At 34.9% G+C, this 102,147-nt stretch overlaps 7 protein-coding genes, 1 long non-coding RNA gene and 4 other non-coding genes across 13 annotated transcripts; 7 read left to right on the forward strand and 5 right to left on the reverse strand.

Moving 5' to 3' along the window:
• Positions 1 to 2,466: 2,466 nt before the first annotated feature.
• On the reverse strand, positions 2,467 to 31,063 carry LOC123706481. The gene is made up of 13 exons (XM_045655787.1): positions 30,359 to 31,063; positions 29,338 to 29,484; positions 27,634 to 27,744; positions 25,669 to 25,811; positions 20,329 to 20,511; positions 12,874 to 12,982; positions 10,132 to 10,469; positions 7,245 to 7,375; positions 6,423 to 6,642; positions 5,578 to 5,742; positions 4,715 to 4,829; positions 3,415 to 3,563; positions 2,467 to 2,632 (listed from the first exon to the last, which is right to left on the reverse strand). The coding sequence occupies exons 1-13, from the start codon at positions 30,378 to 30,380 to the stop codon at positions 2,513 to 2,515; spliced, it is 1,953 nt and encodes a 650-aa protein (XP_045511743.1). The 5' UTR covers positions 30,381 to 31,063; the 3' UTR covers positions 2,467 to 2,512.
• Positions 10,774 to 10,847, reverse strand: Trnai-aau. The gene has a single exon. It is a non-coding gene; the product is annotated as a tRNA-Ile (tRNA).
• On the forward strand, positions 12,119 to 12,192 carry Trnai-aau. Its single transcript has one exon. It is a non-coding gene; the product is annotated as a tRNA-Ile (tRNA).
• On the forward strand, positions 15,412 to 15,485 carry Trnai-aau. The gene has a single exon. It is a non-coding gene; the product is annotated as a tRNA-Ile (tRNA).
• On the forward strand, positions 19,071 to 19,144 carry Trnai-aau. Its single transcript has one exon. It is a non-coding gene; the product is annotated as a tRNA-Ile (tRNA).
• A 232-nt stretch (positions 31,064 to 31,295) lies between the features above and the next one.
• On the reverse strand, positions 31,296 to 36,235 carry LOC123706471 (heparin sulfate O-sulfotransferase). Its single transcript, XM_045655772.1, has 5 exons — positions 35,945 to 36,235; positions 35,575 to 35,878; positions 34,921 to 35,059; positions 34,605 to 34,702; positions 31,296 to 34,277 (listed from the first exon to the last, which is right to left on the reverse strand). Exons 1-5 carry the CDS (start codon positions 36,054 to 36,056, stop codon positions 33,908 to 33,910), a joined length of 1,023 nt encoding a protein of 340 aa, XP_045511728.1. The 5' UTR covers positions 36,057 to 36,235; the 3' UTR covers positions 31,296 to 33,907.
• A 2,585-nt stretch (positions 36,236 to 38,820) lies between these two features.
• Positions 38,821 to 53,458, forward strand: LOC123706463 (tripartite motif-containing protein 45). The gene is made up of 11 exons (XM_045655751.1): positions 38,821 to 39,242; positions 45,200 to 45,336; positions 45,686 to 45,853; positions 48,299 to 48,469; positions 48,954 to 49,130; positions 49,626 to 49,823; positions 50,351 to 50,582; positions 51,320 to 51,411; positions 51,600 to 51,752; positions 52,587 to 52,722; positions 52,965 to 53,458. Exons 1-11 carry the CDS (start codon positions 38,909 to 38,911, stop codon positions 53,078 to 53,080), a joined length of 1,914 nt encoding a protein of 637 aa, XP_045511707.1. The 5' UTR covers positions 38,821 to 38,908; the 3' UTR covers positions 53,081 to 53,458.
• A 3,542-nt stretch (positions 53,459 to 57,000) lies between these two features.
• Positions 57,001 to 68,876, reverse strand: LOC123706462 (mediator of RNA polymerase II transcription subunit 15). Its single transcript, XM_045655749.1, has 12 exons — positions 68,528 to 68,876; positions 67,703 to 67,842; positions 66,507 to 67,139; positions 65,272 to 65,460; positions 64,864 to 64,993; positions 64,068 to 64,243; positions 60,869 to 61,029; positions 60,258 to 60,379; positions 59,363 to 59,465; positions 58,390 to 58,610; positions 57,513 to 57,646; positions 57,001 to 57,115 (listed from the first exon to the last, which is right to left on the reverse strand). Exons 1-11 carry the CDS (start codon positions 68,617 to 68,619, stop codon positions 57,532 to 57,534), a joined length of 2,082 nt encoding a protein of 693 aa, XP_045511705.1. The 5' UTR covers positions 68,620 to 68,876; the 3' UTR covers positions 57,001 to 57,115; positions 57,513 to 57,531.
• Positions 68,877 to 69,456: 580 nt separating this feature from the next.
• On the forward strand, positions 69,457 to 80,158 carry LOC123706473 (probable RNA polymerase II nuclear localization protein SLC7A6OS). 2 transcript variants are annotated; one of them, XM_045655775.1, is made up of 5 exons: positions 69,457 to 69,630; positions 69,946 to 70,143; positions 70,414 to 70,700; positions 72,923 to 73,101; positions 79,838 to 80,158. In XM_045655775.1, the coding sequence occupies exons 2-5, from the start codon at positions 69,997 to 69,999 to the stop codon at positions 80,134 to 80,136; spliced, it is 912 nt and encodes a 303-aa protein (XP_045511731.1). In that variant the 5' UTR covers positions 69,457 to 69,630; positions 69,946 to 69,996; the 3' UTR covers positions 80,137 to 80,158. The 2 variants fall into 2 exon arrangements, with proteins under 2 accessions (XP_045511731.1, XP_045511732.1); XM_045655776.1 differs by lacking the exon at positions 69,457 to 69,630 and adding an exon at positions 69,690 to 69,868.
• A 1,701-nt stretch (positions 80,159 to 81,859) lies between these two features.
• Positions 81,860 to 82,724, reverse strand: LOC123706482. Its single transcript, XR_006753403.1, has 2 exons — positions 82,642 to 82,724; positions 81,860 to 82,143 (listed from the first exon to the last, which is right to left on the reverse strand). It is a non-coding gene; the product is annotated as an uncharacterized LOC123706482 (long non-coding RNA).
• A 2,871-nt stretch (positions 82,725 to 85,595) lies between these two features.
• LOC123706479 lies at positions 85,596 to 86,724 on the forward strand. Its single transcript, XM_045655785.1, has 2 exons — positions 85,596 to 86,054; positions 86,404 to 86,724. The coding sequence occupies exons 1-2, from the start codon at positions 86,024 to 86,026 to the stop codon at positions 86,700 to 86,702; spliced, it is 330 nt and encodes a 109-aa protein (XP_045511741.1). The 5' UTR covers positions 85,596 to 86,023; the 3' UTR covers positions 86,703 to 86,724.
• Positions 86,725 to 96,673: 9,949 nt separating this feature from the next.
• Positions 96,674 to 97,584, forward strand: LOC123706480. The gene is made up of 2 exons (XM_045655786.1): positions 96,674 to 96,914; positions 97,264 to 97,584. The coding sequence occupies exons 1-2, from the start codon at positions 96,884 to 96,886 to the stop codon at positions 97,560 to 97,562; spliced, it is 330 nt and encodes a 109-aa protein (XP_045511742.1). The 5' UTR covers positions 96,674 to 96,883; the 3' UTR covers positions 97,563 to 97,584.
• Positions 97,585 to 102,147: the final 4,563 nt, after the last annotated feature.

Here is a 102,147-nt window from a genome sequence, read left to right on the forward strand (position 1 = left end):
TATCCATCATGGAGTTCACATAAATTAAATCGCTAGCGAAAACGACTATGACGTTTTTAAGCTTTATAAAAGTAAAAAAATAATGTATTATGCTTATTAAAATAATCTAATCATTATCATGAACCTTTAGTGCACTATACAAATAATCACATTCACGATCGAAAAATCCAACAGCATTACCCTGAAGATCCTTTAACCATTTTACCGTTTTACCAATAAAAATGGCAAATTCATTTTCAAAATACTGGCAACATACGTTGAAGTTTTGTATTCCTTCATCTGTAAAATTATTATTCGTATTAAAGAAATAAATCAGCCAAATAATCTACAGAAAACCTGTGAAACGATGTTTTATCTTTTTTTTTGTTTTCGGGAACAAATTTTACAGCGTTTTATTATCACAAGACGGCATTTTTTTACTAAAATTGCAAACCCTTTTTGACGTATTGCATGACACTATATGCGCTATAGCACTGGTGCAGCGACGTATTTGTTTTTGATTTCGTATTTTCTTTGACAAGGGCGACGGGCGGTTGTCATGCTCCATCTGTACTTTATTTTGTAATCTAAGGTGTCCCGTATTCTCGACTAAAAACTACCGCTATTCGTATTCATATATTATGAAAAATAAAAAATAATATAATTATTATAGTTAATATTGAAACTTTTTTTATGTAATTTATTTAATAAAAAATTGAATACAATTATTTTGTCCATATATAACTTTAGTACTTAGGCAGGTACTTTATGTAATAAAAGAATTTAAATAAAAATTAAAACTTGACTTCTCATTTATGTATATAGCCTACGTCACTACCGCCACTAACATAATAATTCAGATCATTGCAATGAAACCTCACCACTCAAAATCGGTCCAACGGTTTATACTGCAGGGCGTGTCAAATAAATATTATACATATTACATACATACATAAACTCGAAAAACATAACCCTCTTTTTTCCGTAGTCGGGAAAAAATTTGGGAAATTTTTCAATATCTGGCAACATTACACGCACACAGAAGCACCGTGTACGTACAGTGCAGCGGTGAAATGACAGCACACATAGCTTTATTGAAAATGACGATAAATTATTCGGTTTAGTTCGGCAACGCTCCATCTGTCTTTTATTTTGTAATCTAAGGGTATACTGTATACTATAGGTTATTATGAAAGGGCCTAAAACAGTAAATTTAATGTGGTAGACACTTATTTACGAACAGAAACTTTCGATTCTTTGTAAGAGCTAGCGCGCAAGAGCAACTTTTGTCTCCGCAACTATTTTGTCTCTCCCATCAACTCTATGGGGAGTTGCGTCGCTACGTGCGCGCACTTTCTTACTAGCCCATAGAGTTGATGGGATAGACAAAATAGTTGCGGAGACAAAAGTTGCTCGCGCGCGCTAGCTCTAAATTGAAAATGTAAACGGATAATATTTCAACGTTTAGTATCGGAATTAGTCATATGAAATTCAGAATTTACTGCAATGAAAGACGTTTTTGAATATAAATTACATACAGACAAATAATAGTTGAAAATAATTAATAGATAACTTATTTATATTATCGATTCTATTTCTTGATTGATTTTATTCGATAATTTTGCTATCCACTTTTATTGTACACTGTTAAAATATATAAAACCTACATTTTATTTGAAATATAACACTAACTTACTTAATATTATCATGAAAAAGGCTTAGAACCTGCAACTTCGGACGTTCATATTTAGACTTAGAAATTATATAATTATTTTACACTTGGTGTCAATTGCACTGTTAATAGTTAAGAAATAATAACTCCGAAATAAATAAAAAGTTTTCAAACGTTTTTCCTTATCAAAGATCATTCAAAACCCAATTCAAATAAATAAGCACTATAAATATAACCATCTCATGTAACACAAAACAAAAGAAAGAGACAAGTATACTCAATATAACCTACAGTTAATTCACTTTAGTGTTTATAGTTTATACGTAATTTTTTTTTATAGAAACTTAACAGAAAATTAATTTTTTGCTCGCTCTATATCCTCTTAGCTCTATATTGTGCAATGTTCATAGCTTTTCTCGTACTCGTATAGATAACGCACGTCAACTTTCACGATTTTTCATGCAACACTCCATTAATTTTTATCAGTTGTGTCTTTTTGTAGCTGTTATATTTGTGGTTATACGTTTTTTATTTTTTTCAACGTGCTCTATTTTTTTTGCTCGCTCTATATATTCGTAGCTCTATAACATCCAACTACGCACTACAGTGCGTAGTTGGAATAATGAACTTACTACTGACTTACAAGTCAGTAGTAAGTTTTTTATTTCTTTCAACTTGCTCTATTTTTCCGCTTGCTCTATACTTTTTAGCTCTATAATATACCGCATTGCAAAAATGCGTGTTCATAGACACTCTCTCTGACATAGACTCTCTCATAGAATCTCTCATAGACTATACTCAAACGGATATTTTTCCGATCGCTCTATATCTTCATAACTCTATAATATCCAACTACCCGCACTAAATATGCGTGTTCATAGATATCTCTCCATTACTCTGCTCATACAGACGTCGCACGTCATCATGCGTCATCTGAGACACGGTCGGGATTCGGGACATTGTGGACACCATTGGTTTTACCTGTGCAAAATAAAGTAAATAAATTATTTAATAGAATTACTTAAGTAATTATAAATAGCATAGGTTTAAAAATATAGATCTAAGACTTCACATGTTTATATTTTTTTTGGTTTTTATGGCATTCAAATGCTTTATAAATATAAATTTATAAAGAATAGAAAAAATTCACTCACGAGTGGCTGAGTTGGTGAGGCATCCGCCCCGGAATGGCGCGAAGGATGCGGGTTCGAGTCCCGCCTCGTGATCGAATTTTTTCTATTCTTTATAAATTTATACTTCACATGTTGCTGGTTATTTTTATAAAATATTAATTAGCCAGAGCTTATTGTACATAAGTAATATTAGTAGAGTGAAATTAGTAGAGTAATATTAGTACTATATTTTGACCGCCTCCTTGGCACAGTGGTTGACGCGTGAGCGTAGCACCGAGGGGTCCTGGGTTCGATTCCCGGTGGAGAGGAAGAAAAAAAAATGTCTCGGTCTGGCAGGACACAGAAGGCTGATCACCTACTTGTCCCTAAAGAAAATCGATCAGTGAAACAGATGTATAATGCATCTGCCCCTTACCCCACTTGGGGACACGGGACTTCGGACTATCTACTAGTGACTGAACCGTTCTTGATAGTACTTTTAATGCTTTTAAAGTCAAGTGTCAAGTTACATTATGAAAAATGAAGGCTACATTTATTGATTAAAAACAAAGTTTTGAACAGAAGAAAGTCAGACTACTTTTATTGTACCAAAAATCTCACACCCAAAAACCAACTAAATATAAATCATACCTTATTATTCCCCAAATTTATGAACCCATTGGCCACACCATTAGGCACCCCGTTCTGTGCCCCATTGTGGGGCAAGTGGGGCACACCATTAGCGAATCCTGCCCCCAGGCGGGACATTGAGTGCGTGAACTGCTGCATTGTTGATGTACCTGAAGTTATACTCAAACTCAAATACGTACTTAGAGTGCGCCCAAACTTTATTATCCGCTCCGCTCCTGTTGGTCTTAGCGTGATGATATAGCCTATAACCTTCCTCGATAAATGGGCTATCTAACACCGAAAGAATTTTCCAAATCGGTCCAGTAGTTTATGAGCCTATTCATTACAATCAAACAAACAAACGAACAAAGTTTTCCTCTTTATAATATTAGTGTAGAAAAATAGTCAAAATCAAACACGTACTCAAATGGGTATGCCGCAAAATTGTGCATTTGTTTTAAGTGACTATTTTTTCTTTGGCAAATTCTTATTTTTGTGTGAATCTATCCTTAATATTATAAAGCTAAAGAGTTTGTTTGTTTTAATGATCGCGCTAATCTCAGGAAAATACTGGTCCGATTTGAAAAATTTCGTTCGGTGATAGATAACGCATTTATCGAGGAAGCCTATAGGCTATATTTCATCTCGCTCAGACCGACAGGAGCGGAGGCACGCGGGTAAAACCGCGGGGCACAGCTAGTTGTGCAATAAAGTGTTTTTTACTTTCACTTTACTTAAAGTAATCTCAAATTTCATTGTAAAAAAATAGTTAAATAGACTGAAAGTCAAATTTAGACGAACATTGATTTACTCAACGTCTGATAAAACTATATTTATAGACAGATTTATTTTTAGATAATCACACTGAGAAGGCATCAAGATAATATTTCTGACCGTGAAGTTTTTGTGTTATACACGCTAAAATGTTGCCGATGTTCAAATTGTTATCACATGATCCCTAACAGTCGTATTTTAAATCGATTAAAAAGTCATTGATTTTCAAATGTCAAAACCAAAATAATCAAAATCGCTTCTAAGACAGTCTACTTGACTAAAAAAAATTTTTTCACAACAATTTACAAAATTTCACAAGATTTCGCAAGATTTCACCAGGTTTTGCAAGTGTTAGTGCTGATTTACACAGGGTCAGTAACTGACTACAAATTCGAAGCAAATCAGTGATGACCCGAAAAAAACCCTGTGTAAACAGATTTGAAGTCAGTACAGAGGCTTGAAGTCAAAGTAAACAGTTAAAGTCAGTCGTCGTGACTTGTCTACTGACCCTGTGTAAATCAGCACTTACTTAAAACGTGTTTCTTACCATTTTGTGCTTCAGAGTTAGGTATCTGCGCGATGATTTCACTTTTCTCCATTTCTTCTAGAAGAATCCTTGTGAATTCTGTTCTCACTTCTTCTAAATCCGTGTCACCGTCAACCTGAGTCAATAACGTTTTATATTGTATATTTTTTTTGAAGGGAAAACTTCTTTATCGGGGTTGGAAAAAATTTAGTGTAACATTTTTTCATTACGCGTGACATTTTTCCGTTACGCGCCATCTTTTTTCTTATCCCTACCACGCGTGATTCGACGTATTTCTGTATAGTTGCATATAGTAAATTATTTTTTGCAAAATAAGGTCATAAAGAAGTTTCACTTCTTACGTGTGTACATTAGTACACGCACACATTTTTTTTAAATTTATTTAAATGTAATACTGATGCCTACACTGAAATGAAACAGATAACAGCATACATTTAATAGAATTAGTACACGCTAGAACGGTGTGTGTGTAATATGAAATTGACAGTCAATAAAAACATGGACAAAACATATTTTATTAACAAACAAAACAACAAATTAGTTGATAGAACAGAAAAAACAAACAAATTAAGTAAAGGCAAGAATAATTATTAGATACGTGTGATGTAGTTAACAATAGGTTATGAAGCATAGCACCATTTTTTTGGAATTTTGCATGTCGAATTAAATTTAGGCTGTCGTTATAATATATAGTACCTACTAGCTTTCCACCTGCGGCATCGCCCGCGCAGTCAAAGAAAAACCCGCATAGTTCCCGTTCCCGTGGGATTTCCGGGATAAAAACTATTCTATGTTTATAATATTAGTATGGATTCGAAATAAATTAGTTTCATTTATAAAAAATGTCGTCATCAAATACTCACAATAACCAACCGATGCTGATGGTCCAAATGCTTCAACATTGGCAGACTCAGTTCTCTGAACAATTCGAGTCGACGTCTGAACGCACCAACTGCGTCATCTCGTCTGCCACGACCAAGTTGGAGCTTGGAACAGTCCACGAGGACCATACGGGGTTCCGTTTTGTACTGGGAATATACATATAAATATATATTATTATAGAAGTGAGAAGTGATATAAATAGAGTCTTCGTCTGGGAGGTAAAAAGACCTATTTCGGGACCATAGAAGTAAGTAACTATAACAATTCGAGTCGACGTCTGAACGCACCCACTCCGTCATCTCGACGACCACGACCAAGTTGGAGCTTGGAATAGTCCACGAGGACCATACGGGGTTCTGTTTTGTTGTTGTACATAATATAGATTGGGGATATATAAATATCCATATGAAAGAAATAAAGAAAGAAAAACGTTTAAAAATGTTTATAGGCATAATATTCATATGTCATTTATAACATGTTTGAGTTCTCGAGAAATACCACGGGCAGTTGCGTGTAGAAATGGCCACTGGGTGGGATACATACGTTAGATAATATGATACACTGATTAATACTCGAATGAATACATGAATATATTTGAGTATTTCCTAGTCGATAATTCATAGGCTGAGTTCGCGGAACAACTCGAAGTTGCGCTCTAATACATCGAATTCAAAATTTAAAAGTCGTATCTCGCTTTAAAATGGCGCGAGTTCGTAGCGATTCTTTTCCAGCTCTCACACATCCGCCGTCTGCGATTGCAAGCTGTGCTCGCACTACAGATTCTAATCTATAAAGACCATTTCCTAATACAGAACAATCTCCTCACCTCATTCTGATACCAGGTCATCTGCTCCAAGTCCCTAGGACACCCATCCAGCACCAGCCCCTGGCCGCTCCTCGCAGCATCAGCCACCACATTCCGCACCAACTTGAAGACCAGGTCCTTGGGCACCAGTTCCCCACCACTCACTGCTGCGCGGGATAGAGCTCCGTCTGATGCTGGTCCACCACCAGCATCTGCTAATGCTCGGAGCTTTTGGCCAAGGCTGGAAAAGGATTAAGAAACACTTAAATATAGACTGGAGAAAATTAAAAAGCATATGAGTGGTAATGAGAGATTTAATTTAATTCTGAACTACCAGACTTGGCGGCAAAGCAAAGGATAGGTATGTCATAGTTCCAAAAACATGAAGAAAGGTTGTCGATTTGATAGTACCCGACTATAACTAAACTAAAACAATAGAGTGGTACTATTTTACAGACTGACAATGACATTTCTTTGCGAACAATACTTATAAGGCCGATTGCAGAGCTTCACCGACCGTCAGTGCGTACCATCGGTCCTGACGATACGCATCAAAAATGTGTGACTATGAGACTAATACGCATGACAATACGCGTGCGTATGGTCGGTCTAGCTATGTCAATTTCCATACATATGACAAGCGTGACTGACGTACGCACTGATGGTCGGTCAAGATCTGCAACCGGCCTAAGGCTTGAGTCGTGACACGTCCATAATTATTGTCAATACAGTTTCTATCTTTACAAGAAATAAAAATGGGTATAAGTACGAACTTTAAAAAATTTGCCACATTTCACAGAGCTACTTTTCTCTTTCTAATATCTCTATCACATCTTTACTAACCTAAAATGCATCCACCCCTCCTTTTGACTCACAGCCCTTTCACAGAGCACAGCCTTGTTACTGCCGGGTCCTCCCACCACCCATACTGTCGGCACCTTGGTTGCTGTACCACGTACTCTTATTACCTCTGCCTGGAAAATCATACGAATAACAATATATTGTAATTTATATAAATCGGAATAGATTTAAACCGTTTATTTCTTTTGGAAAATCGTCTCATTTGATATTTTGTTTTATTACATTCAAATGCATTTAAATGTTTAGGTGAAAGATGCGGGTTCTGAACCCGTCTCTCGATGTTTTTTATTCTTTAAAAATTTCTCAAATTGTCATATTGGATAAATCCTGCATTTCATCTTTTATTAGTTTGGTGAATTTCCTATTCTCTAAAGTAAAAAGTATTGATAATAAAGCATTATGAGAATTTAAGGTGTCTTATTTTTAAAACGTTTGCTTTTTTCTGCTGACTCTACACTGGGACCGCTACATTTTTCAATGTGACTATCAGAAGAGATTCTTTTTTTCTTAAAGTCCACTTAAAAGTACGAATGAATTTGAATATTATCGCTTGGATTTAACCAAAGTTAAAGATGAGTGTTTTGATAAACAAATCGTTATTTTCTATTTGTGTATACTTTGTCCACACTTCTATTAGGCGCTATCTATAGCTACGGAAAAATATTGTGACGTTAAAGGCATAATATTCTTGTACCAGAAACTTTGTTGATACATATTTTTTAAAATCACTGTCCATGTATTTAATATCGTGAGTTGGAATAGAAACTGTTGAACCCAAAAGAAAACTAGCTTTTATTTCACCAGGCAGGATATAAGAATTTTCCTTCTTAAATAATATCGATGGAATATTTCATGGAACTATTGAAGCAGTTAACTGATTAAAAGGGTTAGTATCCGCCGGAATAATTTTGTAAAAGTAAATAAGAATTTCACTAGATATTCCAAGAAATCTGATAATAAACGCCCTTGAACTGTTCATTTAGTCAAGCAGGGTAAAGATGATCAATCAAACATATACCTATAATATAAAAGGGTAAATAAAGCCCTTTTATCATATATGAACAAATATTTCGCTTAATCATTATAATTTACTTTGTGTTCTTTTATTAACATTTTGCGTATTTTTATATCTTTCTAGTGTCTTGAATTAACTCGCGTCGCTTTGGATGAATTGCAGGATTCCTTTGTGTTGTTATTTTTGGATATTTTGCTTCAGTTCCATAAAAATAGTAGACTTTAGGCTTTTTTAATTATCAATAACTAGCCTTCGCCCGCGGCTTCGCCCGCTTTGTTTAAAAACTAATAAATTATATAATTTATATTTAGTATATACTAACACCTTCCTCTTGAATCACTCTATCTATTAAAGAAACCGCATCAAAATCCGTTGCGTAGTTTTAAAGATTTAAGCGTACAAAGGTACATAGGGATAGAGAAAGCGACTTTGTTTTATACTATGTAGTGATTAGACTTCAAATTCTTTGAAAAAATTAATTTTTAATATTGATAATAATTGTGATGATGTTTTTAAAGTACATAGTATTAAATCTCACACAATAATTTACTTCTAGAAGAAAAGACGTCTTTAGAATCTATGGTCATAAGTATTTTGAAGACATCAAATATTTATCAATAATTTCAGTTAGATTAACATCTTTTATTGAAGTGAAACTTCTTTTAACGGGGTTGGAAAAAAATTTAGTGTAACATTTTTTCGTTACGGGTGACATTTTTTCGTTACGCGCCATCTTTTTCTTATCCCTATCACGCGTGATTCGACGTATTTCTGTAAAGTTGCATATAGTAAATTATTTTTGGAAAAATAAGGTCATAAAGAAGTTTCACTTCTTACGTGTGTACACTAGTACATGCACACATTTTTTTTGAGTTATCAAAACCAATTCTTCTTACTTTATAGCATGAGACGTCCTCGTCAGACTATAGACATGCTATGATCCAAATACCCTCATATCTGTATAATAGATTTATGTATAATATGATGTATAATATTAATAAATAGAAATCACTTTCATAACAGCAGTCACGCAACGAGATTGACCGGCAAATATTGATTTCTACTTTCCTGTTTTTATCAACTTATTGAATAAACACCAACATTGAAGGTTCGTCTAATGTCATGCCATAAACTCTACATTGGTTATCAAGTTGGTAAAATTGAAGCAAGTCAAATGCAAGCGGCTTTTCTTATATGAATTTAGATAAAATTCTTAAAAAAAACATTGTTCTTATCCATACTAATACATATTATAAATGCGAAAATAACTCTGTCTGTCTGTCTGTTACTTAATCACGCCTAAACTACTGAACCAATTGTCATGGAATTTGGTATGTAGATATTTTGATACCCGAGAAAGGACATAAGATACTTTTTATCCCAGAAATCCCACGGGAACGGGAACTATGCGGGTTTTTCTTTGACTGCGCGGGCGAAGCCGCGGGCGAAAACCTAGTATTTCATAAACAAAAAAATTCATCAATTTGGATTCAATATTTTTTTTCGATTCAGTAGTTTTTTTCCTAAAAACGAAACTCACACAAACTAGTGTGAAAAAGGCAGGCTCAGTAACTACTAGAGGGAAAAACATCTATACAAATATTATAAAGAGGAAAGGTTTGATTTTTTGTTTGTTTGTTTGTTTGTATGAATTGAATAGGCTCCGAAACTACTTGGCAGATTTGAAAAATTCTTTCACCATTCGAAAGCTACATTATCCACGAGTAACATAGGCTAGGTTTTATCCCTGAAATCCCACGGGAACGGGAACTATGCGGGTTTTTCTTTGAAAACGCGGGCGAAGCCGCGGGCGGAAAGCTAGTATAATATAAAATTATAAAAAAATAAACTTACCTTAGGATTAGCATTATTTACTCCATTCACTGGCATAACTTTCGGCATGGGCATGGTCGGCATGTCTTGTTCACGTACTCCATGATCTGACATCACTTGGCCACTTGGCATGATTTGGCTGTTAGGCATGGCTTGTCCATTTAGCATAGTTTGGCCATTAAGAATGGCTTGGCCACTTGGCATGGTTTGGCCATTTAGCAGGGCTTGTCCATTTGGCATTTGCGCAGGTCTTGGCACAATGGTCGCTGGCATGTCATCGTCTAAATCATGCGCGTTTAAGGAGTCTGGTCTATGCCTTGTTGGCGCTGGTTCCACACCAACAATTTCACCTGGTATGCCTATAAGAAATACATAATTTATGCTTAAAAATACTGGATGTTCGCTCTGATAATATAATCTATTTTTCAATACTTCTACCTATTCTCTATGTTATAAATTATAAGAATAATCGATTTTCTTGTCACTACTTCTCCATTGCGGCATTCCGAATCAGTGTTACAGCCTACAGGTAAAATAAAAATCGAGAGCAAAAATGTATCACTGATTTTAATTTTATATTTATTCACTGCTTTGTTCTAGTAGGTTAAAGGTAGATGCTAATTTAGCATTTATTAAATGTGAATGAAGTAAAAAAATAATTCTTGGCCCATGAGGGGATCGAACCCGCGACCTTCGCGTTATTAGCACGACGCTCTAACCAACTGAGCTAATGGGCCTATGTGCTGTACCTGAAAAACCTCATATTACTTTCTTTAAACAGTTTTTATCCTGATAATAAGCCTAGAAGCCTTAGAGGCAAATATAGAGGAAATATTATGAGTTGCAAAATAAATTTACTTTTAAACCGTGCAGTGTATTTGACTGTCCTATTCTACATCTACTTTATAAATATGTAACTCAATGGTAACTGACTGACTGACATAGTGATCTATCAACGCAATTGGCAAAACCCGGACGGATCGGGCTGAAATTTGCCATGCAGGTGTATATTAGCGGACGTAGGCATCCGCTATTATAGGATTTTCATCAATTCTACCCCAAGGGGATAAAATACAGGATAAAAGTTTGTACCTACCACGAAACATTTATTTTTTCCACACAGGTTAAGCTGCGGGCAACAGCTAGTAGTCCAATAAAGCTAGAAACCAAGACCAAACGGCTTATCAATATCGAATACTAGCTGCTCCGCACGGTTTCACCCCCGTGGCCCTAGTCCTGTTGGTCGTAGCGTGATGATATTATAGCCTATAACCTTCCTCGATAAATGGGCTATCTAACACCAAAAGAATTTTTCAAATCGGACCAGTAGTTCCCGAGATTAGCGCGTTCAAACAAACAAACTCTTCAGCTTAAAGCTCAGCTCTGCAGCATACTATTAGTATAGATTTACAGCATTATTCGTGCCAAAAAAGAGTTGAAATAAAAGTAACCTTTACTTGTAACAGTGACGTATAATTATGACATCATCAAGTACGCGGTTGACATAAACATAATATCACTTTGGTAAAACTGATCGATCGATTGTAAAGCATTTTAGGGTTTATGTATGTAATTCTAGTGATATTAACGATTGACAATAGTGTCTTGTTAAACCGGCTACTGACGTACCTGCAGCAGGGGTAATATTGAAATTGGACCCTTAATTAGCTTCTTAATTGTGATGTATCTATACACACGGTTATTAAGGTTATTGACTAAGGGCGTCGGTTAAGATGGTGGTAGGTGCTTGCCTATGCAAGCAGGGGAAATTTAAAGAACAACTGAAATAGCTCCGACCGCCTACCAACAGCCAGACAGGGGAAAAATGTAACCGATAATATAAAAAAAAGATTTTTGAGTTACAAGTGAGATACTTGTATTATGGCCTTTATCAATCCTAATTACAGTATATTTCATATTTCCAATATTAAAAGTTATAAATAATGGAAGATAATTATTCTAGCTCTACTTGAAATACTTTCTACTTATTTTCAGCTACCCTCACAACGGCCCATTAGCTCAGTTGGTTAGAGCGTCGTGCTAATAACGCGAAGGTCGCGAGTTCGATCCCCTCATGGGCCAGAATACTTTTTTCTTAGAAATTGCAATATCAAATGATTTATTTATTTGTTAGTTACTTTATCTCTTTATCTTTTTGTTCGAAGTTTCAGAAAAAAAAAACATAAAAAAACAATTATTCTATAATTTTGCAGATGCTCTAGTAAGAATCGGCCGCATAATTTTTCGAGTAGGGCTATCAATAGTTAGGACATTCTCGTACTCAGATCCCAATGTATCCTCTGGTAATGAAAAAAAATATAAGAATTTATTTATACGTTTTCTCTTTAAATACGAGCAAAGGAATAAAATATTTTTTTCTAAAAAGATTCCTACAAAAATCTAGCAGGATTCGAACCCAGTCATTTAAGTAACTATAACATACGTAGTATATTATTATTAGTCTGTGCTATAACTAACCATTGCATTTATATCAAGTCTACTAGCTGTGCTCCGCGGTTGTACCTGCTTTAATCCGCTCCTGTTGGTCTTAGCGAGATGATATGTAGCCTTCATCGATAAATGGGCTATCTAACATCCAAATAATTCTTCAAATCGGACCAGTAGTTCACGAGATTAACACGTTCAAACAAACAAACAAACTCTTCAGCTTTATAATATTCAAATTCAAATTGCCTTTATTTGTATTATTATTAGTATAGATTAGGTGCTTCAATATCTAGATCTAGCTCATAGAACACCTACCTCCATTACCAACTCCGTTCATGTCATCATCCTCAACAGCCGATAGTATTTGGAGCACGGCAGCTCTGAAGTCCCGGTAGACCTCCTCTGGGTTTCGCTCACCATTTACCTGGGTATAAAGAAATGCTTAAATCGAGTTAAGTGTATTGAAGTTTTCTGTGGAGGCAGCCCTAATGTGTCCATAGTAAAATTAACATTGAAGTTTACAATGAACTGTTTGCCAGCAAAGTTCTGCTAAAATTTATACATTCCGGTCTTGATAAGGTATATCAAATAAACAAATAGTTTTATTATAAACGCAGTTTCATCTCGTATTTTTCTCCTTAAAAATAGCCCATTTTGAAACTTTTTCAACTTTGAACTATTATCATTATCTGAATATGCTGGTTTAAACTTGAAGCATAGCACTCTTTCTCAAATTTAGCATATTCATCATTTAAATAGTTTTATATTTTTGTTATCATTTGTATTAAACACTGATTTCACAATTACATAGTTATTGTTATTATTGGCATTCTCACCGGGATATGTGGGTCACTAATAGGGTTATCAAAACCTGTCTTGAGACTTATTAAATAAAACTCAATGAAAAATTACATGTTCATTGAATATTCATTGAAATTAGTTAATTTTATGTTTTTTTTTTATAATTTAATATAAATGATTACAATACATCTCCACATATTAAATTTTCTGCATTCTAGATTGAAATAGAATTCAAACTGATACACTTCTTATTTGAATAATTTCCTTACTATTCTCAGAATAAAACAATTTTCATAGTGGAAAAAAGTAAAGTTATTGAATAATGAATGTTGTAAAAGCGTCACGCGTGGTCAGGGATAATGTTTTTTGTATTATTTTTTCATTAATGAAAATTACAATGTTGGCAGCCCTAACACGGCATCGCACCGTGAACAACACCCATAATCCGATCTCAAAATAGAAAATATCTAAGTATACGAGTTTTACATCTCCAAATACAATACTCTCGAAAAGAAAGCAAATGCATGAGATTATTTTAAATTGTACAATTTGTAAGTGATAATATAGTGGAGTCATTCCAATAATATCACACGTAGCTTGTGATTGTTGTAGTCAATATTACTCTGAATCAAATTCGTAATCATTTTCATCATACAAATTTCGTTTTCGCACAGCAGGGACACAGGTCTCCTTCATTAGATGCTTTTTAGTTTTTACCTTGCTGGCCAAGTGCGGGTTAGATGTCAAATGTCTTCGACATTTTTAACACGCTTATTTTCAACAAAAAAAAAATAAACTCCATTCATAATTGCCCCAATATATTTGCAACACATAGACAAAAAAGTCGAATACCGCATATCAAATGTGACGCACCTGTCCGTTTGTTCCATAAAAATCAATACATATAAAACGATGACCCAGTGCTAACAAAAAATTCATATTCTTGGTAAGAGTGACGCCCACTCGCTAATATTTAATGTTTGGCAGTACGATATTGTTTCCAAACTAATAGCTTGTTTAATCGAAACTTCTGGTGTTTTCTATGAATGCTGGTTTATAGTTTAATGAAGTATGCTTCGTTTTAATTGAAATATTTTTTTTTTAATGAATTTGGAGTTTTTACTTCATTTTTGATGAAGATAAACTACGTTAGAGGACAGAGTTTTATTAGCATGCATTGAGTAGAAACGTAAAGAAAAAAAAATTCTTTTTCAACGGAGTCTTTTATATTTTCCTTAGTTTAGTTGCTGTTTAAAAAGATTTTCCATAAGGCGGATCCACACAGAGCGAGCAGCGCGGAAAATTTTAAAATTTGAAATATTTTCTAAAGGTACCCTAGGCAAATAAACGAACTTTTCCAAAAATACCAAATAATAGATACCTAATCTAAATTCTGTCCGACTAGTCCACATACCTGTTATTATATAGAGACAAGTCTAACAAAAGGCTCGCATGCAATAAGTGCAAAATAATGTCACTTCAATAGGAGTATAAAGTTTTTAAAACTGTACAATAAATTGCATAGCGAAAATGAATGCGACTTCCGAGTAATTTATATTTATTTAACTCTTTAATATAAATAATGGTTTATTATGTTACAATTTTATACAAAAACTCGGTATAGTTTATTAGGCGGCCTTTTCACTTAGAAGTGATCTCTTCCTTGCAATCGGGATTAGAAAAGCCCTCTGGTTGGTCCCATTTATTTTTTTTGCAGCACTGACTATTTGAACGCGGTTTAGTTTTTTGGTAGATAAACAATTGTTTTTTAATTGTTGTATCCCGATGGGACGGAAGGCCCAAGCGGGAGAGCAATAAGGCATAGAATTAATTAATTATATTTTTCCATTATCTGTGCCATAAATAATTGTTTTTAGCTTGTCTTTCCCTTATCAATGAACATCGAATCAGTACGGTACGTAGAATAATGTGCAATAATCTCTTAGGTCATAAAGGGGTTTAATTTTATCGAAATTTTATTAAATCCCCTGATAATTGTAAATATTATATTACAATAATGTTGTAACTACATTTTTTAGATTGTTCATCAACGGCCCATTAGCTCAGTTGGTTAGAGCGTCGTGCTAATAACGCGAAGGTCGCGGGTTCGATCCCCTCATGGGCCAAGGAATAATTTTTTATATCTAAATTGTAAAGGAAGATTAGCATAAGTACATAATTCTTTGCATTTAAACATTATAAATTGACAGTGATTTGATTTTAAGCCAAAAAAGAGTTAAAGATAGAGCCAGACTTTTGGTGATATCTACTCGTATAGTGATGGTTTTTTTTTATTATTATAAATTTTATAATTGATAGGGAGGCGCTTGGCCACAAACTCGCCTGATGGAAAGCTAAGATGTGACCTAAGATGGTCCGCGCATCTTTAGTAGTTCAATATACGCTTGAAGGTGTTATTATGATGTTATTATAAAAAATAACACCATCTATGACTCAAAGTAGAACCTATTCTCAAACCATTTTTAAATACCCACATTATTTTACTCTACTGCTCAGTATTTTTCACATTATGTACTTATTAAATAATGTATCCTTATAGGCCATTATTCTTCCCTTCAAAGGGATCATACTCGAGCAAACTGAAGCACAATAAAGCGCATACTCTTTCAATTATGTACGCAAATGGATGGTAAATGCTAAACTGTCCACTTAGCCGGTTAGCGCTTGAATATTATAACGATAACCTTGTTTTTACTGTGTAAACTTTATTATTTTCATGGCACTTTTTCCAGCGATGCCTAATTTATCTTGTGTCGTGTGGGTACTTTATTGGAATATGAGAGTAGGCTCTTGTGTTTACGAGCAAATATGTCCATAATATCCCCTGCTTATTTAACTCATGTTTTTGAAGCCATCATAGATTCCTACTAATTTTCCATTGGACAATAGTCAATATGGGTAATAGAAAAGGGGAAATGCCTATGTTAATATGGGTTTATTTTGGCATATTATATTATCCCATTGGCTTCACTTTTTTATGGTAGATCTGTACCTACTTATTGTACAATGAGTGGGATTTCCCAGGATAGAGTGTACTATTTTAATTTATGTCTTATGCTAATTTTGCACAACACACAGAATTACTTTTTTAGCAGTTGCAATAAGAGGAGATTTTTTCAAAATGGAAGTAATTTTACATTACGCGTATTCTTTAAATATTCTATCCTACGCAGTTAACTAGGAACTAGATCAATTTCTTACGATCAGAAGAATTATTTTCAACTCAATATAACATCCAATGGCATAAAGAGTAAAGACCAAAGTTCCAAAAGGGAGTGCAGATAATCACAGCCGAATTCATCATAATTCTTATTTTCATATACCTACCCTCGTCTCTATGACACGTTTATTTATTAACGAGTACCATACCATTGACATTGCTCGCCATCAATCGATATCGGGTCGCGCAAACAGCTTGGTTTATTGATGGCCATCGATTGTTTGACCGCTGTGACGCTGTGTGATGGACGGTAAATAGTCTGCGTTTTGGAAGCTTAAATACTTGGGATAGATATAAGTAGATAGGATAGATATAGAGAATACTTAACATAGATGCGTTTGGTAGGTCCTAATTGTCGTAATATGATAGGTGAGTTTTTGGCTTGGATCTTGTGCGAATAGGTAAAGTGAAAACTTTGGCTCTCGAAAAGTTTAAATTTTAAGAAATGAGTTACCTATTTATAATTTATTCGTGCAAGTACTTATTTCGTACGATTACACAATAAGGGATTTAGAAATTAGGTAATATTTACTGTGTATGTTCCAGTAACAGACTGGAATATAACATAGGTAGTATGTGGGTCTAATAATTTGTTTGTTACATGGAAAAGTTCTAACTTTTAAATAGAAAAATAATAAATTTCTACTTTTATAGCTTTTCAGAAATACGTTTTTAATAGCATACGTCGAGCAGATAAATGTGTAACAGTATAAGATAAGCCCGAAAATTGTACACAACTGAACTTATCGACTTGTTTACGTCAATTATATTTAACTTCTCGAAATTTCTCAATTTTTAAAGGTTAAAATTTTGGATAAAAATTGACCCAGAGACATTCTAGTCACATAGGTGGTTTTTCAAGCAAGTGCTAAGCTAAACAGTAAACTTTATGATTCGTTTTTTGCGATTTCAGCTCAATTCAAGTCATTCATAGAACTTGGCTATTTAACCCTGAGCCCCAAGCGGCCCGATCGGTCCACGACACAATAGATTTTCTAGTGTGTCTGTGATTTCGGGGCCTGAGTTATTAAGTGCCAATGAACGGCCTTCCTTGTGTGCACCCTGCACTTGACCGCACAAAATTACCCCGTTCGTAAGCATTGATGCTTGATACTCAGCAAAATAAATAGTGTATGGCAATTTTTGTGGCAATAAGGTTTAAAACTCATGCGTATTATTTGACCATATAGTTTTATTTCTCATAACTAAATTTTAATTCTCTACCAAACAAATCAGGTTATTTTTGTAATGCGTGCCGGGGCGAAAGCTTAGTATTATAAATATAAATTCTATAGGTTACGTTATAAATTTAATTTATATAAACACCCGTAACATTCACATTATAGTAAACTAGTGGTCCGCCCCGGCTTCGCCCGTGGTACATATTTCGCAATAAAAGGTAGCCTATGTCCTTTCTCGGGTATCAAAATATCTCCATACCAATTTTCATGCAAATTGGTTCAGTATAGTTTAGGCGTGAATGAGTAACAGACAGACAGACAGAGTTACTTTCGCATTTATAATACATATTATTCAAACTCAAACTCAAACATTCATTTATTCAATTAGACTACTATTTAGTAGCACTTTCGAATCGTCATTACATAAGTATTTTTAACATTTACCACCGATTCGGAAAGCAGTATCTATGGAGAAGAATCGGCAAGAAACTCCATAGTTGCTCTTTTAACATCATGTCAATATTACATAATATGTAACTTATATCTAACTACATAATATAATATTATCATAATATGCCAAAGAACTGTCTTAGTCTGTATTAGTATGGATAGTCACCAGGAGCCCAATTAGACGTCTTATAGAAGCATTGTTTCCAGTGTGGGAACTGGGAAACTTACAGCGCTACACGAACTAGGTATATAGCGTCTATATATTATGTCATTTTTCCACCCTAGAAATGTGCTAGAAATAATACTGCTTTAAGACATAATGATACGGGGGCTGATAATTTAGTCGTTAAATATTAACGGTTACTTTGAAATGGCTTAAGGTACAAATTACGTATTAATTTTGTTTGTAAGAAGTTTAAACCTTAATTATTATTGGTTGTGGACTGCGTCATTGTAACAATTTTCTATCAATTAAAATTTTAGGTATGGAATTTTAAAGTGACTACCTATATCTGAAAAGAATCTTGATTATCTTTGTGTTTAAATAAAACGTTAAGGTTATATTATTTCTGTGGTTTTATAAATTACAAGTTACCTAACCTAACCTAACCTAACCTAAACATCAAAATGCGGTCAATAGTCTTCGCATGAAAGAGCAACAAACATACCTACATACTTACATCTTCATAAACTTTAATGTTTATAATATTAGCTAGATGAGAGAATACGATGCCCTAACTTTAAAAATTACAGTAATGAGTATTCATTTTAATTTTGTTTTGTTTAGACTTTCTTTTAATATGTACCTACCTATTTTTAATTTCGCAAGCTGCGTCAATGGCCCATTAGCTCAGTTGGTTAGAGCGTCGTGCTAATAACGCGAAGGTCGCGGGTTCGATCCCCTCATGGGCCAAGACAATTTTTTTGTAATTTTCATTCAATCGTAATTTTGAAAGAGTAATGTATATAGCTATGTACAGCTATGTACAGTATCCGCGTTATACCAACAATCTTTTTGCAAAGCCTTGTCGGAGTACCGAATTTGTCGGATTATAAGGTGCTGCCTATAGTCCGGATGTTTTTACGCAAGAGTACCTTTTAATTCGACAAATTACGAATGTAATCCATACTTAATATTATAAATGCGAAAGTAACTCTGTCTATCTGTTACTCAATCACGCCTTAACTACTGAACCAATTTGCATGAAATTTGGTATAGAGATATTTTGATACCCGAGAAAGGACATAGGCTACCTTTTATTGCGAAATATGTACCACTGGCGAAGCCGGGGCGGACTGCGAGTAATAAGATAAGATGTAGGTACTTCTGAAATATAACTAATATTTCAGAAGTACCTAGGTACGAATCATGCTTCATTGTGTCTTTGAGTAGAGAACACTAGAAGTGGCACATTTTATTTGTGCATGTTGTACACTGTTCAATTATGCATGATCGATGCGAAAATTGTCAAAAAATAGGTATTCAGTAATTACTAATTACAGACATGTCGGATTATAGGGGGCAATCATTGAGTTACTACGTACTACGTAATAGAGAGGCCATCGCTACTACACTTTTTGTAACACGAGTTAGAGTCAATCGTCTCAAACATTTTTTTTTTTTGTTACATTGATTGGTTGTAATTGATAAGCTTGTTCATATTTTTTTAATAAGATAAGCAATATTTATTTGTTACATTGATTGGTTTTAATTTACAAGTTATAATAGGCAGAATATCTACAAAGTGTATGACTCACTAGCCACCCCGCGCCGCCGCCCGCCGCGCACAGATTTTGTTCGTGGTGTCCTCTCTATAATAATACCTCAATGGGGGCGATGGATGGGCCAGGGGCCGGTGTAACGCGGGTCTACATCCATTTCTTTGACATGCCAAACCACAAGACACATTTTGATATAGGTATGCCGTATGAGATATCGTAATCATCAGATAGCACCAATTAGGATATTGAGCGGATATGTTCTACAGTGGTGGCAGCCTGTATCTTGTACTTCCTACCTTTGAGAAAAAAAGACAATCTCCTTCGCATTAACAATAATAATTATATTCTACTATTAATCTCTATAAAAATACTCACAGCAATCAGCACATTACTCTGATCAAAGTAATCAGCCACGGGCATCACATTCTTATAGAAGTTGTTCAACTCCATTCTCGCTAGACTCAGGACCACGTGGCCGAGTCGAGCGCCATACTCGATCTGCCGCTCGAGCACACGCTGCCGCCAGCTGACGAGGATCACGCCGCTGATCGTTTGAATCTGGAATACCGTGTTCTTTTGAATTGGTGGGAATATTTTTTTTGGTAGCGTGTGACGTTTTGTTGAAAAAAGCAGCTGGCCAGTAACACACCCATTATAGTTTTTTTTTTTTTGAAAACGTGTCAAACGTTGATAAAAATAAGTGGCCAGTTTTTATAAAGATCAGCAGGACTACGTGGCCGGGTCGAGCGCCCTCGATCTGCCGTTCAAGGACTGTCGCCAACTGACGAGGATCACGCCGCTGATCGTTTGAATCTGGAATGCCGTGTTCTTATAATTGGCGGGAATTTTGTTTTTGTTTTTTTTTTTTGATATGTCAAACGTCTCGTCACAATATACAGATACATACAGTAAGGAAACTTCATACAAAATGTTCGAAATGGCTCCCCCCCCATCAGGCGTGTTTTCGAGGGTATTTAGGGGGATCGATAGTAGCGGGTGACACATCTATAGATTTTGAATATAGTATGGAAAAAATTTAAAAGTGATGTCAATTCACATTAAATAAATATCGATTGTTTCAGTTTGTAGCCCTTTCAATAGGTAAATATATTTGTAAATACCGTATCTGACTACAAGTTAAAAAGAGACTATTTTTTAATTTCTATAGATATGGCAGCATGAGTTTTAAATTAAGTTGACATATTTTCTACCAAAATGATAGCTACAAATAGTCACTATTAAGTATTAGGAGTCCAGTCTGTTTAAAGGTCGCATCTATTTTTACGCAATCTAGAAGAGCACGAAAATATAAAAAAAAGGAAACCTTAAAAAATCTTGTTTAAATTTATGTGCATAATTACGTAAATATTATAGATAGGGAGGCGAAGAGGGGAATTTTCTGCAATACTCGAGCGTGGCAGTTTAAGATATGAGAGATACCTTAGACCTAATAGAACAACCTTGTTAACTATTTAGCTCTTTAAGTAGTGACGCGCGCCTAGGATAGACGATCAGATTAGTAAAAAAAAATCGATAGTCTGAAATACTCGAGCGCGTCAGATTAAGATATTGGGGGTTGATTTTAGTGTTTTAAGACTAAATTTAACTAATCTGACGATAAGTCCTTGACGCCGCCAAGTTATAGGGTCGCGAACTTGTAAAAAAAAAAACGTTACTCCGGCATTCTCGAGCGCGATTGTTTTTATTTTTATTTTGAAGAATATAATCTAAAACTTACTAAAAATACAAAATCTGCCGGTTTCCGCGTGACCGGAAGTCTCGAGGAGCCATTTCGTCTTCCGAAAAACGCGTTATAAGTCGCGAACGATACATTTTACAAAAAAAAGTTTGAATAAACAAAAAAGTTAATTTTATTTTACACAAAAAGGTCTCTTTACATTTTTGTCCAAAGTTAAAACTTTTTGACTTGAAGCATCATAAAAACTCAAACTCCCGGTTTTTTGAGTATATCTCGAAAACTGAGGGTGTTAAGAAAAATTGATATGAAATAACGATGATTAAAAAAAAGAAACTCTCAAACCTTTTTCGGTCAGATTAAGAGAACCCACCAACATTTTTGTCAGATTTAGAAAATATGCTTTCAGGAGACCGAGATAAACCTCCCCTATGAAAATCTGACGCGCTCGAGTATTTCAAAAGGACTTTTTTTTTCTGCATTTTCAAAAATTCATCGTAACTTATCGTCACGCCGAAATCGTCAGTTTTTTTAAGGGGAGCTTCCTTGGGGCCTACTTAACACCCCTTCCGAAAATCTGACGCGCTCGAGTAAATTTTTTTTTTGTGCATTTTTGACGAATTAATATGCCTAGCCCCACCACGCAAACCGGCAGATTAGTATACCGTTGTTATCAGAGGCACTTGGGGCATACGTAGTATGAATATCTGACGCGCTCGAGAATGCCCAAGTAACTATTTTTTTTTACATTTTTGAAAATCCGTACACGCCAAACCCACCGCTAAAATGGTTTTTACCATAGAAGCTTTTCTTTTCGAAATTATTTTATCTATCGATTTTGATAAGTCTCGACGGCGCCGTTTAATTACGCCATTTAGTTACCTCGCCTCCCTATCTATTAGGGAAGAAAAAGATAGATATTATAATTATTGTATTTTTATCGATACGTGGCGTCTCCACTTTGTCAAGCACTAAGCCTGTCAAACTATTTTCTTTTTCTTCCTAAAACAAAAAGGTAGAGGTTCTATGCTCGTATAATAATAATTTTAATTTATTTTTGCATATTTTGTGTTTTTTAATTTAATTTAATTTATCGTTTTAAAAATAATTTAGTAGGTATACCTACATACAAGTATTGTAAATTCTGGTTTAAAATAATTATTGAATATATGTATAATACAAATATCAAGCATTATAAATAATTTAGGTACATTAAATAGCCTTCGGCGTCCATAACAAAACTAGATTTCGAAATATAGCACTGATAAAAACGTATTTACTTTTACAAGCTGTATTATTTCGGATTGTTTCTTCTTGTAAATTCATATTTAGGCTACACCATTTTTGTATTTTAACGGGTTTTAATCTCCAAATTACCACAAAATCAACTGTGAAAAAAAGCAAACAGAAATATACAGGCCGAATTGATAACCTTCTCCTTTATTTTTCAAGTCGGTTAAATATCAAAAAGTAACAGCCCTATACGTCACGTATACGTCATAATTTCATGGGGGGGGCTTAGTTTCCTAACTGTATGTACGTAGTATATATCTGTCAACTGTGGTCTCGTGGTTTTGTAAAATAAATTACAGCTGGCCAGTAATAGGCGGCATTTCGCATTTCCTGAAAATCTAGAGGATTTCATGCGAAAATATCTATCTCAATCTATAAACAAAAATAGACATCATTTTACACTATGATGATTACCTTTAAACGTGATTTAAACTTGTTAATCCAGAAATACGAATTTACCCCAGGAATTTACCAACGTTCCGATGAAATAAATTTTAATTTAAAGTATAATTTGTATGAAATTACCTAAATGTCACACGGTTCTTGCCCGCGACACGAAAGATTAGCTATCAAACATGACCATATAACATGCCATTTGTATTACCATAATCGATATTTAATGGAAAATATATTGTTTTTATAATAAAATAAGGTGTAATTTAAAATTCTTTCATACCTTTTTAGGAAGTTTTTACAGAAGAGATGCAATTTTGATTACGTTCGAGAAATTTCGGAGATCATATTTAGATACACATATCTACACAATAGTATAATTATTTATGTGTATGTAATGCTTAAAATGAAACTGAAAAACTTTAAAAGCAATTATGAATTCTATTAAAAAAAAATTAAACAACGTCATAAATAAAGAGTGAATCAACCACTTAGTAAAGGCACCATTTGTATAAAGTGGTGAAGGTAAACATAAATTTTTACGGCCACTAACAATGCAAGTAATTTGTAGACCTCCATACAATAGAACCCTCTAGACTTAATTACAGTTGACCAAAGGGAGTCATTTACTGTCAATTAGTCGTACTATTGCTGTAAAAGTAATCTCTATAAGTATTTATATTTTCTTTCCGCCCGGCGTTACACGTGATGACTAAAACCTAATAAATTATATAGGTACTAAAACCTTTCTAGATAATCACTCTATCTATTAAAAACCGCATCATAATCCGTTGCGTAGTTTTAAAGATTTAAGGATACATGGGAACGGACAGACAGCGAAAGCGACTTTATTTTATAGTAAGTATGTAGTGATGTAGTGACTTATTACATAGCTTTCCGCCCGCCCTTTAGCACTAAATCCTGCATTCTTACGAACCACGCTATCCTTTGGAAAAATGTAATGAAAATCGATGTAGTAGTTTTTGAGTTTATTGCGAAAAGACAGATGCGTCGGTTGCGTCGGTTTCAGCTTTGTTTTTAGATTTTTTTAAGCTTTTTTAGCTTCAGAATTTTTCGTAAAGTATTAAGAACTACAGGCAACAATGTCATAGTTAGGTATCAAAATAATCTCTTTCTTAACACACAGTGGGTCTTTTTGAACGTATTTTATCGCATTGATACATGTTTGTAGTTTTTCATATTACAATGCACATTTTGAAATGTGTCATCGTGATACGTGGAATATGGAACGTCAAGGTTGCATTTGAACATCATTTGAACTACCGCGTTCAATTATTATGAAATGGTATCTTTTATAGCATAGTATTTGTGTACTATAAATAAATAATTTTTTACATCTGAGTTTAATCTTTGAATGAATTTCGTCTTTACCTTAAAGGATTGTCCCTGTATGAGTATAGTTTTAACTTTTAATTTTTAAATACACAGCAAACGGCAGCAATAAAGGATTATTATGGTTCAATTTATTTGCTTAAGCATTCCAAACAAATGTGTAAATAGACAAGCAGTTTTGTTACTAAAGAGCAAAAGCCATATGGATAGGAAGTTGAAAGCTCAACTTTTAATGTAAATGAAGCAGAAAATTAACAATTCCTGTAAAATATATTGTTAATATAGTACAAATTAACGAGTATTCCCATTAACAATTCATAGAAACAGACAAAAAATGCCATCACATAGCATTAGTACCAGCTGTCTGCCCTTGACACACTGAGTTCCGATTTTTGGAGTTCAATCGATTGACGGAATAAGGACTAATGTGTTCAAAATTGACACGTTTAAACGGTTTAAATTATTATAGTGAAGTCCCGTGTCCCCTAGTGGGGTAAGGGGCAGATGTATTATGCATACATCTGTGTAACTGATCGATTTTTCTTTAGGGACAAGTAGGTGATCAGCCTTCTGTGTCCTACCAGACCGAGACATTTTTTTTTTCTTCGTCTCCACCGGGAATCGAACCCAGGACACCTCGGTTCTACGCTCACGCATATCAACCACTGTACCAAGGAGGCGGTCTTAAATTGTTATATGTATAAATAGAAAATAGTTACTGGTTTAAATTGGTTTTTACAATTTTCGCGAGAATTACAATACCATCAGACGTGAACGGCTGGACCGCTTTCCACAATTCTTTTTTTTTTTTGTTTGTTATTGTCCAGAGAAAGGTCATGGTAAAAAACCTTTAGAAATTTGCGCCAAAAACTATTAAAATTAAAAAAAAAATGTTAACGGCCATTAGGATTCACGTTTCATGATTCACGCGAAGACTACGTTTGTCGGATCAACTATAGTACCTAATTAGTATATCTTACCTTATCCGAATATTCAGCAACATCCCTCATAGAGCGAGGATACCCCGACACGAGGTACGTCTTGGCCGCGGGCGCCATTTTCATTTCCAACATAAGAACCTCTGTTACCGTCTTGCTGGACAGCGTGCCGAAATCTTGCATATCTAGTTTTAAAGGGACGATGTAATAGTCAAATTAAATGAGGTAAAAAATATAAGAGAGAGAGAAATTTTTTTTACAATAGATCTTCAAAAAAGAGGTCTGTTCATACGAAAAAAAAAGGCACCTTGTTTTTAATAAACTATTTTATTCGTTGAAAATGTGGTGGATTCTTCGCTGGCCGGAGTGAAATATTATTAATGTATTCATAAAAAAATATTAGGAAATAGCTTACAAACCCAGAACAAACATAATTTCCTACATATCAAACCCTGGACGGCAAAACCGTACAACTATTATTAGCTGGGCAATTTGAGCCAATCATTTCCCCTTATAAATTGACTTACATAAGCAATATTCACGCATTTTCCTGACCCTAAAGCCCAGAGGTCAACGATTTCCTTACCGTAATCACTTTACAAGTCATAAATCCCCACGAAAAGTAGAGAATAATAATATCAAGAGAGCAATCGATATTATTTCTCGAAATACAACAATTCTAGAACACGTGATTCACAAGGCACCTTGGCTTACACTTGGCCGCTCCCACGGTACCTTAGAATATCTATTTACAATTAGACCTTCGTATGGTGTCAGGGACATAAGGACTTTCGACTGAAACTTATAGCGAAAAAATTGGAGTATTCCAGAAGTTTCCTTTTTCAGACAATCTACATGAGCAAGTCAAATATTTGGTTCAGGATGCTTTACTGCCTACTCACTACTCAGGGATTACTTTAGGATAATTAAAACGAATCACGAACGAAGAACGTGCAAAGGAAAAGAAACAGTATGATCTTGTAGTAGAATTCCTTTTTGCTTAACAGCTTGGTGTACTTATTTATTATATGAGTGCCTTATAAATGACTTAAGATGAGTGGATCGTGATTTTTAACCGACTTCAGGATGCTTTACTGCCTACTCAGGGATTACTTTAGCATATTTAAATTGTGCAAAAGAAAAGAAACAGTATGATCTTGAAGTAGAATTCCTTTTTGCTTGACAGCAGACCAAGTTGTGTTTGAATCTTATGAACCCTCTTTCTGTTTTCAGCTTGTAGTTGCGCATCCTTCATTAACTAAATATTATGTATCCGATACGTTATAATACAGCTGCTATTTTCCATACATACTTAATATTATAAATGCCAGGTTGGCTACTACACCACTGTGTTTAATCCATAGTAAGTATATAAATTTAAATGAAATTTTGTGTAGAGCGAATTGTAGATCGGAGGGATAATTCAACTGTTTTAAAAAACCTACCCATAACAAGGCGAGGGTCGAGGTGCAATAAATAATGACGTAATTAAGACTTCACAGTGGTAATAACTGAAATAAGGATCTTAATTACAGTAATAATAAATAGTGTTATATAATTTGATTAATTTAAGCAAATTGTGCAATAAAATGTATGTAACTACATATGTGATATGTAGCAAAACAAAAACTACAATTTCTGTACCTACTACATAATATTATACGCTACTTAATACATTTTAACCAATAATTTATAAACTAGGAAAATGCATGTCCTGGATTTAAGGATATTAACAAAACAATATAGGGTCTATCCACATTGTTCTTCACATGACGCTAATATTTAAAGTAATTTCTAAACATTAAACGTAATTTCTAAAAAAGATACGACAATAAGAACCTTACAGGATAGAGAAGCTAAGAAACAATCACACACACATACACTAACACTCTCATACGCACATAAATACATACACACACATACAACGCTTAAACACCAAAACATTTTTCTTCAAAATGTATCATTTCTCTTGTCAATAATTTTTAGTATTTTTTTTTTAAATCTCACCATTTCCAATAGCGTACTGCTGCAGCAGATCAGTCATGTTGATGTGCACCAACCCGCGGCGCTCCTGCATGAAATTGTCACAATGTGTCACCTTGCCGCTGCCCGGACCTCCTAAAACAATGTGGTACTAGGGAATTTCTACCCGCATCTATGTTAACTTTTTATAGGGCAGTTGTGGCTTTATTTTTGGGCAAATAAAATATAATCTAACTACATCAGGATTATTTATTGGAATATTCTCTTGGGTGTACCGTGTACTTTTGTTATTTGAGAAAAATTAATAGAGCCTATGTTACTTCCTTATTAGTGAAAAAAATATTATAATCGGTCCAGTTTCGAGCAAACAAAACATATTTCGTCTTTATAATATTAGTGTAGGTAGGTATTATCTCGATAAAATGATAGCATAATATTTATCTATTAGTATTAGGTATGTATATAATATTATAAAATTTACTTATTTTTTCGGTTCAGTTGTAGACTTTGCTTAACAAGATAACTTTGTATGAAATGTCCAGTTATATTTTCTTATCTATATCATCAGATCAACTCCTTGGTAAAGAAATTTGTGTAGGTACTTTAATATGTTTAAAGATTTAGTAACCACCTTTGTGAGTCGATTAAATATATAAAAAAAAATTCATAAATATCCTACTAATATTATAAATGCGAAAGTTTGTATGGATGTATGGATGTTTGTTACTCTTTCACGTAAAAACTACTGAACCGATTACAATGAAATTTAGCACACATATAGAGGGTAACTTGGATTAACACATAGGATAGTTTTTATCCCGGAAATCCCACGGGAACGGGAACTATGCGGGTTTTCCTTTGCAAATGCGGGCGAAGCCGCGGGCGGAAATCTAGTTATCTATGTAAGATTCAGATCAATATTTCACACAATATGTACAATGAAACGACACCAAACTTATTTTTGTAACCGTACCAATTTAACGAACATTTTCTTAACAGTAAACTAAATACCTACGTATTTGTGTCTGTATTACAATACTATAAATTATTGTTATATAGGTAGAAGCCCATGATCAAAGACCTACCTATACGTACTTTACTATTAAACAGTTAAATATTATTTAACGATGATACCGGAGTTATAAATACTTTTAAGTTTTAACATCAGGCTATTCTGCAAGTTGTGGATTTTCCTTAAACTTACAAATTACAATGATGTTTTGGCTTTACGATGGTTGACAAAGAAAAAAACTATATTCTATAATATCACGCGGTAAAAATTAAGTAAGTAACTATTGTGTCATTGCAATAAGTAGAGGTAAAATTAATTTTAAAATTGGTCGAGTAGTTTTTATTTAATTTGTTACAATAAGGTTACAATGTTAAAAAAATCCTTTACCTATCATCAAATAATCGCTTTGAATACTATGTGCTCTTTAAAATAAAGGAAAACAAAGACTGAAATTTTTAATTAACGAGACTTCTTCTAGGAGCTTTCAAATCGTCATAGTATTTGCAAAATTATCAATATTTATCATCAGCTCGATACACAGTTTCCAGAAGAAATAGAAATGAATGCCTATTTGAAAAAAAAAATGAGATAATTTCGGCGAAATGACTCTTGATCGAATGTTCTGTATTATTTTAATTCTGATCGAATTTTCCTGTTAAAGATTTCTAAAACGTTTCTTAGGATTTTTATGAACTAGAAATAGAGAAGTCCATTACCCAATACAAATATAACCGGCACATTGGGTGGCTCGAACTTGACATGGCTGGTGTTCTGCATCGGAAACCCCGCTCCCGCGGGGGACGACGGCCAGGTGCTCTCGCGGCGGCTGCGCTCGCCCGTCTCCAAGTCTTCATTGTTTTGTTCTATATGAAATAATAATAAAATATTTGCGTCTCTATGTATTTATTGTTCTGATCAATATACAGGAAATAAAATAAATGTAAACGTAATGCCCAAGCAGGCCTGGCAAATGCTGCTTATATATCTGTCTTATTCATTTTAGAGACATAACTTAAGTTTTGGACTTAATAATTTAGTTGCGTCTCCATTTCTTTTTGTTTTTATATTATACAGGGGTTAAAAATAACATATTTTCGTCTCTGTCTTTGTTTTTTTTTCTGGTATTGTAGAGTTATAATGAAATATCAATGTAACAATATTATTAGAACAGTAATAAAAACAGTAGTAACTAATTTGATATAGCGGATCTCCTCTGTACTTTTACTGTAAATCCAGTTCTAGACATCCTAACATTACAAACATATAGGTAATAGTAAAAATAGAATTCTCTTAGTTCCATGAAAATAAATAACAATCATTTGTTATAACTACCGAACTACGCACGTATAAGTGGTTGAAATGAAAATCTATCGGAAATAATTGTTGTCAGAAACGTAGTAGGTTTAAAATAGCCTCTAAGTGTGGTCATTAGACAAGACGTAAATATATCTTTACAAGCTTGTGGAACTAACTTGTTTCCTTTGCCCATAGATAGCAGTTTAAGGGAAATCAGGAAAAACGCTATAGGTTCATTGCCAGGCATTGAACCTGTAACCTAATGATACCTTCTGAACTTTAATGTATTCGAAGCCTAGCAAGTTGCCTATAATAAAAAAATCTTTGTCTTATTGTTTTATACACCTTATAACTTAAAAGGGGGCTTTATGATTTTAATTTTTTTTTGGTATCTGTTTTTTTTTTCAACTTTTTACTTTGGCGCCCAAGGTGTCAACTCACCGGTGTCTAAACAGATGCCCATATTCCATGAAGAAGAAAATGTTTATTTGTCGTTCAATCACGAACTCAACAGTCTATATCCTTATCTATTTTGTTGGCACTTGATAAAAACATGTCAAAAACAGTCTGATGTGTGGTCACACGTCGTATTTAATTGTTCATCGATTGAAGGGCGCGACCTTGTAACGAGCATCAACTGAATGAAATAAAAATTTATGTGACAAAATTAAAAATGTAATTAACTCATTTCGTCGAATTAACTCTTCAATTTCAAAATTATTCGAAAGTTGTGTCTTCGAGAGAGCATTTCTGCCAGCAGTTTGGAGCGGTCCTGCATTGCGGGGCTGTCCGCTCTGTGTGAACTCCCGCGCGCGACTGACCAAACGCGTTCTTTTCCAAACTCGACGTGTTAGCATGCTATCGCTGTCCTTCGCACCGTAATTGAAAGGGATAGATGACACATTGAATAATTAACGGTACACCCCTGAATGAATCAGCCGCGTATACAATTTAACGAAATGCAAGCCACATGCAGGGGTGGTTGTAATTTATTTGCTCAAGAACTTAACTCGTTAGGCAATTAGGGTCATGCCGGTAAATTTTAAAGAGCCCTAGAGGCCGTCTTGTGTAATAATTTATTCAAACTTACGACTGTAATTGATACGTTTAGAGAACAAAGTTCCACCTGTAATGACACATTTGATGGTACAATTATATCGAAATTCTTAGTGGGTCACCTGAATAATATGTTTAAACAAGACTTTTTGTAAATTATAAAGTAGACAGTTATTGATGTTACAATTTAATAAAGAATTAAGAAATACTTAATTATACATTTAAAACGTCTACTCGCGGGCACCTACCCTCATCTGAAATCAGGAAAAGGTCGTATAGGTGTCAAGACTTTTTAGTAACTTCAGAAATACAAAACAAAAAATAGATAGAGCTGTCATTTTATTAATATAATAAATTTGCGCTAACAACTAGTGCGAGCAGATTTCGGCTAATATTATCAAATAATAAGAACAATAACATTATTACATCTAACAGTTATCAACAATGTCTTTATTAGTGAACTAAATAATTTTATATGTTAAAAAATTAAACAATATACTTACATATTTTCAATATTATAAAAATAAAATCAACGGGATTAAACACGATTAAAATTCATTCGATCCACTTACGAGATCTTATTTCATTAAAATTTTGATCTACCCTCACTTTAAAAACATCGCGAATTATCGACCAAATGATTTTAATAACAAATACTGCCAAGTAGTTCACGTTCTTTTAAATTACGTATTTTACCATAACGGGTCCATTTTAAACAACATACACAGAATAAACGTGGAAACGTATGGAAGACTAACGATCTCATATGTGAATCGAGAAAGAACATCTCTATAAAGATTGAACACAGAGTTTTCGAGAAATAGACATTTAAAATTAGATTTAAAATTTACTTTTTATCAACGTGATTATTTAAATTTTATGAACATTGTTTGGTTTGGAAGAATACAAATATTCTCTGAGTACATGAGACGCGAGCGCAATGCTGTCACAATAGTGCAAATATAGGTAAGGTATAGGTACTTTACTCATATCTGCTATTATCGCACTCGATACAAGTAGAACGCCCAATAGCCTACAAATATATCTTGTTGTTAATAAATATAAGAGCAGAATATGCACTTTGCATGAAAAAATATAAGTTCTACGCTGTCAAAAATCATCTGTACGTAAAACGAAATAATTTTACAATATAGAGGGTAGTGTAATGTAAACATAAAAAATTATTTTTTCCGTTCAATTATGGTGCATTTTGACATTCGCGTTCGGAATTCGCCTTCTTTATCAAACAAACATTCTTACACCACTGTTCACACATTCGTTAGTAGTACAGTAAGCAGACGCTCATCCGAAAAACCGCTCCGAACGCGATTTTAAAGGCAAATAGCAAGTTCACTGTTTACACTATGCGTGTTCGTTATTCGCCTCGCTATTCGCACGAATGTGTAAATGCACCATTACATTATTGTATGTAGTGCTTATTCAGCAATGTTTGCATTATTCTCTTGTTAAAATACATTGTATTATTTGATGCGCAATTATTAAAAAATATTAAGTATTAGCATTTATTTCATTATTATAATTTTATTTTTTATGCAAAAAAAATGTTCAAAATCATATTAATAATATCATAAGTTAAAAAATAACAATTACAGAGTGCAATTAACTAATTTAATCTAACAATTAATTTATTTTTAATAATTTAAGTACGAACAGGTCTTTAAACTGTATAATATATACAAACTAGAACACTACAAAATGTAATAATAATAACAAGGTTAGTTTTCATTGGCCCATATTTCCTTCTGGTGTATGGGGCAGAAACATCTGTTTCGAGTCTTTTCTATTCTATGGAGAATTAAGAATTTTTTTATTTATATAATTTCATTTTAATTTGCAGAAATTATTATATATGTATATCAACAAATAAATTCATTTCTAAGTAAAGTGGAGTTTGGTTGTTTGTTGCTACCAAGGAATATTCTATATAAAGTGAATTTTTCAAGATGTGTGTATGTCCATTAAAGACTTGCTTTAAATATTAATATTTTTTTATAAAGAATAATATCAAAAGTAACATAGTTAATGGTTATGAAAAAAAATTACATTTTCCTAAAATCAATTTTTATTTCAAACTATGCATATGTCCAAGAAAAATTAATTAGGCCGTCTCATCTCTTTATGTAATTTGTAAAACAGTTTATTTGCATTATTAATTTGAAAAATTCACTTTAATGCTCTTGTAAGGGATTTATTATTTATAATTGTGCACATAATATAATTGTATATTAACAATTTAAATAACTCTTAATACTAAAATAATTCAATTTCGCTACTTATAAATACGAATACAAACTAATGGAATGATATTTCCTATCAAATATGATAGAGACTAGTGTATAAAATACAACTAATTATTATAAATAAAAAGGACGTATAATATTATACACAGAAAAGTATAGAAAAAATATAATAAATTATTGAACGACATTGGATATTTCATTTCATAAAATGGCGCCAAACACAAGTCATCAGGCGCCATCTTGTCATCAGATTGTTGGTAACATTGTTTTAAGTATATTAAAAATGTAAAAAAAGATTCACATATTAAATTACACCATCAGAATCTACATTCAAGAACGTAATGTAATAAATTTGGTAAAGTATAAGCCTGCTATTGAGATAAAGACATTAAACAGATAAGGATTGCGTTATCAACAATTTTAGAGGATATCACTTATCGTAATACACATTTTTAATACAATCAAACCTCTGTTAAATTTTCTTTGTAAAAGGTATTTATAATTTTTTTTGTCGTCAATTGATAACAAACGGTTATCATATAATGGTCGCAAATATAAGAAAAAATGCATATGCATTCAAAAAGAATTAGTGAAACTACTAATATATGTCATAAATAAAATTACTATTATCAAGGTGTAGACAAAGATCAACCATAGACAACACAGACTCGCATCATTTTGGCCGCACCTTCTCATAAAAATATATCTGTGGTACACTGTTCATTTCCTTGAAAAGCACTTTCCGCTTCACAAACTTGAAATGTTCGTACGCGAATTCGTACAACTCGTTTTCCATTTTCCAAATGTCAGATTTTCGTATTTTGTCTAAGGTCTCTTGCGTCGGTTCGATTTTCGAACTGGTCTGTCGTAAATGTGATTTGTTACTGCTTAAATAGTGTTCTGTAGCGCCTTTGAAAAAGCGCGGCAAAACCGCTTCGAGAACAGAAATGAAATCCAGCATTTCTTCCGTGACACCTACTAGTAAGTAGTGGTTGATGAGATTGTGTTTCGCTTGGTCTAGCGCCCATTTGTTACCTGGTATCCTGTAATTGACAAAAGTTAAAGTATTTATAATGATTCTAGTTCTCTGAAGTTTAGAAATTCTAAGGGGTGAGAGATAAATCCTAGAATACGCAATTAAATATATTTTTACCATGTGCAGAATGTACAAACAAAAGTGAAAGATTTTTCAGTAACATAATACTTTATTACCTATAGAAGATTGGTCTATAGTATAGTAATATAACTACAAAGATTCATGGAGTACAGAGTATGAATAAGTGTCAAAATTATCTATGGTTTCCACAGTCATACTTCAACCATTGATTACAGACTATAGACACTTAAAAAAGAATTACTAAAATACTAACCAGCATTCAGCAGCATGTCCACAAAAGAAAGGCACCTGCAGCCACATGTTGCTGGGGTCACAGTCCGGCTGGCCCTTCTCTACACACTCGTCAAATGTCTGCAAAATGTTAATCTCAATTAGTATCAATTTTATGTTCGTTAAACTTCCAAATAAATATTATATTTAAAATCTATACAGGTGTCGAGGTTAATTATTTTACAAAATTCTTAAATATTATTGAAATTCTTAAAAGTATGTAAGAATGAATGAAAATGTTTGGTACAACTAGTTGGTAAATATTAATTTAAATTACAAAAATGCAAATATATTTATACCATTTTATCCCCATGTTTCTTCCTCACGAGATGTGGTCTAAAATTGTCTCCATGTCGTAAGAAATAGTAATAAGAGACAAGCCGGTCCAGCGGCTTCCTTATTAGGTTTATAAATATAGGTTTTGAGCTTGTCCCTAGCCTGTGGAATAATATAAAGTAATAAATCAATATGAAAATATCTTGAACTGGCTGCGCTTCACAGTTTCACCCGCTTGGCTCCGCTCCTGTTGGTCTTGGCGTGATGATACATAGTGACATACATCCTTCTTCAATAAATGGGCTATCTAACACCAAAATAATTTTTCAAATCGGCCCAATAGTTCCTGAGATTAGCGCATTCAAACAAACATACAAACTCTTCAGCTTTATAATATTAGTATAGATTTAATTCACGCTATAATTGGAAATGGAAAAAAAATATTGAAAGAAAGATGAATAAAAGCATTTATAATAATTAATAATTTAAGTATATACATAGTACCTTATAGAGATAAAATTCAAAACAATAAATTAAAGACTATTCAAAATATTTGAATTATATTTTGATGTCATTTAAATATTTAATTTTAACATATAAAAATGTAAATGAATCTAATTTGGATATTCAAACAATAGTATAGTTCATGACCTGTTTATATTAAAATTGTGACTCACCTATCAAAATTAAGAAATGCCATATGCCCATGATATAAAGCAGGTTTAATTTCCCGCCACTTGGTTACATTTTGAGCAAATTTATATTGATTACTGAGCGACATGACGTGCATGTTCGCCGTTATGTTGATATGTAGTACTTTAAAATGATTCTTCTTGCACAAATCATACGCTACACCCACGAAACTAGTGGATCCAGTCTTGGGGACCCTATTGTATATAACCACCAAGTCGTCGTCATCATTTTCGATCACCTTCGGGAAAAACTGACGAGATTCCGAATGCGCTTGAACTAATTTATATTCTGAAAACATTATGAGTGCATTTTAATGAGATTTCTAAGATGACTTTATAGACGTATCTTACATACCTAGCCTGCGATAATTGTCCTCGATACGAGTTACTTCGGATTGGAAATATAAAACCACAATAACAATCACACATAGCGAGGAAAATAGCCATAACTTGTGGATGTTCAACATATCGCAAACGAAAAGCGCGCTAGACTAAAACACATTGAGCACTGACATAATTAAAATATGGGTTCATTATAAATATAAACATTAGTTTCCCACTACTCGCGACACCCACACAACAAAAATCATGCCGTTTGCTTTGATCAACATCAACACAACATCGTTTGGAATGCGACTGTCGCCAATCGCCATATTTCAAATGTCAAGTGCGTCAAAGTCATTATGACAGGATAGTTTCGTTTCACGTAGACTACGGATATTGTATGAGAATAGTAATTTAAATTAATTTCACTCCCAATTTCTTTTAAGTTGTGTTCCAAGTCCATTCTCAGGCTTTTCAAATGTTCATGGTAATGTATTATAATAATTGATAATTTGATAAAGTAAAATATATTTGAAAACAAAAAAGTAAATTCCATTCAGATTTCAGGCTATCTTGCAAGTCAAAGCCTACATCTGCAAAATGTTATTAAGAAAAAAAATACTGCTTTGCGAATTGCGATTTGCGAAAAGCAATCGCGGCGCGGATGGCGCCATAAAGTTTAGTTCTGTTAATTATTTGAATATAGATACATTCAACATTGCGTAAGTACTAAGTAGTATTAAGTATTTCATTATAAGATTAATTAAACTTACTACTTAAGTTAGTAAAATGTTTTATTATATTAATTACTTATCAATAACTATTGGGAATTAGGATACTTTTTAGTTTTCTTTTCAATTCACTTTTTAACAGTAGGTTAAGTAGTAATTTTTTGTTAAATTTAATATTTATATTTATTATATAATATTTCTTATAGCATCTTACGAAGAAACTACCTTTAATATATACGATAAATATTACTTAATTACTTATGTTTTTAATTCACAATCCATAACCAAAATTTCTAAATAAAAAAGGTTATACCGGCTACCAAATTCCCATACCTATTTTGGGCGCGTATTTTACTATTTTTGGGCAATATAATATATTACTTTCTGAAATGGAAATATGCATCCGCAATTCATTTAATGTTTATTATGACAGAACCGCAATACATGTTTATGATTTACGTCCGGCTGCAACAATCTTAAATTGGATTGCACGTGCTTAAGCTAAAATGAAACTCTTTCACCACTATGGAAGTAAATTGTTTTTTGATAGAATATTTCTGGACAAAATAATAAGAAAATGGATTTAAAAAGTTGCTATTTCCCAGCAAGCATCAACGTTCATAATGACCGTCAGAACCTTGGTCAGAACAATGATAAACTACAATTTTAGCTTTACAAGTTTTCAGCAGAGGTCGCTCATTTGGTAACTAACAAAATATTTCGATTAACAACCAAGAAACTGTGAGTTATCTTGAATATTTTAATTGTTTACTTTATTTAATCTGCATCTACTGTAACGATAATATTATTTAAGTACCTATGGTTATTTCTATAACCATCAATAATATTTTAAATACTTACTGTAATAAGTAAGATAATATTTTAAATACTTACTGTAGTACCACGTGTAAGTTGCACCATCCCTCTTGGAATATGACAAGGGTTGGGATTTAAATAGACCATTCACTCTTCTCCAAAGGAAATTGGACGTGACATTGAATTAAGAAGGTATTTAACGAACATTTTGTATGAGATATAAGGACATACCTACTGTGATTTTTTAATTCTTTTTTTAGAAAAGTGACACGAGCTCATTTTCAGGACAAGGACAAAACCCATCTTAACAATCGATAAAGACCAAAGAGTATAATGTATATATAGGGCAATAAAGACGCTCAGCAGTTAACTTAATTTAAAGGGACAATTTAGAAAAAGTTTAATAATTGATATTATGTTATTTTAATTTCTAATTGCTAATAGTTACCTACATATAAATATTTGAAAATTTTTAAACAATTGAAGGCAGGAGTCGAACTTGCTGTGGCCGAGTGGTCAGGTATAACCTACTGTTATGTACTAACTTTCACAATCGTTTAATAATATTAGATTTTCGGTAAAAACTATAACTTTAGGAGGCCTAAAGTAACGTTAGCTAGGCATTCTGTGCATAAAATTCTCTTTCTGAAAAAGGGCGAACGCTTCGGTAAAATCATTGCTGAAGTTTAAGTTTAAATTCTGAAAAAATCAATCACTAGGTTCTAAAAATAAGAATGCAGTCTTAACTTTGTCATAGGCACTTAATACCTATACAATGTATTATGTATAAATATCGATTTTTCTACAATAACCGCATTTTGTAGACATAGAGCAAATAGGTAGGTACTTAATTTAATTTATAAATTACTTCACTAAGGGAGTGGAAGGGGAAGCGAAATCTTTCTTGCCAAACTACTCCGAAACGGTGGGATCGATTTTTATGTAAGTTTTATATTATATACTCGCAGTTCTCAAAAAAGGTTATAATCTAATAAAAATGCTTACCTACCAATATAGGCAATCAGTGATTTGAAGTTTCCTACCAGACCAACATTTGGAGGGTCAGAGTCTTAACAGGAGTTGTGTTTAAAAAAAAAATAAGTAGGTATTTACCGTTTCATGAAAGCAGTTTCGTAACTAGCTAGGTATAAGCTCGATAGATATTGCCCAAAGTTTGTGGCTCTCTGGGAGACAAAATTTGGCACTGCATCTGCTGTATGTAGCTCAGGCCTTCGGAGACGTTACCAGCTCGGGCATCTACCATTCTTAAAAGTATGATTCATTGATCCCTCGTTCACCTTGCAATAAAATCGCTTCAATCCAAGTGTAGGGCTTCGTTCTATCTTCGTACAAACGATCGTAGTATAATCAGTTGGGAACAAGCGGTCCATGTGAGCGCACGTCTATTTTTAAAACCGCTCACAATCGTAAATGATCGCGATGCGCGCATGAAGATGGAAGTGGATAGGATATTCTATATTTTCGGTAGTTTCTCGAGAAAGAAACAGGATAGGAGGAAATCGTTGGAGCAGACTTCTGTGAGCGCTGGTAACAGTCCGATGAAGGTGCCCAGGTCTAGACCCGGGAGTCAGAACTTGCCGATAGCGCCAAGGACATCTGCGTATGCGCTAGATAAAGTTACTGTTAAAGAGTGGGAGTGTGGAGTGTGTAAGAAGGAGTTAGTGGAGCCGAGGTTGCTGGGCTGTCTACACAGCTTTTGCACGAGATGCCTGCAGAGTCTACCGCAAGAGGGCGATTCGGAGATCTGGAGCGATGTTGACGGTATTTAAATGTTTTAAACTAGAGCAATTTATATTGTGATCTTACTATTATATTTTCATTGTACTCACTCATTCTATCGGCCGTGGCTTCGCCCGCTTCGTCCCTAACTTAACAAATTATATACTTCAACCTTCCTCGAAGACTAGGTACGCTATCTATAGCTGAAAACATTAAAAGTCAATACGATTGTTTTTGAGTTTATCCCAAAGAGAAATACAGAATTAATAAAAAATACCTAATACCTACCTCACAATTTACCAGGGTGAAACCTTCAGTTCACCAACGCGTCCGCGTTGATCAAGAAGCCCTTCTGGCTAACATCGATAGACACCACACAAAAAAAAATACCTCACAATAAAAACCTTATAGAAATAGCATACTAAAACAACAATAACTGAGTGTTAACCAATAAATTATCCCAGCACCAATTGGCCAATAAAATCTGTTTATATTGGAAAGCGATTGAACAAGTTTAATAGTTTATAGTCGCTTCATCTGGAGGAGCTATAAAAGAGTGAAACAATACACTCCATAGATAAAAACAGATTTTACTGCAGGTTATTGGGTCAATTTAATAGTGCTCTGTTAACAGGTGGCTGGGTGTTAAAAACAGAATGATAAATGATTCATTTACTGAAGTTTTAGACAATCATAGCAAACGTTGAACAGTATTGAAAATGGACGTGAAATAGATTTTCCTTTTTTTTCGTATCATAGTAAATCTTGAACACGATCTCGTCTGTCGATGAGAGAGGTCTTTAAAAAAACGGGTTCGTTAATCAAATGCATTTCTTTGCATTTCGCAAGTAAACTGAAGTACTTAAATCAAAAAATGAGTTAATTAATATTTTTTTATCACAAAAAGTCGACAGGATTCTGTAGGTATATTTTGACTAGGTACGGAACCAGATCAAAGAATAATCACTAAATCTATTAATCTCTAGAGACGTTACGATAGTATGGTATTGTTTATAAATAATAATAAATGAACCATTTATAAAAAGGACCATAGTTGTCTTTATGTATGTTCTTCGATTTTCTTCGTCATTTGTAGATCGTTTTTCAAAATTCACTGTTGACTCGAAAGAGTTTATGTATTCCCTAATTCTGAAGTCCCATATAAACTTCATTGTCATTGCCCTTTGGACCCTTGAATAATTTAATTCTTAATAATTCGGAGACATACCAAAAAAAAAATAATCTTACGGTACTTATTCTTACTCTTCTTTTCTTTGTATATTTGAGTATTGGCAAGCTCGTGCTGCACCGAAGGTAAAAAAAAAATAATAAATTGAACAATTTTTTAGAAATAACTACCTTCTTAAAACAAAAAAGAAGTCGAACTTCGTAGTATTGAGGAAAAATATATTACCTATGTACCTACCTAATATCAAATATTTTTTTAAGATATTTCTTCCATATAAAACGGACCTTTAGGAAAAGTATTTCCGTCGAAATTCTCCATTCAACAGAGCCATCCATTTACATGGAGTAAAACAAAAGCTTATTTCTCAAACGACCTATTTATAACGATTTCTTCAGTAAAACTGAAATATTTTCTTTGTTTACGGAAATTTGGGGCAAATTTATAATTTAACAGCAAGAACAGCACACATGTTTATGGATTGTTTGAAATTAGAGCGAATATATACAACTTTATTTCCAAAGAATAAAAGAAATCAAAAATAATAAACAAATGCTTCGCATAGCGTTGTTTTATCTTTGTCTTTGGTAGTTTGTCGTATACAAATAAAGTATAATTTCACTGAAAAAATGCATTTAACTACAACTGTAGTTATTTTTTATCATTTTAATTATTTACGATGTATTTATTTATTTAAACAGTACATTTAATAACAATTTTTTAACTGCGATAAAACATTATTTTAATTTTACACTAGATGGCGTATGTACTAGATGACGCTGTGCAAATAAGATTTTATTAATTACTTTGTAGTACATATTAAATTAACGTCACGCTTATTAAAACGTTCATGTTAATAAATTGTTAGATCAACAATCGACCCTGCTCCGGCTTTCATGTAAATATATAAGTGAAGGCAAATGGAGTATCAACGACGGAAGCCTCACAGAGGCAACCTACTTTTAGCCATAATTGGCTTATACGCACGTGTCTTCGGTGTGACATTCGTAGTGATTCTTTGCCAAATAAAATCTATGCAAGGAAATATTGAGACCTTAATAAATTATGGTGAACAATGTTGTATAATTATAATTTATACCTAATACCTAATTGTCTTTTTTGCTTCGCAATGCATTATTTTCGTACACATTGCCATATATTTCACATGCAACTCATTAATCCATTATCTTTATAAAAGAGTACCTAAGTAATCAAACTTATGTGCCTTGAATATCATATTTTCTGCTTCTTGAATTAATATAACTTTACCTACATCACTTTTATAGGGGCAAGCAAATGGGCCGCGGCCCCCTCATTAAAGCGGCTCGACGGAACACAGTGGGGTTTTAGTCGGTGAGAATCCGACATAACCCACGGCTCCTTTCCCGGGGGCCGTGGGTATCTTTGGAAGATTTCCCCACTATAAAAAAAAAAAGGTTAGCCACCTGATGTTAAGTGGTCACAACCGCACATAAAACACTTGTTACACTAGAAGTATTACAGGTGCTTTGCCAACCTTCTTTGGACAAAATATAAACTCTTTTCTCGAAGGCTCCAATGTCGTAGTTGTTCGAGAACATCGAAGGTGGTAAATCGTTCCATAGGTAATCGAAGCTCATATAATAATAATGCACAAAATGTACCTACCCATAGTTTTCTTTAACATTTATAGGTAGGTACACATCACCTGAATAAAACATTTTACTGCATTGATTCACTGCATTTATTGCACAAAAAACAACAAATTAGTAGGATGTGGAACAAATGAAAATAATTCATATTATTGTTTATGTCGTGGCACGCCGGGTGGCAGCGCTATATTTAGCAGCACATTACCCGTGTTCCGGTCTTACACATCATTGATATTCTAAATATAACGTGGATACGAATTATATCTAGCACCGGTAATTTTTAAGACATTTGTATTGAACAATTAATTTTTATTTTAATAAATATATTACTAGTGTGGTATTAGTATTATTACTTACTAGATGCGCTCCGCGGTTTTACCCGCGTGGCTCCGCTTCTGTTGGTCTAAGCGTGATGATTACCTATACAATATTATAGCCTTCCTCGATGAATGGATTTTCTAACACCGAAAAAAATTTTCAAATCGGACCTGTAGTTCCCGAGATTAGCGCGTTCAAAAAAAGAAAAACAAACAAACTCTTCAGCTTTATAATATTAGTATAGATTTTATGTTGCCAAACACAATGATAATACTTTTTAATAAACAGATATTATAAGATAAGATACCTATATACTTACGTATTCTTTGTAAATATTGAGAACTAGTGGTCCGCCCCGGCTTCGCCCGTGGTAAATATTTCGCAATAAAAGGTAGCCTATGTCCTTTCTCGGGTATCAAAATTTCTCCATACCAAATTTCATGCAAATTGGTTCAGTAGTTTAGGCGTGATTAAGTAACAAACAGACAGACAGAGTTATTTTCGCATTTATAATATTAGTATGGATAAAATGTATCTATAAAAACAAAACTTAGAAAAATTGAACTAAATTGAAGGATAGGGGATAAAGATCTCTATCTAAAGGCTGTCAAAAAAATGGAGTAACGAAAAGGTGCGCTAGGTACAAATAAAATAGTTTGGAAAATCCAAAAGTGCACGCCTCATAATCTCAATAATCTCTTAATACAATAAAATTTATTATTTATAAAGAGTACACTATAAATATAAAAAAGAAATAAAATAAAACAGTTGGAAAAGTAAAGAAAGCGGTACCGTAATAATTGAGCTATTTTTCTTGTGGCCCCACCTAGATGTGAAACTGCGCAGGTTTAAGGGACTGACTACCAACTTATTTTTTTAAACCTTGGCTTACAGTATAAAGAATCGAGTTTATAATGGTGAATTTTGAGTAGACTATAAATATAAAAAAAATAAAATAAAGATTAGAAAATTATGGAGAACAGTCGATATTTTTTTTTTGTTTATTTATTAACAATTAAACCACATCGAATCAGACCCTGAAAAATGAAAGGGTTCTATTCCTGAGCATACTCAAGCGTAAGAGAAAAAAAAAGACTCGATTAGTAAAGTATTTCGGTCGCTATCGTGTTAACAAGAAAATCCTCCGCACATACAGATTACAGACACACGGACGTCCAAGACAGAACTTTTTTAAACTGTTTTTTAACTAGTTTAAATAACAAAAATGACATCAAAAATATCATGAATGTTAAACATAGTGTTTTTTCTTAATATATGTGTGTATGTATTATCTTACAAGTGCAATGTATGATACATAAAGACATTTTAAGTTTGAAAAATCAGATGTTTTGCGCGAAGTGACAGTAGTACCCACCTCAACGCTTCGCTTATGAGGCGTGCAATATGCTGCTTACGGGAATATGTTACCTACTGGATTTTGATAACATACAACGAACGTAGCATCTAGGTACTTACTAAAACATAAAATTATATTACACTTTGAAGAGCTTTATTAAACGTCAGATATGAGATATTATCCAGAGCTGGAAGTTCTTAACATTATATTTTATGATCACTTCCAAAGAAATGTAAATATAATGATTAGGTATATTATTATATGGAGATCAAAGTTAACATTACAGGAATTCTAATAAATTTATATAGAAATGATTTCGTGAAGTGTTCTAGATTGATCAAACATTTATATTCTCTATTTGGTTTAATAAAAAAGTAAGTAGGTACCTACCTAAGTATGTTATGAAGGCTGGTTCCATAAAAATAAAACCAAGAAATGAAACAGGTCTGAAATGCCCCATTTTCCAATAAGATTATGTCATATATCAGAAAAAAATATAAGTACATAGGTACCTACTCAAGTTTTACTTTTTCAGCTAGGGAGCGTCCATAAATTACGTGAGGTGTTTTTATAATTTTCTGACCCTCCCTCCCCCTGCTGGGACGTTGTGAGATTTTATTCAAACTTCTCTACAATATATATATGTATAATAAGTAACTAAGTACAATTATTTTTATATTTCAAGTCAACCGTTTTGATGGTTAGCAAAATGGTCACATGAACGTTTCAGGTTCAAACTTTAAAATTTCAATAACTAGCTTCCCACCCGCGGCTTCGCCCGCTTTGTCTAAGAAGACCAGACCAAGAATTGAATAGGTACTAAAACCTTCCTTTTGAATCACTCTATCTATTAAAAAAACCGCATCAAAATCCGTTGCGTAGTTTTAAAACTAGATACTAGAGACTAGATTTAAGCATACAAAGGGACATAGGGACCGAGAAAGCGACTTTGTTTTATACTAGATATGTAGTGATTAACATGAAATTGCATTGCCACACTGAACCCTAAAAATCAAAATAATTTCAAGTACTAGGTGAATGATTCAGCTCCCCCGAGGTCATATACGTTTCATGTCGGTTGTAATGAGCAATACATTCATGTCTTCCGTAGTTATTAATAAATTGCCAATCTCTCTCGCGAATAAATCTTGATGGCTAATTATTGAACGGGAAACTCTTTTTAGCAAAATAAATCACTGTTCAGAAGGTATAGGAGGTTTTATTGTAGTTTTTCATGCAAATAAGAAAATATCGCTCTATGAAAATCTACCCTAGAGCAAGATTTGTTTCACATAAAGTAAATTGAATTATATTTTAATTAAAAGAATAGAAACTTAAAACATAATTCAACAGAAATAAAATATATAAAGAAGAAAGTATGTAGTTACATAACATGTAAAAAAATTAAAAACCAAAAAAACCTATATTATAAAAAATAACGTTACGTATTCAAAAGTATTTACTATGTACATTGTACATATTACAACTCTTGTAATTTTATTTCCAGGATCGAGTCAACAGGACTCCAGCTCCCGTTCTGCATCAGGCAGTGGTTCTGCAGCATCAGGGTACGAGAGCGAGCGGAACTCGGACTCTGATGCCAGTCTCAATAAACAACGCAAGTTCGGGATTTACACGAGAAAGGTAAATTCGATACAACTAAACGACTTAAATTAAATTGTTTGTTCAAAATAAATAAAATAAGTATATATACCTACGGTCTAATCTTTATTTGCTTTTACAAGTTATTCTCTACTTTTACCAAATGTACAGCACAGCTCCGCATATTATGTACTTAGATGTTATTGCTGTATTTCAGATTATCTTTTTTTTTAGTGTCCGTTTTATTAAGTCAGTTAGTAACTCGTAAAACCAGTTTTTCTGTTTGTAAAACTCACACGTCTAAACCACGATTTTAATGAAATTTGTGAGATAGTCGCTCTTCAAATTATCTTCCAACGAAAAAAGGTTTCCAAAAGACTATATTTTCCAGATATCCGGTAAAAACGTATACGTCCTAGTGTGCCCCACCTGCGGGTGGGAGACCCCCCTCCCCCTGGGGGGAGTAGCAGCTCTGCCCCTGAACTATGTGCTGCTGAGGAAGATCGCCAGCAGGGATGCTGCGGATGTCCTGTGCGATCTGTGTAGTTGTGATAGCAAGGTTGGTTGTTTAAAAAGCACAGAACAGTAAGAACATAATAGAAGTGCTATAATGTCATAATTAGTATGAAAACCAGTGTCGCCAAACCCACACATTTAAACCGATAGTTATACAGTACACTACAAGTAAACTATGCCTTTGATTGGACAGCTTAATTTGAGTAAAAACTGACTTAGGTTATAAATTCAGCATTTCAATATGTACCCTAACGAACCAAGTTACGGTTTATTTTAGTATAACATCCCTAGGTATATTAGCTGTTTTGTTTCTCTTTGCTCAGAAATTCCAAATTCGAAAACATTCAGCTATTCCACAACAGAGGGCGTTGGTTTTCAATACATATAACTTTGAACCTCAACACATAAAGATAAGGTTGAAATTTGTGTCACTCTAAATTAATGACATTAACTTGACATTAACCTGATGCTATGCTCTAAGGGATGTCAGCCTTGTTATCGATAATTCACAATAAATATATTTTTGTGCATTTTTTTTCTTTGTATTATATGAGTATAGGATAATGTGTCACATTTTGGAGTATGTTTATTACTACTAAGTACGTCTTTTCATATTCTTATATTTAAATAAAAAACGGAATAGAATAGTATAAATCTATATTTACAAAACAAACAGAAAATATGCATTATTTTAAATCTTGGAACTGCCGTAGGTTTGATGTATCGGTGGCCTTTGTTAGACTGCTTATTGCTGTTCGGCATCCAGTTAACTCGTCACGTTGCATTTATTATCCATTTCTCTTTTAAATTAGCCTCTTTCGAAAATCTATAAATAAATAGGACAAATGAAAGCTAAGGAAAAATAAAATAAAATTTAATATTTATAATGTTTGTCTTTTCTAAAGTATCGATACTGTCGATATGCGCCACATGCATCACTAATCTGACATTCGTTTGTTTATTGCAATAATATTCCATAAAGTCTTGTTTGCCGTTCAATCTATATTAGTACTTATTTCTTATGGATTAAGGTTCATTTTGACTTAATATTTTTATAAATTTTTGACAAATTACGACAAGCGAAGTTGTAACATAAAATATATTTAAAATAAATTAAAATAAGACTTACCGATGGTATGAAATGCCTCGATTGCTGATATTATTTCGTCTGCTATCATTTTTCCACTCTAATACCGAACAACACGCTTTACATAATGAATAAATATGGAAATAAGGTTTGACAGTTGACAACCGACTCGAATATTTTTCTGCGCACAACTGAGAGCGAGTTAGGTGATCTTACCTTACTAGTGACACGTGGGCCACGCCCACATCGCACTTCTATTATGTTCTTACTGTTCTGTGTTAAAAAGGTTTTAAATTTGTTAGCGTATTTTTTTTTCGGAAAATGGAGTGCTCGGAAGTTAAAGTTTTTATATGTAGGTAACTCTATAGTCGTTGGTATTTAAATAAGTAGGTTTGATTTGAAAATTAAAATAAAAAAACAAAACTGCAATCTAACTGAAACTTCCGTAAATGTTCAGATATAGTTTGATATTAATGTGTCTGGTAGTTATAATAGGTATTATGTGGATTAAATTTTTGCAAGAAAGTGCTTTAGGGTGTTGCTTGAAAATTGAATTTAATCCAATTTCCACTAATTTAATAGCGTTTTAAATGTGTTTGACTGTTATGATTCATTTTATTATATGGTACCTACACCTGAAATAAAATAACAACTTAAAATAATACTTGGTAACTCAAAATTTTATTAAAAAGAAGAATAAATGCTCCAAAACTGAGACGAATTTCAAACGTCCACATATTTTTAGAATAAAATCATTAACGGTTCACGGTTACACGTCATGGTACTAATTGAATTATGGCGCGAACAATGTAACAAAATGGATGTCCTCCGATAAATAAAAAATAAATGAAGCGCGTCGATTTCCAATACATCTAGTATGCTCATTTACAACGATATGTCACATTGCACGTGAGGTATTCTTATTTTTACGTAAATGTATTTTTGTAACTTGTTGAACATAAATAATAGCTGATGAACCAAATGACGGTTTATGTTGGTTGTTGCATAAGTTGAAATTAAATTTTGGTATTTCGAATGGTTGTATATTTTTTTATAGATATTATTTTTTATAGATCACATTTAAACCTATGTCAAGCTTTAGCTAAGTACTATTAAGTGTTCTGTGCCTACTGCCTAATACCTAAATCCTATTTTAGGCTAAAATACCTAATAGTTAAAGGTCGTTATAGACATTAAAAATTGCCTGCCAAAATTATTTGTTCTTACTGAAGGCTGTAGCTATTATCAATCAGTTGACGTAATAAATAAACTATCTCTTACACAAATTTTACAACTTTCAAAAATATTTTAGGCACTGATTTCAAGTTGACCTTAGTGTTCTCCCCTTTTTGAAGTCTGTTAAAAATACGAACCATATTTTCATTCCTATTTAACATTCAGGCAGACAGCCGTTGCGACGAGTGCCTCCTCAGCATATGCACGTCTTGCAGCGAGTCGCACCGCAAACAGAAAGCCACGTCGAAGCACGAGCTGCTGCCGATAGAGTCTCCCACGCGCTGCGCACACCACCCCTCACAGTGTCTGAGCGTTTATTGTGCTACTTGCCAGCTAGTGAGTATTGAGAGATCCATATTATATGAGCGAAGTGATACCAGATATCTTTAAAAGAGTATTGAATGCCTACGCATTTTGCGCTTTTTGAAAGAAAACTCCGCATAATTCCCGTCCCCGGGGAATTTTTGGGATAAAAGGAAACCGATGTCTTATTATGGGTTTTCAGCTATATTTAGTAGTATTTGCGTGAAAGAGTAACAAACATCATCCATCCTCACAAATTTTCGCGTTTTGTGATATTAGTAGGATGAATCTATACTAATATTATAAAGCTGAAGACGCCTTTTAACGCGTTAATCTCAGGAACTACTGGTCCGATTCGTGTGTTAGACAGCCCATTTATCGAGGAAGGCAAGAGGCTATAATATAATATCATCACGCTAAGACCAACAAGAGCAGAGCCACGCGGGCGAAACCGCGGAGTGCAGCTAGTAATTAATATAATATAAGTAGGATAAATATTAAATAACTTTACTTTCAGGTAGTATGCCGCGAGTGCTGCGTAATATCGCACGCGGGTCACGCGCTCGCGAACGCGTCCCGTGCGGCGGCGGAACGCGTCAGAGCGTTACGCGACGCGTGTGAACGCGCCCACCACGTGCCTGATAATGTGGAGCGGGCCAAGCGGATACTGAACGTGCATGCTTATGAGTTTGAGGTATGAGAGATTTTAAGCTATTGCATAGCTTCTATCGCGGGCCTTGAACGCGGGGACCGAATCGAGAAATTCCGTAAAGAAAAATCCTCACGCTCCCCACTCCGACGGGCGGAGGTGTGGCTTGAAGGCATAGCATGCAATAGCTTTACCGCGGCAGTCCCCGAGTGCCACACGTGTTTTTTTTAATTGTTTGATGTTTTGGAGTCAGAGTTTCTTGTACTTAGAGTTAAATGTTAAATCTTAGTCTTAGCTACATACAACCATAATGATTGCAATTTAATAAAATATATAATAATGTTGAAAAAAGTGTTTTACAAAAAGTTGCAGAGAAAACCTAAATTTCTGTTTTCCAAGATGACACCATTCAATACTGACCATTTAATTTGTTTCTTATTGTTTCGTAACCCACAAAATAGTCACTTTACAGTATTGATTGAACCTAGTCCATCAAATATTATTAAAGACACACATTTAACATAGTTGACTCATTTCCAGAATCACGCAACGCGCGTTGAAGCAGAAATACGCGCATGGAGCGAGGAATACAAACGCGCAGTAGACGCACACGGACGGGCTCTAGTAGCAGCGGCCGCACGTGCGAGATCCAATTGTAGGCAAAGGGTGGATACAAATGCACGCTTGTTGGATGAACGGGCGAACCATGCGATGGATGCTGTGCGGTTTGCGGAAGAAGTGAGTAGGACTGTATTTATTATCAGAAATACGCGCGTTAGTACTAGCTACGGCATGTGCACGTTCAAACTGCAGACAGCGAGTGAATTAGAAACTCAGCTTAAGTACTTGGTTCAATAATGGTTTAATGGTTAAACCTATAACAGACTGTAAAAAATTATGAGTTTTTCGTAGAACACTTTGAAGATTAATATGCAATAAGCACGATAAAATTTAGAAACAGAAATAAGCACATCATTATCAAAATATCTACACTAATATTATAAAGAGGAAAACTTTGTTTGATTGTTTGATTGTAATGAATAGGCTCATAAACTACTGGACTGATTTAAAAAATTATTTCACCATTCGAAAGCTACATTATCCACGAGTAATATAGGATAGGTTTTATCCCGGAAATTCCACGGGAACGGGAACTATGCGAGTTTTTCATTGAAACCGCGGGTAGGAGCCGCCGGCGGAAAGCTAGTATTGTGTATTTCTTGAATAACATGTAAATGTTTTGACTAATCCTAAAACATCCATAGCTCCTCTCCGAAGGCAAAGACGAAGAGATCCTCTCGCTCTCCGGCCCCGTCTCCCGCCGTCTGGAGCGTCTGACAGAACTCCAGCCGCTATCAGACGCGCCGCGCTGCGAACTTCGCTTCGCTCGCGACGCGCCCGCGAATAACACGATTAGTGGCAACGATGAGTTTAGACTTGTGGGGACATTGTTGACGCATGCCGCCGATCCGGATAAGTGTGTGTTAAATACGGAAGGTAATTTAGTAATTGTGATGTTATGAAAGTGTTGGGTTGTTGATTATGATCTATTTTTTTTTTTTTGACGTGACAACGTCTTACAATTCAATAGAGCCGGCTGCACGCACGAAAAAACATGACTCATGCGGCGTTACCTCGCTCTGAGGCGTTCCGTGTAAGGCTTGAAGTGCACGCGAGAGCGCGGAACGAGTGACAAAGAAGCACAATGGGCCTTAAGACGTTGTCACGTTCAAATATCGTCAGTAAACCGATTTACAGACAACCAGTTTTTTTTATTGAGAAAAGGGAAGCGCTAGACCACAATCTCGCCTGATGTTAAGCTGAGATGTGGTCTAAGATGGAACGTGCTTCCCTAGAAGGTACCTGTTCACTGTACGCTTGATTTAATACAAAGTGCTTTCAAGTGATATCCTTTCGATGATATTGCTTAATTAGCAATAAACTATATAGATGGTGCTAAATAACCTTCTGATATAAATGAGAACTTTTGTATGTTTGTTTGTAACTCCTTCAAGCAAAAACTGCTGAACCGATTTTCATGAAATTTGGCACACACATAATGGTAACTTGGATTAACATATAGGATTGTTTTTATCCCGAAAATCTCACGGGAACGGGAACTGTGCGGGTTTTCCTTTGACTACGCGGGCGAATATGCGTGCTTAAAGCAAGTGATAGTTAAATTATACATTCCATATGACACTAACATTATTTAATTAATTAAAACATTCCAGGTTTACAAGATCTCCAAGTAGACTGTCCACATGAAGCAATACTAGAGCTGCGCGACACAAATGATGAGAGGATATGGAGTGGGGGTGAACAGGTAAAGATATAGAAGCCTAATTTAAAAGAAGTAAACAAACATACTGAATTAAGTCTAGAACACTTTATGTTGTATGTTGTTTGGTGTGGTAATATTTAGTTATCTGTGATATAACTACGAATGAATTATCTGCGTACTTAACTACACTGTTTTGTCTAGTTACAACTAGGTAAATCTTCTTTGTACAGGTATGCGGGTACTTCAGACGGCGCGATTCAAGCGCTCGGCCCGTACTAGCGCGAATACGACCGCGGGAAGACGGTACTTGTGCTGTGTGCTTCTCCGCACCCACACCTGGAGCTTACTTGCTTGCTGTTACGCTTAATAACACGCCGATTAAGGTAATAATTAAAGCATGCTCTTCACAGTATTGGTCTTATTTCGTGATTTTCTATTCGTGATTAGATTCAGAAGGAAAATATTTTCATTCTGAATCTAATCACGAATAAGATTTATAGTTTACACACGACCCTACTCTATCGTCTCGTTCTTTTTATAAGATATACACCTTCTCACACAAGAAGATAAATTTTCTCCAAATGCAGTGTACCATAATATAAAATTATGATAAGCTCCTGTTCTTTGCCTGAAGCGTGATGTCCCATAAGTATTTTCCCTTTAATAACCGTCACATATCGTGAGAGATTTCTAATAAAATTGGTTAATTACATCAATATATATTATTACACAACCTTTACACCACATAATAAATGACCTGCCACTATAAAATTGCCTCTATCCCCAGGGCAGTCCATTCCACTGCATTATAAATGACCTGCCACTATAAAATTACCCCTTTGCCCCAGGGAAGTCCATTCCCCTGCATTATAAATGACCTGCCACTATAAAATTACCCCTTTGCCCCCAGGGCAGTCCATTCCCCTGCATTATAAATGACCTGCCACTATAAAATTACCCCTTTGCCCCCAGGGCAGTCCATTCCCCTGCATTATAAATGACCTGCCACTATAAAGTTGTCCCTTTGCCCCAGGGCAGTCCATTCCCCTGCATTATAAATGATCTGCCACTATAAAGTTGCCCCTTTGCCCCAGGGCAGTCCATTCCCCTGCATTATAAATGACCTGCCACTATAAAGTTGCCCCTTTGCCCCAGGGCAGTCCATTCCCCTGCATTATAAATGACCTGCCACTATAAAATTGCCTCTTTGCCCCCAGGGCAGTCCATTCCCGTGCGCAGCGCGTGTGATGCGCGCACACACGGGGCAGTTCCACTGCTGCGCGTACTGCTCGTCGGGCGGCCGGCGGGACGCTACCTGTGGCTGTGGCTCTACTATGGCCGGCGGGTATAAAGGTTGGTAAAAACACATAAATGGATATTTTATTTTCCTAAACTCTTGAGAACTTTGTTGGTAAACGTAGCTAAATATAGAACAAGATAATAACTATTACTAAGACTTTTATTAAAAATTCACCCCAAAAATTGTTTGAAGCGTCTGGTACTAGCAGACCACAAAAACTGGCAAAGCTATTGTGAGTCAAAAGTTAAAGGCATTTATTTTCAATACCTATTTATTTATATTATTTATTCCCCAGGATGTGGGCACGGCCACCCGGGCTGGCCGGGCACGCGGCACTGGTCGTGCTGCGGCAGCACGCGCCGCAACTCGCCCTGCGCCCGCGCACAACACATGTACCAGTTCTCCTTGTAAATACAATACTAGCTGTGCCCCGCGGTTTTGGTCTTAGCGTGTTGATAGCCTTCCTCGATAAATGGGCTATCTAACACCGAAAGAATTTTTCAAATCGGACCAGTAGTTCCTGAGATTAGCGCGTTCAAACAAACTCTTCAGCTAATATTAAAGTCTAAATTATGTTATTCTAATACAGCAGTATGGATACTTGGAGAATCGACCGAGTATCTGTAACTACGAATGTACTAATATGAGCCAGACCAACTGAAACCGTCTGATACTACAAATACGCCATCAACATGTCTGGTACATGTAAATTTATAACTTCATAAAAAAATACATATACAAATGAATTGTTGAATTTATTATTCAACTAGCTTTTCGCCCCGACTTCGCCCGTGGTACCTACATGTTAACTTTTTTTCATAAAAACTATTGATCCTATCTCTCAAGTTGGATCGAACTGCACATAGTGTGCGAATTTTATTATAATCGGTTAAGTGGTTTAGGAGTCCATGGAGGACAAACATTGTGACACGAGGTCTAAATATATTAAGATTGACGGAGTATTAGAAGTTCTCTTTAATATAAGTTGTATGTTTATACTTAGTTATGTAAGTAATATGTTGTTTATTATAACAGTATTATAAAATATGGATGTCGTTGCCACACGTGTGGTATTTTCTGTGATTGTTATAAATATTAATAAAAAATGTTCTTAATTCTGGCTTTTTATTTCAAAGCACTTGGATATTAAATGACATCTTTCCACAACATAAAAAGACGTATAGAAACATTACCTAGCCGAAACTCATTACTTACTTACCTACTTAGTTACTTAGTTTCAAAAATATTTGACATTATAACTTTTTGAAAATTTACAAAATTCTTAACTAGTGAAAACGATATGAAATACAAGGTGTCTCAAAAGAAAGTTTATATTTTGTGGATGAATAAAAAAAAAACTAAGCGGTGTATTGAAAAAATGTTTATTAATTATTAAAGTGCATAATATGGGAATTTATTTCTTAAAAATAATATTGTTCAAATGCAGTCCATTGCGATCACGGCACTTATAAAATTACAGAATTTATTACGCCCGCTTTCGTCTTCAAAAAAGTAAGGGCCAATAATTGCTCGCTAATTTCTATCCTGAATAATTTCTTGTGGGGGTGGGTATCTTAAATCTAAAGTGTATGCCAACAAACCAACTTCTCTAGTGCATTTAAAAGAAAATATCCGACACGAAATGGCAGCCATCACTGTGTCTACCTGCCGAGCTGTCATAAATAATTTTACTGTTCGATTACATGAGTGCCGTGAACGCAATGGACTGCATTTGGACGATATTATTTTTAAGAAATAAATTCCCATATTAAGCACTTTAATAATTAATAAACATTTTTTCAATACACCGCTTACTTTTTTTTTATTGATCCACAAAATATAAACTTTCTTTTGAGACACCCTGTATTACACATATTATAACTGTATATAAAAATGTCCAAAACATCATTATAAAGATTATAATAATGTGATTTAAAGTTATTAGAAGAACACGCTAAGTGTCATATCATCATAAATCGGTTAAGCAGATGTATTTAAATGAAATACTACACTAATATGATAAAAACATAATTAATAAAATATTTGAGATAAAAATGTCTCTGTCTGGCAGGACACAGAAAGCTGATCACCTACTTGTCCCTAAATAAAATCGATCAGTGAAACAGATGTAATGCATCTGCCCCTTACCCCACTTGGGGTCATGGGACTTCTCTGAGAAAGGGGTCTTATGAAATAAAACAACAGATTAAAATTCTATCACAAGTTTATTTTACAAAAATTATTGCTTATTTCCAAGTTAAATCTATTTTTACACTAAATAGTAAATTGAGGGCTGATTTTTCAAACCTTCGTTAATACTTATTCGTCGAATAACGTATTAAACTACCATTTCACTTCATTTCAAATGTATTCTTTGCCTGTATTTGACAGTTTACGGGTGACATTTTAATGTAATCGTGTAATGCTTTACTGGGCGAATAAGTTTTAACTGTATTGAAAAATCGGCCCTTATTAAAATAAACTCAGTAATCTGGAAAAATGGAATACGAGTTATTCCGATGATTTTATGTACAAAAATAAGACAAAAAAATCTATGATGTTATAATTTTATTTAAAATATCAAAATAAATAAAAATTCCATGTTAAGATTTCAAATTCGCCTAACTATTATAATTTAGAATGTCGTTTTGAGGCGACTGTAAAACACTTAAACAACAATAATGCTAAAATTGAGTTATACATACTTACTATATATACGAAAAAGAGCGTGTGTGTCGAGCACACGTGTCAGAAGTGAAACTTCTTTAGCAAGATTTAAAGATACAAAAATCGTCGCCTTACTATGGAGTTAATAAAACAAGACCTTGTTTTACTCTCAACGCGCCTCGAGAAGTTTCACTTCAAAAAGTAGGTAGATGATGAAATTTTTGTGTTTTCTTGTATATCTAATGGTAAATCTGGTATGAAATGGTAAAAAAAACCCTGATTTTCTCACTTCATCAATAATCTATATTTTAGAATTTACCTATATATTCTAAAAACATTTTCGTTGTCTTGTTATATTCATACATGATACAGATACTCTAAAATTACATAATAATATGTACTTTAGGAACGCGATTTTATTTGTAACTGTCATAATAATAAAAAGGAAGAGTGTACCAGACAAAATATTTATATATCGTTTTAAATAAGCTGTAAAAATAGCTGCTTTCGAAATCTATTAAAATGTACGAAAACATCATTTTTCCGTGTTTTTTTTTAATTTAATTTAAATTTATTGAGATAAAAAAAAATGTCCGTGTACTAGTGTACACGTACACAGAAGTGAAACTTCTTTATGACCTTATTTTTCAAAAAATAAAATTTACTATAATATGAATCTTTACAGAAATACGTCTAATCACGCGTGGTAGGGATAAGAAAAAGATGGCGCGTAACGGAAAAATGTCACGCGTAACGAAAAAATGTTACACTCAATTTTTTTCCAACCCCGATAAAGAAGTTTCACTTCAAAAAAAAACAAGATAAATTGATAATTATAATTATAAATTGATATATTGATAATAGATAATTTGTCAATCGCAAAAATCACCTTCAATTAATATTAATTAAATTTTAAAAATTAAAAATTACAAATAAACTAGTATATTTATTATCTATAAATTAATTTTCTTAAACATAACATAACTCCAATTAAATATCACTCTTCAAGCCAAAATATACACAAGTTCTATCTGAATCTTGGACTTTCAATAAATTTTTTTACTTTTTTTTTACAAAAACCGCTTTCAAAATGTCAGAACTAGACCAAACTTAAATGGAAATACACTTTTCACCTTCATACCACATCAGCGTTCAAATAAAAAATATAAAAAAAAATCACAAGAGTATACAAAATATTGTCGAATTAAGAACTTTCTTTTTTGAAGTCGGTTGAAAATTATATTAGATCTTTAACCATGAGAAACGGATTTATGCATAACGCATCTGCCCCTTACCCCACTAGGGGACTTCACTCTATACCCCGAACGCTATCTTTTAACTTTTTTTTCAACATATAATTTACTATCCTTATACAGAGTGTCCCACTGTTGGTATACTAAGCTGAAAGATGGTTATAGTTTTGCATACGTTGAGTAAGTAAAAAATAATTAAAAAATTCCAGACGCATATTTTTTTCAAATAGATGAATTCTTAAAACTCTATGTGTACACCCATAACAAGCAACCCGCCCAACTTTGCCACCCGCACGTGAGCTATTGTTTAAGATTATGTTTTCATAAACAAAATTAGCGAAGCGGTATATGCCGGCTGCGCGAAGCTAAAGAAGAAAACATGGATTTTCAGGAAAAATTTAGGCCATCATTATCATATTTTACGTAATCAGTGTATGCAAAACTACAAGTTCCTTCGCGCTTAGTATACCAATAGTGGGACACCCTGTACATTCTTCTATTATAATTCTCTTAAATTATGTAAATACAGGGTTACTTGTAAAACACCAGCAACATCACAGGACAAGATAGCTAACATCATAAATAACAACATTTGTTCTACGACTATTGGCATAACGCAATAAATTATTTTTAAATGATTTTTTAAGCTTTTATTGTACTCTCCTAACATTGGTAAGTCTATGTTCTATTCATTAACGCGACGCCCGCGCACGCTTCTTCCCCCTCTCGTTCGCTTCTTGTTTACGTAATTTTTGGGATGCGCGTAGAGTTTATAATATTCAGACGGAAAATTAAATGAATATTTATTTTTGTATGAAAATAAAATCTAACAAATTATCAAAAGTCGTAGAACAAATGTTGTTACTTATGATGTTAGCTATCTTGTCCTGCGAGGTTGCTGGTGTTTTACAATTAACCCTGTATATTTTATCTAGTATATATTTATAGTCCTAGCGCAGGTACGGGCGTGTATGTGAGTGTTGCGGGCGCGCACGCTTGCCGCACGCTCATCTCCCATGCGTTGAGGAGTTCCCCAACGGAACAACGTTTTGGTAACCTGGAATTGAAAATATGTTATCTATACATATAATAAATCTGTAGAAGGGTAAATTCTGTACATTGAAAATATTGAAAAAATAAATAGCAGGGGGTGTTACTGGATCGATACCAAACCCAAATATGTGATTAAAAAAATTTTTGTCTGTCTGTCTGTATGTGAAGGCATCACGTGAAAACTAACGATTCGATTTCGATGAAACTTGGTATAATTATACCTTATTATCCTGGGCATAAAATAGGATACTTTTTATCCCGGAAAAATACGTAGAACAAAATTTAATCTTAATTTTTCCGCGCGGACGGAGTCTTCTACCAAGCTTTTATAAGTTTCTCCTGTATTTATAAACTGTTTTAGACTCGATTTTGATCCACTTAAATTGACAGATTTAATTTAAATTGGTACATTTACAAATATCAGTGAATAATTTCATGAATTTACTTACATAATATCGTCTTTATTTAGTTTTTTTTGGTTAATATTTAAGGTTATTATTTACTAGCTTTCCGCTAGCGGCTCCGCCCGCGGTTTCAAAGAAAAACTCACATAGTTCCCGTTCCCGTGGAATTTCCGGGATAAAACCTATCCTATATTACTCGTGGATAATGTAGCTTTCGAATGGTGAAAGAATTTTTAAAATCGGTCCAGTAGTTTATGAGCCTATTCATTGCAAACAAACAAACAAAGTTTTCCTCTTTATAATATTAGTGTAGATTAATTAACTAGTCGTATCTTCCCCTCACCTCGCACACCTCGCGTCCATAGCCCTTTCCACCTTCGCTAAAAACGGATGGGGGCTCTCCCTGGCGGGCCGGGGGCGAAGTCTCGCGGGCGCCGACACCGGGTAGTCCCTCGGCACCGACACGTGCACGGCGGCCACACACGGGAGTCGGGCGTCGTCCAGTTGTGCCGTTAGTGTTATGGCGCCTGATATACCGTGCGCTTGCAGTGGGTCCAGCGACACCTAAAAGTGTAAGTGTGAGTGAGATAGAAGATACGAATCTGCCACGTGCGTGAAAGAGAGAACCTAGCCAAATCCTACAAATAGAAAGAGAACAGGCTACGCAGGGCAGGCGTGCGTCTTCCAGTTGCGCTGTTAGTGTGATGGCGCCTGATATACCGTGCGCTTGGAGCGGGTCCAGAGAGACCTAAGTGAGATTGAAGATAGGTAGTAAGAGGCAGAAAAAAGACGTGCGACACTCGGGGACTGCCGCGGTAAAGCTATTGCATGCTATGCCTTCAAGCCACACCTCCGCCCGTCGGAGTGGGGAGCGTGAGGTTTTTTCGTTACGGAATTTCTCGATTCGGTCCCCGCGCTCAAGGCCCGAAGCTATGCAATAGCTTAAAAGTGCCTTGTGCCGTGCCGTGACAGTGAAAAGCTGCCACGTTGCCATATGCATAGACACAACAATTTAACAATGAGTGTGAGGGAGATGGAAGATAAGTGTAAGTTGTGTGTTAGTGAGAGACGGAGTACGTGACTGCGACTTTGCCTTGTACACATTGATAAATGACGAGTTTGAATGAGATGGAAGATACAAGGATGCCAAATGTCAAATATAAAAGGAAACAGATCGTGGATGTTATAGAGGCAGATGGCAAAGAGTATATTATGTACATGCAATATTATGAGAAATAGATTTGTGTATCAGAAATACCTACAATTCAATCTAATTGACGATTCATTCATAGTTTTAAACTTTAGAAGCCACTTACTTTAAACCTAGAGTCGAGTCTTGCGATTTCTCCTTGTAAGATATCGGGTATCTCTGCTGGTGGCTCCTCGTATTTTGCCAGTTTTTGTGGTGCCGGAAGGTTTCTGGCAAAATAAATAGATTATTATTAAGAAATAATAGGTATATGATAAGAAACTAAATAATGTCTTTATATTAATTGATTTGAATTATAATTGACATAAGGTTTCTTATGATGTGATATATCTATACTAATAATATAAAGCTGAAGAGTTTGTTTATTTTGTTTGTTTGAACGCGCTAATCTCAGGAAGTACTGGTCCGATGGTCCGATAATGAGCTATCTAACACCGAAAAATTCTTCCGGTGTTAGATAGCTCATTTATCGGACTATATATTATCATCACGCTACGACCAACAGGAGTGGAGCCACGGGGGTGAAACCGCGAGGAGCAGCTAGTTTTTTATATGACACTACAAAATTTTAATAAAAATTTGGAGTAACTCATATGACATTAATCTGCCTCTATTTGATCACATCACCACAAAAATAATCTAAAATGGTAAAGAAATCTTTATATGAACAGTTTTTTAAGTTGACATTTATGTATTGAAAATAAAAATTAACATAATCACTACATACTAAAACAAAGTCGCTTTCTCTGTCCCTTTGTATGCTTAAATCTTTAAAACCACGCAACGGATTTTGATGCGGTTTTTTTAAATAGATAGAGTGATTAAAGAGGAAGGTTTTAGTATATAATTTATTAGGTTTTAGACAAAGCGGGCGAAGCCGCGGGCGGTAATCTAGTTACTAATAAATTAATAAAGAGATCTTTACATGGACGTACGCAAACGTATTTATATTAATTTTATTTAATTCATAACAACAATAATTAAGTATTAAAGGCACATACTTAATCTCAGGTCCATTGAGTGCATCTAACGTAGAACCGAACGTGCGCTTGAGCGTGTGGTTCGCGAGCGGCGACTGGAGGCAATTGTTAACTACCTCCAGCAGTGGGTTGAATATTTGTTCCTGGAAAGGGAAAAAATGTTAATGCTTTAAAAAATATAACACAAAAAACTCTTTGGTTTATTTATCAGTATTAAAGGTTGTAAAATGTTTTTTTTTATGAAAAATCTCTAACATTTAAAACTCTGACATTTTTTTACAGCTGTATTTAAAATAGCCACTTTATTTTTCGTATTACTATGCTTCATTTCTAACTAAAATATGATTTTTCTCTAATTTTAAGTTTTATATTTTCACCCGCGTTTTCAAAGAAAAACCCGCATAGTTCCCGTTACCGTGGGATTTCCGGGATAAAACCTAGCCTATGTTGCTCAGTGAAGATGCAGCTTTCTAATGGTGAAAGAATTTTTGAAATCGGTCCAGTAGTTTATGCGTGAAAACCATACATACATACACAATTACAAACCTTTCCTCTTTACAATATTAGTATAGATATAGTAGGAAACAATTATTTATTTATTGTTTAAAAAGTCAACTATTAAGTTCCCTCACCTTCCCAGCGGGTGGCAAACCGAGCCCGACCCCCTCACTCCGCTTGAAGTCCAGCTTCTCGAGCACCACTTCACACTTGATCAGTGTCTCTAGAGGCATCCGCTTGTTCGGGTTCGAGAGGATGTCCAGGAGATTCTTCATTTTCGTTAGCTTTTCCACATCTATATACAGGGTGTAATCGTTAAGTGTGCACAAGCGATTATTCCGTAACTATTGCAGATACTAAAAAACTTTAAACTGATATCGAAAGTACTTAACCTAATGAGTAAAATGGCCATAATAAATTTTTAAAAATAAAAGGAGAAATATCCAAAAATGTTACATTAAACGCTCCCATACATTTTATTTCCCATACATTTTGTATTCATAGCAGATTTTCAAAGTGATGTCCTCATTGTGCAATACAATGAGGAGCTCTATTTACAGATTCTAAATGAACTTCCCTTCAAATTTGCGAAGTAATTAAAGCAGAAAACCAAAAAAAGAAAGAAAAAGCTAAAATCTTTCATATAAAATGTACTAGGTTGATCCAAATGTAATGATAATTGGGTATTTCCTGTGCACATAAAAATATAAAATAAATGTTTTTTGCTTGCTCATGTATTCACTAAGTAATCACAAAAAAATCATATCAACAGGCCACGTTTCCAATTATTTACATTAATTTGAATGTGAACCGTGCGTGCCAGAATGTTTCCCGACGAAAAGAAGAAACAACGATTCGACATGTAGAGGGTAAATTTCTAAATTTTTAATGATATCAGGATAATTTTTTGTCACGTTTTGTGATCATGGACGTTACCCGAGTTCACCATGTTTATGCTGAAACCAAAAAACAATCAATGTTCTGGATGCGAGCTTACAAAGTGACGATGAAGAAATTCAAAGTGAAAATCAGTAGGTTAGATTAAAGCGGTAGTTTTTTGAGACGCTGAAGGAATAATTATGGTGGAATATTTTAAAAAGGTAGCCACTTTATTGGGCTCTTACTAAACAGACCAAATTAAAAGATTGCAATAGGTTAGTAAGGAAAAGAGACATGGCAAACTGCGGACCTGAACGCTGTTTCACCAAGACAACGTACCAGATCACAAAGCGTCAGTTGCGATGGCTGCCATTCAAAAATCGGCATTCGAAATGCTTGAACACCTACCCTATTTTTTAGATCTAGCTCCTATTTACTTTTATCTCTTTCCTCGGCACAAAAACACTTTCTTAGCAATAAATTATTTTAAGACGACAGCGAAGTGATGGCCGCGTGGAGGGGTTTTTGTGGATGAAGTCAAAGTTTTTTTTTTTTTAAGTTTAGGAAAAAAAAATTTGAAGTATATTTTCTAGTTAGAAGACTATCTAGAGAACTACATAATTATTATAACTCTAATGACCTTGTTTAATATTGATTATCATTACTTTTGGATCAACCCATGTACATGGGATATTCGTATCTCATACTAAATGTATGGGAGGGTTTCAAGTTAATTTTTTAGATATTTCTCGTTTTATTTTTAAAAAATTATTATGGCCATTTTACTCATTAGGTTAAATACTTTCGATATCAGTTTAAAGTTTTTTGATATCTGTAATAGTTACGGAATAATCGCCTGTGCACACTTAACGATTACACCCTGTATAAAATAATTTAACTTGATTCATAATTGAGTATTTGAATAAAAAAAAAATATTGATTTTTTTTATGTATTTTAAAACCTTATTATTAATAATATTGATATTTAATGCAAAAAAACTCCAAAAAAATTTTTTTTCAATTAATTATAAGCAATTAAAAATTGATGAAATTTAAATAAAAATCACGTGACTATAAACGATGACGAGTGATGACTGGTCACCATAGATGTGACGTCAAAATGTTTTAGTTGTATACATTTTTGTATCCACTGCAATGTGTGAAAACTAACATTATGACGTCACACGCGTCCGGGTGACGCTTCGGGAGTTGTCGGTGTGTTTTCGGTACCGGATTCAAAGACTAATTTTTATTTTGAAATAACTTTTGAATTATTGCAAAAAAAAAATTAAAAAAATAGTTTTGTTATAAAACTAATATATAATCTTTCTATTTAGCACAAAAAAAAAATTATTCAAATACTCAATTATTGCATAGAAAAGTGTTTAAGAAAATTAAAATTGAATTAAAGACATATTTTATTCTTCTTAAAAAAATATATCTATACATATAATAAATCTGTAGAAGGGTCAATTCTGTACATTGAAAATATTGAAAAAATAAATAGCAGGGGGTGTTACTGGATCGATACCAAACCCAAATATGTGATTAAAAAAATTTTTGTCTGTCTGTCTGTCTGTCTGTCTGTCTGTCTGTCTGTCTGTCTGTCTGTATGTGAAGGCATCACGTGAAAACTAGCGGTTCGATTTCGATGAAACTTGGTATAATTATACCTTATTATCCTGGGCGTAAAATAGGATACTTTTTATCCTGGAAAAATACGTAGAAAAAAATTAATCTTAATTTTTCAGTTTTATCCATAGACGTTGTTCCGTAGAACCGCGAACACACGTTGCGTATTATTATAGGCCTAGCCGTATTTGGGAATTGGGTCCAATAGATATTTATAAGATTTTATTGTCAGAGGTACCTACTCAAAATGGAGAAATAAACCATCCACGCGAAGACCGACATCCGCGCGGACGGAGTCGCGGGCGGAAGCTAGTAAGAAATATATTGAGCAGCATTTGCTTTTTACACAACACAAACACAAAGAAAACAGATAATTGAATTGGGATCATTTATTTTTTATTATGAGAAAAGTGTTTTGTAACCAACACATTTTTCACAATTCATGTCTAAACAAACAACCATTAAGTATTTTATTATTTATTCACGCAAATATAGTTTTCATCAACAATACCCATTTCATGCTGCAAATTAAGTTCTAAAGTAATCTCTAACAGCAAGAAGAAAAAAAATTTTTTTCAACACACTTAACGAAAAATTCAAAAAGAAATAACAAAAAAAAAAATTGGTTGTCTGTAAAGTCGGTTTACTGACGATCATAGTTGAACGTGACAACGATTGTGCTTCTTTGTCGCTCGTTCCGCGCTCTCGCTTGCACATGGAACGCCTCAGAGCGAGGTAACGCCGCATGAGTCATGTTTTTTCGTGCGTGCAGCCGGCTCTATCGAATTATAAGACGTTGTCACGTCAAAAATAGGTACTCACTTTCCCCCTCATTGACCATCCGCATGACCATGCGTCTCAGCGGCTCTATATACTTGGAGAGCTGTCGTACTTTCTCCCTGTAGGCTGCTTCATCCCCCCCGGGGGACGCCACCCCCACACCGCCCCCCGGCGTGTTCAGGGAGGAAGAGGGGGATGCTACCATGCCCATGTTCACCCTGATATAAAAAGAGACTAATTAAATAAAATTCTAAAGAGATTTATCCTAGAACGAGGCATAAATTTGTTTGATTATAACCTTTTATCATTTCTGTTGTTACTGAAAGAACAATGCAACAGCCATATAATGATAGTTGTTTTCATTTGGTGAAAAGTGATTCTATGTTTCTACTTTTTTATGATTTTTATAGAACTTATAGAAGAACACGCAGACATTTTATTTAGATACCATCTCGTGACTATGCTCATTAATTGTCTTAACGTCTGAATAATGTGTATAATCAATAAATTGTGTTTAAAATATGTATAAAACATTATTTGTTTTATCCGCTATTTCCATCTACCGGTACAGTAGAACAGGTTCCCTTATTGAAGTTAAACTTCTTTTGGCGCGATGGAGAAAAATGATGAGAGTGAATATTACGATGCGCGCGCACACCGACACCTAAATTTAACAGCATGAAGTTAGTTCTTGGTAGTATGAAAATTGATAACTATGTTCACGTTGTATATTCTAGTATTTTTTCCATACGCCAAAGAAGTATAACTTCTAACGTGTGTAAATAATTACACACACTCTTTTTCATTATCTAAACGTCACAGTAGGCAGGTCACTCACCGCTGCTGCTGAGCGTGCAGCCCCATGTGCGGGGCGGAGGGCGAGGGGCTCCCGCCGGCCCCACCGCACGGACCCATCCCACCGAGCGACGACATCGGGGACGCTAGGGCGCCGCCTAGGACTCCGCCACCTAGGAAATATTACGATAAAAATAAGTGGTAAACGGGGAAAGTAAAATTAAATAAAAAAAGAACGACTAGTTTTTCCGCTTGCTGTTAATGCTCTTATTTGAAGTTAATTTTTATATATTGTTTGTTATAAAGCTGCGAATCCTTAAAAATGTATAATATGTTTGGAAATATGTATCATATGTGCAGCTCACTGTCAAGTTACTAGTTAATTATAACTGTTATCAAAATTAATGTCTTTACTTTATTTTTTTATTACGTATTTTAATTATTTACATACCCATGGACACAGGGCTCGGTCCGCCCATGTTAGGCGAGGACGCAGACGGCGAAGGGCTCTGCCGCAAGAACTGGCTCGGGGGCGGAGCCCTAGCCGCGTACCCGGCGCCCATCATCACGTCTGGCTTGCCCTGACCCCGGCCGTGCATTTGTAGCATGTTCATGTTCACCATTTGGTTGTTGGACATGCCTGTAATATGAAGATTTCACTTCTTAAAATACAACAGATATTATTTAAATATGTTCTTACTAGATTTCCGCCCGCGTTTTCAAAGGAAAACCCGCATAGTTCCCGTTCCCGTTGTATTTCCGGGATAAAACCTATTCTATATGTTAATCCAAGTTACCCTCTATATGTGTGCTAAATTTCACATGTAATCAGTTCAGTAGAATTTGAAAGAAACGTGAAAGAGTAACAAACACACACATCCTCACAAACTTTCGCATTTATAATACATATATTAGTAGGATAAGACTGTCGTCCTCGATAAGACATTAAACTATCGTACACTTTTCAAGTGTAAAGGCTCACTAGAGCTGCGAGGTAGTATCTCGCTAAGGTCTAGTGGGTAAAGTGACATCAGCGCGAGATGTTTACTTCGAGCGGCAGCGGAGGAGTGCCTTTAGGGTACCAACGGTGACGTTCACAGGCCGAGTCAGCAGGCTTATTGCGCACCCATCAACACGCACTGGACCAGCGTGATGGGTTATTATCTGTCCGAACCTCTTCCCTCATATAAAAATTACCACTTTGTGGATCCCCAACAAGGACAAAAGGCTGCGTGGCAGGCCCAGGACAAGATGGCGGGACGAGCTTGATTCCCATTTAGCAGATTGGAGCAAAATTGCTCAAAATAGGGAGAAATGGATTGAGGGAAGAGAGGCCTTTGCTCAGCAGTGGGACAGCCATGGCTCATAATAAATAATAAATAATATTAGTAGGATAGGATATCAGATATGTGGATATTTAATAAGCTATGAAAATATAAAAGGCAAAGGTAACGCAAAATTTATCATTTATAATTTAAAATGAAAATCTAAAATAAAATGAATTTTAAAATTGCAAAAAATTTTCAAAGGAAAAGATAAATGAGAACTTTGAGGGAATTATCTTTTACTACTGTGGGAATTCCTTATAAATGAAATGTAGTCAGTTTTCCTGTTACGTGTTTGAGTCTGGCTCATATATACACTATTCATTGTTAAAACTGAATGTGATATTACTCTATCACTCACCCATCTGATTAGACATCTGTCCTTGCATAGAATTCTGCACCATCTGGCCGCTAGAGTTCCCCACCACTTGGTTACACTGCATCTGCCCCATGGTGTTAGCACCAGACATGGGCACTTGCATGATGTTCGACATCGACATATTTGGTATCATCTGCATGCCCCCAGCTGCCAGCTGATTCTGGAGTTGCGAAGCCATTGAATTTTGCATCGTCATCCCACCAACCATGTTATTCCCCATCTGGCCTTGATTTGGCACCATCCCCATTGGACCTCCAAGCTTATTCTGCAACTGCATGTTCAATTGAGGTCTTTGATTTAAGGTCTGGAGTAGATTAGTAGCCGTTTGCGACTGTGGTCCACCTTGGGAGACTATTTGGCCTTGCATCGACATTCCTGGGTTTGGGCCCATGACGCCTTGCTGCTGCATCTGTCCTTGGCCCATGTTCATCATTTGGTTCCTCGTGCCTTGTGACGCCATGTTCTGTAGAGCGTTTATGGGGTCTGTGGCCATTCCTGGCTGGCTGTTTGGACCTTGCTGCTGCTGGCCGGGCTGATTTTGAACTTGGTTGTTCTGCTGCTGGTTTTGATTTGGTCCTTGCAAATTTGGCGCGCCTTGGTTTTGTTTCGGTTGAGCTGTGGAAATAATATTTTATTCATAATTGTGAGAAATTAGTATAAATAAAAAAAAATTGTTGTATTACAATTTATAATACATTTTGTTACCAACAATATTTGTCAGTCATTAATATCATTAATAACTCAGGCCCCAGAATCACAGTGTCGTGGACCGATTGGGCCGCTTGGGACTCAATGGGTTAATCATTTGGACACATGTTGGCTTGGGTTTAACCAGGTTAAAATAATTAATAGCTTGTGTCGTTCAGAATTATACATGTTGAATGTTGATGTTCAAAATCATCTAGTATTTTTGGAACTTTTTGATAAAAAAAAATTTTATTAATATGAACTGAACTTCTGAATATTTGTCCAACATATTATGTTCCAATGCAGTTCACAGATATACTGAGTAGGAGAGATTATTGTCCAAAACAAAGAATCATTGGTGAAGGAACTATCAAAATTATCTAGTATTTTAAGATACAAACAAACAAATTCTATTAATGTTCATATGCAAATCTCAATAGATATTTGTTCTAAACAAGCATCCATTTAGTGAAGATTGTCAAGTTACTCACACATCTCTCGCACATGCAGAATGAGCTTAGCGATCATGTTCATGTATTCTTCTCTATTCTTGGCCTTCATGAACACATGATTCTCCATTTCACTGCTGTTCCTCGCCACTTGCATGCCTGATCGCTGGATAACGTCCTCACTGTAATTTGTATTAAAAAGTAAAAATATACAATTTCTTTAAATAATTTCTTTTCAGGATTTTTTTTTCTATCATGATATTGAAGTACTTCAATAATATATAATATTTATTGTGTTATAAATATTACATATTAAGAAACAGAATTGGAGCATTACAGAGATACCTTTGTTCTAATAATCACTACATAGTATAAAACAAAGTCGCTTTCTCACTCCCTATGTCCCTTTGTATGCTTAAATCTTTAGAACTACGCAACGGATTTTGATACGGTTTTTTTTAATAGATAGATATATAATAGATAGATTCAAGAGGAAGGTTTTAGTATATAATTTATTAGGTTTTAGACAAAGCGGGTGAAGCCGCGGATGGTAAGCTAGTCTTGAATAAGATATTAATTTTCTTTCTATATTATGAGGTATAAAGTTGCATTGGATGGATTTAAGATCATAAGATTATTATTAGTGTTTTATTGATACTGGATAACTAAATTAACAAAGGATCCAAGAGATATTATTTGATTCATTTCAATTTTTATTTAAAGAAAATTTTCCTTTATACAAAGAGATATTGTTTTATGGGTATACTCCAATAGAATACATCGAATAGCAATTTAAGGAAATATGGTAAACAATGTATACTGTTCTAACATTTGGGACTTCCCCAGGTAAAAGTAAATTCCACTTACATTTTTGCGACAATTCCTTGTCTCGAACTTTGGGTCCGCCAATTATCATCCGAAGCCATTGTGTTAAACTGCTTCAGATTTAGATTATCCATCTTAATTCTCACTGAAGATAATTAATCAATACACAATAACACACCGATGGTTCTGTATTCACTTGATTGTTGATATCACTGATACACTCCCGACTCCGCAGCATACGAAATTGTGTTTTTATGCTTTGAATAAAAATAAACAATATAATTTGCGAATTTCAATACGGCAAATCACAGCTTCACGATTGACAAAATACCAAAATACCACGAATGGCATGGGCATCAATGGGCATCGCGTTGACCATTGACTTTTGAGAAATTTGACAGATTGAATATTAAAAACAATTGATGCTGACTTTGAACAAGAACGAGTTTGACTGAAAATTTTCATTTTGTAGTGAATCTTCTTAGGAATCTTCTATAGACGCGTTGAGAGTAAAATTGCAAGGTCGCGTCATGGCATTACCGTCACGTCATAGAGTAAGGCGACGATTTTTGTATCTAAGAGTTTGAATCTTGCCAAAGAAGTTTTACTTCAAACTCAAACTCAAACTCAAACATTCATTTATTCAATTAGACTACTATTTAGTAGCACTTTCGAATCGTCATTACATAATTATTTTTAACATTTACCACCTTTAACTTCTGACACGTGTGTTCGGCAAGCACACTCTTTTTTTACATCAATGGTGAGTCGAGAGATTATGAAATCGGTACCTAGGTCGGAGGTCCTAATATTAGAGCATTCAAAAAAACCAATTTTTGTATAAAAGTATAAATAATATTTTAACCTATATTTTACTGTTTTCCAAGTATCCAGACATAATTATTATTAAAATAAAAAAAGTGAATAGTCTATACTCTATATTCAAATGTCAATTGTCACTGTCAGTTGTCACAATGGTGATGAGGGTGATCGTGATTCGTGGGTGATCGGAAAAAAACAAAAACAGACGCAATTCGCAAACGTGAACTGTTGAATTTCTTGGTGGATTTCGATAATTCTATACACGTGTAAAACTTTTTTAAAGAATTTACAACTATTTTGCAATAATCGCTTCAGCGGAGCCGGTTAGTAACCCCTATATACCTTTCATTGGAGGCGTTCATAATGAACGGTTCATTTTTATATTTCTTTCTCGCGATGTAAACCCCACAATGGATTATATTTTATCCTATTAGCGGGTTGTACTGATATAAATGATACCTAATTTGATTTATTTAAATATTCTATTTCTTTAAATAAAATTAATGCAACACTATACACTTCTGGAGTGTTTGTTATCGTATTATTGCACGTTTTTAAAAGGTATTTAAATGATAAAAAGTATGTAGTTATTTTGTTCATCTAACAATTCAATCAGGAAAATAAAATATTTTTTGCAGTAACGTTATAAATTACGGTGACCAACATTTTTAACCCTCTTTATACAAAAAATGGCCACATCAACTGTATTACGAGTAAAACGAAGACTGCAGGACAATCCCCAAGACGCTCTGGTCCTGGTTTGTAAACGCCGTAAGACTGATGTCGAGGAGATATCACCTTCATTGTTTGTTTTCAGAGGAACTGTGGATAATCAGGTATTTACATTTACAATTTTATTGAAATACTATAAAGATTTATGCATTTATACTGCAAAAACAGATTAACTATATATATTTCTTATTTCTTAATGCAACTTCTAAACTAAACTGATGCTGATAGTGCACTTGTAGATAAACTACCTATTTAATCTACTAAAAAGTAAAAAACTAACTTAGAATAAATAGAGATTTTTTATTTTAAGATTAAGAATTTAACAACAATCTTGTCCACCCTTTAATCCTACTATCTAATTATTATGTATTCAGGAAACCTCACAACTCAAAACCATTGTGCCAAAAACAGAGATTAAATTGAAACCAAAAACGGATGTTGATGATATTATCAAGAAGATTCGACAGGAGCGGAAGGAAACAGCTTCAGAAAATAGATATGCTATAGTTAACTTCAATAGAGGAGTTAAAGACGAAGATGATATTAATTTAGTGGATTTAGAAGCAACAGGACATGATGGGGATGATGTGAAATTCACATATGACTTGTATACAGCTATAAAAGAGGATTTTGATATATCTATGCTCGATAATTTGGTGAGGTGAGTCATAAAATTACTAAATAGGTTTTAAACAATAGTTTAAAACAATGTCTCTCTATTTTCGGCAAATTTCAAGTATGTGATGCCTGATTCCACTTATTTATTATTAGCCTTTGATCAGACTTTTGAAAACATGTATATACTACTAGCTTACCGCCCGCGGCTTCGCCCGCTTTATCTGAAACGTAATAAATTATGTACTAAAACCTTTCTCTTGAATCATTCTATCTATTAAAAAAAACCGCATCAAAATCCGTTGCGTAGTTTTAAAGATTTAAGCATACAAAAGGACATAGGGACAGAGAAAGCAATTTTTTTTTTATACTATGTAGTGATGATTCCACATAATATTACAATTTATAAAACTTCTTTTTGTGAATAAATATTTTCAAATTCCAAGAATAATTTAGAAGAAGTCTTGAAACTAAACATTACAGTTTGCGATTCACTAAATATGTTTGAACTAGAAAAGTAATACAAACAAAATATAAATTAATATCTATCTATATTAAAATAATTGCACCTTTGTCCTCTATTATTTGTTTATATGTTTCTGAAATATGTCCAATAGACATTAATATTATTACTAACTAGATTTCCGCCCGCGGCTTCGCCCGCGTTTGCAAAGGAAAACCCGCATAGTTCCCGTTCCCGTGGGATTTCCGGGATAAAAACTATCCTATGTGTTAATCCAAGTTACCCTCTATATGTGTGCTAAATTTCATTCAAATCGGTTCAGTAGTTTTTACGTGAAAGAGTAACAAACATCCATACATCCATACATCCTTACTTACAAACTTTCGCCTTTATAATATATATTAGATATTGCTACTATTATAAAGATACAGTTTGTAAAGATGTGTAACACAATTAACTAACTGCTTGAGACTTTAGTAAGCTTCTTTATCTGATCTGATTTAGAATCTTGAAATTTTCTGTGTGAAAATCATTGTTTACATCTAGTTCTATTTGATAAAAAAGCCTTTGTTCTAACTTAGCTTTTTTAGTTCAAAATTTCATCGTAATTGTTCGAGAGGTATTGTGGTGAAAGAGTAACGGACATCTAGAGTCCCTCTCCCGTTTGATAGTGAACTAATTAATAGCAGCTGTGCCCTGCAGTTTTACCCGCAGTGCTCCGCTCTTCGCTTTCCTCGATAAATAATAATAAAAAATTATTTCGGTGTTAGGATAGCTTCCTAACACCGAAATAATTTTTCAAATCGGACCAATATATTGGTCCATGATGATATTAACATAGATAATACATAAATAACATAAGTGACGTATATCTGATTAAATTCCGGTCCGAGGCTTATGCCTAGGACCTCCAAAAATAATTATGCGGTACAAGTAAGACGAGTACCACAGATCACAGAAACTAAATTACGAAAGCGATTGGCATCTCCCTAGATCTCTATGACGAGTACGTATATGATATTATGAAAATACAAATAAATTTCGATAGCGGGATGTAAAGTAAAGCTAACGGCATCTATTGATCTGTCTTTACAACCATTTTACATTATTTTATATTACCACGACATCTATCGAAATACTTATAGCCGTGCCGCTTTTATGTTCGACTTTTTTGTAATATTTTGTAGTAAACGAAATGATAAAGCCTCAAAGCCTGGCACACGCATAGTTCATATCAATTGACAACAGATGGCGTTAGTAGAATCATAAAGTTTGAGAACATTGTATAAATAGCTATATATTCATTTATACAATGTTCTCAAACTACTTTTTTTCCGTTTGAATATTATAAACTCTACGCGAATCCCAAAAATTACGTAAACAAGAAGCGTACGAGAGGAGGAAGGTAGGGGCGGAGCGGCACTAGCGCCTTTGAACTTGAACTAGACCGTATATCTGCGACAGTCAGCGCTGCATAGACTTATAAAATATGTTAGGAGAGTACAATAAAAGCTTAAAAAATCATTTAAAAATAATTTATTGCGTTATGCCAAAAGTCGTAGAACAATTAATGTTGTTACGTATGATGTTAGCTATCTTGTCCTGCGAGGTTGCTGGTGTTTTACAAGTAACCCTGTATATATATTATATTCTATTTCACTAGCTACAGCTTTTTTATTGAAAACTTGTATCCAATAGACTGAAAAGTTTCACCTTATCTTTCTACAATTTCTACCTATTTTGCCAATATGATAAATATGTAGTTGTGTAAGCATCTATAGTTGGATATTTGATACATATTGCAGCATCGAGAACTACGAAACAGACCTCATCCTAGGCACATACCACAATGAATCATCGGACGAGGCTGATGATGATGATGACTCCAATGATGAGAACAACTGGCGGAATGATTATCCGGATACAGAAGCAAGTAGCATCGATGAAGATGATATGATTGCGGCTATGAAGCGGTGTGATATAGGTTAGTTTTACAAACATTCATGTTTCACTTTTGTTTAATATTAAAAAGCCTAATATAACCTTCCTTCCTTCGTCGATCGTAAAGACGTACGGACGTGTGTACTACTTTTCAATCCTGAATTTATTTAAAACAATTGCATAGTAAATATAAGTTCGATCAACTAACAATACAATCTCCTCGCTACGTGTTCCCATGGTACTGCAGTTATCCAGTGAGTACTATCATCATTACATCCCGCTAATTACACTCGATAAGCATTAATTACTCATCACTCAAATTGCAAACAACACGTGTGCGGTGTGACACTGAAGCTTTGACAACTGCCCGTACGCAACGAGAGCGAAAGAGAAGCACTGATCGAAGAATTTCTTTCCTACCTTCTGATTTATTTGTTTTTTTTTCTCTCACGTTCTACATTGAATCAGCTATAACGATAAAACAATTTTATCTTAACATGTATCATTCACCTCCGCATGCAAATAAAACGCTTTCGGCGCCACAATTAAATTTGAATCCTGAGGAAAGCGCCTTCGACTCGAATATTACGCTAAGGTGCGAAAAAAGGAGACGATTATCAGGCGATGAAAAGAACGAATTTGTGATATTCAAGACAGAAATGCATGATATGCTCCTTGAAATGTTCAACAAATTGTCAAATAATCAAAATTGTCGTCTGGATAAGCTGGAAAAAACTATTGCCGAATTAGATAAAAATATAATATCGGTTAAAAACACTAATAAAGACATCGAGGTGTCCATAAACTTTCTATCTGATAAAATAGAAGACTTACATGATCAAATAAAGGTGATAAAAAATGAATCGAAGAATATAGATATTAGACTAAATACCATAGAAGATAGGATGAACAATTTGGAAAGAGGTAACCGAAAAACTAGCATAGAAATAAGGAAGTTGCCTAAAAAGGTAAATGAAAAAAAGAACGACTTATTTGTAAACGCAGAAAACTTTCTCAACAGCCTTTCATTACAATCGCTGTATTCAAACGTACGCGATGTATTTCGCCTTCCAAGCCGAAGAGAAGCCCATGACTCACCTGTAATTATGGAGTTTACTGATACCCAATCGAAGGACAAAATATTGGATGCTATCAAGAAATTCAATAAGAAAACGGGAAGTCCAAAAATTAATACCAATCATTTCGGCTTCGAGGGGCAGCCTTCTCCAGCCTTTGTATCGGACTATCTGACCCCAGTAGACAGACGCTTGTTCTACTGTGCAAGGGAATTCGCAAAATCTGAATCATACGCTTTTTGTTGGATGTCAAATGGAAGAATCTATCTACGTCAAAAGGAAGGAGCACCGCATATACTAATAAGAAATGAAGACCAACTCAGACAAATCAAAAGAGATATATGACTAGTGTTTGTTCTCGTTGTTCTCATTGTTGCTAACGTTTCTTTCATATTTTCATTGTATAAGTTACATCATGTCAATAAAATAGTTATTAATTTAATAAAAGCCAACTCCTATCACCCTAACTCACACACAACACAAATTAAACACAACCAGAATTTATACAAAACCATTACTACACACCACAACTTTATAAATTATACACAATTTCAATTTATAGTGTTTACTAGAGGCTACAATTTAAATTTCTTGCGCCTACAAATTCTCACTTATCAAATACGCACAAACACATATATTTCTTCAAGAACGTGCCAGGCGTTTAAAATTGTAATATTATCATTCTTCCACGAATTATATCAAACACATAATCTTATTAAAACGTACGTGTTTTCATTTACCTTAGTGACATTTATCATATATTACTTTTAACATTCAATGTTTTAGTTAACAATATTAATTCGGATCTGGATAATTACATAAAACCAACATGTGCAAATGTCGATACATATTCAGAATGCCGTTATGTGCTCAAATGGCATACAAAGCGAGGCTTCACTATACTAACAGCTAATATACGAAGTATAAACTGTAACTTCGACCAATTAATAGCTCACATCAGTGCTATGGATATGCAACTAGACGTCATCGTGCTCACCGAGTGCTGGACGAATGCTGACAGTACGCCACCGACAATGGACCAATACGATATGTTCTACTCTCAACACAGCTTAAACCAAAACGACGGCATTGTGGCCTATGTTAAGAGAGGTTTAAATACTTTGTGCCATGAACCGGACATGGTAGAAGGCAACTGCCTCGTATTGACCATTAATGGTACCTGCAGCATCGTTTGTTCCTATAGACCGCCCAGCTTCTCCAACGCCTCACCTTATCTTCATTCATTAGACACAATACTACAAAATATTAAATCTAAAGAAATCATACTCACCGGGGATATGAACCTTGACACAATTAACGAACTAAAAAGTAACCACACAAGCGAATATCTGAATATTATTGCAATGCACGGTTTAATTGAAGGAATCAACATACCAACTCGTAAAAATGCCTGTCTAGACCACTTTATGATAAAAACCTCAAAACCTTTTCAAACTGTTGTATTGCCTGAATTGACTGATCACAAGCCCATAGTTCTCTTTATTGAAGTAACAAAAATATCCAACCAAATCCAGCCTAACAAAAAGTGCAACATTGACATGAAATTACTCGGTGACAAACTAAATGAAAAGCCTTGGTTGAAATTTAACTTTTATGATATGACGGACGTAAACATAGCAACAGATACACTTTTAAATTGTATTAAAGATTCTATAGTGGCGAGCTCTATAAATAAAACAATACCTAAAAATAAACAAATTTTGAAACCCTGGATTACACCTGCAATATTGAGATCTATAAGAAAAAGAGATGCAATGCACAAAAAACTTAAAAAACAACCGAAGAATGAAATTATGCATTTGAATTACTTACGCTATAGGAATACGTGCAACAGAATCATTAAGACACAAAAAAATCAATATTATAGAAATCAGTTACTTTGTAATAATCGGAATATTAAAAACACCTGGAATACGATAAAGGAAATTTGCAATATGAACAAAAAAACGCCAACTTCTAATAATTTATTATCTAACAATACAAATGCGGTTGAATCTCTTGATATTGTTAACAGGTTCTTCACTGGGGTAGGGCAGGATTTAGCAAACAAAATTTTAAACTCTATTAATAAAACTGAGGACGAACTTACCAGAAACGCGACAAGTAAGGACGGGCCGCTCCACTCCATGGCTTTAATACCAACAGACTCCTATGAAGTTAATAAGATCATTCACTCAATGAAAAAGAGCAGCTCGCCGGGGTGGGACGGTTTGACTTCGCATATACTACAAAAGTTCTCTCAAATTTTAGTGGACCCAATAACCTTTTTATGTAACCTTAGTATTGGCTCTGGTATCTTTCCTTCGTCTTTAAAAAAATCTGTAATAGTACCAATTCTCAAGTCAGGTGATGCTACAGAACCTTCCAATTACCGACCGATCTCCTTACTACCCAGTATCTCTAAAATCTTAGAAAAAGTTGTTACCAAAAGCAGAGGCGGCTTGCCCTAAGGAGCGCTGGTGCAGTGAACTCCCATAAATAATTATAATAAAATCATACTCCTTAATTTCATTATTAATATTAATTATTACTATTTAAAATCAATCGTAATCGTAAAAATAAAAAAACTATCGGCAATACCAATGAATATATCCATCATTCCATCATCCCATACACCTGTAGGTATAATACTGTAGGTATTATAAAACGCGCGTAGCGGAGCGCTCACGATTGCGCTCCAATGAAAAAATATTTAGTACAATTTCTAATACGAAATCCAATAGGAGTGAAAGAGATAGTTTTGTCAGAGTCCTGCGCGTGAAACAGAAGATTTTCTATGAAAAAATAGCAAAATTCGGAGCGCCGCTCCCGCAAACGTTGCCGGTTCGTTTTTACCGCGCGCCCTGGCGCCCGTACAAGACAGCGATTTCGCGCGACGTTGCCTAAATAAACAAACACTCTAGTCAACTTGACTGCACGCGCGCGAATGTATATTCGGGAATTTTCTAATTAAAATCATAAGATACGTGTTGACTGTTGAAATAGCCTGTAGTTATCAGCATTACTTGTGAGTGTTAAAATGGACAATTATAATGTGGCGTTCATTAAAAAGTTTGTTAAAACGTTACAAATTCGGCTTGAATTGAAAGCTAAGGGACCGCCACGGCCTGAACTTGACCTTACGCAAAAATGTACGACAAAAACGAAAGCATATACGCGTGTGTTTAAATCCGAACAATATGTGAAAACACCGTGGTTGTGTGGTTGTGATGAACATGAAAGCAACAAACTATTTTGTTTTCCGTGTCTTTTATTTGAAGCGGGCGCGGCCGGCGGAGGTGAGAGTGCTTGGACTAAAACGGGCGTTGACGACTTAGCTCATCTTTCAATCAAGATGAAAAAACATTCACAATCTCGGTAGGTACCATTTGTCGAATGAACTGCAATTGGCGTTTATCGGACGACAAGACATTCGTAAAGCACTAGATTCCGCGTACCGAAAGTCAATACGCGAGTTCAATGACCGTGTCGATGAAAACATACATATTTTACGAAGGTTAATAGATTGTGTCAAGTTATAGATATTTTTGCACACCAACAAGAAAGACGTATGCATTTCCTTTATAAGTATTTTTTTAATTAAATTGTACTGCTTTACACCATGTATTTTCAGTGTTTTATTTCAAGTGAACACCCATAAAATTTTGTCACGAGCCGCCTCTGACCAAAAGACTGATTGACTTCCTAAATGTAAATAATATAATTTCACAACACCAGTTTGGGTTCCGTTCTGGAGTCTCAACTGAGGATGCGACGCTAAGACTTACCGAACTTATAACTACATATCTGGATCGTGGTGAGAAGTGCCTTGGAATTTTTTTAGATCTCCAAAAGGCGTTTGATACCGTGTCCTCTGGAATCCTCATTGCTAAATTGCAAAATATTGGAATCAGAGGAGTGGCCTTGAACTGGTTCCAGGACTATCTTACGGACAGATTACAGCGTGTGAAAGTAGATGGCCAGGTAAGCAATGAGGCATCTAGCTCTCGGTACGGTATCCCTCAAGGAAGTACGATCGCGCCAATCTTATTTTTGATCTACATTAACCCACTGTGCATGATGCAGATACCCAACGCGGACATTACTATGTTCGCCGATGACACTGTCATCCTATTCCACCACAGAGACTGGCGTGACGTCAAAATAGTTGCAGAGGCAGGATTGGCGGCGACATCTAGATGGCTTGAGGACAACCTTCTATCACTCAACATAAGAAAATCAAATCTTATCTGTTTCGCAAAAACAAAAACTGGATTGCCTACCAGTGATTTTAATATTAAATTGCATACCTATCCGTGTAACAGACATCATCACTATATCAGTAGTTGTGCTTGTATAAATTTAACGCGTGTAGAGCACTGTAAATATTTAGGCATTCAAATAGACCATAACCTAAGATGGATACCGCAAGCGAATTATTTAGCAACAAAAATGCGGCGCCTGGTGTATATTTTTAAGTCACTTAATGCTGTGGCCAACAAGAACATCTTGATTCTGGCCTACAAAGCGTTGTGCGAAAGTCTGCTTCGCTACTGCATATGCACTTGGGGTGGTATGGCAAAAACGCATTTAATTCAAGTTGAACGAGCGCAACGCTGTCTCATTAAAGTTGCCTTGAAACTTCCATTTAGATGTCCTACCACTGCAGTTCTCAAAGAAGCACAGGTGCTTAGTGTCCGCAAATTATTTTTCTTAAATATTCTACAGAGATACCATATCAATACTGTACCCACGCTTCAAGTAACGAATAAACGGATAGATCGATGCCCTGTACCTGCTATTAAAAGTAAATTTGCTAACAAATCATACAGAGTACTAGCTCCTCGCATATACAACAAGTTGAACAATATTAATGTTAAAAAGCTAAATAGGAACGCCTTCAAGAAAACGGTTTTATCATGGCTAGACGACTATGATTACGATGGCATAGAAAATCTCCTTATCTCACAAGTTAAATAAATTATTATTAATATAACTCAACTCACCGTAATAATACAGATTACACAACAATCATGTTCACTCGTTACCCAAATAAGTTAAACACACACTCCCACAAAAACTCAAACACACATCCACCCACACTCACTCACATACATGCACACACACACAAACACACACACACACACACACACACACACACACACACACACACAAACAAACACTCACACCACACATTCATTGGGTTGGCTATCCCCCTTTTATTTTTAATTTTTGCCTTTGTATAAATTTTCTTTTTGTTTTAACCTTTATCTAGACCACAATGTATTAAGGGAAGGGACTGGCTTTCTTAACACAGGCTATGCCTAGCAAGAGAGCCAGAGCCTCATAATCAATATTGTATATTTTAAAGGTGAAATAAAGATTTATTTTATTTTTTTATTTTTTTTATAACCTAAAGGTGAGCCCACCAGAAGCCATATGGTGAGAAATTACAAAATATTACATTTCATATTGAAACAATGAATTATTCTGATAAATCTAACTAGCTGGGATAACGAAAAATGGACAGTTTACCTGCGCCTGTTAATACTGGCGTAAAATCGAAACAATTTTTACTTATCCTAAAATAATTAGTTTTATTTGTTTTCTAGTTTCCTTTTCAAATTACTGTTCAAAGAAGGTCTAATTTATTTTGACTAAGCATTAAGAAAAAAAACATAATAAACTTTTCCTGTAATTCAGATGACCTCTCAAGCGATGATGGCGAGGACAAAATATACAACGATCCCCCGGACCTATTCAATGAGGACGTCAAAAGATACGGAGCGGCCTACGCCAAGTATAAAGCCAGAGTCATAGCCGAAGAAACAGAAGTCCAAGATAGCAAAAACCTCGTCCATTGTTCCAGAATAAAGGATTTGGATGAGGAATCTATAGATGGTTATAAAGATGATAGCGATAATGGTTTTTATTATGGCCAAGAAGAAGATACGGAACAATTTTGTGAACAGTATAGTGATGATGTTTATAACCCAGATTGAGTAATAAATTGATTGTTTGTAAGCTGTTGTTTTATTTTGAAAGATTCAATCATATTTATAGCCCTACAATTTAAGAGATTTTGCTGTTGTTCATGTTACCGATGCTGTCAATGGCTTTTTCACATGTACGTTGTTACTACTACATACATAGTATATTATTATTAGTCTGTGCTACTACGTTATAAATGTGAACCTAACCAATTTTGTTGAAATGTGTTAGGTACTGAGATAGACTCAATGAATAGTAGCTTTGCCACGGTTTATCATCTTCATTTTTCTCCCACAATAACTACACTGTCTTGCGTGTAAAAATTGAAAGAATTTGTAAGAGCAAAAAACGAAAAAAGACAGTTTATTAAAAAATATATATGGATGTGTAATATTTAGTAATAAGTAATAATCAACTCGACAACGTGTGTCCAAAGCGGCTTCTTTCAGGCATGGCTTAATCATTTTAATCATAAAATGCTATTCCTAGAATATTATGTGAAAAAATCGCGAAGAAACCAGATACAGAATCCATACAAATAGTCGGATTAAGAAATTCCATCCAAGGCTTCTCTCGCGTGCACTCTGCACAGTGCACTGTATATTAATTATTAGAAATAAGAAATAGAAACACATTTATTACCAAAAAATGAGACAGTACCTACATTAAATTTCAAACAATACTTATGACTAAAAAAAAGGTGACGGTAACATAAGTGACGTATATCTGATTAAATTCCGGTCCGAGGCAAAGGCCTAGGACCTCCAAAAATATAATGTGTCATATTATAAACCAAAACACACAGCGTTTGTAAAAGTAAGACGTGTATAATATGAAGTTATGAAAATACAAATAAATTTCGATAGCGGGATGTAAAGTGAAGCTAACGGCATCTATTGATCTGTCTTTACAACCATTTTACATTTTTTTATATTACCACGACATCTATCGAAATAAGGATGGTATAGCCGTGCCGCTTTTATGCTCGACTTTTGTGTAGACTAACGAATAATTATGATAAAGCCACAAAGCCTTGCTTACGCAGAGTTCAGACTCAATTGACACCAGATGGCGTTAGTAGAATCATAAAGTTTGAGAACATTGTATTTGGGCATTTTCACAAAAATGTACGTCCCCTCCTTGAAAAATATAATTTTTTTTTATAGTATTATACCTATTTTAAACTTTTTTTGGTCTCTTTAAAACGGAAATTCAATATACTTCAAGAAAAAATATAATATGATGGGTTTAAAATGAGAAAACTGTAAAAATAATAGGACACAATGGAAAGTCTCGCAATTTTATATCAGTTGTGTGACTATATTCAGTAGCTGGTAAAACAGTGCAAAATATAAGAATTTTTAGATATTTATTTATTAACTTAAAATCGTTATTTTTTATATTTTAAACACTAACTATTCCCAACTTTTAGATCTAAGCTATTTAAAAAAAACAATAGTATACTTATTCAGTATTGTGACTCTGGTACTTCCACTGTCATTATTATCTTTACATTTAAAATGTTAGATACTTACTTAATTTTTTAGAGAAAAGGCAACAAATATTACACTTATGTATTATAGGTACTCCATTAAAGAGACTGATTTGAAGGGCATTAAATGTAAAATCTACTCAAATATTTAAAAAATTCAGCTCCGTAATATAGGGACAGTCACACAACCGAATACCTAAAAAGTGAAAGGGTGCGTTTACATGGCGAAAAAAAAACGCAGGCACACATAATAAATATAATTATAAACTTAACTTAACTTCAAACTAAATTATCACAATCAGTTCGGGCTTAAGCCATCACATTATTATTATTTATCTAAAGGGTAAATTACTATCAAGATTCAAGAATAAGAAGTCTTTTTTATGTTTTATATTGGCACTAATCAAATTAATCAGTCGATAATCAATCTTCGTGATTCGTTTATTATTAACCTTAAATAATCTCAATCACCATATTGGATATAAAAAATCTTGTTTCAGTGGACGCTGCAAACACGAAGGTTAATCTGTAAATAAAAAAAATCAATGAAAAAAATCGTGAAAAAATTTAAGATTTTTGTTTCACGATTATCTTTCACAATATCTTTGACCAATATCGAAATCTCAAAAAAAATTTTACTTCCTCATGCAAAATGATGAATCAGCTGTTGCGATTTGTATGGGGAAATAATTTTAATTTTGAAATCTACTTTTTGCCGTAGTTTCGTACTCAGTCAAAAATGTCTTAGAAAAATATTTTTATAGCTCAAGAAAATCACATCACAAATCACAATCACAAATTGTGACTTTTCGTTCAGCGGATATGTGACCGCTCAAATAGTCACACAGCGGAAGTCACATTTGATAATCCTCTAGTAATAAAAACGGTTTAAAATATAACCACAACACTTATTATATTCATCAAAACTTTTGATCAACTTACATATAAAAACATTTAAAACAAAATTAACTAAATACTACAAGATAAATAGATAGAAATAAGCCAAAATATTATGGTCACATACCTGAATGAAGAATTTTGTCCCTGCGGCTTGCAAACACGCGTGCACTCCTTCTAAGCAGTTTTTTTGACCCTGACGGCTTCTAACCTGATATAAGTTGCATAGCAGTAGCTATGGTGTTGACAGTACTTAATGCAAAACTATTTGAACCACAGTTATTTTTTTTTTAGAAAATCGGACAATTGTCAACAACTGAATGTTCCGGGAAGGACAACTTTTTTGATTTTCTTTTTTATTTTTTTATCTTTTATTTTTGTTATATATAAGGTTATTATATTTTAACTATTATCACAGTAACTGATTATCCTGGACCAAATAAAACCTTAAAAGATGGTACCTTTCTTACAAAAAAGTTAAGAAATTATTTAATAAACGCGTAAGAGTAAGCAGGGGACAGCGTAAAATTACCCATTTTTCAATTGTTATTTATGATTAACTTAACTTTATTTTAGATTATGTCATAGTTTTTGTTAAAAAAAAAAAACAAAATATTGTATACGTTTATTCACTTTGATAACATATGGGTGATTATACAAAAATGGGGTAACTTTTAAGGATATTTTGTTTACTATATTTTTTATATCAGATTATTACAAATTAGGGTGTATGTGATAGCTAATCTAATGAATATATTGTTCCAAATCGGGCCAGCCACTTTTTTAAGTAGATTGTGAGATATTTTAAATTTTCTGGATTTGGCCTCCAGGGGACTGACAAGGCTAATATAGTACTGATAAAAAACACAATTTTGTAATATTCTTAAAGAAATTCAATGAAAATTACTACAAATCTCTCAGTTTTAATAATGGCACATGTCTTTTAAGTATTAAATCACTTAGTTACATTTAAAAATGATAATTGATAATATATTGTGATACTGGGAAAAAACAATGTCTCAATTTTCAAAACAGCCTTCTGACATTTAACGCAACGTGAATATTCTTACTCTCTTACTTAACTTACTACTTTGACTTAGTTTTACTTAATATTTTAAGTAATTCACAAACAATAGAAACAAAAAAAACGGCCAAGTGCGAGTTGGACTCCTAACAAACCTATTTTTATTATGTTTGTAACTTAAAATTTACACTTTTAGCAATTTTTCTTTATCTGTGTTATAAGACGTTGCTTTTTACCATATTTTAAGACTGTATACACTTCAAGCATCCTGTGTATTTTTTTATTCCCTTGCGAATATTTAAATTTGCGGAAATTTGCAGTATTAACGGATGTAGGTATCTTTTAATTGCGTTTCGTTATAAGTTTAATTTTTTTACAGCCCCAAGGGTTCTTAATGTTGAGTATTCAATATAAATTTCAAATTGATACCTCCACGCGCTTCAAAAAAACGTCTTAACAGACAAACGGACAACAAAGTGATCCTATAAGGGTTCTGTTTTTTCCTTTTGAGGTTCGGAGCCCTAAAAATCTAACATTATTTATGTTAAAAGTACTAATTTTCATAAAATGGTTCAGGGTTTTTAACCAAAGGCTTGAATGAAAGTCTCATCTGAGTTTTCATAAGAGCCTTTTGACATTTTTATAATGTTATTAAAATAATTAACTTTTATGTTATTTTGAGGTAATTTTACTTCACAATATTATACGTTTACGTATTTATCTAATAAATACATATAACAAGCTATGCCCTGAAAGCATCAAAATCAATAATTAAAATAAAATAAGATCTTTTAAATAAGATTATTAGTAGTTTGTTTCAATAGCTCTTTTCTTTGCTACTCTTTTTTAAATGTTTCTTCCCTAGTCAAATTCAGTTTCTTTTAGCGTGGCGCATGATGTTTTAAACTGAAATATCAAATAGAAATGCTTATATCAATAGCAATCAAGATAAAAGTTCTCAAAAACGATAGAATCATCAGTACTATGGGGTCGCGTCAGTCCACTGGCGCGATATCTGACATAGGACTGATGCCAGCGGATTGATAAAAAGGGACTTAATATGAGATTATAATCACAAATTATGTTTTTTTGCCTTATTTCTTATATCAACAAACTATATTTTTACAATTCATACTTAACCATGTATGAATGAAAATAAAAATCAGTTTAACAATAAAATAACGACTCACCATAGGACTGAAATGTTGACTGGCGCAGCACGAATTTAGAGGACAAACACAACCCTAGCGCTGGTACAGTTATGATGACCATCAAAATATGGGATGCACAAGTAACTTCATTACCAACATTAATATTTAGACAGGGATTTGACCTCGACTTGGTGATATTTAGCGAGAATTTCAAATTTAAAAAACACACAACGGACTGACCAATAAAAACGATGACAAAGTTTATTTTTATTTTTTAAATAAAATGTTAAACATTTCGTTATGAAAGTTATACTATATAATACTATGTATATCAAAGATTGTCCTGAGTTAGTAAGTTTTCTCTAATCAATGATAATGTTTATAAAATAGTCACTTGATTGTTGGTTTTCGGAGTTGTGACATGCCAAAGTACTGATTATTTAAGTATTAATTTTGTTTTTTCATCAATTTGTATTTTAAATAAAGAAGTGAAAGTGAGTGACCAAATAAAGGACGCTTTATTGTTTTAAAATAGATTGTTATTTGATTAAAATATAATAAGACTTTGTATAAATTGGCTGGTGACATTGAGTTACCCCATTTTTGTATAATGACCCATATATAAATAATTCTGGCAACTAACTACTTCATTATATAGAATATAGATGAATTCGAGGGACAGTTGAAAATCAGGTAGGTATCAATTTTTGTGAAAATGCCAATTTAATAAATACCTAGATATTCATTTAATTTTCCGTTTGAATATTATAAACTCTACGCGAATCCCAAAAATTACGTAAACAAGAAGCGAACGAGAGGGGGAAGGTAGGGGCGGAGCGGCGCTAGCGCGTCAGCGGCCAGCGCATAGACTTACAAATGTTAGGAGGGTAGGTACAATAAAAGCTTAAAAAATCATTTAAAAATAATTTATTGCGTTATGCCAAAAGTCGTAGAACGAATGTTGTTACGTATGATGTTAGCTATCTTGTCCTGCGAGGTTGCTGGTGTTTTACCAGTAACCCTGTATTTCACTAGCTACAGCTTTTTTATTGAAAGCATGTATCCAATAGACTGAAAAGTTTTAGTTTTATCACCTTATCTTTCTACAATTTCTACCTATTTTGCCAATATGATAAATATGTAGTTGTGTAAGCATCTATAGTTGGATATTTGATACATATTGCAGCATCGAGAACTACGAAACAGACCTCATCCTAGGCACATACCACAATGAATCATCGGACGAGGCTGATGATGATGATGACTCCAATGATGAGAACAACTGGCGGAATGATTATCCGGATACAGAAGCAAGTAGCATCGATGAAGATGATATGATTGCGGCTATGAAGCGGTGTGATATAGGTTAGTTTTACAAACATTCATGTTTCACTTTTGTTTAATATTAAAAAGCCTAATATAACCTAAAGGTGAGCCCACCAGAAGCCATATGGTGAGAAATTACAAAATATTACATTTCATATTGAAACAATGAATTATTCTGATAAATCTAACTAGCTGGGATAACGAAAAATGGACAGTTTACCTGCGCCTGTTAATACTGGCGTAAAATCGAAACAATTTTTACTTATCCTAAAATAATTAGTTTTATTTGTTTTCTAGTTTCCTTTCCAAATTACTGTTCAAAGAAGGTCTAATTTATTTTGACTAAGCATTAAGAAAAAAAACATAATAAACTTTTCCTGTAATTCAGATGACCTCTCAAGCGATGATGGCGAGGACAAAATATACAACGATCCCCCGGACCTATTCAATGAGGACGTCAAAAGATACGGAGCGGCCTACGCCAAGTATAAAGCCAGAGTCATAGCCGAAGAAACAGAAGTCCAAGATAGCAAAAACCTCGTCCATTGTTCCAGAATAAAGGATTTGGATGAGGAATCTATAGATGGTTATAAAGATGATAGCGATAATGGTTTTTATTATGGCCAAGAAGAAGATACGGAACAATTTTGTGAACAGTATAGTGATGATGTTTATAACCCAGATTGAGTAATAAATTGATTGTTTGTAAGCTGTTGTTTTATTTTGAAAGATTCAATCATATTTATAGCCCTACAATTTAAGAGATTTTGCTGTTGTTCATGTTACCGATGCTGTCAATGGCTTTTTCACATGTACGTTGTTACTACTACATACATAGTATATTATTATTAGTCTGTGCTACTACGTTATAAATGTGAACCTAACCAATTTTGTTGAAATGTGTTAGGTACTGAGATAGACTCAATAAATAGTAGCTTTGCCACGGTTTATCATCTTCATTTTTCTCCCACAATAACTACACTGTCTTGCCTTTACTACGTGTAAAAATTGAAAGAATTTGTAAGAGCAAAAAACGAAAAAAGACAGTTTATTAAAAAATATCTATGGATGTGTAATATTTAGTAATTAGTAATAATCAACTCGACAACGTGTGTCCAAAGCGGCTTCTTTCAGGCATGGCTTAATCATTTTAATCATAAAATGCTATTCCTAGAATATTATGTGAAAAAATCGCGAAGAAACCAGATACAGAATCCATACAAATAGTCGGATTAAGAAATTCCATCCAAGGCTTCTCTCGCGTGCACTCTGCACAGTGCACTGTATATTAATTATTAGAAATAAGAAATAGAAACACATTTATTACCAAAAAATGATACAGTACCTACATTAAATTACTAACTATTGTCAGTCGTTTTATACAAGTAGCTTGTGGGTGAAGCATACACGAAAAACAATGAACACATTTAGAGTACAATACAATAATGCATTCAGGATGTTCATGGGATTGCCACGTTTTTGTAGTTCATCTCATATGTTTGTATTATACAGAGTAGATGATTTTTATGCTATATTAAGGAAAAAAATTTTTTCAATTAGGGATAGAATTAATAAAAATGATAATAGTATTTTAAAAGTTCTCAATAATGTACATAATTTTATCAATAAAAAATGGCTAATAACTCTAAAATCTAAAAATAAGTATATGTAGTTTTACTAACACTAGAATAAGTACTAGTTACTAACAATATATGGGCAATGCTGCCTGATATAAATAAAGAAATAAAAATAAAAAATTAAATTTCAGACAATACTTATGACTAAAAAAAGGTGACGGTAACATAAGTGACGTATATCTGATTAAATTCCGGTCCGAGGCAAAGGCCTAGGACCTCCAAAAATAAAATGTGTCATTTTATAAAACAAAACACACAGCGTTTGTAAAGGTAAGACAATCAATCAATCATCGGGTCTTCCACGCAGGCCTTCACAGGCCTCGGGGTAACTGTTCGGGGCGACGGCCCCTTTCAGTGGTGGCAACGCCGTCTGCAACTACAGGCGGGGCACTGGGTGGGACCTATAGTGGTCCGAGGTGTCGTGTCCGGGAGGTGTCCTGCTGCAGTGCGATCGAGCCCGCGTGTATCGCGGGCGATCTGCTAGCTGCTGCAGGGAGGAATGTCCGTGGGTGAAGCCACCCGCCGCTTAGCGAGGTCGAGCCCGCCGGCGAGGTGCCGGGGGGCGCCCATCAGCCAGCGGCGAGGAAGCGGTCGTGTCCTAGGAGACTAGGTCACGTGGTAGGCCTCTTATGTCCGGCGGTCTCCGATGGTATGGCGCGATGCCCTGCAAATGATGGGATCGCGCTCCGTCGGCGCGCGCGAACATAGAGGAACTCAGGCGACGAACGAAGTCGTCCAGGCTCTCCATGCGCAGGTCCCTGGAGATGACCTGATTCCGTACGAAGCGTGGTGCTCCGGAGATGGTGCGGAGCGCTAGCGACTGCTGCGCTCGCAGCGACTTGCGGTCTGTCTCTTTGGTTAACGCGAACCACGCTGGGGCCGCATAGGTGAGTCGCGTGCGAACGTACGCCTTGTAGATGCACAGCTTCGTACGGAGAGGCAGGTGAGATGCTAGCATGGGGCGGAGTATGTTCCGCACGGCACGCGTCTGGGCAACTACGTTCTTCACATGGGGCCGCATCGAGAGCGTCTTGTCAATGGTCACACCAAGGTACTTGGCCGTCGGTGACCATTCGACGTTCTCGCCCATGAGAGACACCGGGGGCGGCAGAAGGCGCGCCCGCCCGATGGATATCGCCTGAGTTTTACCCACGTTGACCTTGAGTCTCCAGTCCTCCAGCCATGAGGGAAGCGCATCCAGTGCTCGCTGCATCTTTACCGATGCGTGCTTGGCGTTCAGCGAGGTGGTGATAAACGCAGCGTCGTCGGCATACAACGCTAAAATAGCTCCGCCAGCGACTGGAATGTCGTCCGTGTACCTGCTATAGCAGACGGGCGACAGGCAGCTTCCCTGGGGCACACCGGCTCGGATGGGGCGCTCTGTGGACAAAGCGTCTTCAACCGCCACTTGAAAACGCCTGTCTTGCAGGAAGGTGGCCACAGTCTTAACTACTCGACGCGGAGTAGTAGACGTGGACAGCTTGTAGATGAGTCCGGTGTGCCAGACGCGATCGAACGCCTTCTCCAAATCAAGAAATACTGCGACTGATTGTTCTCGCTTGTTGTAGGCGGTAGCGAGGTGGTGCAGTACTCTCGTCACTTGTAAAGTGGTGGAGTGTTCGGCGCGGAACCCGAACTGTTCGTCGCGTGGCTGAAGGTGGGGCGTAATGTGCAGCAACAGTAGTTTCTCGAAGACTTTCGAGGTCGAGGACAGAAGAGTGATGGGGCGATAGCTCTCAGGCAGCATGATGTTCTTGCCTTGCTTGGGAATCAGGATGACTCGGCCGAGCTTCCACGGGGATGGAAAGTGCCCGGTACGGAGGATTCCATTGAAGAGCCGCGTCAGCGTCGCGATGGCTCGCGGGGGTAGGTGACGCAGCGCTTCGTTGGTGACTCGGTCGGGACCGGGGGCTTTGCGCAGTTTAGTTCGGCGAATCATCCTTTGGACTCGACCAGGGGAGAACACGACGGGATCTTCTGTCGGCGGTATCGGCAATTCTAAGTAGTCCATCACATGTCGCTTGATGGTCTCTACGTGCTGCACATTCGCAGTCGGATTAGGCGTAAACTGCTTCTCCAGGAAGTCTGCGAAAATCTCCGCTCGATCCTCGGCGCGGTAACGTGGGGTTCCGTCACCGGCCATGAGGGGTCTAATCGGAGAGGGCTTCCTGGAGAGCTGGCGGCAAAGGCGGTGCATGCCGGACCAGTCATCGCCGGCTCGCTCGATGGCGGTGTGCCAAGATTCGACTGCTACCGTTTCCAGTGCGTCTGATATCTTGGCTGCCAGGGCGTTCAGCCGCGTCTTCATGGCCGGGCATCGCAGGTTTTGCCATAGTCTACGCAGCTTCCTCTTCTCCTCTAACATCGCTAGTATGTAGGCAGGAATCTGGGGTTTTCTACGAGTAGTTGCAGCATCGAGTCTGGACTCTCGAAGCGCATTGGACATGACTGCGCTGAGGTCCGTTGCGAGTCGATCGACGTCTGCAGGGCTCTCTACTCTAAAGGACGGCGAGTGTTCGGCCATGTGTTTGGCGAAGATTCTCCAGTCCTGGCGATGCTTTGGAGAAGGCAGCGATGTCGTCAATGGAGTCATTGTCAGCGTCAGGAGGACGGCTTGGTGGTCGGAAATGAGGTGGTCATCCAGGACGTCAAGTGACGGTGCGGCAGCGAGGCCGCGGGCTACTGCTATGTCGATGACGTCCGGAGTGTGGGCTGCACAGTACGGGTAGTGCGTTGGTACCTCTGGTCCTAGCACTTCGTAGCCGTGGCGATCTGCATCGTCCAGTAGGCGTCTACCGTCCGGGCTCACGGTGTTGGAGTTCCACGCCGTGTGTTTTGCGTTGAAGTCGCCAGCGAGGATCGTGGGCAGTGGCGAGTCCAGCAAGGTTCGGACATCAGCCACTGCCAGTCGATTTTGCGGCGGCTTGTAAAAGGCGAACACACGGATGGGCTGGCGGTCTATGCAGATTTCTACGCCGAGGGCGTACGACGACTGCAACTGAGGTACTGGCAGCAGTTGGTGGATGAGGTTCCGACGGACCAGGACTGCTAATCCCCTGTAAGCAGTCCCGATCGGCGAGGTGTGGTCCTCCCGGTAGACATAGTATCCGGAAACCTTCAACTTGTCTGCTGGTCTGAGGTGTGTCTCGTTTACCAGGCCGATGTCCACCTGACGCTGGGAGAGCAATGTTTTAAAGAGACGGGTTTTTTGAGTTGAGAGCCCGTCGGCATTCCAAAAGGCGATACGGAGCTCAGCCATAAGAGGCGCAAAGCTCCGCGATACATCCCAAGATCAGCGGTACTGGTTCACGCTGCTCTTGGATGGCTATCAGCACCTGGTTAAGGGTGCTGATTACTTTGGTCAATCGGGGGTCCAGTGGCAATACTCGCTTCGCCTTCGTCCCCCGTACGGGGGCGGCGACCACGGTGGGCTTGGACGTTTTGCTACGCTGGGTAGGTTGCGGCGCGGCGGGCGGCGCAGAGCTTGGCCTAGAGGTGGGTGCTGCAGGCGGTACACTAGGCGGTGCAGTAACTGGTGCTGCAGTAAGTGGCGCGGAAGGCTGTGCAGCTGGGGGCCGCTTTTGTGTGCGTTTGCCACGTTTACCACGACATCTATCGAAATAAGGATGGTATAGCCGTGCCGCTTTTATGCTCGACTTTTGTGTAGACTACGAAATATATAATGATAAAGCCACAAAGCCTTGCTTACGCAGAGTTCAGACTCAATTGACACCAGATGGCGTTAGTAGAATCATAAAGTTTGAGAACATTGTATAAATTGGGCATTTTCACAAAAATGTACGTCCCCTCCTTGAAAAATATAATTTTTTTTTGTAGTATTATACCTATTTTAAACTTTTTTTGGTCTCTTTAAAACGGAAATTCAATAAACTTCAAGAAAAAATATAATATGATGGGTTTAAAATGAGAAAACTGTAAAAATAATAGGACACAATGGAAAGTCTCGCAATTTTATATCAGTTGTGTGACTATATTCAGTAGCTGGTAAAACAGTGCAAAATATAAGAATTTTTAGATATAATTATACATTTATTATTATATATATTATACATTAACTTAAAATCGTTATTTTTATATTTTAAACACTCACTATTCCCAACTTTTAGATCTAAGCTATTTAAAAAAAAACAATAGTATACTTATTCAGTATTGTGACTCTGGTACTTCCACTGTCATTATTATCTTTACATTTAAAATGTTAGATACTTTTTTAGAGAAAAGGCAACAAATATTACACTTATGTATTATTCTCTAAGATTATTCTCCATTAAAGAGACTGATTTGAAGGGCATTAAATGTAAAATCTACTCAAATATTTAAAAAATTCAGCTCCGTAATATAGGGACAGTCACACAACCGAATACCTAAAAAGTGAAAGGGTGCGTTTACATGGCGAAAAAAAAAACGCAGGCACACATAATAAATATAATTATAAACTTAACTTCAAACTAAAGGGGGGTTAGGCGGTCAGCGAAAATTCAGCTATTCGGGCCTGAGGTAAGCGGTGAGGGGGTCCGCGTTTAGTATGGAATCAACGTGCTCGAAACTAAAAATCGTAAGCGCCATTCACATTTTTATCAAATAGTGAATGAGAATATTTATTTTTTTCTAAATCTAAAACAGTCAAGACATCGAGAAGGTACATACCTATGTATTTGTGATTTTATACGAATCATTATCGTAAAATACGTTTGTAATGAGCATTTATATGATATTTTAGAGGTAACTTCAGGATTTTTTTTTATCGAACAAAATTTTTCCAATCGGGTTTTGGAAACAGTCATCCCATCACACATACGTTCTGTAATACATATTAGAAATTTCAGTGTGAAAAAACTTCAATATTTTCAATTATAGCCCATAGAAAACAGTCCATTTTGCCGTTTTCACCTACTAAGGGCCCTAAATTATCACAATCAGTTCGGGCTTTAAAGCCATCACATTATTATTATTTATCTAAAGGGTAAATTACTATCAAGATTCAAGAATAAGAAGTCTTTTTTATGTTTTATATTGGCACTAATCAAATTAATCAGTCGATAATCAATCTTTGTGATTCGTTTATTATTAACCTTAAATAATCTCAATCACCATATTGGATATAAAAAATCTTGTTTCAGTGGACGCTGCAAACACGAAGGTTAATCTGTAAATAAAAAAAATCAATGAAAAATATCGTGAAAAAATTTAAGATTTTTGTTTCACGATTATCTTTCGTACCTAGTTATACTTACACGCCTAGTTTTTTCAGCACCGGTAAGAGGCATTTTGATGTAAGTTAGGTATTATATTATTCCTAAAACAAAATTTGGTACTACTAAAATAAAACCCTGTACAAATATACGAACATGATAATACAGGGTGGTATTTTCGAGGGACATATATTAAAGGAGCCGATACTGGTGCTCAAATAAAAAAAATTTCTGTAGGACCAATATCGAAATCTCAAAAAAAATTTTACTTCCTCATGCAAAATGATGAATCAGCTGTTGCGATTTGTATGGGGAAATAATTTTAATTTTGAAATCTACTTTTTGCCGTAGTTTCGTACTCAGTCAAAAATGTCTTAGAAAAATATTTTTATAGCTCAAGAAAATCACATCACAAATCACAATCACAAATTGTGACTTTTCGTTCAGCGGATATGTGACCGCTCAAATAGTCACACAGCGGAAGTCACATTTGATAATCCTCTAGTAATAAAAACGGTTTAAAATATAACCACAACACTTATATTCATCAAAACTTTTGATCAACTTACATATAAAAACATTTAAAACAAAATTAACTAAATACTACAAGATAAATAGATAGAAATAAGCCAAAATATTATGGTCACATACCTACCTGAATGAAGAATTTTGTCCCTGCGGCTTGCAAACACGCGTGCACTCCTTCTAAGCAGTTTTTTGACCCTGACGGCTTCTAACCTGATATAAGTTGCATAGCAGTAGCTATGGTGTTGACAGTAATGCAAAACTATTTGAACCACAGTAATTTTTTTTTTTAGAAAATCGGACAATTGTCAACAACTGAATGTTCCGGGAAGGACAACTTTTTTGATTTTCTTTTTTATTTTTTTATCTTTTATTTTTGTTATATATAAGGTTATTATATTTTAACTATTATCACAGTAACTGATTATCCTGGACCAAATAAAACATAAAAGATGGTACCTTTCTTACAAAAAAGTTAAGAAATTATTTAATAAACGCGTAAGAGTAAGCAGGGGACAGCGTAAAATTACCCATTTTTTAATTGTTATTTATGATTAACTTAACTTTATTTTAGATTATGTCATAGTTTTTGTTAAAAAAAAAACAAAATATTGTATACGTTTATTCATTTTGATAACATATTTACATATATATAAATAATTCTGGCAACTACTTCATTATATAGAATTATAGAATTTAATGAATTCGAGGGACAGTTGAAAATCAGGGGGTAGGTATACATTTTTGTGAAAATGCCCATTTAATAAATACCTAGATATTCATTTAATTTTCCGTTTGAATATTATAAACTCTACGCGAATCCCAAAAATTACGTAAACAAGAAGCGAACGAGAGGGGGAAGGTAGTGGCGGAGCGGCGCTAGCGCCTTTGATCTTGAACTAGGGTAAACGCAGCTATCAACGACCCATCGAAAATCTGAAGGTATTACCGACCTATAAAAGTAATTCGAAATTTAAACGTTTCCAGAACTATTCTAGCTATAGGTAGGCAAAGTTATACACGAATGTATTACTTGAGCATCGTATACTTTAACGTTAGAGTGAGTAACTGAGCAAAAAAGAGTTAAAATGCGTAAGTTGCTGCGGGGTAGCGTGGAAGCAGGACGTGTCGTACTGTTCCGTTGTTCCTTCGGGTAAGTACTGTGAGTATATTTTTAAGACATGTACAAACAAATGACATCTATACTTTAATTTATATTACTAAATGTCAATGCATTTAAGTGTCAACTTTTCATTTCTTACAACATTTTATTAATAAAAAGTAATTTGAAACGATAAAACTTTAAATTAAAATGGGACGGTGTTAGCTTCACCAGTTTAAGTCGTGGCAGGTATCAACGACCCGTAAGTCGGCAATGGCAGCAACGTAACTTTTTGTTTTATTTTCTTTTATGTTATTATATCACACTAACACAAGTGGTTTTATGGACCAGTTTAAATCTAAGCTATGAGTCTTCATAAAAATCTATTAGCGACTAAACTTTTTTGTCTAGTGTTGTGTCTTTTAGCGTTGTCAATTTATACAAAGTTATGATATTTTCGAGGATCCTTATCGAATAGTTACAGTAGTAAATCATTGTTTTTTTTTGTTTAAACAATATGCATTTTTTCATATTTTGTATGACATTAATCAATTATAATCTATTTTATAGTCTGATGGTCAAATGAATTAAAATAACCATTTTTTTATGGGTCGGTAATACAATTTAGGTTTATACTTACATACTTTATTACCGACCCATGTGGGTCGGCAATAGCAACTATAGGAAGCTATTACCGATCGAATATAGATTGTTTAGTTTCTCATCTACAAATTCAAATTCAAATTGCTTTATTTGCAGAATGTAGAATAAAGATGTTTGTATATACAGATAATATTGATCCCGGCGAAAAGTATTCAGTAAAACACAACTCGCCGAAGCAATCAATCAAATAGCATAACGAAATATCCTAGAGTTTGAAATCCTTAATTTAATATATTATGTACATTAATAGTATTATGTTGATTAATTTAAAAGTTTATAATTATTTAGTTCATTACTAAAAAGTACTCATTTGTTTTATTAAAAATAACTACAATAAAAAATACGAATATATTTGCATTTTTATTTCATTTTATTAAGATCGGTAATCATCATCATCACTAGCTTCTATACATTCCATTGCTGGAAAAAGGCTTCCTCTCACATACGATCGGGAATAGCTGCATAAAAATCGTTAATAGCTTCACAGCCGTTTTTATGGGTCGGTAATAGCAACAATCGACTAAGTCACATTGTAAATTATTTTTTACAAGATAATCCTTTATTAGAATGTATTTGCTTCAATAAATACATTTTTTATACATAACACTAGCATATAAAATGAAATTATAAATCTTTAGAAGAACCAGTATACTTAAAAAATATGGTTGATTTTGAAATCGCCTTAGAGGGGTCGTTAATACCTGCGTTTACCTTATATTAAATACTAGCTTCCGCCCGCGACTCCGTCCGCGCGGATGTCGGTCTTTGCGTGGATGGTTTATTTCTCCATTTTGAGTAACTCGGACAATGACATCTTATAAATATCTATTGGACCTAAATACGGCTAGGTCTATAATAATACGCAACGTGTGTTCGCGGTACCTACTACAGAACAACGTCTATGGATAACTGAAAAATTGAGATTAATTTTTTTTCTACGTATTTTTTCAGGATAAAAAGTATCCTATTTTACGCCCAGGATAATAAGGTATAATTATACCAAGTTTCATCGAAATCGAACCGGTAGTTTTCACGTGATGTCTTCACATACAGACAGACAGACAGACAGACAGACAGACAAAAAATTTTTTAATCACATATTTGGGTTTGGTATCGATCCAGTAACACCCCCTGCTAGTTATTTTTTCAATATTTTCAATGTACAGAATTGACCCTTCTACAGATTTATTATACTTATGTATAGATTATCCGCGACAGTCAGCGCCAAAGAGTAAAGTAATAAAAGGGTCAGCGGCCAGCGCATAGACTTACAAATGTTAGGAGGGTACAATAAAAGCTTAAAAAATCATTTAAAAATAATTTATTGCGTTATGCCAAAAGTCGTAGAACGAATGTTGTTACGTATGATGTTAGCTATCTTGTCCTGCGAGGTTGCTGGTGTTTTACCAGTAACCCTGTATTTCACTAGCTACAGCTTTTTTATTGAAAGCATGTATCCAATAGACTGAAAAGTTTTAGTTTTATCACCTTATCTTTCTACAATTTCTACCTATTTTGCCAATATGATAAATATGTAATTGTGTAAGCATCTATAGTTGGATATTTGATACATATTGCAGCATCGAGAACTACGAAACAGACCTCATCCTAGGCACATACCACAATGAATCATCGGACGAGGCTGATGATGATGATGACTCCAATGATGAGAACAACTGGCGGAATGATTATCCGGATACAGAAGCAAGTAGCATCGATGAAGATGATATGATTGCGGCTATGAAGCAGTGTGATATAGGTTAGTTTTACAAACATTCATGTTTCACTTTTGTTTAATATTAAAAAGCCTAATATAACCTAAAGGTGAGCCCACCAGAAGCCATATGGTGAGAAATTACAAAATATTACATTTCATATTGAAAAAATGAATTATTCTGATAAATCTAACTAGCTGGGATAACGAAAAATGGACAGTTTACCTGCGCCTGTTAATACTGGCGTAAAATCGAAACAATTTTTACTTATCCTAAAATAATTAGTTTTATTTGTTTTCTAGTTTCCTTTCCAAATTACTGTTCAAAGAAGGTCTAATTTATTTTGACTAAGCATTAAGAAAAAAAACATAATAAACTTTTCCTGTAATTCAGATGAACTCTCAAGCGATGATGGCGAGGACAAAATATACAACGATCCCCCGGACCTATTCAATGAGGACGTCAAAAGATACGGAGCGGCCTACGCCAAGTATAAAGCCAGAGTCATAGCCGAAGAAACAGAAGTCCTAGATAGCACAAACCTCGTCCATTGTTCCAGAATAAAGGATTTGGATGAGGAATCTATAGATGGTTATAAAGATGATAGCGATAATGGTTTTTATTATGGCCAAGAAGAAGATACGGAACAATTTTGTGAACAGTATAGTGATGATGTTTATAACCCAGATTGAGTAATAAATTGATTGTTTGTAAGCTGTTGTTTTATTTTGAAAGATTCAATCATATTTATAGCCCTACAATTTAAGAGATTTTGCTGTTGTTCATGTTACCGATGCTGTCAATGGCTTTTTCACATGTACGTTGTTACTACTACATACATAGTATATTATTATTAGTCTGTGCTACTACGTTATAAATGTGAACCTAACCAATTTTGTTGAAATGTGTTAGGTACTGAGATAGACTCAATGAATAGTAGCTTTGCCACGGTTTATCATCTTCATTTTTCTCCCACAATAACTACACTGTCTTGCGTGTAAAAATTGAAAGAATTTGTAAGAGCAAAAAACGAAAAAAGACAGTTTATTAAAAAATATATATGGATGTGTAATATTTAGTAATAAGTAATAATCAACTCGACAACGTGTGTCCAAAGCGGCTTCTTTCAGGCATGGCTTAATCATTTTAATCATAAAATGCTATTCCTAGAATATTATGTGAAAAAATCGCGAAGAAACCAGATACAGAATCCATACAAATAGTCGGATTAAGAAATTCCATCCAAGGCTTCTCTCGCGTGCACTCTGCACAGTGCACTGTATATTAATTATTAGAAATAAGAAATAGAAACACATTTATTACCAAAAAATGAGACAGTACCTACATTAAATTTCAAACAATACTTATGACTAAAAAAACCGGCCAAGTGCGAGTCGGGCTCGCGCACAAAGGGTTCCGTAGCAGCAAATATAATAAATTACAGTTAAATCAACCTATCTCAAAAACTATAAGAGATACTTTGATCAAACCAAAAATCGTTGAAAGAGTTAATTAGCATGCATCACCTCTATTTTTTTTAGAATTTTATACCCCGTAGTTATAAAAATAGAGGGGGGGGGACATACTTTTTACGACTTTGAGAGCTGATATCTCAAAAACCGTTCACTTTAAGAAAAATGTTTTTTAGAAAACTTTATATCATTTTAAAAGACCTTTCCATTGATACCCCACACGGGTATGTACATCGAAAAAAAAAATTTCATCCCTCAGTTACATGTATGGGGGGCCCCACCCCCAATTCTTTTTTTTACTATTTAGTGTCATATTTTTGTAGCGGTTCATACAACACATATTCCCATCAAATTTCATCACTGTAGTACTTATAGTTTCCGAGTAAATCGGCTGTCACAGACGGACAGACGGACAGACGGACAGACGGACATGACGAAACTATAAGGGTTCCGTTTTTGCCATTTTGGCTACGGAACCCTAAAAAAAAGGTGACGGTAACATAAGTGACGTATATCTGATTAAATTCCGGTCCGAGGCAAAGGCCTAGGACCTCCAAAAATATAATGTGTCATATTATAAACCAAAACACACAGCGTTTGTAAAAGTAATCATCATCATCGGGTCATCCACGCAGGCCTTCACAGGCCTCGGGGTAACTGTTCGGGGCGACGGCCCCTTTCAGTGGTGGTTACGCCGCCTGCAACTACAGGCGGGGCACTGGGTGGGACCTAATGGTCCAAGGTGTCGTGTCCGGGAGGTGTCCTGCTGCAGTGCGATCGAGCCCGCGTGTATCGCGGGCGATCTGCTAGCTGCTGCAGGGAGGAATGTCCGTGGGTGGAGCCACCCGCCGCTTAGCGAGGTCGAGCCCGCCGGCAAGGTGCCGGGGGCGCCCATCAGCCAGCGGCGAGGAAGCGGTCGTGTCCTAGGAGACTAGGTCACGTGGTAGGCCTCTTGTGTCCGGCGGTCTCCGATGGTATGGCGCGATGCCCTGCAAATGCTGGGATCGCGCTCCGTCGGCGCGCGCGAACATAGAGGAACTCAGGCGACGAACGAAGTCGTCCAGGCTCTCCATGCGCAGGTCCCTGGAGATGACCTGATTCCGTACGAAGCGTGGTGCTCCGGAGATGGTGCGGAGCGCTAGCGACTGCTGCGCTCGCAGCGACTTGCGGTCTGTCTCTTTGGTTAGCGCAAACCACGCTGGGGCCGCATAGGTGAGTCGCGTGCGAACGTACGCCTTGTAGATGCACAGCTTCGTACGGAGAGGCAGGTGAGACGCTAGCATGGGGCGGAGTATGTTCCGCACGGCGCGCGTCTGGGCAACTACGTTCTTCACATGGGGCCGCATCGAGAGCGTCTTGTCAATGGTCACACCAAGGTACTTGGCCGTCGGTGACCATTCGACGCTCTCGCCCATGAGTGACACCGGGGGCGGCAGAATGCGCGCCCGCCCGATGGAAATCGCCTGAGTTTTACCCACGTTGACCTTGAGTCTCCAGTCCTCCAGCCATGAGGGAAGCTGTAAAAGTAAGACGTGTATAATAGACGTGTATAATATGAAGTTATGAAAATACAAATAAATTTCGATAGCGGGATGTAAAGTGAAGCTAACGGCATCTATTGATCTGTCTTTACAACCATTTTACATTTTTTTATATTACCACGACATCTATCGAAATAAGGATGGTATAGCCGTGCCGCTTTTATGCTCGACTTTTGTGTAGACTAGAACGAATAATTATGATAAAGCCACAAAGCCTTGCTTACGCAGAGTTCAGACTCAATTGACACCAGATGGCGTTAGTAGAATCATAAAGTTTGAGAACATTGTATTTGGGCATTTTCACAAAAATGTACGTCCTCCTTGAAAAATATAATTTTTTTTTATAGTATTATACCTATTTTAAACTTTTTTTGGTCTCTTTAAAACGGAAATTCAATATACTTCAAGAAAAAATATAATATGATGGGTTTAAAATGAGAAAACTGTAAAAATAATAGGACACAATGGAAAGTCTCGCAATTTTATATCAGTTGTGTGACTATATTCAGTAGCTGGTAAAACAGTGCAAAATATAAGAATTTTTAGATATTTATTTATTAACTTAAAATCGTTATTTTTTATATTTTAAACACTAACTATTCCCAACTTTTAGATCTAAGCTATTTAAAAAAAACAATAGTATACTTATTCAGTATTGTGACTCTGGTACTTCCACTGTCATTATTATCTTTACATTTAAAATGTTAGATACTTAATTTTTTAGAGAAAAGGCAACAAATATTACACTTATGTATTATAGGTACTCCATTAAAGAGACTGATTTGAAGGGCATTAAATGTAAAATCTACTCAAATATTTAAAAAATTCAGCTCCGTAATATAGGGACAGTCACACAACCGAATACCTAAAAAGTGAAAGGGTGCGTTTACATGGCGAAAAAAAAACGCAGGCACACATAATAAATATAATTATAAACTTAACTTAACTTCAAACTAAATTATCACAATCAGTTCGGGCTTAAGCCATCACATTATTATTATTTATCTAAAGGGTAAATTACTATCAAGATTCAAGAATAAGAAGTCTTTTTTATGTTTTATATTGGCACTAATCAAATTAATCAGTCGATAATCAATCTTCGTGATTCGTTTATTATTAACCTTAAATAATCTCAATCACCATATTGGATATAAAAAATCTTGTTTCAGTGGACGCTGCAAACACGAAGGTTAATCTGTAAATAAAAAAAAATCAATGAAAAAAATCGTGAAAAAATTTAAGATTTTTGTTTCACGATTATCTTTCACAATATCTTTGACCAATATCGAAATCTCAAAAAAAATTTTACTTCCTCATGCAAAATGATGAATCAGCTGTTGCGATTTGTATGGGGAAATAATTTTAATTTTGAAATCTACTTTTTGCCGTAGTTTCGTACTCAGTCAAAAATGTCTTAGAAAAATATTTTTATAGCTCAAGAAAATCACATCACAAATCACAATCACAAATTGTGACTTTTCGTTCAGCGGATATGTGACCGCTCAAATAGTCACACCTAGTAATAAAAACGGTTTAAAATATAACCACAACACTTATATTCATCAAAACTTTTGATCAACTTACATATAAAAACATTTAAAACAAAATTAACTAAATACTACAAGATAAATAAATAGAAATAAGCCAAAATATTATGGTCACATACCTGAATGAAGAATTTTGTCCCTGCGGCTTGCAAACACGCGTGCACTCCTTCTAAGCAGTTTTTTGACCCTGACGGCTTCTAACCTGATATAAGTTGCATAGCAGTAGCTATGGTGTTGACAGTAATGCAAAACTATTTGAACCACAGTAATTTTTTTTTTTAGAAAATCGGACAATTGTCAACAACTGAATGTTCCGGGAAGGACAACTTTTTTGATTTTCTTTTTTATTTTTTTATCTTTTATTTTTGTTATATATAAGGTTATTATATTTTAACTATTATCACAGTAACTGATTATCCTGGACCAAATAAAACCTTAAAAGATGGTACCTTTCTTACAAAAAAGTTAAGAAATTATTTAATAAACGCGTAAGAGTAAGCAGGGGACAGCGTAAAATTACCCATTTTTAATTGTTATTTATGATTAACTTAACTTTATTTTAGATTATGTCATAGTTTTTGTTAAAAAAAAAACAAAATATTGTATACGTTTATTCATTTTGATAACATATTTACATATATATAAATAATTCTGGCAACTACTTCATTATATAGAATTATAGAATTTAATGAATTCGAGGGACAGTTGAAAATCAGG

The sequence above is a fragment of the Colias croceus genome, chromosome 3 (genome assembly GCF_905220415.1).
Source record: "Colias croceus chromosome 3, ilColCroc2.1".
Taxonomy (NCBI): Eukaryota; Metazoa; Arthropoda; class Insecta; order Lepidoptera; family Pieridae; genus Colias; species Colias croceus.

What these genes read in the sequence shown, in the direction of transcription:
- LOC123706471 (XM_045655772.1), bottom strand. Translation starts at nt 36,056, where the DNA reads ATGTTGAACATCCACAAGTTATGGCTATTTTCCTCGCTATGTGTGATT. An exon ending in GCATTTCTTAATTTTGATAG is followed by an intron (nt 35,060 to 35,574) that starts GTGAGTCACAAT and finishes ATTATTCCACAG; the next exon opens with GCTAGGGACAAGCTCAAAAC. An exon ending in AGAAACATGGGGATAAAATG is followed by an intron (nt 34,703 to 34,920) that starts GTATAAATATAT and finishes AACATTTTGCAG; the next exon opens with ACATTTGACGAGTGTGTAGA.
- LOC123706473 (XM_045655775.1), top strand. Translation starts at nt 69,997, where the DNA reads ATGGCCACATCAACTGTATTACGAGTAAAACGAAGACTGCAGGACAAT. An exon ending in GAGGAACTGTGGATAATCAG is followed by an intron (nt 70,144 to 70,413) that starts GTATTTACATTT and finishes TTATGTATTCAG; the next exon opens with GAAACCTCACAACTCAAAAC. An exon ending in ATGCTCGATAATTTGGTGAG is followed by an intron (nt 70,701 to 72,922) that starts GTGAGTCATAAA and finishes TACATATTGCAG; the next exon opens with CATCGAGAACTACGAAACAG.
- LOC123706462 (XM_045655749.1), bottom strand. Translation starts at nt 68,619, where the DNA reads ATGGATAATCTAAATCTGAAGCAGTTTAACACAATGGCTTCGGATGAT. An exon ending in CAAGGAATTGTCGCAAAAAT is followed by an intron (nt 67,843 to 68,527) that starts GTAAGTGGAATT and finishes TACAAATTACAG; the next exon opens with TGAGGACGTTATCCAGCGAT. An exon ending in GATGGTCAATGAGGGGGAAA is followed by an intron (nt 61,030 to 64,067) that starts GTGAGTACCTAT and finishes CCCTGTATATAG; the next exon opens with ATGTGGAAAAGCTAACGAAA.
- LOC123706463 (XM_045655751.1), top strand. Translation starts at nt 38,909, where the DNA reads ATGAAGATGGAAGTGGATAGGATATTCTATATTTTCGGTAGTTTCTCG. An exon ending in CTGTGCGGTTTGCGGAAGAA is followed by an intron (nt 49,824 to 50,350) that starts GTGAGTAGGACT and finishes AAACATCCATAG; the next exon opens with CTCCTCTCCGAAGGCAAAGA. An exon ending in TTAATAACACGCCGATTAAG is followed by an intron (nt 51,753 to 52,586) that starts GTAATAATTAAA and finishes CTTTGCCCCCAG; the next exon opens with GGCAGTCCATTCCCGTGCGC.
- LOC123706479 (XM_045655785.1), top strand. Translation starts at nt 86,024, where the DNA reads ATGATTGCGGCTATGAAGCGGTGTGATATAG. An exon ending in TATGAAGCGGTGTGATATAG is followed by an intron (nt 86,055 to 86,403) that starts GTTAGTTTTACA and finishes CCTGTAATTCAG; the next exon opens with ATGACCTCTCAAGCGATGAT.
- LOC123706481 (XM_045655787.1), bottom strand. Translation starts at nt 30,380, where the DNA reads ATGGGCATCTGTTTAGACACCG. An exon ending in GCCGGTTATATTTGTATTGG is followed by an intron (nt 27,745 to 29,337) that starts GTAATGGACTTC and finishes ACATTGTTTTAG; the next exon opens with GAGGTCCGGGCAGCGGCAAG. An exon ending in GAGGGGTGGATGCATTTTAG is followed by an intron (nt 6,643 to 7,244) that starts GTTAGTAAAGAT and finishes ATCCTTTTCCAG; the next exon opens with CCTTGGCCAAAAGCTCCGAG.
- LOC123706480 (XM_045655786.1), top strand. Translation starts at nt 96,884, where the DNA reads ATGATTGCGGCTATGAAGCAGTGTGATATAG. An exon ending in TATGAAGCAGTGTGATATAG is followed by an intron (nt 96,915 to 97,263) that starts GTTAGTTTTACA and finishes CCTGTAATTCAG; the next exon opens with ATGAACTCTCAAGCGATGAT.